The sequence below is a fragment of the Castor canadensis genome, chromosome 1 (genome assembly GCF_047511655.1).
Source record: "Castor canadensis chromosome 1, mCasCan1.hap1v2, whole genome shotgun sequence".
NCBI lineage: Eukaryota > Metazoa > Chordata > Mammalia > Rodentia > Castoridae > Castor > Castor canadensis.
The window spans coordinates 193,463,111-193,607,289 of record NC_133386.1 but is presented as its reverse complement, the minus strand read 5'-3'; the positions used below and the strand labels follow the sequence as shown (position 1 = coordinate 193,607,289).

Sequence of the window (144,179 nt, the reverse complement as noted above, 5' to 3'; positions counted from 1 at the left end):
TCAGCAAAGACAGCTATGGAGAAAATGGGGGGTGTGGGCCTTCCCTGCAAGTTGAAGAGAAATACCTGTCTTGGTCTGTTCAGATCTATATATCTAGCTGCTTTTAAGGAGCCATGAAGTTCTATAGCATCTCTGGGGACCTATTTCTTCAAGGTTCTTTGGGAATCTTGGCAAGAATCAAAAAAGAGATAAGAGTTTAAGGGTAACCAGAGGCAATTAATTGGTCCAGAGTGGTGTGGTACAAAGACCACAGTCTTTTATAAAGAACAATTTTCTTGGCCCAGACTTTGACTGTTATAGTCCTGTTGGTTAAACTTTGATCTCCTCAGGTCCAGCATGAAGGAAACTTCTGTGATGAAGATAAGTTTCTGAGGAATAGAGGAGGACAGAGGGAAACAGGGGAGCAGTCAGGTTCTCTTTAGAATGCCCCTGTCACAGTTTTCTCTTTTTATATTTTCTGAGCATCCAGGCCTACTCTAAACCTGGTGGGAGTCCACCTTTGCATATCAAATAATTCAATAGCAAGCTGTCTGAGTGGACTATGTCAGAGAATTTAAACTCAAATCTCATAGAGATCTTTCCCAAGTCAGCTGATAGTCAACATAAATGGAATCTAACAGACAGACATATAGACACCGAGATACCCCAGCACATATACAGTAGCTGGTGTGGAACAAACTGAATGATGTTTTTGCAAATACCATAATGGGGTTGTGGTCACCAAGTATATGGGAATAACTCCAACCAGGATTGTTAGGTTTTTTTCTAGAAGCTTAGTTCTGACAGCCTGAACAAGACTGTGGTGGTGAGTTCCTTGTTAGTAGGGAGGTTGAATGTCTCCCTCTCTGTGCTTTAGTTAATTGGGGACCTTCTAACAGTTAGAGAAACATTTTCTTTAAAACTCATGTATCCTGCCTAGAAAGCTTTGCCATTAGTGATGACCAAATTGTACCACTAGAAAGAAAACTTGATCTCAAGGAGCATTTGGTATCTCATTGGGTTCTAGTTCTATGCCAGAAAGAGAAAAAAGTACATATCTTAAAATATGTTAGCTATATTTCAGTAAACAAGTCCACAGGAAATTGTTATAGACTAACAAGGTATTCTTCTATAGGAAGATTAACTACTCTGTCAGGACAATTAGTTCTAAAAGTTCTTCTCCAAATACTTTAGGCTGTTGAGTTGACTGATGGAGAATAGATGGAATCCATCATCCTTGGCCACAGTGGAAGGAAAGAGCAGGGCACAGCTCTGCTTCAGATGTCACAGGAGCAGGGCTCTGGCCCAGATGGTATAAGCGAGATTCAGGGACACAAAGTTCAAGTTTCTGGGGCCTTTTTTGGTTGACTAGCTCAGGACAGATGAATGGGGGAGACTTCTTGGAAGATGACACGTTCTCATTCATTTATTTCAGCTATAATGCAAGCTTCCTGGGACTAGAGGCAAGAAAGAAAGCTGCTGTTTTCATTCTCACCCTGACCAGCCTTGCCAGCAAGTTGGAGTGTGCGTAGGTCCCCCACCTGCACTCCCCGCAGAGGCTCTCATCTGTAGTTTTCTCTGTTCCCTTGGTATCTCTTGCAATACATCACAGCAAGGCTTTAGTAGGAGTGGTTAACACAGATTCTTCTGATTCCCAAAGATCTTATCTTTTTTTAACATGACAACCACCATGGCTACCAGTTCTAATTCTTCATTTATACATTGTAATGCGGTGTCTTTTGTTCAGATATTACCTGTGCCGCTTCTATGTTCCAAAGGCTATAATTTGAACATCATATTTGAGGGCATATTCCAATCCCTTCACAGCTAGCTTCCACTGCTCTTTATTTAGGTAATCTATTAGTATGTTCATGATTGCTGAATTCTAAGGCTTTACCACCCAGCTCTGTAAGACAGTCTCTTTCCCAAATACTCTGGAAAGAACTGGAAAGAGTACTCAGCTGGAGTTGAGGGCAACTTTGCCACTTCGGCAAGTCCTACCCAATCTTAAGCCTAACTACACAATAGCCTCACTGATGTTTGGTTTGTCTTCTACACAGAGTTGTAAAAAGCCAAGGAGAATGATGCAAAACACTTCCTGAACTATCCAGTGCTGAACAAGACAGGGAAGATTATGATGAAGCCGATGAAACTCATGATGAAGATGAAGATGACAATTGTGCTTTGCACATAGTCACTTGGTCTTTGATTAGATGTAGTTTCCCTGAATGGAATTGTCTATCACCTTCCTTCTGGGGCTTAGGTAAGTTACTCAGCTCACTACAATTATTCAACTATAAAATGGGAATAATAAAAACTACCAGGCAGAGTTGCTGTGAGAATCGGAATAAATGAGTCAGTAGATATAAAACTACACAGAAGACTGCCTGGTTCTTAGCAGCAACTTCATGAGTACTACTTGATTTAAATTTATATAGTATTAGAAGGAATTGTGATGTTCCCCAACTTAGATGGGGCAACAGAAAGAGTAGAGACTTTATTTTAGTCACAAGTTGTCATGTGACTTTAACCTCTCTAAGCCTGAATTACCTCATCTGCAAAACAGGAACAGCAATGTACCCTTCAAAGGATTGTTGTGTGTGTATGGAGAGAGCTTATCACAGTGCCTGACACTGGCAAGTGCTCAGGAATTAATAACTCTTCTACCCTTATGCTTAAATGGGTGAATTGCTTAGGAGAAAATGAACTCCCTCCTACGGTTGGTCATGACTATGGTGGCTTTATCCTTCTGCCTTGGGTACTGTCATGCTACAGGTCTGTGGCCCACAGTGCACTTTCCTGGTGAGATCCCTTGGTGTGAGCACCGTGGCAAGAATAGTCACATAATGGGGGTCCCAAAGTTCCAGGACTCTTGCTGCCCTGTTGTGGGTCTTCCTGCCTTCCTCTTCTGAGTGAGGCAAAAGACAGGGATAGGAGGAAGAGCACTGAAAGTGTCCGTTCTTAGCCTGCTGCCTGGAACCACACCAGCAGGCTGCAATTGGTGATGTAGTTTGGAGGGCAGTCACTGGGAAATGGTCTCACCCCATAGCTTCTGGTAGATGGAGGCCAGATGGCTGGCATGGAGGCATTCCCACTCCCAGGAAGCAATAGTTATAGCAATGAGAGCTGACAGGTTGGGTGTCAGAGGGAAAGTTTTGGTTTTGTGGACACCCCTTCTATATACTTATGCTGTCACAAAGAACAGTTCACTGTTCTCAACTCACCATTCCTGTTCTGGCCTCTGTTATTTGCTTATGTCACCCTTCTTTGACATTTTTTGATGACTCAACTCACAAGCCACTCCACTCTTGTAATTCTTCTTGGATTTTGTGGGTCGATCATGTGTTCAGAGCACTGACATATTATCATAAAGGAATAGTTTTGGAATCTCTCCTGTATTTTTTTTTTTTTTTGGTGGTACTGGGGTTTGAACTCAGGGCTTCATACTTGCTAGACAGTTTCTCTACTGCTTGAGCCATGCCTCCAGCCCCTTCTCTTCTGTATTTGAAATAAGTGCCTCAAAGGCAAGGATTGGGTTGGATTCATCTTTCTTATATACCCAGTTCTAGCATAATGCCTGGCCCAAAGTGGATAGATGCTCACATAAAGTTAGTTTCCCAACCTTGTTTGCGCCTTGATGGAGGTGGTGAGGGCACCATGAAACCAGCCAGGATGAGGGTCTGGCAGTCAGCAGCAATGGCAGTCAGCAGCATGGAGGGATGAGAGGCACCTGCATCAAATCTCTTCCTCTTCACTGGCCTTGCTCCAACGGTGGCAGCAGTTGGCTGTGATGCCTAGGAGGAAGTTGGTGGCCACAGAAGCGATGGAGACCACGAAGCCCACGAATGCAATGAAGAGGTAATCATCCAGGGTCAGAGTCAGGTGGCAGGCCTTGAAGCTCTCCTCAGTGAGTGAGAAGAGGGGGGCTCCTTCAACTTCAGGGGGTCCCCGGCACTCAGCCAGCTGAGAATCTGCAACAGAGAACCAGGCAGGGTGAGGCACTTCGGGGACACTGAATGGATTGATGTGGCCCACATCCCTCCCAGGAGCCAAAAATCCCATAGCTACTTCCAATAATAAATCTGGGTCTTTTGTGGGATACCATTGTCTCTTGCTATAAGCCTAGTCAACTAGCCTTGGGATTCTGACCCTAAATCATCTTAACACACTCAAATAAGTGATGCCTTCAAGCCTGAAGTCCAGTTGTGTCACTCTCAGCCTGACACCTTCCCCTGGCTTCTTATCTTTGCACAGAATGAAAGTCAGTGTCCTCACTGTGTGCTCCAAGGATGGTTTCCCAGCTCTTCCAGTATGCTTCTAATTTACTCTGCTCTAGCCAAATGTGGCTCTGGTAGTTCTTCCATGATCCCATGCATGTCCCCTCTTAAGGGGGAGAGGATGTCTTTTATTTATCCCTTATGAGGGAGGGATCTTTTCCCCTGGATCTGTCTCATAGCTCACTTCCTTACTTCCTTTGGGACATGACTGATGCTACCTTCCCTTATGATTCTGTATAAAATAGCACCTTTATTCCCCCAAGGTGTCCTGTCACATCTACTCTGCTTTATCTCTCCCCAGTATTTAATCACTGATTGATAGTTTGTCTATTGTCTATCTTCTCATAGTCTCCCTAGTATTAGAACAGGGTCCCATTCATACTAAGTATGCAGTGAATCTTTGTTAAATGAATATGGGAATCTGTCCAAGTTAAGCCTTGAGTTATTCTACATGGGACTTTTCCAGATACATAGAATATAAGGCTAAGAGCATGGACTTTGGAGCCATCATCCTGAGTTCAAATCCCCTCGTCACCTCTCACTATTGTGTGATTATGAGTAAGTTATTGAACCTCTCTGTGTCTTTGCTTCTTCATCTGTAAAACAAAGATAATAACAGAATCCAACTTCTAGAGTCATAGTGAGGATTCAGTGACTTAACATATGCAAATGTCACATTCCTGGTGCATAATAAGAACCATGCAAGTGCGGGATTTTTCCCCCCAGTATTGGGATTTGAACCCAGGGTTTAGTGATTACTTGGCCAAGTGTGAGATTTTTAAAATTATCATAGATTGGTCTCTTCCTACAGGTCAGATTCTGCACTGACGTTTCTGTAGGAGGAGGCTGATCTTTTCATGAGGTGGTGTTCTTTCCAGCATTGGTGGTCTCGACTTATCCTCCCAAGGTCACTTCTATAAGTGCATGATGATTATCAGTAGTCTTATCTCAGTCTGCCTTAGAAGTAAGCGTGGGATACAGGGGAGGTATTCCCTACAGGGCTGGTTCTGGCTTTGCAGCAGCCAGCCATGCCTTCATTTTGGGTATAAATATTAACTGAGCTCTTAACCTTGAGCAATTTTTTTTGCCTGTCTCTCATGTTGTGCTTTATAAGAAGGGAATAATTTAATCTAAAATTTCTGAAACAATCAATGTGAAGAAGCTTTAAAAATTATGGAGGGTTTAATTATAGGGTGTAAAAGTGCCATGAATTCATTATGCAGTTTTTGAGGGCAAAAATCAAAATGATGGACTTGGATCAATTCTTTTGACAAATGGATGTGTATCATTATCCCATCAGAAATGGAAGGTCAAGTTTGGAGGGAAGAGGCAACTTTCCCCAAGTCCCAGGTTGAGTCCTTCCTGTAGGATGTTTGCACAGGACCCCCAGACCCTACCCATGCCAGGACTGTGTCTGGAATTGACCCACAAGGAGTTCTCTGGAAACTGGAAGATGCTGAACTCCAAAGTCTATTGTGTTAATGAGCAGAGTAATAGTGAGATAGTGAGGACTGGGGGACACAGATGAACTGAGCGCAAACCCCAGGACCACATAGGATGCAATATGGGAGGCTGGGGGTTGACAAAGCTCTCTAGTAAGTCAGGGCATGAATCCTGAAGTCAGATTTTATCCTAGTAGCTCTTTTTAGTCCTTTTGTGCTTGAATTTTTCAAAAAAGCATAGATAATAGTGAGACTCCCACAAAGAAAAAGGGAGGAAATAATGAAAAAAAGACCTTTTTTTTTTCCATTAAGGGGACAATATCACCTAGTTGTATCTACGCTGGCAAGGCTTTGCCTCTAAGAGGAAACATTTTGATGTATTATGGTGTAAGTATGCTCTGTGGAGGAATGGGAGGCCCAGGTTTCTAGCTGTGGCCTGCTTGTCTCTTTCTGTGACATGTGGACATTGCCCTTCTCTGCAGCTCAGGTCTCTCTAACCTGCATTCATGTGTGAGCCTGCACTGATAGGATTTTTGTGCCCCCCTCTTACTTGTTAGGAGCTGGGTTTCTGCAGGGCAGCAGGGACTTCAGAGAACCCAGAAGAAGAATTTCTGTTGTGATGGGAGCTGAGTGCCTGAGGGCCCTTTCTGTCACTAGTGACAGAAGACAGGAAAGGCACGGCCTGCAAAGGTGGGTTGGTGGGGAGATGGCTTCAGGCAGCCTCCCCCTCCTGCCCCTCATCATCGCCCCATCTCAGTCCCCATCTATTTTGGTCCTAGAGAATTTCCTCCCACAGCTCTGTGGAAACACTGGAATCGTGACCCACAGCCCCACCACACTATTTTCGTCTTGGGCTCCCCACTCAGCCCTCCTCTCCCGCCTGCCTCCTTCAGCACCATTTTTCTGAGAACTTTGGGCCCAGGCTCTCTGAAATTCCTGGAATGGGGTCCTAGTGATTCCTGTCATTCTGTGGCTGGGAACCCAGGTTCAGTGCTGTCATACAGAAAGGCTGGTGGCTGAGACTACTGCCAAACTGCCTGCTTCTGGGCCAGACTTGCACACCACTGGGTGAAACCAGGACACATAAAACCTGTGTGACTTGGGCTTCTTTAGGTTCCAATCCACTCTCCAGTTGGGATTGGCTTGTCGAATTGCCACATCTCAGCTACTCATTTCAGCTTCCCACCTCATGCACAAATCTTGAAAACTCTGCTGAGGCCATTTGGCTAGTCTAGACTTGTCTAGAACCCGATTCTTCAGGATATGGCCAGAGGACAGCCAGACTGTTAGGGTTCAAATCTTGACTTTAACACTCAGTAGCTGTGTGACTTTGGACAAACTACTAAAAACCTCTTTGTGCCTCAGTTTCCTCTTATGTAGAGTAGAGGCCTCTACATATACTCCTCTTATGTAGAGTAAAGCTCTTGTGAGGATAAGATGAGCTAAAGTAAAAAATATGCTTAGAATAAGGACTGGTAGATAGTATTAAAATAAATAGACATTACTATTTCTTGGAAGAGTTTTCTCAGTACTCAAAACGCTTAGAAAAACAGTCTGGTAAATCAGAACACAGCTTAGAAGTCAAATAAACTTGAGTTTTACCTGTGACTACCATTTTCTAAATGAGTGACTCTGGGTAAATCTTTTCATTGCTCTAAATCTCAGTTTCTTCACTGTAAAATGGGGATTGGATGAGATAATATTCATAACCATCATCTACCATCAGCTATTCCTACTTGTTTACTCCAGCTATGTCTGTCACATGCACCACAGAGGCAAGGGGATGTCTGTTTCATGAATGAATGGGTTCCCATTCTTGCATGCATCACAAAAAAATTCAACAAATGCCTGAAAAGACTGAAAGAGCAGATGTACAAAGATCAGGACACCTAGATGTGCTCAAGAGCTCTGTCTCCCCCTTTTTTGGAGCCTTTGCCCTGGTGGCCTAGTCCAGGCACCTCCCTTACCAGCTGTACAGCGCTGAATCCGGTTTCGCAGCCATTTCAACAGAGGTTCCATGGTGCAGCCACACACCCAGGGGTTGCCCCCAATCTGCAGGGTCACCAGCCCTGGCAGACCCTCCAGGGCCTCCAGGCTGAGGAAGGCCAGGCCGCCATAGCTGAGGTCCAGGTCTCGGAGCTGCACAAGGCCCTGGAAAGCCTGGGGGTGCACTCTACGTAGCCATGGGTTGTGGCTCAGGTCAATGTGCACTAGCCCATGGGCCTCCTGGAACATGTCGGCTGGCACATGGCTGAGGTTGTTGTAGCTCAGGTCCAGGTGTGCCAAACGCTTGGCATGCAGGAAGAGGCCTGGGGGTAGCTCCGTCAGGGAGTTGTTGTGCAAATCCAGTACCCGGAGCTCTATGTAGCATGTAAGATAGCCAGGTGGCACAGCCGTGATGCGGTTGTGGGCCAGGCTGAGGTTGCGGGTGTCCATTGGCAGGTCTGGGGGCATGGAGAATAGCCGCTGGCTGCTGCAGTCCACCACCTGGTTATGGCAGGTACAAAGGACTGGGCAGCTGTTACCTGCATCAGAGCACATCACCCCGGCTGCCAACAGGAGGGAGACCAGCAGCATGGTTGGCTGGGAGGGCCCAGGCCAGGGCAGCTGGGCCCAGGTATCACCCATTTTAGGCAACTGGCAACAGCAGTGCTGAAGGGAGCCCATCAGGGTTGTGTCCATGGGTCCACAGTCAGTGTCCAGGGAGACAGCTACATCAGAGGCCTGAGTCCTGAAGGTGGAGCTCCTGAGCACGTGGTGTCATGGCTCAAGCTTTTCCTGGAGCCTCTAAGCACCGAAGGGCTTCCTGAAATCCACAGGAAGTCCCTTTTTTGGAGCCTAGGGGGCAAGAAACCCAGTTGAGGACCCCCAGGGTCTGAAAAGATGATCAAAACTCGAGAAAGGAAGGTGACAAGGATGGGACTGGAGCAGCTGCCAGCAGGTCCTGGAAGGGTCCCTGCAGATCTTTTGTGCCCTTCTCACTCATGCCTGCTGGGTGCTTCCTCTTGGCTCTATGTCTGAGAGGTGAGGGAGATGAAAGGTGGCCTTTAAATGTCCTGGCACTTCTTCTAAGAAAGCTTAAGTCCTGTCCCAAGTCTGTGACCAATTAGGAAGTCAGGGCTGCACCTGGGTCTTCAACATTTAAGGTCTCAGAGGCCATTTCTCCTGGTAATCCAGTGGGCTTGAGTTCAGGAAAGTCCTTCAGTGGGAGTTTTGGGAAGAGAGCCTGGGAGCAAATAGGTCTCCATTTGCCTCTGAAACCCAGAGTCCTTAGCCTCAGTGGCTGCTGGAGTCCCCAGGGATGCTCCTTGCTCCCCAGGGAGAAGAGGATCCTAAATGACACCCACTCCCTGGGCTACCAAAGCTGGAAAAATCCATGAGTCCTGGAGGTACAGGTTGGGGGTCAGTTAGGAGAGCTTTGGCTACTTTTTCAAGTTGGTGCCTCCCTTGGTGTAGCTGTGTATTCAGCTGGTGGACGCAGAATTCACTCTATTAACAAGGAAAGCACTCAGGCAGAGAAATCCAGGGCTCTCTACATCCCTGTCCCCCTTACCTAGGTCTCTTCTCCCACCACATTCATCCCCTTTTCTTGTTTTCTTTCTTTTCTTTCTTTCTTTCTTTCTTTCTTTCTTTCTTTCTTTCTTTCTTTCTTTCTTTCTTTCTTTCTTTCTTTCTTTCTTTCTCTCTCTCTCTTTCTTTCTCTCTCTCTTTCTTTCTTTCTTTCCTTTCTCTCTCTCTCTCTCTCTTTTTCTTTCTTTCTTTTTTGACTACCCCAAACACACAAAGTTCTCTGTTTACTGTTTCAGGTGTGGACTGTGGTGGACTCAGAGCCCAACCTCACATTATGGTTGTCACCCACTAAATAACATTCTCTGCCAGACTGCAGCCATCCTCTTCCGGGGTTTCTGCCCTCAGCTGGATGTGTTTTCTTCTGCTGCCCATCGCTCCACCCTCATCAACACCAAACACCCCACCCTTAAACAACTCCCGCCATGCTCTGGCTCGTTACACCCCTTTCAAACTCTTTCTCTCTCCATCATACACAGGCTCATATTTTCCCAGTTTTATCTCCTGCTTCCTCCTGCTTACACACTTCCGCAGACCTCCTTCCCCAGTATGCCCCAGCCATCTCTCACCCCAGTGTACACTGGTAATCCCAGCATCCCTTTCCACAAACCCTTCACTCTCCTGCTCCCTGCCCCCAGCTTAAGCCCACACCCACACGTGGTTAGGTAAAGGGTTGGAGAATTATGGCACACCTGGAGCCTTGCCCTGTTGGCACTCTCCAGCCTCTAAGGCCCCGACTTCTTCCTTACCTACTGCTGTCCTCACATGTCCTCCCCCACCCCTTTCTCTAGCATTGCCTCTCTTCCCACTCTTGCTTCCCACTGCTTCCAGCCTTAATCTCGCCCCCTGGGAAATCATCCCAGTGCCTCTTTATCCAGACTCATTTTTCTGAGCCCTAAGATCTCCTGAAACACTCCCACAGGCCCTCGTGAGCCTACTCACTCCGTTCCAAGAACACAGCCATCAATCTGTCGCAGACACGGGTCTCCCTCCCTCATTCTGGAATCCCGCTCGCTTGCTTGCTTGCTGGCTTGCTTCAGAACAGATTGCCTATTCAGCTCTTCCCTTCCCCCGGCTCTCATCTTCCATGGTTCCTGGATCCCAGGGCAGCATATTCTGTGGTTTCCTGTCCTGTGGTCCCTGTGTCCCTTCTTTTACCCAGAAGGGAAATCTGAGAGAGGATGCTTAGAAGAAAGTTCACAGAATCTGAATGCTTCTTTCTGAAACTCAGCTGGTGCTGAGGCTGCCGGGTATGTGGTTTCCGCCAGAGCCAGGTTTTCCCCTCCCTTCTCCTTCCCTCCCTTCTCCTTCCCTCCCTCTCTTCCTCCTCCCTCCATCCCTCTCCCTCCTCTCTCTTTTTCACTCCCCTTTTTTCCTCGAGGGCCAGGTAATGACGTTTCACTGTCTCTTAGCAACTGCTTCTACATCTCTGAGCAACAGGAGAACTGGCTATAGACCCCACCAAGATGAAAGAGGAGAGAGCTAAGTTCTCTGCAGAATCCATGGCCACTCACAGGATCCTAGTGATATGAAAAGGGGGGGAAGGGACAGGAGGGTAGGCAACCTAAGTCAGGGGTAGGGGAAGAGGAGTAGGTAGGGAGACATTGAGTAGGAATCTCGATGAAGGAGAACACTTTAAGGGCATCAGATCCCAAAGGGAAACTAGAGAGGGCTTGGAATGGAGAAAGGGACTTAGTGGGGGAGGGAAAAGCAAAATGACACTAGAGGGTAAAGACATGAATAAGGATGGAAAGAAAAAAAGAGAAATGCATGTGATACTCAATGTTTGTTCACTCGATGGGATTTATCTATCCAGTCACTATAACATCTCTTTTCCCAGGTCTGAATGTATGAAGGGTCTCCCACATGAGGTGACTGTCTGAAGACTTGTTAGGAACAATTAAAGATGAGACCTTTTCTGTCTCCCTTGATTATCCCTAAGTCCTGATACCACACCCTTTCTGGGGCTAGGAATTTTCGCTAGAATAGATCAATTTTCCCCTGGCTTGGGAACTGAGGGTCCTTGGGATGCAAAGGGCCAACTGCCTGGTTCAGGTGGGAGTACCTGGGGCTCTTCAGACACTTGGATCTATCTGTAGGGGACTGAAGTGGCTAGCAAAGCCTTGGGGTTCTTTCTTCTTTCTTCAGGCCTCAGGCATTATTTCTGCTATTCTGTTCTCTTGAAGTGTCCTATTACCCTACATACCCAGTGTGACCTCATATGAGGTTGAAATTTTCACATCTCTTCTTGCTGACCTACTCAACAAATCTATTGCTGTCCTGCTTTTCAAAATTGGCTTGACTTGTTGGTTCAAAGACCTGACTCATTCCCTTTTAAAATTCCTCCTCCTACTCCTCCTCCTTTTTCTCCTCCTCCTCCTCCTTCTCCTTTTCTCTTCAGTAGGGTCTCTCTATATAGTTCAGGCTGGCCTGGAAGTTGTGATCCTTTTGCCTTTGCCTCCCAGTTGTTGGGATTATAGGTGTACACCACCATGCTCAGCTTCATTTCCCTTTTAAAAATATTTTTTTGAACATTCACTGTGTGCTGTGTAGTTGGCCAGATGGTAGACTTACAGCTGCTGAGAAAATGGACATAGACAAGTACCTAATGGAAGTGATATTGGCTCTGTGTTTTTAATCAGTTCACCTGGGGCCTCTTGTATTTAGGTAATATCTTAGATCTTTGGGGGAGGGGGAACCAAAATAGAGTAGTAGAAAACATGTGTGAATTTATGCAGGTTCTGGACACTGACAAAGTTCCAAAGATTGTTGACCTTGTCCTCTCTAACATGATTTCCTGTATGGTTACAGAAAGGCAGCTTCCCACTTTGTAATATGACAAACATTTATTTTATTACAAACATTTTGAATCTTTCACATCCTACTGTGTCTTGTGCAGAGTAAGATGGTAGCCACTTCATAAACAGTTTCTGACGCTATGGAGGTAAAAGCAGTTTGCCTTCTCTCCTTTTCTCAAAGAAGAGAATGGCTGTTCAATCTTATTTCTGAGTTTAGAAATAAAATCTTAATCATACTCAGAAAAGAACATGGTGAAACAAGTAATCTAACTATAACTGGGGACCATTGGCCTTTGGAAAGCAAAGCTGGCTTCATACTCTAACTGATAAATGGTAGAAAACCCAATTATCTCACCAGAGGGAATCATGAAAGGTAACAAGGCTAAGAAAGTATTCAGCACAATTCAATATTTAATGATGACTAAAAACAAATAAAAAAGAGTGGAGATTCTCTTTCCTTACATGATAGGAAGTTTATATTTATAATTAGAACTAGTAATATGGCTAAAGGAAAACATTAGTGACAGTTTCCTTCTAGGCAAGAATGTCTCATTATTATTTGAAACTTCGATTTTCCTACCTGTGAAATGTGGATAATAATAACGGCACCTAACTCATCGGGTTATTTCATGTATGTGAGTCATTACTACTAATGTGCTTATAGCAATACACAGTGAGTACTACAGATGGGTTTGTTAAGTCAACAAATAAATAAATAGCAGGATAAAAATTAGAGATAGTTTTGTGAAAAGGAAACAAATTGCACAAAAATAGGAGGGAAAGAAAAGAATATATCACATTTGCTATGATTTGAATGTATTCTTGAGCAATATAAGTTGCAAAACTTACAGGAAACTCCAATTCAAGAACACTATGATGGTACATATTGTCTTCTCTAAAAGTGAGGTTCAATGAGGTAGAAATATTTCCAGTCACTACTCACTTTTAATCATTCTATGGATCATTAATAGAAATCTGTGAATCCCAAACTGGTGTTTCATGGTACACTATGTGTCATGAGAAAAATGTTTGTTTTCAAGTAAGGTTAGAAAATAGTACATTAAACAAAATTAAACAATTTTATTTATTGGAAGAGTTCGAGAGGCTTTAATGTACAAATAGTCATGACAAGTCTGTACATGAGAGCATTGGGGAGTGAAGGATGTATAATACTCAGCATTTCCTATACTTATTTTAGATTTCTAGTTTTCTATCTACCTTGCTTCCTCCTCTGTTTCCTCTACCCACTTTCCTCCTTCCTTTCCTTCTCCTGATTTTCTTCCTTCTTCTTTCAGGCAGTAATAGGATTTGAACTCTGGACCTCACCCTTGGTAGGCAGGCACCCTACCTCTTGAGTCATGTCCCCAGTCCTTTTACTTTTTCAGTTTGTTTTTCAGATAGAGTCTTCTGCTTTTGCCATGCTCAGTCTCAGACCAAGATCCCCTCCTGTCTCTGCTTCACAAGCAGCTGGGTTTGTGGGCATGAACCATCATGCCTGGTCTGGCCTTTTATTTTTTTTTTGGGGGGGAGAGATTCTTTCTATGTAGCCCAGGCTAGTCTTGAACTCAAGATCCTCCTGCTCAGCTTTTTGAATGCTGGGACAACAGTTATGTGTCACCATGCTTGGTTTCTTCTTCTTTCTTTTTTTGATCAGAATTATTAATATTGGGAACAGTTTTTAGTAAGGTGCGGTTTGGGAAATACTCAACTAAAGTTTATTAAAGACTTTCCCTTGATTAAATGTCTTCACTCTAGCACTAGTAGTTGGCAGCTATAAAAGGCTTTTTTAATATGAAGAAATGAGGCTTGTCTTATTTATGAGATCTATTACATACATAGATAACAAAAACTTCAGATTGAAACATTGGGTTGGGTGGTTAGCTGCTTCCCCATGCAAAGTGACTTTTTCTAGCATAGTAGACTTGCAGCAGGACTGGTTGAATTTTGAACCCCAGAAAAATGATAAATTATGACATATCACAGTTATAGAAATGGTACTGTCAGTGGGAAAATACACAGACATCCATCAAAGAGTTGTAGAAAATGAAATGAGTTGAAAAGTCATTTTCATTGTTATGATTTTCTGAATACGTGGAAAATTAGTTGTAACAGTGACAGAAAACTTTAAATACACGAGGCTTAATTTAATCTACCATATAAGGAATTTATTCAGAGAAAATTATGAAACCTTAGTAGAATGTAGAAAGAGGGAGAGATGAAAGCTGATCTCTCTTATTGCTGGGAAAGTTTAAAAACAGGAAGGATGACTCTACATTATCATAACTGAATGAAGCATTTAATAGAATCTGGTGAACTGGTAGTAAAAGCCACCTGGGGAAAGAATGGGTAAGAATGCACAGATGATGTTAATAAGGTGGTAATTATGGTCATGACGATGCTGATGAGAAATGCTAAGACTAATGATGGCAGATTTATTTAATTAGAAGATTAAGAACTATATTACAAGCTGTAAATCACTCAGTGGAATTATTCAATACTTATGCTTTGAAAGAGCATACATACCATACTTCTAGCAAGTGATTCTATCAGAAGACAGAATGGGAAAACTAGGAAATAGAACCACCACATTGAAAGTAACCTCAGGATAAGAAATGTCATTAAGGCATCAACTCCATACTTCATTTTTCTACATTGTAAAAATTCCAAATGCACCAAAGAAAGAAATAAACAATAAAATATAAACTAGGAAGAGAACAAAGCAACACAATTATCTTAGATGTGGAGAGAAGTTGGTAACGAGTCCATCTATAAAACTTAGTGTGTTTTACACATACCTTTCTTGAAAGCACTGGGATTTGGTTCAGGTCCACTTAGAAAATTGCTTATTCCTTTGACCTGGCAATTAGCAAGAAATTAGTTTATTAAAAATATTCATAGCAGGAATATTTTTGATAATGAAAAAGGAAGAAATAATGTCAGTGCCCAGCGTTTAGCAACAGAGGGTACTAAGCAAGCATCTTATTAATATAAAAGAAATGCCAGGAGAACATCACTAATTGTGGCATCCTGATGAGTGACATTATATGAAAGCGTGGAGAATCATGCTAACAAAATATTGCAGAGCAACAATTAACTCCTACTGACTGTCCCACCCACTGGCTCTCTGCCCCGAGGCTCATGACTTATCCTTACTGCTCAATTTCCTCATCTCTAAAATAGTCATGATCTTAGCATATACCTCACAGGGCCATTGGTAGATCTGAAAGAATCAACATCGGGACACTTCTCTGTTCTTTGTAACAGCTCTATGAATTAACCATTATTGTTGCTATTATCATCAGTATTGTTAGATGAAAGTGAATTGGATGCCTTCTGATCCTAATTCTTCAAAATCCCTTGGCTCATCGTGGGAGGTGGTATTGTATGGTGAGGGGGCTACATAACATTGTAGTTATGAGCAAGGGCTTTGGAGTAATAATTAATAATAATAATACCTGACTCAGAGTTATTAGCTAAATGACCCATATAAAATGGTTAGCATAGTGTCTGGACCACACTCCACTCTCAACAAACATTGTTGCTATGATTATGATTATTTTGAGCAGGAGTTGGTGGAGATGAGCATGGAACCACACCTCAACAACAGTACTAGTTCTTTTGGCAACAATTCAACCGATCCTTTTTACTTGTGTTTAGTTCCTGCTGTCTGCTCTTTGATTCCTGAGTTTCTGCTCCACTTCTTGAGCTTTTTGATATTTTTTTTCCTGTCTCTGCCTTGGTGATCCTCCAAGTTATTCTGCTGGCCTTGGATGCTGACATCATGCATGATTCTTATCCACTCAAAGATATGTGTTTGTGTGCATGTGTGTGTGTTTGTGTGAGTGCATAAGTGTGTGTGTACATGGTGTAGCACAGTGTACATGTGTGCACAGTGTTGTTGGTATGTGCAGGGGAGAGTAGATGTGAATAATCTGGAAACATAAATAGTAAAATCTCATGATTTTACCTGTCCAGAGGTCAGGTGCATTCTTATATACTGTGTTTGGCAGGTTTTTCCTGCTCTTGGTCCTGCCCTGGCCAGTCTTTCTGAGAAGACATGGGGAGGAGGAGATGCCAGATGGGAAATGAGAGGTGTGTGGAGGGAAACTCCTTTTGCGACCCAGTATTCTCTCAGCCATCCATTCCTGGAGTCATGGCTGCTGCAATTGTCCCTATTGATATAAAACCTGAGTTACTAAGTGATTATTAGCTTATTAGCAGTGTTTCTCTGAGAAGTTAATTTTATTAATATGGGAGAAAACACTAAAATTTGTTTGGAATTGCAATTCTGCTTCTTTTCCCTTTCTTTTGCCAGTAGTTTTCAGTGTAATTGCCTATTTATCTGTCCCCATTGCTATACTGTGAATAACTTGTGTGCAGGTACAGTGTTTTGTTTCTTTTTTCTCCCTCCAGTGTTTAGCACATACCAATCACAGAAATGTCACAAGAATTTGTTGAACAAGTAGATGAGTTTGTTCCTTTTTCTTTTTTTTTTGGGTGGAGGGTGTTACTGAGGTTTGGACTCAGGGCCTTGTGCTTGCTAGGCAGGTGCTCTATCACTTGAGCCCTAATTCCAGCCCTTTTTGCTTTTGGTTATTCTTGAGATAAGGCCTTGCTTTATGTCCAGGCTGGCCTGGACCGTGATCCTCCTATTTATGCTTTCCACCTAGCTGGGATGACAAGTGCACACAAAGCTTGGGTTGACCGTAGACATGATCCTCCCAGTCTCCACCTCCTGAGTAGCTAAGATTACAGGCTTGAGCCAACACACCAAGCTGTGAATTCACTCTTGAACATCAGGTCAGCTGTACCTTCCGGTAGCTTCCCTTCATTGGAAACTTATGACACCTCTGGCTGAGTCAGGCGTGTCTGAATGTCTGTTTAACTACTGATGCCTATCTAACTATTGTTGCCCACTGGTAGAAATTGCTGACGGCCTTCTGGAAGCTGAAGAAAGAGAAGAAGAAAGAGAAGTCCATGTGAAGGGGTGATCTGAAAGTCTGAGATTTAAACTCAATTTGCAGTACAATAGGAGGTAGAAACAGCCATTTTTGCTATGAGGTAGGGGAGAGGCTAGAGGCCAGAGGAAAGGGACTTTCCCTTTGCTGACCAGAAAAGATCATCATGAGGACAGAAAGGATTCAATATATGCTGAGAGTACAGAGAGTGTGACATAACTTCATTCACTTTTTTAACACATATTTATTGAGAACCTTCTATACACCAAACCCATCTGAGAAGTTGACTGAAGCACAGTCAAATTTGATCAACCTGTACTACATATGTACATGTACAATATATGGGGCCAGTATCCATTCTGATTGGTCATTGTCCATAATGCCTGGTTACTGAATGTTTTGACTATCTCTCCTGTGTAACAGTGGACAAAACAAAGTGGTGCTTACTTTCTCAGTTGTAAGACACAGATAAAAAACACACAAATATTTATCATCATTTGCTGAATGATGATAAATGCAGTGGGGAAAAACAAATCAAGGCATAAGGGCAGAGATTAGTTTTCTTGAGATTTCATAGTTAGTAAGAGGTGGAACTGGGACTTGTTAATAGAACTGACTTCTTGACCTATAGCACTGTAGTCTCTGATGGAGAGAGCGACATGAGCCTCACTTTGTCCCACTGAAGGGGAGGCCAGAAAGAGAGACTTTTTCATAAGTTAGTCATGAAGTATTTATTGAACCCCTACTGTGAATCGGACACTGTGCTGAGCACTGGAGATGCAGCAGACAATAATGCAGATAATATCCCTGCTCGGGGAGAAGGAAGGCAGGGGAGCTAGATCTTAAATCATTGAAAAGGTACAAAATGCTTCAATGGGAGAATGCAGGATGGTACAGGGGTAAAAAGCAAGGTTATTCTAAGGGAAATAAAATCAGTTTGTTGAAGATGTATCTGTATTCTGATGTTCATTGCAGCATTTTTCACAATAACCAAGATATGAATCAACTTAAGTATCAATTAGTAAATGAATGGATGCAGAATGTGAAACACACACTGGCATGCACACCCACTGGAATATTATTCAGCCTTAAAAAGGAGACTCTGTCATTTGCAAAAACATGGATAAACCCTAGAGGACATTATGATGACTGAGATAAATCAAGCATAGAAGCACAAATTCTGCATGATATCAGTTATATGTGGAAGGTAAAAAAAAATCAAGCTAATAGAGTTAGAGAGTAGAATGATGGTTCCTAGGGACTGGACTGGTGGATAGGAAGATGTTGGTCAAAGGATACAAAGTTTCAGTTACACAGGATCTATTGTACAGCATGCTGTTTACAGCTAATAATGCACACTTAAAATTACTAAGAGAGTAGATCTTAGATGTTCTTACTATAAAACAATAACTATGTCTTGTGAGGGATACATTAATTATCTTAATTCAATCACTTCACTATACCTATATCAAATATCATGTTGTACACTGTAAATATAGGTAATTTTTGTCAATTAAAAAACAAATAAAAATTAACAGGCAGGGCTCTCTTCACATAACAGGGGCTGGTGGAGGAAGATGTCCCTGAGAAATACATGCATTCATTGAATGTATTTGTTCTGGGTTCTCTTTCTTGCCCTGTGAGGTGGTGTTCATCATAAGCTTGTTGACTTTGCAGAGCACTCTTCTCATCTGGCTTCCTATGTACTCCTTCCTTCGAGGGTGTCTGCAGAGGCTGAGTCTTTTCCAGATGTCTTCCATTTGTGCTTCTGACATTGTCCAGACTCCACAGCCTCCCTGACTGGTCCTATAACCAGCCACTAACTCTGAATTATGACCCATTCATTTAATGTAGATGCCTTTTCCCAGGCATCCTGAGAGTTGTGGGAAGAGGATGGTGGGAGGGAGCCCAGCTCCTGCCCTGTGATTTTTCTGGATAAGGAGAGCTGCAGTGTCTATGGAAGAGGAGATGTGAAGCAGGAATTAGGGAGGGTACAGGCTTCCTTCTGAGGCACTTGGGAAGTAGACCTATTTATAGAATGGTTGTCTGTAAGTCTTGCCAATTGGAATTTTGCCTAGAAATACTCTGGACTGGAATAAGGTTGTACTCTGCCTTTGGGACCTATGCCTTTTGCTTTCTGTTACCTGTCCACATGGATAAGAAGGTGTTCCATCTATCTCTTGGATCAGGAACAGAAAAGCTAATTTCTGCCCATGTTTGAGGCAGAGTTCTTTCTTTCTTCACCATCATCACTCTTGCCCAGGCATTGCTGGATTGAAACTCCATGAACTGGGTTGGAGCTGAGGCTCTGTCACATTCTGGATGTCTTCCCTAGAGAATGTCAATGCATAGCTAACATTATTGAGCAGAGTTTTGTGCCAGGCACGGGGTTAGGCACCTAGCATGGGTTATTTTATCTCATTTTTAAGGGAGGCCTATAAAGGAAGATGTTTCTTTTTCCTTTTCAATTTTTCCCATTTTTATTAGGATATATTCATTGTACAGGGGGGATTCATTGTGATAATTCCGAATAGCCTCTCATTGTACATTGGTTAGATCACCCCCACTATTTCCCCCACCGCAAGTCTTCCCCTGCCCCGCTTAAAGCAATTGCAAGAAGTTTCATTGTTCTATTTCATTTATGTATATGAAGACCATTAAACATAATCCCTCACCTTCATCTCCTCCATTCATCCTCTCCTTCCCACAAGTGCTCTCACACTGTACCTATTTTGCAGTCCTGTCTTTTATTATTAATTCTAAAGTCAATGTTCAAAGGGGTTTCAAGATGTATCTCAGCTGTGAGCCAACTTTACTTTGGCCAGTTCAACCACCTCCATTACTCTTCCTTACCCCTTCCCTCCCACCCCTCATTGTTCAACAGCTTTCAGTACACATCATTCTGTTCTCTACCTGCACAGATGTTACATATTTTGATATTGTTGACTTTTTGTCATTGTCTATCCCTTTCCCTCCTTCCCCAGTTACATAGAGTAGCCCCACTATTGCAAACATTTTCTGCATATAAGTTTGTATATGATCCTGTTTGTTTTTGTGTGTATGTTTATCCTTTGGGTCTATCTTCCACATACATCATTTTTTAAAGCCCGCAGTTTTATACATAAAAGCACTTGAGGTGCAGATAAGTTAGGCAGTTTGCTGACGGTAGCACAGTTAGTAGGTGGAGAGTTATGACCATCACTCATTAGGAAATTTATGCTCGTGTTTTACATATGCCATCTTCTAAAATCCCTGTCATACTATGAAACCCAAGTACGACACCTCCATATTTTATGCATGAATAAATCAGAGAGGAAAGATATTAAGTGACTTGCCAAACATCACATGGTTTGTTCATGGTAAAGGAAGAAGTTCAACCTGGTCATTCTTCCAAAGTCCAAACCAACATTATCTTTCTGAACCTCAGTTTTCTCTCTCTGTTAAATGGGAATGATAAGTCTCTTGGTTACCACACAGGGTTCAAAGTAAAATATTCCCATAAAAGCTGTAAAGTAGGGAAGCCCATCTTTTGATGGCTGGCTGGGAGGGGACTGTCTTCCCTCTCCTGGGTCATCTCAAGGCCTAGTATGCAAAGGAGATGAGAGTCCTAAACATGCAGAGATTGGAAGAGGTTGGAAAGCACCAGAGCCTGTGAGGATGGCGTTTTTAACCATGGTGGGTTTTCTTAACTATTCCCGTGGAGTTGGCATTATGGAAATATCCATTGACCAAAGAAGCCACTGAGTGTGGGGGTGGTTCTGTTTGATTAAGGGCAAAGGATGGCTGGATCTGCTGTGGTTGAGAAGGAGAGATCCTAACATGGCTTCTTCATGTGGTGGGTGGTAAAGAGGGCAAGTGTCTTATAGAGGGCCAGCAGCAACTCCCAAAGCCCTGGTTACTCCTTATCACAGTGTAAGTCTGTGTTAGTCTCCTAACCTCTCTGAGGAAATGGGAAAAGATACTCCCTCACTGAGTGAATTGCCGAGAGAATTTTATAAGTTATTGAATGCTTCAAGCGTGTCATGTTAAAGCAGGTCATGAGACATGCTGGGGCCCTCTCACTTGATAGGTTTCTAGGGCTGGCTTTGGGACCTTATGATATCAAACCCTCAAAGAGCTAAAGGAACAAGAGATGAGTAGATACAGATGGCTGCATAATCCCATTCACTCACTCAATTGATAATTTTTCCAGTACCTCCTCTGTGCCTGACCCTGGGCTCCACACTACCAAGGGGAGAAGAAAACTCACTGGCCTTGCCTGATAGGAGTTTATTTTACATGAGGAGACAAGACTAACACTGACTCAGAAGTATTAGATGTGGAATTTAACTCAGCATGAGTTGGATAGGGAATGGAGGTATACAGGTTCTCAAAAGAGAAAGTGATGGAGAAAGTAGGAAACCACTTTGTGGCAGAACTAAAATCTGAAAGGGGCTGAGAGGAGCAGGGAGGTGGTGGTGGCTACAGTGATGTTTTCCTTCACCTCATGTTGTGTGTTCATTGCCATCATCCTGGTGCTGAAAAACACTGAGCACTGACTCCATCCCAGTGATGAAGCCAGATCTTTATGCCTTCCAACTCTTTGAGGTTGACACCATCATATTCCCATTTTCCAGATGGGAGAACAGGCAAGTGAAATAAAATATGTCCAGGTCATAGATCAGAGCCTGATTCTAACTCTGGGCTATCTGATATATGTGGAGCCTATGTCCTAATCACAAAGCTGGTGTTAAGAGCAAGGTAGAGATGCTTGAAACTGTTGTCCACCCAGCCAGAATAACAGGATGGCACACCTGCATCTACTGAGAAAATGTGGGGAAGACAACCTCAACTGTCTCCATGAGTTGGAAGGACGCTGACTCTGGGACTGAAACTACCTGCCAATGCTAGGCAGCTCAGGAGTTCTGAACCGAGAAATTGGATGATGCCCACAGTTTGCTGCAGGACCCTGGCGCAAATCATATTAGTCCCTACCACTCCCCTGGGACTTCAGTTTATGTAATAACATGCAGCATTTTGACCATATGAATTCTGAATAGGTCAGGTGACTGTAGAGTTCTAATAAGGACAATGACTAAGCATTTATCATGTTTTGAGATGATGCTTAATCATTTTGTTTTCTTTAATGGCATGATTCTCATTGGTCTGACTGCTTGGCCCTGAAGTCTTGGGTCCGAGACCCTATATTAATAAGGAGCTGGAGAGAGGGTGAAGGCCTCTCATCCACTACCATAGAGAAGTAGGGACTAGCAAGGCTGGGTTGGTAGAGCAGCCACTGCCTACATCCCAGAATAGCGCAGCCTCCTAGCATCTGCCATGCTGACTGCAAACTCCCCTCCCATTGGCTGCTCCTTGTCTCTGCTGCCTGGCAGGCACTGCTTTCCAGGTTTTTGTGGCACCGACTAAGCAGCCCTTTTTGCACAACACAGCATGCTGGCTTCTTTCTCCAAGTGCAGGAATCATAATAGCAACTCTTCCTGGTTTCCTCACTTCACCTCCTTGTTGCTTGAGGACAGAGGGATAATGTGGTTTGTGATAGTGGAAAGGGGCCTAGAGTTGGTATCAGGGGTTCTAAATTCTTTTTACTGACTCACTAGATAACTGGGGCACACATCTAAATATCTTTCTTGGCTTTGCTTTCATTGCCTGAAAAACAGGTGAAATCAGGATATTTATTGCTCTATTGCTGTTGACCAAGATGGTCATCCCAAAGGCTCACAGCTGGGGTCTCTTTGCCTGCTCAGAGATCACCTTATGCTGGTTTAGTGATGCAGGCCTGGGCACACGAGCATTTCTTGCTTTGGTCACAGTGACAGATTGATGGATGAACCAAACCAAAAAGCCTCAATCACACACAATCCGGGAGCAGAACCCAGATGTAAATATTAGAACACATTTCCTTTTGCTGCAGTAATGGATCAGTGAAACCAATTAGATTATATCTCTGAGAATATTGTCATTGGGAATGACAGGAGATGTCCTTCACCTTTAAGTTAAGAGTACAAAGCATGTGATTCATAGTTCCTTCTTTGTTTGAGTAGAAGACAATGGACCCAAGCAGAAACAAGAGGTGAAGAAGAGAGGGGACAGAGTCTTGGTGACATTAAATCCTGGCTCTGTCTGCTCTTCAATGCCCTCTTTCCAACAGTTCTTCCTTAAAGCAGAATAAAGAGTAGGTAGTGGCAAGATGTAGCATGTACTTTTACAGTTCTTCCTTGGCGGTCAGGGAAGGCTTTTCTATGGTTATCTAAGATTAATGTGACCTTATCATATGTAGATATATCTTTAAGTATGCATTGTGAGAGAGAGAACAAAATTGTATGAGTGAGTCTGTCTCAGGTGACTCTGGGAGGCAGGAGAGGTAAATAACATGTTAGGGAATGAAAAATATTGGAACAACCCACCTATATATGAATGTAATTTAATGAACTGTACTGTATGCTAGTGAATATTAGTGAAGCATGGTGATAGAGAATGAGTAAGTGATGGGGGGTTAATTTGATTAAAGCATGCCTGAAGTACCAAGCTGAAAATCCTTTGGACTATAAATATACACTTAAACAAAATGAAAGGCACGAGGGTAAAGTAGGTCTTTTTGGGGGGTCGGTACTAGTGGGGGTGGGTAAGCACAAGGAAAGGGGGAATGAGGGTGAATATGGTGGACATATTTTTTATTCATATATGAAAATAGAACAAATAAAAACCACACTAAGATTCCACCTCACCCCTGTTAGAATAGCTATCATCAAAAACACCACCAACAACAGGTGTTGGTGAGGATGTGGGGAAAAAGGAACCCTCGTACACTGCTGGTGGGAATGCAAGCTAGTACAACCACTCTGGAAAACAATATGGAGGCTTCTTAAAAATTTAAACATAGATCTGCCATAGGATCCAGCAATCCCCACTCCTAGGGATATACCCAAAAGAATGAGACTCAGGTTACTCCAGAGGCACCTGCACACCCATGTTTATTGCAGTGCTATTCATAATAGCCAAGTTATGGAAACAGCCAAGATGCCCCACTACTGATGAATGGATTAAGAAAATGTGGTATTTATACACAATGGAATTCTACTCAGCCATGAAGAAGAATGAAATCTTATCATAAGTAAATGGATAGAACTCAAGAACATCATCCTGAGAGAGGTTAGCCAGGCTCAGAAGACAAAAATCATATGTTCTCCCTCATATGTGGATTTTAGATCTAGGGCAAATGCAGTAATGTTGTTGGACTTGGATCATACGCTAAGGGAAGAGCACATATGGGGATAGGTAGGAAACCCAAAACATGAAAGTGTTTGATGTCTGTCCCCACTGCAGAAGAGCTAATATAGTAACCTTAAAATGACAGAGGTCAATATGGGAAGGTTACCGGGAAGTAATGAAGAGTTCAGGTAGAGATGAATCAATTCAGGTTTTAATACACTTGTGCATGGAAGCAATGCTAGGAATTTCTCTGTATAGCTACCCTTTTCTCAACTAGCAAAAACACTGTGTCTTTCTTATTATTGCTTATGTCTTCTGTTCAACAAAATTGGAGAAAAGGGCAGAACACAGAACAGGTTCTGCCTGGAAGTGAGGAGGGAGGGAGGGAGAGAGAGGGGGCGGGGGGTGAGGGGAGAAATGGCCCCAACAATGTATGCACGTATGAATAAATGAATAAAGAAAATAGAAGAAAGAAACCTGTGGAAATTATTCTAAAAAGGGGGGGAAGGGAAGAGAGAGTACGATGGAGGGGGTAAATCTAACTGATATATATTGTAAGGACATATGTAAATATCACAATGTATCTCCCTATATGACTGTATATGCTAATCAAATAAAAAATAAGATTAATGTTACCTTAGATTTGAATAAAGCAAGGAGGTGAGCTCTGGAAATACATAGGGGAAGGGCATTGCAGAGAAAGGGTACTGAAAGTGCAAAAGGCCTTGAGGTAGGATGGAGCCTTGTATCTTCAAAGAAGGGCAAGTGCATCAACTGTGGCTGGAGCTATGTGAGAAAGGCGTAATCTTAGACCTAGACCCTCTCTCTGGGTCTCTCAACTGTGGAGCTACTCTGCATCAATTGGAGTTGAGGCCAGGTCCTGAGCTGTAGCTTCATGGGCCTTGGTGCCCATAGCTGTCATGGCAAGAAAGGTCAGAGAGTACTGCAGAGGCTGTCTTTGGCTCTGTAATATTTTCTATCTCTCCATACCCAAGGGATATGACCTCCTCTATGAACTTCCTCTTAAAAATCACTGATGATCTATAATAAACCACTGCTTCTACAGGAATCGGAGAAGGAAACAATTCCTTGTAGACAGAAAAGCTTCAATGGAAAGGACTTTCATTATAATTGCTGAGGTGTGACATTCTGTGAATACATGCCAATTTGCTCCCTGTGTGTTTGTTCCTTTCTTCATTCATTTAACAAGAATTTATTGAGTGTCTGATATCTGCCAAGGTATACAGAAAGACACTGAATATACAAAGATGAATCAGTCACGGTTTCTGCTTTCAAGGATCTCAGTCTGGGGTATGTGTGGAGGAGGCAGCCATGTAAACAGACAATTAGAGAGAAACATGGCAGGTGTTGAGACTGAGGTAGGAAAGCAGGGCTGCTGTGGGAAGCCTGGGGAGGGAGAGCTGGTTTTATGAAGAAGAATCAGGGTGATATACATAGAGGCATGACCTCTAACAGGCACTGAAGACTGTGGGAAGTTTGACAGTGGAAAACAGTAGAGACAGGGATAGTGTATGTTAATAATATGCAGTCATGGGAAAGAAAAGGTTAGGAGATGGTGAACATTCAGTGCAAGCTTTTCTGAGCTTGGGAGTTGGTAGGTAAAACAGAGGGGGCGGTGGAGGTCAACCTGGTACACATTGGATGTTTAGATTTTGTTGATTTGGAAAATCGTTGGGGATCTCTAAGTCAAGGAGTAATGGAAACAGATTAGACAGTTAAATAATGACATAGCATACATCAGATCATATTATTCCATGTCATATCATATCAGATATGATAAATGGGAGTTGGCCTGAATGGTTGTCTGCTGGGTTGAGACAGAATCATAAATTCAAATGCCACAGGCACCATGCAGGTAACACAGGAGAATAAGCCACAAAGTCTATAGGTCATGTGGCCCCTGCTCTGTCTAAATAGGACAAGGGCCATTCCATGCAGGCAATTGTTGTCCCAATGGGAGCTCAGGTCCAGGGTTGCCAGAGTGCTGGAGCTTTCAAGAGCATCTGGAAATCCAGATCCTTATGTAAAAATCTCACCATTTTTAAATGTTGGCAACTAATTTAAATTCTACAAAATGCTGTGTGGGCCAAGTGTAACACATCTGCCAGCCTGATCTATCTGTGGGCCACTGGTTTGTAACTTTTGGGTTGAGAAAAGAGTTTTCTTCTGTAAAAGAGAGATCAAAATGGTTTTGGATCCAAAGATTCATGCCTGGAATGACCTTCTTTTACTGTTGTTCTAGCAAATTCATAACCATTATTTAAGGTTCATTTTAGCTTTTTCTGTCATCTTGACCCCATTACCCCCTGCATCCCTAAGTGTTCAACACATTTTTATGTTCACAGCATCTTTCAATGTCCTAATACCTGTAAAACAAAAATAAAACAGAAGGAAAAGTTATGGAGCAGAAGGGAAGCCAGGGCCTAAAAAGATAGGGAATTTTTGGTTAATGGATCAAGACTAGTAGGAGAAGTGGATGAGACTCCTAGTGTAGGTCCTGGCTGAAACTGCTGCCTGACAGGAAGGACTTTGTCTGGGATGGGAAAAAAAGACTGGATCTGAAAGGGAAGGTGAAATGCTCAAGAAGAGGGCTGGAGAGAAGGCTCTAAATGCATTGAGTTTCTGCACGACCTGATTCTTAATAAGCAGAGTTGTGTACCATCTGTAATTACATCTGACTTTAGTTACTGTTGATCCAGAGACACTGAACACTGACCTGGGAATTTTCTGTGAAGCGATTTAGGACATGGGGGTGGTGTGGATATCTGTTGTTTCTGTTGTCCAACTTTCTTTTATCTTTTTCTTGGTTGCTCTAGGGATCCATCATCCCCCAATTTTCTGTCCATGTGCGTCTTACTCCAGAGTTCAGCATGATGCAGACATGGCTCATCAAGACTTCTTATCTTCTGGGCACAGATGGTTATGTAACTTGATTAGAGGCAGTGAGAATCAGGAGAGAGAGAGAGAGAGAGAGAGAGAGAGAGAGAGAGAGAGAGAGAGAGAGAGAGAGAGATCGTTATAGATTTGAACCTGAGAGGGTCTCAAACAACTGGCAGCTACCATAATAGCCTGTGAAGGAAGCCAGTATGGAGAAGCATGAAAGAGATGGAGAGAGAGCTGAGTTCAGATGGTACCATTTGAGCTGCTGAATCAAACTATACCTAAAACTGGTTAACCCTAGATTTTTTTTGTTATTTGTATAATTGTTTTCTTCTCTATCTAGTTTGAGTTATGTTTTCTTTTGTTAATTACAACCAAAAGGAATCTTCAGTCTCATAAAGACTGATCCTTCTCATGAAGTTCTTTATAGTTTGCAAAGCATTTTCACACTTATTGCATTGATTTTTCCAATTCTCCCATGGAGGTGGTAAAGCATGGATTCTTATTCCCATACCACAGAGAAGGCATTTGAGGCTAAACAAGGTTGGGTTTCCCAATAAGATGGCTGGATAAGAATCCTGTTCTTTTGAGTCTGGTTCCAGAATTTCTCTGCACCAATAATGTCATACTAAATTAAACTCCAATAATGTTGAACTAAATTACTCTAAAGTACCCCTGGAAATAGCCTCTTAGAGTCAAAATTCATGCTGGGTAATTACAAAATAACTTTCTTCTCATTATTTCCCTACTTACATACCTCCAAGGAAAGGGTTTGTGATAAATGTCAAGGTTGGGACAATTTAGGTAATTATTTGGATGTCTGGCTAATGGATACCTTTTTTTTTTAAATAGTGCTAATATCTGTCTGCTTTTATCCTGTGCTTGATAATCAACCAAATGGAGAGCCTCCATTTCATGTTCCCCACACAAATCAAATTACTTGGTAAAGAAGTTGTTGACAGCCTTCCTCATGCTATTCCATCTTTCTGAAGCGATCTTCTTACCCCATCTGCCTCCTGCTGCTACTCTCAGGTCTTGGCTTCAATACTATTGATACAGAGTAGCCTTACTTTATAAGAAATAGTTTTTTTCCCTCCTTCTTCATCCTCCATTTTGTCCATCTTAGGCTGTGTTCTATTATTCACATTTTCTACAATTTCAAATTTTTAAAAATTTACTTTAAGTTTTTTTTCTTTCCAACTGAATGTCCATTAGTATGTAAATTTCACTTCTATATGTGTAGTGATTAGTTTAGTGTATGGCATGTAGTTGGTACCCACTAAATATTTTTTGATGGGGTAATCTGGTGAATGAGTGACTTATACAAAAGTATTCAAGAGAAAGTAGTCTGTGAATCATGGGAAACTTGGGGCAGTGAGGAGTCTGGGTTGGAGAGTCTAGCTTGATGGTTATCTGTAGTAAGTCTGGGGTAGGTGGAGGGAGATGAATTTCTAGTAAAGATGAAGGAGAAACAAAGTGCCAAGGATCAAGCCCTAGGGCTTGGAAAAAGAAAGGGAGGCAGGGATCTGGGATAGCTGGAAACCAGAAGAAAGCTGGGCAAGCTCTATGTCCCAGAACCCAGGGCAGGAGGGGTCCAGGAAGAAGAGGAGGGGGTTGACAGCAGTGTTCTATACCTCCACAAGGTGCCAGAGCACCTGATTCACACCTGACTTACTTTCCCAATTATTTTTACTCTGATTGTAGCAGTTGGCAGGCTTCCAAGTGGCAGTGTGATTTTTGTTTGCTGCCTGCAATTCCCACCTCTTTAGTTAGCAGGCCTAAGTCCTCTGACCTTGTTGGTGAGGGTGGCACCTCTTAATTTAGCTCTGCAAATATCAGCTGAGATATTGCATGGACTTTCTTGATTGAGTCTTTAAGAATATTCACAGGGCCCAGTCACCTCCCCTCACTCATTCACACCAAATGCTTTGCTCCTCACATCCTCTGCAACCCCTAGAAGCAAGGGCACCTACCAGATGATCGCTTTGCAACCCACATCTTTACCAGATTTTGATGCTGTAGTGATACACAGAATATAAAAGTGAATCGAGGGGGAAATCATACATCTGAGGAACCAAAACATGGAGAGAGACAAAGCTGAGTCTTCATTATTCTCCCAATGAGTACTTGCTAGAATACTAGGAGCTGAGTCATTACACTCAGGAGAGTGACACAAACTGGGGTCTATGGCTATCTTTGGAAGGGACAAGTCTGTAACCAGCCACAAGTCTGTCATCAGTAGAATTTCTAGTTTGGAGTGGTTACAGTAAGCTCAGCACCATTAGATCTTTTATACATGGTCATCTTGCTTAGTCTTCCTGGGAATCTGGTAGGGTTGTTGGTATTGGCTGCATTTTACAGAAGAGAAAATTGAAGCTCAGGCAGTAGCTGTGGCTTGCTGAAGATCACACAGAACGTACATTGTGGAGTTGGGAAGCTCAGGCTGTAGCTTTTCCCATGACCCCACTCAGTTGGTGAAGGTACTAAGTCACACTGGCTACCTGATGGGGACTGTCTGTGACTGAAAGATGCTAATGGGAGCCTGGCTCTGTGCCTGGATGCTGGAGATAGACTTATTGGAAAGTAGGGCCAGTTTGTAGTTAATACAACTCAATGAGTAGACTTTCTCATTACACCCCCTCCTTTACTTCCCTCCTAACCTACTGGGGTGCTGTTTCTGGTGGGGGCAAGGAGCTTCCACTTAAGGATGTAGCTGCTTGTGAAGGAAAAAACTCTTTCTCTCCCAAACAGAACATTAAAACAAAATCCCAAACAGGAAAACAAACAAACAAACAAACAAACAAAACTATTTTAAACAGGGTCAAAGTAGGATTCATTGCCATTTTCCGGGGAGAGCAGTGCTTTCTGTTGTATTGGAAATTAAGCGGGGGTGGGGGATATCCTCTGTGACTAGTGACTCCGATGAGGCACTTCGGGCAGCATGAACAGGGTGTAAAAATGCTGTTCTCTTAGGCTCTTTTCAGAAAGAAAGTGCAGTGAGACCACATAAAACAACAGCAAATCAGGCTCTGGAAGTGTCTTAGGGGGGTGGGACAGGGAGGGGGACTGGGCCCATCATCTCCTACTCTGTGAGCTGCATTTGGCTAGTCTGACGTCATAGTGAGGTTGGGTCCTGATGAGGAGGTGGGGCTGGGTACTGGTTCAGTCACTCCTGTTCAGCTCCCCTCTCCCCAGGCAGTCTCCTCTGTTAGCATGAGGGGAAGCAATGGCTCAGAAGCAGGAACCCCGCTTGCAAACAGCTCCCAGGAGTCTGGTTTCCATCATATTTGCTGTCCTGCTTCCCTTGGCTGTACTTATCTTTGTTGGAGGCTCGAAAGTGATGCAAGGCACTTCTGCTTTGTCTGTGTTTTGTCCATCGTGCTCACCCTGCTCAGTTCCCATAGCCTGCCAGGACTCCTTTGTGCCAAATAAAAGCAAGTCTGTGCACCATTGTATCTTATTCCTGGATCAACTTTGCCCTGCACCATGGCTGCCCCTCATTTTTCTGGTTCTAGTGTCACCAACTCTTTTCTGCTTTATCCATGAACAAAAACTAATATAATCTATTGAGCTTTCACTGTGTGCTAGGCTCTGTGATAAATGGCCTATGTACCTTATTTTACCTAATAACAACCCTATAAATTAGGAGCTAATATTACTCAGATTTTATAAAAGAAGCATTAGAAGCTCAAAGAAACTTGCCTGAGGTCACAGTAAGACTGAGGTCAGGCACAAGGTAGGGGTTCAATATTGATTTGCTGAATGAATTGGGTAAATGGATGAATGGGCTCAGGATTTTTTGTTTTTCATTTTTGTTTCGAGACAGGATCTCATTATGTAGCCCAGTTTGTTCTTGAACTCATGATCTTCCTGCCTCTGGCTTTCATGTGCTGGTGTTATAGCCTCCATGTCTGGCTGGGCCCTTGTGTTTTTGTGGCCAGTGAATGGTTTTGAGGATGGATGTGCTGAGGACATGTACTGGCCAGAGCAGGGACTATGGAAGATAGATTCAGGCAAGCATAAGGAAGAACTTTCCTGCAGTAAGAGCTCTCAGGTCAGCCTCTTGGTTGTTCACATGAGGTTAGAGGAGCCCTGCGTAGGAATCTGGGAGACAGGAGTTGAGCTCTAGATGGAGAATAGGCAAGATGACCTTTAAGATCCTTTCCAACTTGCAGAGTCTTGAGATGGTTGTGTAATTCTTAAAGAAACCAATAAAATCTTTTGCAAACATGAACCAATCCATCCCCAGAGCTCTGCTGTTATTAACAGTAGCTGGGTAGATGTTCATGCTGTAGCAGTAAATGCCAGCATCTGTGAGGCTCCAAGCCTTCTGGGGATTAGTATCAGTGTTCAGTCAATGAGGAACGATATTTACCACAGCTGGAGTTTATGGAGTGCTTACTACATATCAGGCAGGATTGTAAATCTTCTGCATGAATAAATTCAGTTCTCATAACAAGCTGATATGATAGTAGCGTATTAGTCAGGGAAAGCTGCAATAACAAGTTAGCCCTGAGTCCTCAGTGACTTAACACAATTAAAGTCTACTTCTCACTTTCTTTTTCTAATTAGCATATATCCATTGTACAAACTGAAGGGTTTCATTGTGGTATTTCCACACATGCGTATAATGTACTTTGATTATATTTTCCCCCACTATTACTCTTTCTTATCCTCTCTCTTTGCTCCTTCCTCCTTTTAAAACATTTTTTAAAAATGGGTTTCGTAATGACATTCTCAAAGTTGCACTGGGATTTGAACTCATGGGCTCACACTTGCTAGGCAGATGCTCTACCACTTGAACTACTCTGCAAGCTATATCTCACTTTCTTAAAGTGTAAAGGATGTTGGGTCATTTTCTTTTACCTCTTTTGTCTTAAATATGTGGCCTGCAAGGGTGCTATGGTAAGGAAAGAGATAGTGGAGTGAGGTGATAGGTTAGTTACATGCAACCTGAGAATCTAAAACAGAAGATGACTGCATGATCCTACTGCTATAGTTTAATGGAAAGCAGACATAAGGCATTTTGAATGATGATTGCCACATAGTAAATGTTCAGTAAATGCTAATGATGACAGTAATGATGGTCTGTAAGACCAGGGAAGTGATTGACAGCCCTACACTGAGCCCAGAAGTGAGAAGGGACAAGAAGTTGGAATCTCAAACTAGGTAAACTTTCCTTAGCTGGAGTCATCCATGCTCCTGTCAAAAGGTTCATCCTAGTTCAAGTTCAGAGGTCATTTTGACCAGGGCAGGGGCTGTATCAGCTGCCTCAGCTCATCTTGGGCCAGGTGCCAGGTGCCTGGTGCTATTTGTACCAATCAAGAGATTTATGTCGGCTTCCTCACAGATGGCTCTGGCTCTGTGTCTAGGCATCTGATACAGCATATAACATTGTGATCCAGTATCTGTCATCTACTTATCTGTATGTCTTCCTGTCTGTGTGTCTATCTATGCTGGGATTGGAGTCATTCCTGAATCCCTGACAACTGGCCACCTGGCCTGGCTCTTGTCAGAGCTCAGAGACCTTATGTTGGGATGGATGTAATTTGGGAGGTCCCTCTGTTGCCTCATATGGCTGCCAAGACTATCCCCTCTGTTCATGTGCTTTGTGTCATCTGACTGACTTCAAGTGTCTTTTTTTCGCCCTTTCCCTACCTTATGCCTGAGTCTGTCTGAACCAAGGATGTGAGAGATGGGGAAGGCATGAACATTTGTTCAGAGGCAGTTTTGCGGAAAGATTGCAAGCCTCACTCTGGAGTCAGACTGACTCTGCTGTTTCCTGCTAAGTAACATTGGCCAAGTGATTCATATCTCAGCTTCCTTATCTGTGAAGTGGGGACAATAATGTTACCTAACAGAGGGTTGAGAAGATTAAATGAGATAATCCATGTAAAATGGATAGAACAGTGGCCAGCACATGTAATGCATTTTAGCTATAATAATAAAATATTTATCATTATTAGTTTAATCCAAATTTTTCTAAAACTTCTGATTTCCCACTCTATTGTGCATCATAAAGTATCCCTTGATTGAAAACCGGTTGTGGCAGATTAACTTTGATTTTTCTCTTCATTCTGCTAAATTTGCAGAGAATATTGGAAAAGGGTATTTTTAGGAGGCATTTCTGAGCACAGCAGGTAACCAGATGGTAATGACAGGAAACAGGGTCCCTTCTGTCTAGGAGACAACAGAGCAGCATTCAGGTATGTAATAAGATAAACCACATTTCTAGAGACATCATTTGGATCCAAGTGGAAGGAGAGTACCATGGAATCTTGGCCAGAAAGTGTGAAATCAGGGAAAACAGCAAAAACAGGCATTGTACCCAGGCCTGTTTTCTGTCTGTGACACCTGGGAATTTATCATCATCCCTCTTTTTTAAGACTCTCCTCCAGAGGGTAGCAATGAGGTCATATCCTGATAATATCCTCCTGTGACTTGTGTTCTTAACAGTATCAACTTATCCTTGTTCACTGAATCACAGGCATTGCCAGAAAATCAAATTATGCCACTGGGTGATAGCATCTCTGCAGGAAAGGAAATTCCCTTGGCTCCAGAGCTTCTCCCTGGTGTCCCATTCATCTGCTTTTGTGTTATTTGACTCCATTTTTATTTCTTAAGAGGGTGAGGTAGATCTAGTAGGTGTTTTTGCATTTCCTGATTGACTAGAACTCATTGCTTTCCTCAAATCATTTCCCAAGTCTTCATGGTATACTAATTCTCTGCCATTATATGTCTGAGTTTTGTTGGGAAAATGATTCCCAGTGCTCACCTTTTATTCCTGGGGAAAAATGGAGGGAGGGGGCAGTTATTTCTCTTAGTCGTAGGAAAAGTCAAGAGTAGGCACAAGTCTCAGCCTAGTCAAACAGATATTTCTTCTCTGGAGCTTTAAATAATAAGTGTATGACTAGGGCCATGAAGGTAGTTGGAGAACTTGTCATTGAAGGTTGAACTGGGTAAGTCATGGGCAAATGCAGTCTGGGCATTTTGCAGCCTGGCCTCTTCCTTGGGGCTGCCTTCTCCTCTGATTCATTCAGACTGAGAGTTGTAAACTCCAGACAAATACATTAAATATGAGAGATGGTGGAGTGAAAAACAAAGGAGAAGGTTTCGGCCAGGGTGGAGTGCAAGTCTCTCCTGAACAAAGCATTGTGTGTTCTGGGTTTGTGAGTGTAACTCAGCATCAAAGATATCTAGTGTTCTTACTTTTGCTGAAATGTCCCTCAAATGCCAACATTTTATCATCCAAATTATGTCATTTAGAATGCTTCTTGTTTCCCAAAGAGGCCTCCAAATCCTTTGTCAGTCTTTCTGATTTGGTATCAGAAAGTTAAGTCTCCATAGCAGAGGTAGCAGAGTTACTGTGAAGGTATGGCTCTGAGCTGGGATCAGAGCCATCCTTAGGCTACTTGGTCTAGATCCTCCTTCTCTTCTATGAAGGCCGTCAAACTGTGCTTATCAAATGCCATGGGAATGAACACAAAAGGCACCCTTAATGGAGGCCAGGAAACATATTGACTGCCATGCTAAGAGCCAAATACAAGAAGGAAGTTTATGTCTCACCCATAGTTATAAGTAAACATAAGCAGTCCATAGAGGATATAGTGACTCTGTGGCCCTGGGCACCTGACTCTAGATTGTTGCTCTGCCCTCCTCAAGATTCATATTCTATCTTGAGGCTAAGATGGCTGATTCAACTCCCACTGCTATGTGGATTCCTTCAGCAAGCAGGAGCTCAGAGAAGGTAGAGCATGCTTCTTCACTTCCAAGGGCTGGCCCATGGCTCCTACTGATAATTCGTTGTCTTCTCTTCAAGCCTGGGAGTGCAAACCAACCACAACAAAGACTGGGTAAGATAGGGTTTAGTTGGGTAGCCATGTACCCAGATAAAAGTGTAAAAATGTGTCCCCCTTTTTACAGAAGGAGAGACAACTAGCAGTTTCTGCTATGACATTCATGTACATGCCCATAATGACCTAGTTACCTCTCTACTCTCTTACCAGGGCTCAATATCTAGGCTTTCCTTTTGTGCTGTTATACAAAAGGAGGTAAAATGACCTGAATCAGGTTCTAATGGTAGACTTTCAGGCACTAGGTAGACAGGCAGACAGTGGAGATAGTTTCCATAATATAGAGTTTCCCCATATGGGCAGTTGCTTACTCTTTTAGTTGAAGGTCTTCTGTTTCCATGGCTTATTCTATCCTTCAGCCTAGCTTGAGGTCAGACATTGTAACCTACCCCTTTTTAGCTAAGGCTTCCCTGAGCTGAGGTCATTGTGTCTAAAGAGTGAGCCTTCTGAAGAAGTCAACCTTTCTCCCCACCACAATCTCCTCTACCCATCCCGGTATGCCTGTGGTTGCTAATTCTGTTAGTACTCCTCATCCCTGTGTCTCTCAGGCTACACTTAGGTATGGATATCTGAGGGACCACTCAAGAGGATGGTATGGATATCTGAGGGACCACTCAAGAGGCTGGGCAGGGAAAATAGCATCTTGTTTCTGGGGAATTTGAACTCAGCAATGCTGAGATTAAGCCAGGTAGTTGATGGAGAGATTTGAACTGACAGGTTACATAGAATTGAGATCAGAGGTCCTGCCATGATAAATCAAAGTTGTGAGGTGTGTATGTCAAAGGTTTTGGGGTAGAGAGGAGCCCTGAGTAACTCCCAAGCTGGTTTGCAGAGAGATATGAAAAGCACATATGCAGAGAGAATGGGAGGAGTAAGGAGCTACAGGGAGAGAGAGAGAGAGAGAGAGAGAGAGAGAGAGAGAGAGAGAGAGAGAGAGAGAGAGAGAGAGAATGTGACTCTTGGGAGAGTTCTTTCATTCCTGTTCCCATTTCCTGTGCCCAAACTCTCCTTTACTGCCTATGTTCATTGGGTTAGTACAGTGAAATAGCTGGGAGTGTGAACTATGGACTCATTATCTGGGTTCAGTCACAGATCTGCCACTAATAATGTGACTATGGGCAAATAACAAAGTCAAGCATTAGTTCTTTCATTTATAAATGGGAATTCTGTGAGTACCTGCTTCATAGGGTAGCTTGAGAATAACACAAATGACAAGTGCGTAATTTAGCTTGGTAAGGTCCTCCTTCCTTTCCTCTCTCTCTTGCTCTCTCCTTGCCTTCCTTCCTTCCTTTATTTGTAACTAAAGGTTTAGGACAAAGGGTAACACTTCTGAGATGCTTCACTAGTTATTTTCCCCTTGGACTCTTTTTCAGATTATAAATGTTCTATTAATTAATTCATAAACTGATATGTCATGAATTGATTTGGCTCCTTCCAGAGCCCCTATCCCTTTCCCTTACATTTATGGACAAAGAACCTGAGGCTCCAGAGGCTCAGCCACCTGCTCAGGGAGATGTAGTGAAGTGGAGGTAGTGCTGCTGTTCTGTTGGCACTAACTCTGAGTCCAGTACTCCCTCCTCTAGCACATGTAACACGCTGGATGCAAGATGGATTGGATCTCTCTCTCCCCTTCCTTTTCCTCCATATGGAAGTACCCCACACAGTGAGTTTGAAGAGTCTTCCAGAAGGCTGCACTAATGAATTCTTAGTCCTTCTCACGTGAGGAGTTGGGACCTTCTGACCTCAGTATGCAAAGAGATGCTAAACATGTAACAGTACCTCTCAGGTTCATAAAAATAGCTCAGCAAAGCTCTTATCCAGCTTCTGAGCTCCTGCTCCTTGTCCCTGCCTCCTTTCTTCTGTCTTCTCTTTCCTTCTCTCCAAGCCCTCCCTGTCTCCTTCTGTCCCTGCTCCTTTCTCCTATTTGCTCGCTTCTTTTCTCTCTATTGGTCCCTTGTTACTCCTCATTTTCCATAATTCCTTTTCCCCTTCTTACTTTCACTGCCACCAGAGTGTGGGTGGGCAGACAGGGCAGGCTCCTCATTGTCCATCAAAGTCAGATAGCACAACATGCTGAAATTATTTGGAGGAATTCTGAGGTCCTTTGTGTCCTGGGTTCCTGTGTTGAAGGCACAGGGATGGCAGGGAAGCTGATGGTGTGGTAGCCCTGCTATGGTTCTGGGACCACTTTGCTAGATTCAAGTCCTAGCTGTGCCTTCTTGGATAACCTTGGGCAGGTAACTCCACCAGTGTGGGTCTCGTTTATTCCATTTGTAGAAAGTAGAATTAAGAACATCTACCTTAGAGGATTGCTAGGAGGAGCATATGAGATACCTAGGTCAGAATATCAAGTCAGCCAGCCAACAATTACCAGTCATATCCTCTCAAAGCCCTGAGAACTATAGTGTGGCCCTAAGGCAAGGCCTCAGCATAAGTAAGTGAGTAGATGTGGTGCTCTCTGATAATTTTCTACAAGAATGAATGACCTAGAACAGTGTTTTTCAGTCTTTTTTTCATTATCATTCTTCCACAAACATTTTTAAGATATATTTTCCCCTAATCTCCTTCCTCACCCACAAATTTTTATTATCACATATGTAATGTATATCTTTGTCTTCTCTCTCTCTCACTCACTCACACACACACACACACACACACACACACACAACTATCTATTATCTATATTACAAGAACTATCTTTTCCCCTCATGAGTGATATAGTCCCCACTGAGAATAGATGACCTAGGCCAGTGGTTCTCAAATGGGAGCAATTTTTCCCCCTCCCTCAAGGACATTTGGAAGTATCTAGAGATTGTTTTTTATTGTGTAAGGTGGTGGTGCTTCTGACATTCACTGGGGATGCTGCTAAGCATCCTATAATGCATAGGGAAGCTCCCTGCAGTGCAGAAATATCCAGTCCCAGATGTAATGAAGTTGAAAAATATTGCTGTATACTATTCCTTCCTTACCTAAGAGTGCTTACAAGTGTTGTCCTAGTGATCAGATGAGAAAGGTGCATCAAGTCTCCCTCTTTTTCTTATTTTATTTTCTTTCTCTTCCCTTCCCTTCTCTTTCCTATCAGTGTAAGTCAAAGAATCTTCTTAAAGCTTCAAGTAAGGCTGGATGTGCATGAGGTCATGTGTCATGGTGTGACCATGATCTAGAAAGATTTTGGTATCATAGCTCTTGCCATATCTTCTCTGACTTTATTTTTTAAGAAACATAGTTTTTAGGGTCATGTTTTAGGTAAAGTGGCTGTAGGGGTGGAGGGAATGTTATTGGAAGTACTCCATGGCTTAGTTAGGGACAAGGCCATCTTACATGGTAATAATGGTTACGAACAGTCATTGTACACTGTGTATCAGGGATGGTGTTAGTACTTTTCATGGATTAACTAAGGATGGTTTCATCACAGTATCCTGTGCTGCAGGAACTGCTATCACATTCATCCCTGTTTTATCAACAAGGATTGTGAGGTTCAGAGTAGTTAAGTAACTTGTGCAAAGTTGTGCACAACTTGTCTGAAGCCCTAAGGACTTCAGACTCCAGAGCTTATCCACTTGACATGGAATTCTACTGCCTTCTAGCTATAATATGAGGTGGGCTTTTCTGAATGCCAGAAGAGGTATTGCTGAAGTGCTGATGGAGCTCAGAGACTGGAGATGACTCTCAGAAGAAGAAAGAAGGGATGGCTTACTGGAGACAGTGGCATTAGTCAGGTCTGAAAGGATAAAGGGATTTGATACAGTAATAAAAGGTCAGGGGAAGCCTGGGCAGAGGAGACAGTTTTAGCAAAGGCACAGAAGTAAGGAGATGCCAGGAATTAATCTTCTTTAGGAGTCACTGGGTCCTACAAGGCCCCACAAGAGACAGTGCTCCAGTAAACTATGTCCTGGTTTGCAGCCAAACTTCTACAACTGCCAAAGAGGGCCAGGGTAAAAGGACAGCAGTAAAAGGGCATTTGATGTGATTGACAGACTCAGGTTCTCATGGCAGTGATTAGCACATGGCAATCTTAGCACTATGGCATTTTAGGTACAATGAGGCTTTACTGTAGAGCGCTGTCTTGTGCATTGCAAGATGTTTAGCAGTGTCCTGCCTTCTAACTATCTCAGGGGAGATAACTAAACATATCTCCAGCACTGCCCAATGTTCCCTGAGTGGGGCAAAATAATCCTTGGATAAGAACTACTAATCCTAAATGTTGGAAAAAGGGAACATGGGCTGAGGAGGTAGAAAACCGGGGTTTTTGTGCCATTGAGTTAGAGGTGTGTGACTTTTGGCAAGGCATTCAGTCTCTCTTAGTTTTCTCACTTTCTCTTAGTTTTCAGAGCCTGGAATGCAAGTCTGGGTCTTAGCTTTCCCACTCAAGCAGTAAGGTGGTTGGAGACCTGGCATGGTTGGTACATATCTGTAATCCTAGCACTTGGGAGGGTGAGGCAGGAGGACTGGTGTTCCAGGCTAGCTTGAACTACACAGTAAGACTCTGTTTCAAAACAAAAATTAAGGTAGTTGGTTGCACTTGATGACCCTAAGGACCTTTTCTACCTCCTGCAGGGCCTCAGCACTGGCCCTAGACAGATCAGCAGCTTCTGCTGCCTGTTGCTGCTCCATTATGCAGTGCAATGACACCCTCGCTTTCTACTGGGCAAGCTTACAGCAGCTGGTTCTGTGCTGAGCCCAGGGCTGGGCCTGCCACTGCCTCCCAGAGCAGGTGTGTGAAGGGCTCTTGGTGTAACTTTCCACAGCAATATTCAGGTGACATCCCTAATTATAGTCAGGGAACTAGCAGGGCTCAGGAGGTGGCAATAAGTGGTTCTTGGGTGAGAGAAAATGATTAGCATCAGAAAGCTGACCAAGTGGAGCTGCTGAAGTCATTTCCTCAGGTCCTAATGGAAAGTTTGACCCTCCCATTTCTTTAGGGAACTCAGTTCTTGCCTTCACTCTTTGTCCTGGGAGCTGAGCAGATGTTTCACACAAGGGGATTGCCACCATTGCAGGCTGCATTTGACTGTGGAATTTAGAATCATTGTAGACATTTGACTGGTGAGGGTGCCAAGACCTTCCTGCCTTGTTGAGAGTCACTTTGTTGTATGAGAAGGGCAGGGGGCCCCATTGAAGGCTATCTGGGGTAAATTTTGTGACCCTGAGAAAGTCAGCCTATCTGGGTCTCAGTTCCACCATTTGTAGAAAGTCAATACTAACAAGGACCCACTTGCAGGGTCGCTAGGGGAGAGTAGGATTTCATATGGTTAGATGGCTCTCTGCAATGTGTCACGCATTTGTCATGCATGATCCTTGCTTGACTCCCCAAGTCATCCTCAGAGGGAGATATTCCCAATTCTTGTTTCACAGTTGAGGCTCTGGGAAGTACAAATTATTTTCTCCATGGCTGTCAGCTAGTATGTGGTGTAAATATGGCTCAAACTCTGGAGCAGGATCCTACTGATTCCAAAGACTGCATCCTGGTTTGTATGTGAAGTCAGAGGTTTTGCTCCCAGAAATTCATGTCTCCTGAGTCTGAGGTGCTGTCACTCACTCTCCCAGCCCATCTGTCAGAGCCTGGAATACAAACTCTGAGCTTTTGCCTTCTACTGTGGGCCTCTATCCAGAAGCGGAAAAAACCAACAGTTTGTGTGTGGGCGAGGGGAAGAGTAGATAAAGGGACAGTGATGGAGAGGGGGACATCTGATAAGGGGCTGGAGAGCCAAAAGGAAGCAGACGTGGGCAAGCTGGGGGGCAAGGGTGAGATAAGGGGATGGGGAAGATGAAAAGGAGAAGCCTTTTGGGATCTGAATGATGGGGGAGAGGAGCAGAGAGGAGATAAGGGATTGAGTGAGCAATGGTTCAGGGGGAATAGGGGAATGCTGGCATTAAAGGGAAAGAAGTTGTTAAGAAGACAGGATGGAATGGAGGGAGACATGAGTCAGAGGTTCTCCCCAGGCATGGCTCTCCCTCTCCATGGGGTACAAATATCACAGTGAAAGAGGTGAGAGATGCAAGAAAGCTTGACCTGGCTGTGGGTCCCTCATGAATAAAGGCACAGGACACACTCCCTTCTTGCATCCTCCGTCCAAACCTCTTCTTTCTTTCCTTCCTTCCTTCCTTCCGTCCCTTCCTCACTTTAGCCATTTGGCAATCACACTACAACATTCTATTTCAAGATACAGTAAACGTTGCTGTACATTCTGGTAGATGGGGACTGAATATTAACAACCAAATGGACAAATAAAGTGCTTTGAGATAGCCACTACTTTCATGAAGAAAGAAGAGTTGTATAAAAAAGCAGGGAGGGATGAGGGTGGCTCTTTTGGGTTGACTGGTAAAAGCAAGCTTTTATGAGGTTATGACCATTTAGCTGGGACCTACTGATAAGCAGGAAGTGACTATGAGACTATCTGAGGGAGAGCACCATAGGCAGAGTGACCAGCAAATACAAAGAGATGGACTTGTGCTTGGTTGGTGGGACTCTTGTGACACACAGAGAGAGTAATATGTTGAGGTTGCAGAGGTAGAGGGACCAGAGTGTGTAGAACCTTGGAGTTTAGATTTTATGCACAAGTGCAAAGGGAAAGCCTGCTGGAACTCTGGCCAAGTGGACGCTGTGGGGTATGGAGGACTGATCAGGAGTCCACCTCTGATTTTCTTACTAACACATTGTGAACTTGGTTAAGTCAATTTCCTTCTCTGGGCTTTAGTCACTATTATTTGTGAGCTGGGATAATGGGACTCAGTGATCACTAAAGTCCACCTGGCCCTGAAGTTCCATGGACATTTGAGCAGAGTCAGTGAGAGTCACCCTATGAGCCCCCAGCCTCTCTTTCTCCAGCCTGGTTTTACCGTGTAGAGCAGCACTAGGTACATGAGTTCAAATCTTGACTCTGCCACTTAATTTATATGTTTCCTTGAGCAAGGGGCTTAATTTTCCCTGTATTTCAACTTTTTCATCTGTAACAGCCTCATGAGGCTGTTATGAGGTAATTATGTAAAAGATTTAATTCAGCTCCTGCTACATGATTGGTTATTATTATTGGTGCCAAGGACTCCCAAATCTTTATTTTCAGCCTGGGCCAAAATGTTCTGAGCACTTCAACTTGAAAACTGATGTCCCTTTGGCACTTTTAACTAAACATGATCAATCTCAAAAATTCATTCTCTGTTTTCTCCCTCTTCCTTCCAGGTCCCTTATCTTGATTCATGACTCCATGATTCTCTCAGACGCTCATGCTCAATCTCAGAGTTATCTTGGACTTCTTTTCCACATCCAATCAATCACCAAATCCCAGCATTAAACCTCTTTTGTGTCTCATCCTTTTCTCATTTTCATTCCTAATGCTTTTCTTCAGGCCTTATTACCCCTCACCTAGATTGTAGGCTAGTGTCTGAACTGGCTTCCTGATTTGCTTCTTCCCCCTTGCCCACAATCTCTACCATCCATCATCACTGCTTTCCAAACACTGTTGTCAGAGGAGCCTTAACACAAATCTCCCACAAAATCACTTTTCTGCTTAAATGCTTTTTCTGTCTCCCCATCGACTCTAGGCCACAAGATAAAGCCCATCACCTCAGTCTTCCAAAATCTGATTCCAGGGTTATCTATTATCCTCCCCTGATACATGCTAACCCTTAATAACACATGTGATGTGCATTCTTTTTTTAGTTTTTTTTTCTTTTATTATTCATATGTGCATACAAGGCTTGGTTCATTTCTCCCCCCTGCTCCCACCCCCTCCCTTACCACCCACTCCACCCCCTCCCTCTCCCCCCCACCCCCTCAATACCCAGCAGAAATACCCAGACTACCCCACGTAGTCTCCTTGCATCTGTTCTTATTGGCCTGTACTTAAGTCTCAGAAATGAGGCTGTTCTTTAAAAGTGTACATCACGTATTGTGAACTGAGTTAAATCCTGACCTCTTATCACATGCAATGACATGGAGATGTCTCAATCTCATTTACAGACACTTGCACACTCATCTTTCTAATCACAGATCATATTACTTTCTGTGATGACTTTACCACACCTTTAGCAACAGTGACTTTTCCCCTAATAGCCAAATCTGTTCCAACCCCAGGGCCTTTGCACTGATACCTGTTCCTGCACTACTATTCTTCCTGATCTTCATGTGGCTGTCTCTTCCTGTAATTTAGATTTTAGCTGAAATCCAATTGAGGTATTTTCTTGGTGACTTCTCCAAGAGTTATAGCACAGACTTAACTTGTTACAATAACATCATTAATTAATGAAAACATTCGATTAATATTAACTTAGTTTTTATAAAATATAGAAACATTTTCTCTACTATAATGCCATATCCTTCCCCTCCTTTATGCTATTACTGTTACATGTATGACTAAACATGTTATAATCCAACAATTCATTATCATAATTACTGCTTTATAAAATCTTTTGTTTTTTAAAGAAATTAAAGGAAGAAAAGAGAAAAAATATATGTACACTTTTGTCTTTTATATATGTATATGTCTTTTATATTTTCCCATGTAGCATTTTTGGTGCTTTTTATTTTTTCTGGCAGATTCTAGTTGCCATCTAGTGTCATTTCCTCTTGGCACGACTACCTTTAATATTTCTTATGTGACAATTCTACTAGCAAGAAGTTGCCTCAGTCTTTATCAGGGAATGTCTTTATTTCATTCTCAATATTCAAAGATCATTTACTTGATTGTGGAATTTTTGGTTGACAACTATTTTTCTTTGGTAATTTGCAGATGTTTTCCCACTGCCTGTTAGTCTCTTGTTTCTGATGTGATGTTTGTCATTAGTCGTGTAGTTGTTCCTGTGTTTGGGATGAGTAAAATTCTGTTGCTGCTTTCAAGATTTTCTTTGTCTTGGAATTCAGCCATTTGACTGTGATGTTTGTAGTTGTGAGTTTCTTTGTGTTATCTCCCACTCATTGGGAGATTTTACCCATGATTTCTTCAAAGAACTTTTCTGCCTATTTCTCTGTCTCCTTTCTTTCTGGGACTCTTTTTACACCCATGTGCAGAGGAACAGCTAGCTGGGCTGTGTGCCCCGGGCCTAGTACATGCGTTTATGGGTCACGTAAGCAAAGTTTAACTGATTCGATCCAAGTCTTGGTAAATCACTGTTGTTTCTACTGTAATAAAGGGAGATAAGCAGCCTTTGGGGGAGCTCCCATGAGGGAGTTTTTCATGACTTGTTAACTCTCAGGAGGAGGCTACAAGGCTGGATCTGATCTACCTCCTTGAATTAGAGCACAGGACTTCCCACTTGATACCCCTTAGGTTTGAACTGCTGACGTCTGTGTATTTCCATTGATCTGCTGGCTGTAGTTTAGAGTGGGGCCACCCACTACCAAGCAGTCTGTCATCCAGCCCCTCTGGCTCAGTGGTGTCCTGTGGAGCTATGGGCATAGGGTGTAACACTGTGCTGCTGATCTTGCTTCTGTTTAAGTAACTGTTGTCCATTCATGGGCTTTATCCATGAGATTATGGTAACTGCAGTAGGGATTCCTGTATATCTATTAGCCATGGGCAAAGGCTTTGAAGTTGTTTGACAGTACATTGGGATTCTTGATGATGTCTCTATTGGGTTAAATAACCTTTCCCAAAAGTTCTTGTCTACCTGGAACCTCAGGATGTAACCTTATTTGGAAATAGGGTCTTTGCAAATGTAAACCAAGTCTAGATGAGGTGATATTGAATTATATTGGGTCCAAACCAACACTCCTTATAAGAAGAAGTAAGGTTGAACAGAGGTACAGAGGGAAGACGATGTGAAGACATGTGGTGAAAGAGAATAACATGTGATTGGAATAATGAGCCTAAAAGCCAAGGAACACAAGGTTGCCTGTAACCTCTGAAGCTACAAGAGGAAAGGAAAGATTCTCCCTTGTCTTCAGGGGGAAGACTTAGAGAGAGCATGGGCCTACTGATGCCTTGATTTTAGATCTAGTCTGTAGAACAGTGAGATAATAAGTTTTTGTTGCTTTATACCATCCTGTTTGTGATACTTTGCTATGGTAGCCCTAGAAAATGAATACAATGTCACACAGCTCTTTCACTTTTTCTTTTGGCTGTACTGGGGTTTGAACTAAGGGCCTTGGCACTTGCTAGGCAAGTACTTTACCACTTGAGCCATTCTGCCAGCCCCTGGTGCTTTAGTTTGTCTTTTAAATAGGGTCTTGTGCTTTTGTCTGGCTTGCCTAGCTGACTTTGGACTATATTTTTCCTATCTCTACCTCCAGAGTAGCTGGAATAACAGGTGTGTGACACCATGCTCAACTTGTTTTATGAGATAGGGTCTCAGTAGATCTCTCAACTATTAGATTGTAGAATTTTATTTGGTTCTTTTAAATAATTTCCAGCTCTTTATTAGTATTCTCTATTTGTGGAGACATTGTCATCATATCTTTCTTAATTCTTTAAGAATTGTTTCTTTTAGTTCTTTGAATATATTTATTTGTTTTAGAGACATTGGCTGCTTCATCCAGTGTCTGGCATAGTTCAAAGACTATTTCTATTGAATGAACTCCCTGTCGAGTATACATCATGCGTTCCTATTTCTTTGCATGTCTCATAATTTTTTGTTGTTGAAAACTGGATAATCTGTTATATATTGCAGCAACTTTGGATTGTGATGTCTACTGAGCGTTGTTTTGTGGCCTGTTTGAGCAACTTACTGGGACTCAGTTTGTAGACACGGTTTTCCTTGTGGTGTGTGGCTGTTGATGACTCTCTTCAGTCTTTAAAAATTCTTGTTTTCATTTTAAGCCTGGAGGAGGGCTGGTGGAGTGGCTCAAGGGGTAAAGCACCTGCCTAGCAAATATGAGGCCCTGAGTTCAAACCCCAGCACTGCCAAAAATCTAAAGCCCATATCATTTTAAACCTGGCTTCCTAGGATTGCTTCTGTTTCTTCATTGTTTAATGGTCAGTCAGCATTTGGTCACAGGTTGTGTCCAGATACCTTGCAGTAGTTTTGTTGTTGTTGCCATAATGAATCACCCAAAACCTAGTGGCTAAAAACAACCTAAGAGTATTATTTTATAGCAGATCAGAAGTCCTTTACAAGTCTTGGTGGGCACCAAGACAGCGTTGCTTTCTGGAGGCTCTAGGGGAAGAATCATTTTCTGGCTTTTCCAGTTTCTAGCCGGTGCTAGCACTCCTTAGCTGATGGCCTACTTCCTCCACCTTCAAAGTCAGCATGACCGGTCAAATCCTCATATCACAGCTCCCTGACCCAACTGAGAACATTCTGTGCTTTTAGGTAATCATGTAATTAGACTGAACTTGCCTGGATAATTCAAGATAATTATTCCATCTCAAGGTCCTTAATCTTAATGACATATACAAAGTTTCTTTTGTCATTTGAGTAACACAGCCATAGGCTCTGGGATTAGGACTTGGACATCTTTGTGGATGGGGTATTGGGGAAGACAGTTTTCTGCTTATCACATACCTTAATCTAGTCAGGCTTCCACACACTTTTCCCAGTCCAGGCAATTTTTGAGTCTACCTTGGGTTTTACTCCCAGGTTGGCCATCTTGTATCTTCTCTCTGTGTGCACAATGTCCTGGTTAGCCAGGGTTAAATGGAATGTTTGTCAAGCCCCTGTAGGACATTCTTATTCTTTGAATCTCTTTATGAACTTTGTGGTTAGTCCTTTAGTCTGTTGCTTGTCACAAACAGGATCACAATCTCAGGCTAGCAGAACCACTGTCTTTCCCAATTCACTTGTGATGAGATTGCAGATTTATAATGCTGGAGGCCTGGTCTTTTTACTTCCATTCCAAGCCAAGTGAGTCTCTTCCAGCCACAAAGTTCTGGTTTCCAATTCCAGTTCCACTGAGCTAGAACCACTTTGCTGACCAAGCTGGAGGGAATTTAGGAAAAGAATGAGAGAAGTTCCAGCCCCAAGCTTAAATACCATAAACCTCTACAATTCCTACTCAAGGTTTAGTAGTGTTTCATGACTAAAACTTTATTTGTGTATGGCTTTGGTTGATGTCTGAAATAGTTATTTCAACAATTTTGTTTTAGTATTTATAGTTGGCTTTTTGCAGAGAGGCTTTACACTCTCTTCACATTGCTTTATCAGGAATCCTACTCTCTGCCTAATTGGAGGGTTTAAACCACTTATGTTTAGAATAATTAATGATGTTGCTGATTTTATATCTACCTTCTTCATATTTGTTTTCTATTTGTTCTGTTTACTGGTCTCACTCCCCTCCTTACTTGACTTTTGGTTTAATCAAATATTTTTTAGTATGCCATTTTATTTTCTGTGTCAATGTTTAAACTTTAAGTTGTATTTTATTTTATCATTGCTCCAGGCAATAAAAATATCTTTAATTTGCCAAGACTGCCTTTAATTAATATTTCATCACTTCATGTAAAACGTAAGAACTTACAACAGTAAAATTCCATTTTTCACAAATTCCACTTGTCTTTGCTCTTATTGGCATATATTAAAAATGCATATGTAATTTACCACATAATAAATTTTTTTCTTTGTATAGCAAAATCTCCATCTGGTATAATATTTCTTCAGACTGAATAACTTCCCTACGCATTTCTCGTAGTGTGAATCGGCTGTCAATGAATACTCTCACATTATGGTCACCTAAAATTAGCTTTATTTCACTCTAATTTTTGAAGGATACTTTCATTGCTTATATAATTTGGGCTGACATTTCTTTTACTTCCTGCATTTAAAAGTTGCTCTTACTTTGTCTGAATGCTTCTATCGCAACAATTGGTGTTTGTATTATTATTGCTTATCCTTTCTTTGGCTGCTTTAAGACTTTTAGCTTTAATTTTCGGCAGGTTATTTTTGCATTGATCCTATTTGGGGACAGATGAATTACTTGCATCCACAAGTTGATTGAAAAAAAATGAATTTGGGGAAATATTTGTCATTATTTCTTCTAACTTCTTTTTTTTCCTGTCTATCTTCCTCCTCTCCTCAGACTCCAAGTATATCAGTCTGCCTCTATCCTTCTACAAGTCTCTGGGATTCTGCACATTAAAAAATGTCTTCTATGTTTCAGTGTGTTCTTTATGTTAGGTATTGTATCCTGTCATGCTTCCCTACTCTCCCTCACCCCCCTTTTTACTAGGATATATTCACTGTGCAAAGGGATTCATTGTGACAGTTCCAAATAGGCTTGTGTTAGATGACCCCCTTGACCATCCCCCTTGACCCCCCTTCTGCCCCACTTAAAGCAACTGCAAGAGGCTTCTTTGTTCTATTTCATGTAAGTATATGAAGTATATCCACCATATACCCTCACCTTAATGTCCTTTATTCACCTTCCATCCCCACAGGTACCCCCCTTCACACAAACTGTACCTACTTCACAGTCCTGTCTTTCATTATTAATATTTAAGTTGATGTATCAAGGGGTTTCTCAGTGTGTCCCCACTGTGAGTCTGCTTTACTTTGGTCCATTCAACCCCATTTCATTGCTTTCCCTTTTACCTCCTATCCCCATTTTTCAATAGCTTTCAATACATATCCTTATATTCTCTACCTTCACAGATATTATGCTTTACTATACGATTGATGCTGTATCATTCTCTTTTCCTTTCCCTTCTTCCCCAAGTTCCATAGAGTATTTCCACTATTACAAACATTTTCTTCAGGTAAGTTTGTATATGATCATGTCTGTTTTTGTGTATATGTTTATCTTTTGGCTCTATCTTCCACATGTGAGAGAAAACATGCTCTTTTGTCTTTCTGAGCCTGGCTTACTTCACTTAACATGATGTCCTCCAATGGCATCCATTTACTTTCAACCACATGTCATACTTTTCTGTCCTAGAATTTCCATTTTAATAGCTTCTACTCCTCCACTGTGATTTCCTAACTTTTCACTCATTGTGGTCATCTTTTCCTGTAGCTTTAAGTACTGGGACACGTTTATATTAGGTAAAGTGCTTGTCTGCTAATTTCAACATCTGTGTCATCATGGGATCTGTTTGAACTAACTTTTAAAAATTTTTTGTGGTACTGGTGGAGGCTGAACTCTAGGCCTTGAGCTTACTAAGCAGGTACTCTACTACTTGAGCGACTCTACTAGCCCACTAGTCTAGTCCACTAGACTTTTTTTTATTGATTATAGTTCATATATAATTTTTCTCACATGTGGTAAGTTTTATAGTATATGCTGGCCATTTTTGGATGATATATTGTGGAATATCTCTATTACTATAATTTACTTTATGGGGGGGTTGAATTTTTGTTGAGGAAAGCTAAATTCTTAGTGAATCTATTTGGTCTTCCAGGCTTGATCTTCTTCTTTTCTTTTTTAAAGGTGGATGTATTTCATTGTTGTTGAATTTAGCTGTAAGTCATGGTCCATTTTACTAAGACCTGTTTTTTTTGAGTTCTTAATTGAATGCCTGAGGGTTTAGCAAGTTTTCTCTTTTTTGGTATTCTGTATTCAGTTCAGACAATTTTTGCTTGGTTTTTCAGTTTTGTCTTGTACATATGTAACTCAACCTGGCATTAAGAGCCCTCCATTGTCTCTACAGAAATGTCTGGAGTACTCCGTCTGCACAGTTACCTGACTGAAAATTTCAGATGCTCCAGCTGCATAGTACTCCTATATCTGCCTTCTTAGCTTGACAAAATAACAGCTCTCTTGGGATTCCACCTCCCTGTGCCATAGTTAGAAAGTGCATCCAGGCAGAGAGGTAATGATTATAGCCTTATCTCTCAAGGATCAAATTCCTGGGTTGCCTAATGTGTATACCTAAAAACATTTGCCTCATATATTTTATTATTGTTTTCAGCAAGAGGGTGAAGTGAAAATTCTCACCTCATTTTAAACTTTAATCTAATTATTGTAGAAAGAGCAAATGCCCTATAATAATATCCAAGTATTCCAGTGCCTAGAATAGTGCCTTAAATAAATATTTGTTGAATGAATGAGTCAATTGGGAAGAGTAACAACAAAGAATTTAAATTAAAAAAGATATCCTTTCTTTACTCTAGTTCTTCTTCTTCAAGTTAACCACTGTTAATATTTCTTATATATTCTTTCAGACTATGTTTATCTATGTACAATAATATGTATGCATAAAAATTTTGTTGTTTTTCTCCTAAATTGTGTCATATCATTGTACTATTCTGTAGCTTGCCTTATTTTTAAAAGTTATTTAAAAATGTGTCCATTTTGGGCATCTTTCCGTACTAGCACATATAGACTTTCCCATTCTTTCAAAGAGTTGTACAGTTTTCTGTAGTATAGATAAACTGTATTTAGTTAACTAGTCTCCAATTGATTTACCTACTCCTTTATCTTAAAGCTTTTCTAGATTGGAAAATACAGCTCATCTGGCAATCTGAGACATTCCTGGCCAATGTGCAGAAAGAATTTTACCTCCTTTTTTTTTTTTTTTGTACATGCACTGAGTAGCTGCCCTAAGCAAGTTCAAATCTATGGAAGCACTGAGGTAGAGTTTCTAGCCATATATGCAAGTGATTATAAAAGAACATAGGTAGTAGCAAGTGGTGGGGAGGAGGATGGGGAAGAGGAGGAGGATGAGGAAGAGAAAGAGGAGGAAGAAGAAGAGGAGGAGGAGGAGGAAGGAGAGAAGAAAAAGGAGGAGGAGGAAGAGAATGCTTAATTCTGGGATGGTGGCTGGGAGTGATGTCAGAGAAAGGTTCATGGTGATGGTAACACTGAGTTAGATCATAAGTAGGAGGAAAGGAGAATGATGGAGGGGGTGAATTCAACTATGATATATTGTAAGAACTCTTGTAAATGTCACAATGTACCCCAGCACATAATAATAATAAAAATGGGAGGGGATCTTTTAAAAAAGAGACCGGATGGGGAAGACAGTTGGTCTGAGCGTCCTGAGTATGAAGGATAGCAGGGATGAGAAAACTAGGAAAGCAGGCTGGCATGGTGACAGTGGGAATTAAGTGCCAGCCCAAGGAAATGAACAAAGACTGAGAACTTTCATAGAGTTTTGCTTGTCAAGATCCTGTGGTAAGATTGGGAGTTCTAGCTTAATGAGTGGGTACAGTACTTAGGGGGATACTTTTAATATTAATAACTATTTTCTATCAATTTGTTATAGAAAATCCCCTACATTTCCTCCCACTTTTGTTGTCTGGGTCCATTTTCCTCATTTGTTTGTTCCAAGTTCTCTATTCCAAGGTGTCTGGGCTGAGATTGACCTGTGGGTCCACACTGCCTCCCTGTGCTGGGTTGGTGCATAACACTTGGCAAAATTGAGCCCCCTAGGCTGGAGGGAATGAAAGTTCCTCAGAGCTGATCTTCTGTCCATGATGCTCACCATCTCCATTTATCATTTCTTCATATGGGGAGACTGACTTCATTATCAATGACATCAGGATGAGCACTCACATTCCTTCCATTCAAGAGTCACATTGCGGGGAGGGGACAGGGCTGTCTTGAAGACCTGCCTCCTTAACTCTTTGTAAGGTGTGGAGCCCTCTGCCTACTCCTTGGCATGGTACCACTTGGTTACCTTTTGACCAAGGGAAATTATGTATTTTGCTTTCTTCTTTGATCTTTGCCTCTCTTTCTAATTGCAATGAGAATTTCTGAATTAGTTTCTGAGTTTTTGGAACCACTTGGTATGAGAAGAGCAGGCTGACAAAGAAGGATTACAAACCATCTCTAGCACATAGGAGAAGCTGCCTCTACTATTCAAAGATCTGTCACTGTTTGAGAGACAAAGTCCAATGGCTTCATCTGGACTTCAGGGACCATCTAGATCTAGGCACACCTTGTTTTCTAGTCCCAGCTCTTAGGACTTCCCCTCTATGCACCTTGTGCTTCAATCAGAAAGCATTCTAAATCTCTGCACATGTTATTCTGTTATTCCCTCTGTCTGGAAAATGATCTTTGACCATCCTTTGTTCTGGCCCATGTTAATACTTCTCCAGAGCTCCTACACACCCATCCTCCAGACTCTGATCAAATATACCACCTCTGCAAGTCTTTCCTGAGCCTGAGTCAGTCATACCTTCCTCAAGAACCCAATGATTTGCATATACCTCACTCATTCGTGTCTCTAGTCCCTGATACCATGGCCTGGCATCTTGGAGGCACTCAGTGAATGTTTGTGAGTGAATGCATGAATGATCACAGATCCATGATTATCAGGTGACTAAGAAGGAAGGTGGATAGCCAAGGAGATGGAAGTTTAGAGTGAAGGAAGCAACAAAACAATGTACAAAAAGTACCTTCAACTCTGAATGTACCCTTTCCTTCCCTCACCCACACCAAAAAAGAGAGATGGTTCTGTACTCCTTTTTTTCTGGTTGTTGAGCTGGGTTTCTTTTTCTGACCCTGGCTCTCCATTTCTTCCTGACTTCACACTTGTATCTTTTCCCACTGCCCACTCGCTATGTGGGGTGATGCTGAGAAATAGGTTTCCTGTATCATGTTGAGTCCCTGAGTATTATCTTTCTGAGGTTCAGAGACCTCAGATTCAAACTCAAGGTCCACAATTTATTACTGGTATGGGGTCTTAGGTAAACATATTCGCCTCTTGGAGCCTCAGTTTCCTCAATTGTAAAGTCAACATGGTAATTTTTTTTTCTGTTTACTCAAGTGGCTTGTGTGAAAATCATATCTGATAATGGATATGAAAGAACTTCATATGTTGTAGACAACTGTCATTATAATGATAATAAATAAAAACAAATGCATAGAATATTGCCATTCCCTGCATCCTTTAATGAAAGCAGGCTAAAAGAAAGATAGAATCAGAAGAGAGGAGAAATATCACATTGGCCAATATATTGAATCAACCAGAAGAAAATAGATATTTAGGGCTTCATACTCTCTCTTAACGATAAAACAGTATGGGCTAGACTCTGAATCCACAGGGCTCCTATACTCTATGACACCCTGAAGGCAGTGTATAGGGTTTGTAGTCAAATAACCTGGATTGAAGTCCATCTCTGCTAACTGGATAGAGTTACTTAAGCAAGGTCTCTCTGTGACTCAGCGTCTTTTTAGTAAAATAGGAGCTATAATAATGGTACTTATCTTATGAACCTGCTCACACTAGGTGCAGCAATCCATAAAAAGCACCCAGAACAGCAGCTGGCATACAGTAAATGTCAACTTTGATCAGACTCTGCTAGTTTCCTGCTCATGGGGGGGTTCATCATTTTGCTTTTGCTCCCTTGTTGAATAAAATAATGAGGCCCAATAATGACCAGGAAGAGAGCAAAGAAAAAAAAATCTATCTAATGAAAGATTTACTAGAATAGAAAGGATCTTAGCAACTCTCTAGTCCAACTCTCTCATTTTAAAAAAATGGGAAAACTGAAGCCCAGGGAGGAAATATTTTTCCCAGGGTTACATAACAAATTCAGTTCAATTTATTGACTCTTCTCATGGCTATTATATGCCAAGCATCATTCACACCCTCATGGATAAATGGATGAATAAAAAATACCTCTTGCCTTTGCAGAATACTTTTTTTTTTTCATTTTTCTTTTATTATTCATATGTGCATACAAGGCTTGGTTTATTTCTCCCCCCTGCCCCCACCCCCTCCCTTACCACTCACTCCACCCCCTCCCGCTCTCCCCTCAATACCCAGCAGAAACTATTTTGCCCTTATCTCTAATTTTGTTGTAGAGAGAGTATAAGCAATAATGAGAAGGAACAAGGGTTTTTGCTGGTTGAGATAAGGATAGCTATACAGGGCATTGACTCACATTGATTTCCTGTGCATGGGTGTTACCTTCTAGGTTAATTCTTTTTAATCTAACCTTTTCTCTAGTTCCTGGTCCCCTTTTCCTATTGGCCTCAGTTGCTTAAAGGTATCTGCTTTAGTTTCTCTGCATTAAGGGCAACAAATGCTAGCTAGTTTTTTAGGTGTCTTACCTATCCTCACCCCTCCCTTGTGTGTTCTCGCTTTTATCATGTGCTCATAGTCCAATCCCCTTGTTGTGTTTGCCCTTGATCTAATGTCCACATATGAGGGAGAACATACGATTTTTGGTCTTTTGAGCCAGGCTAACCTCACTCAGAATGATGTTCTCCAATTCCATCCATTTACCAGCGAATGATAACATTTCGTTCTTCTTCATGGCTGCATAAAATTCCATTGTGTATAGATACCACATTTTCTTAATCCATTCGTCAGTGCTGGGGCATCTTGGCTGTTTCCATAACTTGGCTATTGTGAATAGTGCCGCAATAAACATGGATGTGCAGGTGCCTCTGGAGTAACAGTCTTTTGGGTATATCCCCAAGAGTGGTATTGCTGGATCAAATGGTAGATCGATGTCCAGCTTTTTAAGTAGCCTCCAAATTTTTTTCCAGAGTGGTTGTACTAGTCTACATTCCCACCAATAGTGTAAGAGCATTCCTTTTTCCCCGCATCCTCGCCAACACCTATTGTTGGTGGTGTTGCTGATGATGGCTATTCTAACAGGGGTGAGGTGGAATCTTAGTGTGGTTTTAATTTGCATTTCCTTAATTGCTAGAGATGGTGAGCATTTTTTCATGTGTTTTTTGGCCATTTGAATTTCTTCTTTTGAGAAAGTTCTGTTTAGTTCACATGCCCATTTCTTTATTGGTTCATTAGTTTTGGGAGAATTTAGTTTTTTAAGTTCCCTGTATATTCTGGTTATCAGTCCTTTGTCTGATGTATGATTGGCAAATATTTTCTCCCACTCTGTGGGTGTTCTCTTCAGTTTAGAGACCATTTCTTTTGATGAACAGAAGCTTTTTAGTTTTATGAGGTCCCATTTATCTATGCTATCTCTTAGTTGCTGTGCTGCTGGGGTTTCATTGAGAAAGTTCTTACCTATACCTACTAACTCCAGAGTATTTCCTACTCTTTCTTGTATCAACTTAAGAGTTTGGGGTCTGATATTAAGATCCTTGATCCATTTTGAGTTAATCTTGGTATAGGGTGATATACATGGATCTAGTTTCAGTTTTTTGCAGACTGCTAACCAGTTTTCCCAGCAGTTTTTGTTGAAGAGGCTGCTATTTCTCCATCGTATATTTTTAGCTCCTTTGTCAAAGATAAGTTGCTCATAGTTGTGTGGCTTCATATCTGGATCCTCTATTCTGTTCCACTGGTCTTCATGTCTGTTTTTGTGCCAGTACCATGCTGTTTTTATTATTATTGCTTTGTAATATAGTTTGAAGTCAGGTATTGTGATACCTCCTGCATTGTTCTTTTGACTGAGTATTGCCTTGGCTATTCGTGGCCTCTTGTGTTTCCATATAAATTTAACAGTAGATTTTTCAATCTCTTTGATGAATGTCATTGGAATTTTGATGGGAATTGCATTAAACATGTAGATTACTTTTGGGAGTATAGACATTTTTACTATGTTGATTCTACCAATCCATGAGCATGGGAGATCTCTCCACTTTCTATAGTCTTCCTCAATGCAGAATACTTTTTGAAGTGTGTAAGATACAAAGTAAAGTTATCATGGTTGAAATTTAACCCAGAAAATACTGGATTAAATGAAATGTCTTGTGCTTTGCTAATCTTCTTGAGGGAGTTTCCCATGAGCAGTATACGACAGAAGTCTTCTGTTCCCTTACAGTTCATCTTGTGGGGTTTGTATTCTGTGGCACATCTTATGGAAACGTTACTCTGGCTAGAAGTTCTCAGAGTATCTGGTAATGGGAATAATATGAAAACAGATTTATGAGAAGTTCACTGATGATGAGACAGAGATGGAATGCAGACTAGTGCTCAGGTGGGCTTACCTTTGAGGCAGAGAGCCCTTTTCCCTCTGCTGGTTCTTCTATGTAGATGAAATGTCCTTCCAAGAAAAACTGAAGAATGGTACCAATAAATGCCCAAGCCTGCACAGCAAGCTAGTAAACATACTGAGATAATAATAATGGCAGAATGAGGTTGCTAGCTATACCTTACATAATGTCGACTATATGTCCAGCCTATTTTTATTTGTTATGTTACTTGTCTTAACACAATCGATTCTCATAACAACCTTTCAAGGTAGGTACTGTTATTTGCCCCATTTTGTAGATGTGGAAACAGTCATGGGTAGCTCAATAACTTGACCAAGTCATGAAGCAAGTGAGTGGAGGAACTGATGTTTGAATTTAAGCAATTGGATCCTGTCTGGGCTTGGAACCATAATTGGAGTAGCTTTGGGTGTGACATGTATTTGTCCTTGTCTGCATCCTACTTGTAGGTATAGAACTAGCTATTCCAGAAATTGTACTTGTTTGGCACTTTGATAAGCCATTGTGGTCACAAAGAGTGAGGTAGAGAGATTAAGATTGGGATGGGCAGAGTGGCTACCTGTGTGTGAGGGACAGGAAAGGGAAGAGTCTTCCAGCACATGTCTGCCTTTCACCTGTTCCAAGGATTTGCCTCCTTTGTGTTTATTTATTTTTTGGAGGTACTAGGGCTTGAACTCAGGACCTACATCTTGAGTCACTCCACCAGTCCTTTTTGGTGAAGGGTTTTTTCAAGATAGGGTCTCATGAATGGCTTTGAACCACAATCCTCTTGATATCTGCCTCCTGAGTGGTTAGGATTATAGGTGTGAGCCACCAGCACCTGGCTTCTCTATGTTTATTGCTTTCTTTATGCTCAGTTATTTGCTTATACTCACCTGAGGCATTTCCTGTGTTGTATCTTGTTTCCAAGTTATTGACATAGATTTATGGATTTTCCCTAGACAAGTCATAAATGCTTGAAGGCTGAGGCTAGTTCTTATTCCTACATTCAGATTTCCCACTGTATGGCTTTTTTCAATCATTATTATTAAATGAACAAATAAGTGAGCTCATATCACTGAATAGAAATTTAAAAAATCTCTCCAAAGTGGAAATAACAGAGGTGGAACTTAGTGTTGTTCACCAAATACTTTTATCTTTTCACCTTCCAGGCATATGATAAAGTGATATTTATTCACCTTCCTTGAAATTAGATAAGGCCATGTAACCTGCTGTCAAAAGTGAAATGTGAGTGAAAGGGATATGAGTATTACCTGTGGGGAAAAGGTTTAAGAGCCAATATCCAAATTATCATATTCTTTCTCTGTCATGATGAAGGCAACATTTCAGACAGTGGCCTCCACCAGGCTGAGACCCAGAGTGTCTCAGAGCACAGTCCTCCATTGACCCATATTGGACTTAGAACATAGGAGGGCAGTGAACCTTTGTGATTCAAGTCCCTGAGATTTTAGTGCTGTTTTTTTCTACAGCATAACCTAGCTCATCCTGATTGAGGTACCACTGAAGATTGTCTGAGAGATGATTTTGAAAATGAATATCACTCTTGTTGTGCATAAAGAGAGAACAGAGAGGATATGAGCGCTTGAGTTAGAGGCAAAGCCCTAGTGTGTTCAGGATCCAGTTTTAAGAATAGCAGAGGAGTAAAGGAGTAAAAATGGAGCTATAGTGTGGAGCCCTATGGAGATGCCCAGTGGAACTGGAAGAGTCATTTGATCTATAAGCTATGGTGAGGGAAGTGGTGGGGAACAAGGAAGGGAAAGATATATGGTGGTGTGCAGAAGAAAACAATGTATTCTATTCTGATCACATTAAAAGAATTGCATTAATTTCCATTATTCTCTGTATAAATCAGAAGATCAGGGTTATGTAGTATGCCACTCTCTTTAGGTGGTACGTGTGTGACAGGTCTTAACATCCATGGTCAGACATGCTTCTTTTGTTTCTTTGCCTGCATAATCCTGGAGCCATTAGAAATGGAGTCCCCTGTATGATTTGGACTTGGGACATTCTGTCTCTGTCAACCCTATAGCTATTAAATGGTCTCAGAGGCAAAACAGCACACTTTCCATTCTGCATTTTAATAGCAATTGCTCTCTCCAACGCTAAAACATGATTGTCTTATTGTCAGTTATAGGGCTTGAAATGAACATGGATGCATAAAAGTGTTTGACATATTTTTTGTAGCAGCTAAGACAAAATGAGTCAGGGATGTGAGACTCCAGGTAGGGGCTTCAAAACCAGGAGATTTAAAAAGCGAAAGTGGCTTTGGCCAGAGAGAATTGAGAAGTCATCAGGTCAGGCTCTGTTTTAGTTGAGCTTGCTTGGTTTCCCTTACTGCAAATGGGCCAGATTGAAAGAAGATAAAGGCTGCTGTAAGAGAAAGTGGAAAGTGGGCAGAGGGAGGACTGCCCAGAGGTCTGAGTATGGAGGAGAAAGTTACATAAGGCTTCAGAGAAACTCTTTGGCGAGATTGTTTCGGCTCTGCAGATGAAAGAAGATGTGGAACAAACACTGGGAGAACAAAGGCAGCAGGGGAAACCCAGGCGGCCTCAGCAGATAAGTCAGGGGAGGAAGACAAAGGGAGCTAAATTTAAACAGGAGAGAAAAGATGCCTCAGCGGGCCAGGAGCAGTCTATAAATACCTTGAAGGCAACAAGCTCCAGAAAGAAAGGAAGAATTATTCACTGTCTCCCCAGATGTAGGACAGAGACAGGGGCCAAAAGGAAGCTGAGCTGGCATCAGGATGCTGGGACCAAGGGAACAGAGCCATGTTTGTCAGGATTGGGCAGCTAGTGGAGGATCTGGCTCCCGGCTGGCTGCTCACAGTGGGATCTTCTCCAGGCTCTTGAGACTTCCTGCCTGGCCTGCCTCAGAGCCCACAGCCCCTTGCAGAGCCATGTCTCTGTTGACCATGAAGAGTCTTCTTGGACAGATGGAATCCCCTCAGCTCTGGGTAATAAAAGCTATTGGCATGTTTCCAAGTCACTTCACTTCTCTCAGTCTTTCCTCCTTGTATGGGGGAAGCTAAGTGCTATTTACCTAACAGGGATTGTGCGAGGATCAAGTCAGATTTTATATGTGAAAGTGCTTTGGAAGACTTAAAGCCTATGACAGATGGAATAAGTTTGCCCTGTCTGATAACCACCTGCCTTTGTTTTCATAGGCTCTGTTTTGTGATCTGTTCAGGAAATTGTAAAGGGGGTATTGAGGAGCTGGCCTAACTGACTCCATTTTTGTTACTCTCTGGCTTTATTTTGCCTTTAAAGGATTTTTTTTTTCTTCCTTAGCAACTACTATCCTCTGTAGTTACTTTGAATTTCCATAATATAGGACTGACTGAAAAACATTTTTATGACAAGGGACTGAAACTACTCCCAAGCAGGAGTGAATCTTACAGGAGAAATCACCCTATGATGAGATCACCCCTAAGTGGAAACAATTACCCTATAATGGGGACACAGGCTGTACCCTGGAGCAGGAGGAATCATCTCATGGGAACTGAATTGCTCCCCTCAAGTGAAGACAGAATAATGACTTCTGCAGAACCCTTTGCAGAACCAAAACTGAGAAATGACCAGCCAGATCACTGGCCTGACCAAGATTTCCTGCTCTGCCAGCTATACAAACCCCAACCCTCTACTTTATTTCCCTCTCCAGAAAAATTTCAAAGTTCCTGTCAGTCCCTTGAAGACAGATCTGGAATCACTGAGCATCTTTATCTGTCCTTTCCAATGTGAGAACATTGATTAAAACTCCCTTGTTTGTCAGATAATGGTGGCTCAGGCATGTAATTCTAGCTACTCAGGAGGCTGAGATCAGGAGATTCAGGATTTGAAGCCAACCCAGGCGAATAGTTCATGAGACCCTATCTTGAAAATACCCAACACAAAAAAAGGGCTGGTGAAGTGGTTCAAGTTGTAGAGGGCATGCCTGACAAGTATGAGGACCTGAGTTCAAACCTCAGTATCACCAAAAAAAAAAAGAAAAAATATATATACAAAAAAAACCCCACTACACTCAAAAATCCCTCCTTTCTTTGCCCTTTGCCCCCACTCCTCTCTTTGACTGGCTTACTGGCGACTAGTGGCTTGAGTCTGGTCTCTTGGGCACTCCAGAGCCAGGGCTTTTGTCCAAAAACTCTGGTAATAGTAGTAAGGTTTCTTTGTTCCCTGTTTCCCTGTTTCTCTCCCATTCTCCCTCTCTCATTTTCATGTTCCATTAGTTTTCCTTCAAATATTATTAATGTAGCTCTCTGTGCCCCTGCCCTGAAGCTATGCCCCTGAGAAAAAGCAGAGTCCTTTAAGGACTTTAAGGAGTTAATGGCACAAAAGGAAAAGATGGACATGGATCTGAATAGCTCCCTCTTGGTGTCACAAAACCATCACAGAGATAGGGGCTTGCCACAGATGGCCCAGGAGTGAAGGTGTGGTCCAGGTGGGAGGATCCATGTGTATCCATGTGCAGAGATGGGAACAGCATACTGTGCCTTAGGAAAGAGCAGATAGTGCCGTGAGGACAGGAGACCAGGCTGTGTCTTCTGCAGAGTGGCGTGAGATGAGGCTGGCATGATTTATAGAGGGCTGTATTGTGCAGGGTTTTGACAGCCATGTTAAGGACTTGTGTCCTGTTAGTTAATAGAGGGGATTCTGTGAAGGGCTTGGAGCAGGAGAGTACCACAATGACCTTTTCACTTTAGAAAGTTCTCTCTGTAACAGGGTGGGTAATAGGCCAGTGTCTTGAGCCAAGCACTGTTCAGCTACACACGTGTGTGTGTATATGTGTGTGTGTGTGTGTGTGTGTGTGTGTGTGTGTGTGTGTGTGTTTGGAAGGGAGTGTTGAGAAACCCGAGCAACCAGGGCTGAGGTAAAGGCTTGATTTTGAGGCTGAGGTGAAAGTGCTAATTAACCGAGGACAAGAGTCCAGGAAACTGTTGAGGCTGTGTTTCCTCGCTTAGTAGAAGATAATATAACACTCTCATCCCGTATTTCTCCTGGGAGGAAACACCAGCCTAGGATCCAGCTTCCATAACCAAGGGCCAGGTGCTGCCTCTTATCCATTTTTCCATCTGTTTACAATTGTGTTTGAGAAAAGGGAGGGATGGACAGGTAAAATAATACAACTATTAAAACTCCCCAGAGTGCCAGGAGAGGTAGTTCATACCTGTAATCTTAGCTACTTGGGAGACAGAGATAGGGAAGATCTCAGTTTGTGGCCAGCTAGGCAAAAAGTTCATGAGATCCCATCTCAATCACAAAAAATTGGGTGTGGTAGTTTAGCTTATTCCTGTCATTCCAGCTATTTGGGAAGTGTAAATAGGAGGGTTCCAGTCCAGATTGGTCTGGGCATAAATGGGACACCTTATTAAAAAAATAACTAAAGCAAAAAGAAATGGGAGTGTGGCTCAAGTGGTAGAGCACCTGTATGGAAAGTGCAAAGCCCTGAGTTCAAACCCAGTACCACAGAACAAACAAAAAACAAAAAAAACCCAAAAACTCCCCAGAGAATTTCATGGTGGAAAAAGGATAATGGCCATGTGTAGTAGAAAGATTTTGGAGGTTTCATTGATTCCCAACATCTAGTCTGAGGACAGTCATTCTGCCTTGCTGTTCCCATAAATACATGTAGAAACGTACTCTAGCAGCCATGTTTTTTATTACTTACTCTTGCTTCTTTAGTTACAGCCCCTGGGCAAGGGGTGGCTATCTCACTCAGGAAAACCAGTAAAGAGGTTGGGCTGGTCCAAGTTTACCTTCCCGAGAAAATTTGAATTAGGTAATAGAAAGGATTGTTCAGCTTGCTATGAGTTTTGACCTCAGATGAGGTACAATTGAGGTCTAGGAGGACTATCTTGAGTCAAGATGGGATATGTGCAAATAACATGTATAGAATGAGGAAAGTTCATTTACAAAGGGAATGAATTAGAAAGAACTTGAATGATTATGTAATGAAAAAGAGCAGAAAAATAGAAAGAGAAGGAAAAAAGAGAACGGAAGGGAGAAAGGAAGGAAGGAAAGGAAGAGAGAGAGAGGGGTAGTTTGGATCCTGAATGACTTTTGTTTTTGGTATTCCAGTTTTTGGCTTCCATACGATACTACTATGTCCTTCCAGTAAATTCCTTTTGTTTCAGTTACTTTGGAGGAGTTCCTTATGATCAAACAATTGAATGATAGCTTGTCTTATTGCTTTGCAACCAAGAAAAGTTATACCAAAAATTTCCAGAGCTCTTATTTTTGGAAAATTTTGTTCCATCATGAGCTTTCTCAACACTAGTAATGTCTCACATTCTTTTGGTCAGGAAGTTCTTCTTGAAGACCAGCCCAAATGGCTTTTGTTACATTTCAAGGCAATTACCTGCTCTATGACATATCATTTTTTCTTTAAATTTTGTCTTCTTTTCTTTACAATGACTTGTAGAAATATGCAGTGGGTATTTCTAATTATTTTGCCTACAATAATCCCTTAAGAATCCCAAAAAGTTAGCTGAAGAAGAAGGAAAAATCATGTGCTGATAGACTATTGAAAAATGTATCAATGTGTAGTTTCATTTTGTTTGGGAAGTGATGTAATCTTTTAAGAAAAGGTGGTGGTAGAAATTAGCCTGGGATTTATCATGCTGGCTGAAGCCTCCATTGTATAGCATTAGATTTGTTGCTTATCAGCCCTTTCTACAGGTTTTGCAGCAATTTAGAATTTAAAGGAGTTTAAGAGGCTTTAAAAATATATCTTTCTCAAAGTGAGGTAAAGGATTTTTTCCTCCATGACCTCTAGGAACTTTCTAGTTGATTGCAAAAGTTCTTTTTTCTCAGAGTTTCTGATAAGGATTAAATAAGAGCAACTATCCCAGGTCCATCAGATGTCACATATTGACCTCAAATCAGAATGGCTTTGACCAAGTTACTTAACCTCTTTAATCACTGTTGTTTCTTTAAATGAGACCAAAGAAAGTCCTACCTATGTGGGAAAAGTAGACTACTTTTCCTTCCATACTCTCACACCATTCTCAATACTCTTGGAATGCTTTAGTACTGACACCTGATGTGTGCATTTTATTCTCCCAACAACCCATTCTAGTTTTTGGATACCCGTTGAATGTCTTACATAAATCATAATACTTTGAACTTGGATTTAGGGCCAGATGTACTTCTGACTGCCCTGTTATAAATTGGGGTTCTCATAACTGTCTCCTTGAAATAATTATCTATAGTGGGTCACAGAACTTATGAAAATACATTTATTGGTTTATCATAAAGGATGCAAATGAACAGTCAGATGAAGTGTAATATAGGGCAAGGTTTGGAACATTCTGTAAGTAAGAGTGTCTGTCTTTGTGCCACCCTCCCGACACATGGATATGTTCACCAACCCAGAAGCTTTCTGAACCCAATACTTCAGGGAGGGAACCTAATACTTTTGCTTTTTTGGAGGTTTCATAACATAAACATGCCCAGTTCTTAGCTCATCAGCTCATTTCCTCTACCTACAGGATGGGGAGTGGGACTGAAAGCTTCTAATTATGGCTTAGTCTTTCTGGTGATCAGCCCCCATCCAGGAGCGTATCAATAGTTGCTTCATTAGAAGAAAAGATTGTCCTGTCACACTGGAAGTTCCAAGAGATTTATTGTGTATTTCTAAATGCAAAGCAGGGTTGTGGTGGGCTAATGTTTTTAAGGTTCTCTTCATGTCAACTGACTTTCAGGAAGTCACAGGGCTGCAGAGGATCATGAAGTGCATCTGGTTGCATGCCTTCCACCAAACAACAGAAAACTCCTCCGCCTGTCTTAAATAGAAAGGAGATTTTTTTTATGTGCCATCATTGGAAGTCCTAAAGTGGGAAGTGCTGCAGGGTTGCTTAAGATAGTAGTGAGAGGTGTCATCACTCATCTCTTCTCTTTGCCATCCTTAGGAAATTGTCTATGCTTTCAGGCTGGCTTCCTGCTAGGTCACAAAATAGCTGCAGAAATTTCAGGTGTCTTATCTAGACAGAAGTTTCTAGAGAAATGAGAACATACTTGCTGTGTCTCTCCATGAAGAGTGAGAAAATTCTTCCCAGAACTCACCAGGAGGTTCTCCTCTTTCCTTCTGTTCTAAATTTGATCACATGGCTGTTCCTAAGCCAATCACTGTTGACAGAAATAAATGGAACATAGCTGTTTAGATTGTTCACATTGTGTCTGTGAGCTAGAATAAGATCACCTTTCTCTGTGTCACATCAGGGTAGATTTTTGGATAAGGTTATGTTAGAAAGAAGGAGAGGGAATGAATATGGGCTGGGCAACCAAGTGCTTGCTCTGTAAAGTTTATCTATATTACTTTGCTAGGGCTTCCATAATAAAACACATAGCTTGCAGTTTAAACAACAGAAATTGATTTTCTCACAATTTTGATCCAAGATGAAGGTGTCAGTGGGTTTGATTTCTTCTGAGGCCTTTCTCCTTGGCTTACAACGGTTACTTTCTTGCTGTGTCTTCACGTGGTCACCCCTATGTCTGTGTTGTATGTGTCCTAATTTTCTCTCTTTACCACCATCCCCACCTTTTTTTTTTTTTTTTAAGAAAGTAAGGACACTAGTCCCATTGTATTAGGGCCCATTTAGAAAACCTCATCTAACCTTTACTACCTTTTTAAAGGTCCTGTCTCCAAAATGCAGTCACATTCTTAGGTCCCGGGGGTGGTTAGGACTTTACCATATGAATATTGGGGGGAACACAACTCAGGCCACAATATCATCTAAATCTTTAGTCTTATAGATTGACGAAACTGATGCCTGTTAGCTGTCCCAAATCACACATTCTAGACACAGCAAGCTTACACATTTTTCCATAGTTTCAGTAGTAAACTTTTAGCCCTTTAACCCTGACTTTAAACCTTAAGAATTAAACCTATGTTTGTCCATGGTCTAGCATGCAAGTTATAACAAGCTTATTTTTATCTGCTGAGGTAGGAGGCACACATTGGTTTGCCAAGCTTGAGACTAGGCCTGTGAGAACATGCTAATTGACTTGTTTAGAACCTATTGCTTGACTTGGAAGATGGCTTTTGAATCCTGGAGGCTATCTCTGCTCCAGGAAGTGTGACCTGGCAGGAGAATTAACACTTCCTGCAGAAAAAGAACGTGCATCTGATCTGAGAGTTTTAATAACCCTCATCCTTGGCTTTATTTAATTTCACATAATGACACCAACGGCTGTTTAGTCTGATACAGGAAGTCCTAAGTAGAGATAAGTTTCCCCACCCTTTTCCCTGCATTCAAGGCTTCTTGCAGCCTTTACTGTGCTAATGCATTGTGTGAGTGTATGTGCAAAGGGAAATGCAATCTATTAGCATTTTCTAAAATGTCTGTGGAACCCTGCTTTACCATGCCTTGGGTGATGTTAGTGCTCTGGGCTGCTCTTTTCCAGAAGTGATGTGAGGGGCTCTGGCTCAGTTTCCATCTGACTGCTCTGAGTGGCTTGGCGGTTGATAGACTCTGGCTTAGACTTCACACAAGTTAGACAATTGCAAGCTTTCAGGCAAGAGAATCAGCCTTGTGTGTAGAACCTCTGTGTTCCTCAATTATGAACCACCTGGGACTATAAAGGGCTATGGATCCCTGCATGACACCTCTAGAAGTTAACTCTGCCTTCCTATTTTCATCCTTCCTTCCCCCTTATGAATCTCATTTCATTTTTCTTCCAAATTCTCTTTCTCTCACATAATTAACTAATTAATTAATTAATTAATCTTGGCAGTACTGGGGTTTAACTTTGGGTCTAAAGATTGTTAGGCAGGTTCTATACTACTTGAGCCACACCCCCAGCCTTCTTGTTTTTGTTATGTTTGAGATAAGGTCTTGTGTTTATGCTAAGCTGGTTTGGACCTTGATCCTCCTCTTTATGCACCCTCTCCTAAGCTGGGATGACAGGCTTGTGCCACCACACTCAGCTTTTATTGGTTGAGATGGGACCTTTTGAACATTTTGCCCAGTCTGTCCTCAAAACTTGATCCTCTGGATCTCTGCCTCTGAGTTGCTAGGATTACAGACGTGAATCAGTGTGCCTGGATGTTTCACATCTCCTCTCTCTCACCCTCTCTTCCTGCTTTAACTCTCCCAGATGAATAGACAAAAATACATAATTCACACAGGTTATAAATGATGGAGCACAGATTAAATAGAATTCACTGGTTATGGCAATGGGTACACCAGTTTTGAGTGCTGCTTTAGTTCATTTTCCATTGCTATAAACAAGCTCCTAATACTGGGTGATTCATAAAGAATAGAAATGTACTTCTTACAGTTCTGGAGGTTGGGAAATATAAAAGCATGGCTCTGATGTTTGCTTAGTCTTTGGTAAGGGCCTCCTTGCTGCACCATAACATGGTATAGGGTATCACATGGTGAGACAGAGAAAACTTGCTAGCTTGGGTCTCTTTCCTCTTCTTATAAAACCACTAATATCAATATGGGGAGTCCACCCTCATGACTTCATCTTATTCTAATTCCTCCCAAAGTCCCTGCTTCCACTAGACATATGAATTTGGGGATTAAGTTTCCAACACATGAACCTTTGAGGGGAACATTCAAACTATAGAAGATGCCAAGAAAAGCCAGGCTCCAGTTAGACTAATCACACACACACACACACACACACACACACACATACACACCCCTTTATAACGGGAATACTATTCAGGAAAAGGCTGCTGAATAGAGAGCTGTGAACTGGCAGAGAATTGCCAGAGTCTGGCCACTCTGGTAGTAGTGGAGTGGGTTTTCCAGCCTCCTGACCCACTGCTGCAGTGAGTGGAGTCTGGGGAGGTCTTGGACATAATGAGAACAGACTGAGACCCCAGCAAGTGCTTCCAGGTTCTTGTTACCATTAATGAAAGAATTTAGGAGTGTGGCAAGGTAAGGAATTGGGAGAAAGTTTTATGAAGGGCAAAAGTACATGATCAAGAGGTGAGTGTAGATAGCTCATTTTTATGGGCAAACTTTAATGGAGGAGAGGATTATTCATAAATTAAGGTGGAGAAAAGGCAGGGAATTTCAGGAATGGGTCAGGATTTTCCAGAAATAGGGTTTACTCCCCCTTTCTGTCCTTACATGGGGTCCTATGATGTGTCATGCATCAGGTGCATGCTGAGAACAATCAGCTTTGGTAAGGATAATGATATGGAGGTGTTGTTACAATGAGAAGCAAAGGATAGCAGTTGTCTCAGTCCACCATGTTGGTCCCAGTTGATTTTGGTTGGTCTTGTTTTTTAATTGGTTGAGCAGTCACTTGATGTCCTGCTGTACTACAGCTCTGGGTTGTACCATCCTCTAGCCACCCTGAAGTTTGCCTCTTGTTTGCTCATGCCTATCTAGTGTACCTCACCGACACCTGTACCCCACTTCAGGAAGGCACTGAGGGCATAATACCTAGCGTGAATGCTCCGAAGAGGCCTAGATCAGACACTGAGTGACTCAGCATCAGCTGATTCTTCTCCTCTTGTTCTCATCTCACACCCTAACTCCACCTTCCTAACTTTCCCTCCAGCTAGAACACGTACTGTGGTTATATTAGGAATGGGACTTTTTGCCTTTATCAATCATTTTTTTCTTCATCCCAAAGGAAATTAAGTTCTGTTACCTGCTGTTATGGACTGAATTGTGTCATCTTGCTCCCCACCCCCGGCACCCCAAGTTCAGCTGTTGTAGCCCTAATTCCCAAAATACCTATATTTGGAGACAGGGCCTTAAAAGAATAATTAAAGTTAAGTGAGATCATAAGGATGGGTTTCTAAGACTGGTGACCTTATAGGAGGACAGACTTGTACCAGGGATGTATGCACACTGAGAAAAGTCCATTTGATGACATAGTGAGAAATCAGCCTTCTGAAAGTCGAGAGAGACCTCAGAAGAAACCAATCCTACTGGTTCTTTGATCTTTGAATTCCTGTTTCCAGAACTATAAGAAGCAAGTTTCTGTTGTTTCAGCCACCCAGCCTGCTGCCACCTTCTGCCATATTCCTTGACTCTGCTTTCCAACTTGGATCCTTATTTACTTATGGTTCTGAGACAGTTTATCTAGTTTAGAAGACTGTCTGTGTTTGAATTCTGGCCCTGCTATTTATTGGTAATTTTTCTAATCTTATTAACCTTCTCTTACTCACTGCTGTCCATTCTTCAAGTCTCTGTTTAAACCTTACTTCATCTTGTAAGTATTCCCTGAACCCTGGACTAGATAAGAAATCCCTGAAATATGCCCTCCTCACATCTTGCATATCCTCTTTGGGGCAGTTATCCATTTTCTCCATTATATAGTAAAGCTCATACTACTTGTCTGTTGATTTCTCCAGCAGTATGCATGATGTATATATTCAATACACATTAGCCAAATGTGTAGACTGATAAATGAGTCAACTGTTTAAGTCACCTTAATATGGTGAAACAGTATTTCCCTAACCAAGGTCTAATGAGCTTCAGAGATTTGCCCAACAGCACAATAGCACTGTGACATAAGAATTAGTGTTCCATTTTTTTCGTCCTGGTCATCGGTGAGTTGGGCCTCCAAAAACCAGCTGCCACCCCTGCAGGCCCGGGACAGCCGCTCAGCAGCAGGACCAGCAGCAGGACAGATCCTAATGAACTGAACACGATCCTTCAAGAGCTAAAGTACAGAATTGGCATCCAGTCAGCCAAGTTACTCTGGCAGCTAAAGCAGAAAGATAGGCTTCTGCATAAAGTTCAGAGGAACTGTGACATTGTGACCACCTGCTTGCAGGCTGTGTCACAGAAAAGAACCGGCGCAGGGAATCTCCACTTCATGTTGAATGGAGAAACAAGGAGGGCCCCCGGGCTGCCAGTCGCCCGCGCCCAGATGGCTTGGGAAGACGCAGACCAGGTGAGCTTCGCGGTACCATGGTACTCCCACAGACAAGCCTGGGCCAGAGCAGCATAGCCCCCTGGACAGACTGACCTCCACCTGGGGGAAAAGAGAAACTGACTAATAAGAAATAAGAACAATAAAGACATGCAGAAAAGAGGGTGGGGCACCCTGAGCGCCGAAGATTGGGGGAAGGGAACCCTTCCCGGCACTGTAAATAAATAAGCCGGGCAGGCTGGAGAGGCTCTGGCAGGAGCGGGGGCGTGCGCCCAACAACCAGGAGCAGGAAAGCTTGTGAGAGTGGCAGAGGGAGGAAAACTCCACAGGAGAGGAGGGAAGACCCACTTCCCAAGTGAGCTGTAAACAAACATGGCGGCTGACAGGAGCAGCAGTACAGCCCAGTAATCAGGAGCAGGAAAGCTTGTGAAAGTGGCAGTGGAAAGAAAAGTCCACAGGAGAGAGGGGAAGACCCACTTCCCACATGAACTGTAAATAAACATGCAGGCCTGAGAACGCAGGTGCAGTGTCACCTTTCCCAGTGTTCTTGGAAAGGGGAAAGCTTGTAGCAGAGGCTCCCGCACAGGAGAACTCTGAGCAAACAAAGCCTGCGGGGCCAGGTGAGTGCTAAGCTTACCCCACAGATCTGCATAAATAACGCCTCCAGCAACAGCAGGCTGACAGCAGCAGGCAGGCAAGCCACAGCTGCAGATTCCATTCTCAGAACTGTCTCCAGACTCTTTTTTTTCTTTTCCTCCCTACCCTTGATGAGAGAACAACTGAATTACACCTGCATGCTGAAAAACTTACTGAAACTGTATTGCATTTGAACTTGGGACACTTGGTGGGGTTTTGTGTGTGTGTGTGTGTGTGTGTGTGTGTGTGTGTGTAGTTTTATTCTACTTTATGCATCCCCTTTGATGAGACAACTACAGAACAACATCTGAGGCACCATCTCCAGGATTGGAGACTGAGACAGACACCCAAATTATTAAGACTGAAATTTCATTGCATTTGAACTTGGAGGTTTTTTGTTTTTTTTTTAATTTTCTATTTTCCATTTTATTTTAATTCATTTTTATATATAGATATTTCTTTCATTTACTTATTTTGTATTTTTATTCTTATCTTTTTTTTTTATTTTTTTATTTTCAATCCTCTCTCTGTCTCTCTAATGTCTGTTCAGCTTACTGTCAATTAGTACACTAATGCTCCCTGTTTATACCTTTGAAACTTTCTTGTCTGATACCTTGTTCTGTTTTCTCCTTCTTGTCTGTGTATTTGTTTGTCCCCTTTCTTTAACTTCTTGCTTTCCATCTCAGCTCACCCTTCCATACTAAATATTACCATTGTTATTATTACAAGCTAGAAAATACTTTATTGCACACAGTACAGGAACAGTAACAACACCAAAGACAATGACGGGAAGACAGAAAAAACAGGGAAACCAGTTTCCCCACAGCAAAAAATTAGTACAGGAACCAGAGGGGAATGAAGAGAACAGATACTCAGATCCAGACTCCAACAAAATGAAGATAAACTATGCCAAAGGACCCAATGAAGCCCACAAGAATAATTTAAAAGAAGACATATTACAGGTACTCAATGAGAATTTTATAGAGATGATACTGGATATGGTCAACCAAAATGTACAGGAGACACTCAAGAAATTCCAGGACAACAAAAATAGAGAATTTGAAAAAGCAAAAGAAGAAATAAAGGAAACCATAGAAGCACTGTATAAACACCAAAGTGAAACAGAGAACACGATTAATAAATGGATAAATGAACTCAGGACAAAAGTAGACAACATTAAAGAGGAAACCATCCAGGATATGGAAAATCTCAGAAAAAAGAACGAAACAGAACTGCAAAACAAAACGGAAGGCCAATCCAGCAGAATAGAACAAACAGAAGACAGAATCTCAGAACTTGAAGATGAAATGGTAATTAAAGGAAAAACCAAAGAACTATTAATTAAACAACTCAAGACCTGTGAAAAGAAAATGCAACAACTCACCGACTCCATCAAAAGACCAAACTTGAGAATCATGGGCATCGAAGAAGGAGAAGAGGGCAAGCAAAGGGAATGTGTAATCTATTCAACAAAATAATAACAGAAAATTTCCCAAATCTAGAGAAAGATATTCCCATACAAATGCAAGAGGCCTCCAGGACACCAAACAGAACGGATCAAAATAGAACTACCCCATACCATATCATCATTAGAACAACAAGTTCAGAAACTAAGGAAAGAATATTGAAGGCTGTAAGAGAGAAAAAACAAGTAACATACAAAGGTAAACCCATCAAAATCACAGCAGACTTCTCAACAGATACATTAAAAGCAAGAAGAGCATGGGGTGAGATCTTCCGGGCACTGAATGAAAAATAACTTCAACCCCAGGATACTCTACCCAGCAAAACTATCATTCAAAATAGATGGAGCAATAAAAGTCTTCCATGATAAGCAGAAACTAAAACAGTATGTGACCACAAAGCCACCACTACAAAAGATTCTGCAAGGGATTCTGCACACAGAAAGTGAAACCCAACTTAACCATGAAAAGATAGGCAGCACCAAACCACAGGAAAAGGAAAAGCAAGACAGTAGAGAGTAACCTCAACTTAGGTACACACAATCAAACCTTCAAACAACTAAGACGACTGAATGACAGGAATCACCACATACCTATCAGTACTGACGCTTAATGTTAACGGACTTAATTCACCCATCAAAAGGCACCACTTGACAAAATGGATTAAAAAGGAAGATCCAACAATTTGTTGCTTACAGGAGACCCATTTCACTGACAGAAATAAGCATAGGCTTAGGATGAAAGGCTGGAAGAAGATTTACCAAGCCAATGGCCCCCAAAAACAGGCAGGAGTAGCAATACTTATCTCTGACAAAGTAGACTTCAAACTTACATTGATCAAATGAGATAAAGAAGGACATTCCATATTAATAAAAGGGGAAATAGACCAAAAGGAAATAATAATCCTCAACCTGTATGCACCCAATGTCAATGCACCCAATTTCATCAAACATACCCTGAAAGACCTAAAAGCATGTACTAACTCCAACACAGTAGTAGTAGTTGTGGGAGGCTTTAACACCTCATTATCATCAATAGATAGGTCATCCAAACAAAAACTCAATAAAGAAATCCAAGATCTAAAATATGCAATAGATCAAATGGACCTAGTTGATGTCTACAGAACATTTCATCCAACTTCTACACAATATACATTCTTCTCAGAAGCTCATGGAACCTTCTCCAAAATAGATCATATCCTAGGGCACAAAGCAAGTCTCAGCAAACATAAGAAAATAGAAATTATACTGTGCATACTATCTGATCACCATGCAGTAAAAGTAGAACTCAACAACAAAAGTAAAGACAAAAAACATGCAAACAGCTGGAAACTAAATAACTCATTACTTAACGAAGAATGGATCATCAATGAAATAAAAGAGGAAATTAAAAAGTTCCTGGAAGTCAATGAAAATGAAAACACAATCTACCGGAACCTATGGGACACAGCTAAGGCAGTCCTGAGAGGAAAGTTTATAGCCATGAGTGTATATATTAAAAAGACTGAAAGATCCCAAATCAATGACCTAATGATACATCTCAAACTCCTAGAAAAACAAGAACAAGAAAATCCCAAAACAAATAGAAGGAGAGAAATAATAAAAATAAGAGCTGAAATCAACAAAATAGAAACCAAAAAAACCATACAAAGAATTAATGAAACAAAAAGTTGGCTCTTTGAAAAAATAAACAAGATCGATAGACCCCTGGCAAACCTGACTAAAAGGAGGACAGAAAAAATCCAAATTAGTAGAATCAGGAATGCAAAAGGGGAGATAACAACAAACACCATGGAAGTCCAGGAAATCATCAGAGACTACTTTGAGAACCTATATTCAAATAAATTTGAAAATCTTAAAGAAATGGACAGATTTCTACATACATATGATCATCCAAAACTGAACCAAGAGGAAATTAATCACCTGAATAGATCTATAACACAAAATGAAATTGAAGCAGCAATCAAGAGTCTCCCCAAAAACAAAAGTCCAGGACCTGATGGATTCTCTGCTGAATTCTATCAGACCTTTAAAGAAGAACTGATACCAACCCTCCTTAAACTGTTCCATGAAATAGAAAGGGAAGGAAAACTGCCGAACACATTTTATGAAGCCAGTATTACACTTATCCCAAAACCAGGCAAAGACACCTCCAAAAAGGAGAACTATAGGCCAATCTCCTTAATGAACATTGATGCAAAAATCCTCAACAAAATAATGGCAAACCGAATTCAACAATACATCAAAAAGATTATTCACCACGACCAGGTAGGCTTCATCCCAGGGATGCAGGGGTGGTTCAACATACGAAAATCAATAAACGTAATAAACCACATTAACAGAAGCAAAGACAAAAACCACTTGATCATCTCAATAGATGCAGAAAAAGCCTTTGATAAGATCCAACATCATTTCATGATAAAAGCTCTAAGAAAACTAGGAATAGAAGGAAAGTACCTCAACATTATAAAAGCTATATATGACAAACCTACAGCCAGCATTATACTTAACGGAGAAAAACTGAAACCATTCCCTCTAAAATCAGGAACCAGACAAGGATGCCCACTATCTCTACTCCTATTCAACATAGTACCAGAATTCCTAGCCAGAGCAATTAGGCAAGAAGGAGGAATAAAAGGAATACAAATAAGTAAAGAAACTGTCAAAATATTCCTATTTGCAGACGACAAGATCCTATACCTTAAAGACCCAAAAAACTCTACTCAGAAGCTTCTAGACATCATCAATAGCTATAGCAAGGTAGCAGGATATAAAATCAACATAGAAAAATCATTAGCATTTCTATACACTAACAATGAGCAAACTGAAAAAGAATATATGAAAACAATTCCATTTACAATAGCCTCAAAAAAAATCAAATACCTAGGTGTAAACCTAACAAAAGATGTGAAAGACCTCTACAAGGAAAACTATAAACTTCTGAAGAAAGAGATTGAGGAAGACTATAGAAAGTGGACAGATCTCCCATGCTCATGGACTGGTAGAATCAACATAGTAAAAATGTCGATACTCCCAAAAGTAATCTACATGTTTAATGCAATTCCCATGAAAATCCCAATGACATTCATTAAAGAGATTGAAAAATCTACTGTGAAATTTATATGGAAACACGAGAGGCCACGAATAGCCAAGGCAATACTCATTCAAAAGAACAATGCAGTAGGTATCACAATACCCGACTTCAAACTATATTACAAAGCAATAACAATAAAAACAGCATGGTACTGGCACAGAAACAGACATGAAGACCAGTGGAACAGAATAGAGGACCCAGATATGAAGCCACACAACCATAACCAACTTGTCTTTGACAAAGGAGCTAAAAATATATGATGGAGAAATACCAGCCTCTTCAACAAAAACTGCTGGGAAAACTGGTTAGCAGTCTGCAAAAAACTGAAACTAGATCCATGTATATCACCCTATACCAAGATTAACTTAAAATGGATCAAGGATCTTAATATCAGACCCCAAACTCTAGAGTTGATACAGGAAAGAGTAGGAAATACTCTGGAGTTAGTAGGTATAGGTAAGAACTTTTTCAATGAAACCCCAGCAGCACAGCAACTAAGAGATAGCATAGATAAATGGGAACTCATAAAACTAAAAAGCTTCTGTTCATCAAAAGAAATGGTCTCTAATCTGAAGAGAACACCCACAGAGTGGGAAAAAATATTTGCCAGCTCTACATCAGACAAAGGACTGATAACCAGAATATATAGGGATTTTAAAAAACTAAATTCTCCCAAAACTAATGAACCAATAAAGAAATGGGCAAGTGAACTAAACAGAACTTTCTCAAAAGAAGAAATTCAAATGGCCAAAAAACACATGAAAAAATGCTCACCATCTCTAGCAATTAAGGAAATGCAAATTAAAACCACACTAAGATTCCACCTCACCCCTGTTAGAATAGGCATCATCAGCAACACCACCAACAACAGGTGTTGGTGAGGATGCAGGGAAAAAGGAATGCTCTTACACTATTGGTGGGAATGTAAACTAGTACAACCACTCTGGAAAAAAATTTGGAGGCTACTTAAAAAGTTAGACATTGATCTACCATTTGATCCAGCAATACCACTCTTGGGGGTATACCCAAAAGACTGTGACACAGGTTACTCCAGAGGCACCTGCATACCCATGTTTATTGTGGCACTATTCACAATAACCAAGTTATGGAAACAGCCAAGATGCCCCAGCACTGATGAATGGATTAAGAAAATGTGGTATCTATACACAATGGAATTTTATGCAGCCATAAAGAAGAACGAAATGTTATCATTCACTGGTAAATGGATGGAATTGGAGAACATCATTCTGAGTGAGGTTAGCCTGGCCCAAAAGACCAAAAATCGTATGTTCTCCCTCATATGTGGACATTAGATCAAGGGCAAACACAACAATGGGATTGGACTTTGAGCACATGATAAAAGCGAGAGCACACAAGGGAGGGGTGAGGATAGGTAAGACACCTAAAAAATTAGCTAGCATTTATTGCCCTTAACACAGAGAAACTAAAGCAGATACCTTAAAAGCAACTGAGGCCAATAGGAAAAGGGGACCAGGAACTAGAGAAAAGTTTAGATCAAAAAGAATTAACCTAGAAGGAAACACACATGCAAAGGAGATTAATGTGAGTCAACTCCTGTATAGCTATCCTTATCTCAACCAGTAAAAACCCTTGTTCCTTCCTATTATTGCTTATACTCTCTCTACAACAAAATTAGAAATAAGGGCAAAATAGTTTCTGCTGGGTATTGAGGGGGTGGGGGGGAGAGGGAGGGGGCGGAATGGGTGGTAAGGGAGGGGGTGGGGGCAGGGGGGAGAAATAACCCAAGCCTTGTATGCACATGTGAATAATAAAATAAAAAAGAAAAAAAAAGAATTAGTGTTCGAGTCTCCCACTGCCAGTGCAGTGCTATTTTCCTTATTCCAAGAATTACAAGTCAAAATGTCAAAATGTTCACCACAGTCATCAGTGAAATGAGAGTGGTCTAAGATCATGTAGACCAGCAGTGGAGGGGACTATGTTGAAATGAAGGACACATGCCTCATTTGGAGGGAGCACCCACTATTCAGGTCCAGCCAATTATTTTCAAAGAACAAAGTCTAACATTGCTAAAGCTTATTCTTCTTTAAAAGAATGAGAAATCCATTCTCATTCTTGAACTGTTCTGATTTTTAATTAGGACAAAATAAAATGAATGTAATGTAATACATTATGCACAAAATACTCATGGATTAGTCATAACTCCAAAGTCCCCAGGGCACCAATTCTACATTACACTACACTGAGCTTCAACTTTCTACATGACCTAGACCTAACTCTGATGAGACCTTCCCTTATTCCAACAACCAGTTATTGGACAATTCATCATTCACTTACTGCAGGAGAATGATTTCTTGAGAATCAAAAATCCAATAAAAGATAATTGTCTTTTCCCAGAAAGAGACACTAGGCTCTCCAATTGCTTTAGAATTGATTGACACCCCACAGCATTAAATTCAGTTGCCATACAGAGTGTGGTAACTCTCATGATCTCACATAATAGAAATCAAAAACTCTACGAAAGTGGAAGACTAGTTTTTTCCAAGAGATAATGAAGTCACACTGCTACAAAGATATAAGATTATTTTTTATTTCTGGGAGAAAATGGTATCAAACTTCATTGTCCCTCCCCACTCCATTGATTTGGTAATCAATTATGGCAATAGAGAGATGTTAGTATTGGGCTCAGAGGTATTGGGTTACAGTCTGGTTGCACCTTTGTAATCTCATGTAAGTGGGGAGCTGCTGGCAGCCTCAGTGTCCTCATGGATAAAATGAAGAGAAAAACTACCACACACAAGATTACAGTGAAGGAGTGACCAGGCAAGAGGGAAGTAAAGTGTCCCTGTCACCTCTCATATACCACATCAAAGTTAAAAGTTGACAATTAGCAGGGCTAACTGGACTTTATTATTCCTGTGGACTTATTCTAGTAGGAATGCTTAATCCCCAAATTTCTGACCTGGACCTGAAATTGCAGTAGTCAAAATGAGAATTGACTCACAAAGAAAGGAAATCCTAGTTCTGTACTTTTTAGTTTATTTGTCTATTTTTCATCCAGTCACTTTCCTCATTCAAATATCAAGAAAAAGTCACGGGTAGTATCAATTATTTATAGCTTTTCCAGCAATGTCTCTATAATTTCTTGAGAACAATAACTGATAATTTGGAGCTTTTACAGGCACCATTCTCTGACTGTATCTATATGTATTCATTTGATCCTACATGCAGGCAACCCAGTCATAATCACCCAGCTGAGAAGTGATCAGGTTAGGATTTGAATCTGATGCTTCAGGCTCCAGATATTTTGTACTTTAGTCATTGATACATTACTTCCTCCTTGAAGCACTGAAGTCTACTTTTGCTCCAACAATCCATTCATTTATTCATTCACTCATTAAACAATTCTACAGTGAGTGTCCACAATGTGACAGACTCTCCAGAAGCTTATATTCCATGGCGGAAGAAAGATTAAAAAGAGCAATTAAAAAATAGTGTATAGTAGGCAAACTTGGAATAAATGCTTAGAAGAAAACAATAAAGCAGTAAGAGATATATGATGGCAAGAGCAGGAAGACCAGTTCAGCAGTCGGAACACAGCACAGCTGTTCAGTGGGTCGGCACCAGGCAAGTTCATGTAAACCAGCAGACTGTGATGAATGTACAGGGAAGACCTTAATAGTTATTAAACCCTAACTTTGTGTCAAGCATAGCATGCACTACATAAATTTTCTAATTTGTCTTCTATCCATTTAAATTGTCTGAGATATATCAGTGTAATGTGTTATTTATGCTAACCCATCCTAGGTGAGTTCCAATCACCTGTGTCTGTCTTATCTGAGCCTGTGAGGAAGGTTACTATTACCTCTCACTGACAGTGAAATGAAGATTAGGGAGGTTACTCTATTTGTTTTTAGGCTGAGAGGAAGAAAGCAAGGCATATTTGAGAGACTGAAAAGAAAGTGATATAGCTAGATAGGGAATGGGGAGGGAAAAAGAGTTGGAGCTGGAGACATGAAGAGGGCCTGAGTGTAAGGGGATCTGGAAGGCTCATGAGGCCAAGAAGTACAGTGACCAGTTTTAGTTTAGGATTTTTTATTTTAAGGATTCAAAACAAGAATTTATTTTGAGTCTGTCTTTTCAGCTATGCAAGAAGGAGAAGCAAGTGGGGTGTGAACAAAGCTACAGTACTAATAAGGAAATATGGTAAGAAGCAAAGCCAGTTTACATTCAGGTGTTTGAATAGAACAAAATAGTGCTTTCTAATTAGAGAAGAGAAGGCATAGCTAAACAATACATAACATTCTTAATATAATAAATTATATATTAACAGAAAACTAAAGCCACCTGAATGATTCCTTATATGCAAAGTTGCTTGACAACCTCATTATGTGTTTTTAATCGGCTGAACTGCTGGTGTAGGACATTTGAAAAATTAATCATATTTCAAATGAGCTTCCCAGAAAACCCATTCTTAACAAAATTATAATGATAGCTGTAAGAAATGTTGCCTAGGTGACGTTGACACATAAGACCATAGCAGAAAGAAAAGTGAAAATTTTAGAACTTCTAAGTTTAAAATTTGACCCCTTTAAGTTCCTTAAAGTTTAGGCCATATTATAGTATAACACAAAAGTTACTTAAATAGTACCAACTTTCAGTTTACTTTTCTAGGTAATTGAATATCTTCATCATCCAAATACATACTTTGGTTCTTTTGAAGAACTTTGTGGGTAAAGATTCAGAATCAGTCTCACTATAATTAATAATGGGAATGGGGGTAGGAAACTTTTTTGTTGTTGTGATTGAATACACTCTCCTCTGTCAATTCTCTCTCTCTCTCTCTCTGTCTCTCTCTCTATAAAGCAGTTATGATACCACTTGCTACTTCTGTTCTTATCTCTGGGGAAATTAACATGCTCATTTCTTCCTCCAATAATGTCAAAGTCCTTGGCTCCTCTCCAATCCCAGTGCTTGTTTAAATTGGAGCAGAGTATGAGGCATGCCTTCCCACACAGTCTAAAAATTCCTGGTTAAAGGGATTATCTATATTCTGGCACATGGTTAGAAATAAAAGAGCAACCATCCCTATTTTTCTATTTCCCTGCATGTGGTCTTGGTTATCCAGGTTGACTATAAGTGGTCAAGAAGCTAAGGTTGGGCTTGATTGAGCAAATGTCCTCATGATGCAACTAGAGAGACTCATGATAATGCTTTGCCCCAGTATCTCTCCCTTGACTTTCTCTGCAGTTAAGTATTCATTCATTAGAGATTCTTAATAATAAGTTATTTTCAGAGGGGTGGTATATCAGTACCAAATGTATTAATCCAGCAAACTTTTATTGAACGCCCGCTAGTACATTATATTTGATAGGTATAAGGAGTGATAAATAATAATAGCAACTGTGGCAATATACACTATTTATTGCATACTTACTAAGGCACAGGCACTATGCTAATTGCAGTATCACACTTACTTGTTTTAAACTCCTTGAGAGGTGACTTGCATTGCCTTTACTTGGTAGATGAGAATAGCAACATTTAGAAAGGTTATCTTGTCCAGGGCTGAGTGTTTCAGAGGTGAACTGGAACCCAATTGGCTGACTTCCAAGCCAAAGCCCTCAGCTCCCATACTTCAGGAATCCACAGACTGGTTGGAGAGGAAGCTGTGCAAACTAGTAATTATCACAAGCATGATTTGTGCTTTCAAATAGTGTCACAAACAATGGATCATGGAGGGCCCTGGGGAGCTGGGTAAGATTTTGGGGTGGAGATGATATTTGAGCAAGGCTCTAAAAATCAGAAGTCAATAGAGCGAAGCAAGAAAATTCCAAGTAGATGAAGTTATAGGTATGCAAAGAACAAGAGCACTGGAGGAATTGGAAATTCCATGTGGCTGGAGAAGGTAAAGTGGAAGAAGGTTGGGATGGAGATTGAAGTGATGCACTGGGACAAAATCCTGAAGGATTTCAAATGTCAGGGAATATGGATCCAACTCTATAGGATGGTGGTCACAGCATTATCATCCCTATTGATAGCAATTTATAATTAATTATTGTTCTGAAATAAAATTAATAGCATAATGTACCTATAAATAAACTTTTAAAGCCAAATCATTCTATCATTCTAACTCTAAAAAGAGGAAAATTAAGGGAAAATAACTTAAATGTACATATTTGACATTTAAATGCTTAAGCACAGGTTCTGTAGAAGACATAAAAAAAACAGCGAGATGCTTGCATATTGCATCTGTATGTTGCTATGAATACAGCAGTTACAAATGCAGGTTAACATGGTTTTCGTGTATTATAGACTCAAGTACAATGAAAGTGTTGCAAATTTCTCTGCAATTTCCCCAGCAAAACAATGTCTAACCTTTTCTCCTTTTATGTGGTAGTTGCATTCCAGGTAATTCGGAATATGTTAAAATCATACAAAAATACTTGTGTTCACTGTAAAACAATTAAATTGTATATTCACATATGTAAGCAAGTTTTTACTTCATGATATCTAAATATTGGTAGTGTGCCCCTAGTCATATTGATAAATAACGATGTTCCTGCAAGTTTAAAATATGTCCTCAGAAATCTTTGCCATCCGATTAAGAACAAAGGTAAAGGGATTCAATTAAGAATACTTATATAAACACTCTCTCCTCAAGTATATTGAGGAAGGTGGATAAGAAAACAAGTTGTTAGGAAACTCTGCTAAGTGCTGACAGAGTGATAAGAGCCAGAAGAGAGAGGACTGATCCTTCTGGGGCCAGGAAAGCTTTCATAGAGGGAATGGATGCCAAGTTGATATTGCAGAGATGATTTGGACTCTTCCTTGCAGACCATGGTGAAAGAAAGACATTCTAGAAAGAGAACACAGCACATGCAAAGACATCAGAAGATGCTAAGACAACCTGGCATGGTCAGGGTCCTGTGCAAGTGGCCTAAAACAAAGATGTGGGGGAAGGATGAGGAGGGTATCTGGGAAGAGAGAACAGGACAAGCCTGATCCTAAAGGTCACAGATCTCTGTAGCTCCAGATTATTAGCGGGGAAGAACCTCTCTTATTTGTACTTTATAAAAAGAACACAAGACATTACGGTGTGGGGCAAATTCACACCGTTGTAGTGGCCCTCAAAGTGTGGTCTCTGACTACGACAACAGCACAATTGAATCTGAACCTTGGAATAATAGGAACTAGATTTACCTTCCCTTACGGTTTGGATGTGCCCTGTACAAAATGCAGGTGTTGAAACTTAGTGGCCAACATGATGTTACATGTTTTATTAAGGGTTCTACAGTGTATGAGTGACTAACCTAGATTTGGAGCCCAGGTCTAAGATTATCAACGCCACAGGTCTCTCCTTTACCATTGCTGTGTTACGTTTACCAACATTGTACATACTCAACCTTGAACACTGAACCCTGTGTTGTTTTTCATTTGCTTTAGCATTACGTTTTAACACATTCAATTGTGAAATTAAAAGAGATAATGAATGTGAAATAGTATTTTTGTAGACTACAAAGGTGCCTATGATTTTTGTTGTCATGGTTCTCACTCTCACCAGAGTTAATCATTTTGTTTGTTGATTAGATTGGCTGGTGCCACTTTCAGAATATTAATTTCCTCACTACAGAGTGAATACCATTATGTCTTCTCAACCTACTTTACAGTCACTGTTGAGCTTCCAAGTCCACTTATTTTTATATATCATCTTCACAGTTTTTGTCATTTCCTGGACTACTCATGTATTTTTCTAAATGGACTTACTTTTTATTTACATAAATTTATTTTTGAGGAAAACTATATTAGCTGATTTATTGAGAAGAAGCATCATTTGACATAAATTGAAGGTACATTAAATAAATATTAAAATAATGTGTAGCTATTTAAATTTTTTAAAAGTTTGTGTCTTGCCTGAAGCATCTCATTTACCATTCCTGGTATACTTGCCACACTTTTGTAAGCACCAGGTGCTGTAACACTCTCTCAACTGTGAAGAACATGTAGAAATGATGGTGATTTATAGGACTCTTACTACTGTGCTTTTAGTGATTAATACAGAAACTATCCACTCAATCCTCTTTCTGCCTGGATGGCATAAGTGGTTGTTTCAAAAGTGCAAACTTAATTTTATCTTCAAGAACCATGTACATAGAAAAACCTTCAGAAAAAAATTAAAGGTTAAGTACATTCATTTGATATGATGAGAGTCCCTGAGAACACAGGTTTTTACAAATGCAGTGATTCTACTTGATGAGATCAGTCACCAAGCAAGTCCTTCTGAGCTGAAATGGGTCCTTAGAGATGATCTAGCTGAATTCATTAGGGGAGAAGTTAAATTGCTTTAACAAAGAGACCCCAAAATGCAATTACTTTTCTTTTTGGGTTGAGGAGTTCAACTCTTCCCTAAAGAGTTGTCCAGGTTAGCTAGGAGCACCCGGCTAACTAGAATGTCCCCACTGCCTATCTGGGAGAGCCCTGGTGGCTGCCATGCTCAGTTGGCAGGAAAGGAGAAGAAAAGAGAGAACACTGGGGAGGTACAGCTGTTGCTGTCAGAGCCCCGGCACTGAAGCACACCACTTCCACTCATATCCCATGGGCAAAACCTTGGCCACATGGCCACTCAACTGTAGGGCAGCTATATGCTCAGGTTGCTTTCTATCCATGGAAGAAGGGAAGAACACAGTTCAGTGAACAGTCAGCAATCTATGCCACATTATCTCAAACTCCTCCTTTTAAAGAGGAAGAAACAAACAAACAAACAAAAAGTGAAAAAAATTCACTCCCATCACCAAACTAGCTGAAACTTGTCAAGGTTCATCCATCTGCCTAGTTTCAGCTTTTCATCCATCTACTCGCACATATTCACTGAGTATCTACTGAACACCAGGCATTGTTCTAGGCCTGGAGATAACAAGATAAACTAGGTCCTTGCACTCAAAGATTTTGCATTATAGTTGGAGGAGGCAGACAATAAACAAGTACAGGGAAGAAAGGTGACTTGAAGATTAGGAAGAAGGATGACAAGGGAGTGAGAGAGAGGTTCCTCTAGAGAGGAACTTCTATCATGGTATGCCTCCTTTTCCCATTTGGGTCTTCTGTTTAGCAGAACAAATCCTCAGTGGTCAGTAGGATATTGAAGGGAAGTACCACTCACCTTGAAAGCAGCATACCCTAGTTGAAGGTGTGTTCAAGTCCCATTAACACTTTGTCCTCCTTGCTTTCTATGCTCAGCTCCCCATCAAGGTCTTTGACTTGATAGTGACTGTTAATGAAAACTGGCAGCTTTCTTTTGATATCAGAATTTTTGAATTCATCCCAAGTGAACAGTGCTAGCAAGCAACTAGTGACTATTAGGTGCCTGATGTGACAAGATTTTGATCTCTTAATTTAGTTCCCAGTGGGAGGATACATGTCACACAAACTGCTTAGCACCACAAAGAGAAAAGAGAGCTGTGTATAGAGGCTGTAGGGGAGAGCCTGGAGAAGGGAGACAGCCCTGAAGATAGGGAGGGGCCCTGCATAATGTATGGGGCATTAAAGGAAAAGTGTTGACCGAAGGAAGATAGCCTCTTATCATAGAGTACAAGCTCAAAATCTCTAACTGGCTTAGGGAAATAATATTCAAAAAGTTATCTGAAACCTAGGTCACTTACTCATTAAAAAAATGTAGTTCAGTAGTTTCCCAAGACCCTTTAATTCTGTCAATCCTTCACCTTTTGGTAAGTAAGCATATGAATTCTTATGGGGAGTGTTTGCTTGTTTGTGCGTGGTAGACTGTTTTTCCTTCAGGGTTTGAACTGTAAAAACATTTAATCTTCTTTTCTCTGCCTGATAACAACCTGTCAAGCTGGAAATTTGTCATTGTATTTAAATCCACCTGTGTTTTAAATTATTTATTTGCATAAGATCTCTGGTAGCTAATACACACCTTTGGTGAGACCTTTGTAGTTTCTGAAGAAGATATCTTTGAGGCCCTCAATTTTCTGGTCAGTTGAAGGCTGTGTGGCCACCACTTCACATGTAAAAGCAAACACATTATCCATTTTATCTAATTTTATTTGGTAGTCTGGATGGAACAGATTTTAAAGTAAATAAAGAAAATTGTAAGTAAAAGCATATTTAGAATTTCAAAAAATGTAGTTTAGGCATTAAATTTTAGGACTATGAAAAATTCAAATGACATTTCATTGATCTGGAGAGCTTTGTTTTTATTGCATTGGGCTCTTGGGTTACACTCTGAGTTGGCTCACAGGAGCTGTCAAGAGCTAGCTTCAGGTTCACACTATTGCATCTGCTAGAGGGATTTTGTTGAGGACACTGCCTATGATGTTGACCAGGGACTCACAACAGCAATTCCATTTGGGATAAGCAACAGGAGAAGGCTTGTTTCCCTGAAGATCTGAAATGAACATTGAACATCATGCTACTTTTCTCGCTTACACAATCAGGAAGCTCAGTCTCAGATTCATGGTTTACTTACTAAGTGCCTAGAACCTTAGACGACTTGCTTTTGAATATAGTTTCTTACTATTTGCTCTCAGAAATGACCTTTTCTAATTTATGCTTTCTTTGCTCTAGATTATTATTTGCTCACATAAGCACATACTTATTATATGGTTTGTGGGAGTATGGATAAATGCAGAAGAGGTTAATGTACGTTAACCTCTCAACTGCTTGTATCTTTCCATATTTGCTTCTGGGTTTAGTCCTACATATACTTATTTTCACATACTTGAATGCAGAATGTCTGAGGCAGAAGATTAGAATAGGGAAGGATAGGAAAAAACACAGTAAAGGGCATCCTACCTTCTCATATGTGTATGATCTTTCTACTACTTTCCACCTTGTGATACATCAGTTGACACTCCAACACCTCTGGTAAAGATAAGCTTGCCCTCTATTAATGTGATTCATCTCTGGAAAGTTTTGATGGTTAGACATTTTTTATATATTGAGTCATTTTACCTTATCTTCTACCCTTTGATCCTACTTGATGGGCCACACAATATATGTTAATTGTTCATCTATAGCTAGAAGCAGGCCATTGTATCCCTCAGAAACATTTCTTTTGGACTAGTTCCCATAACTCTCAGTATGTCTTTGTTCCTGATAGAACAATAATGTCGCCATTTTGTGAATCTGCCAAAATGGCAGCCCCGTCCTTAAACAAATTCCCAGGCTCTAAGACAGCCCCACCCCTGCCAGAGACTACTGCACCTGTACTAACTTCCTCACCCTCCCCCTTCTATAGAAGCCACTGCTCGCCCAGGCTTGGGGCTGCGCCATCTTTTCCCTGGCCAGCCTGGCAGTTTGGGCCTGCCATTAAACTTTGCTCTATGGACGTGAGTTTTCTCGTGAGCTTTCTTTGAGAGCGGCGTTTTTCCTAACATTTGGTGCTGAAACCCGTGATCAGGTTGAGTTCCTGGCACTGACCTTGCTCTCCTGGCTTTCCTCCGGGATCTGAGCTGCTTTACTGACCCCTGATCCTAGAAAGCACCACTCTCTCACTAGCTCACAGGGAAGTTCCTCCACCCCAGCACGCCTCCAACCGCCATCCACCACCAGCCAATTTTCCCGTAAGGTCCTCTTTCCCTCGGTGAGTCCTCCTCGCACACAGAGCTGTGGTCTCTCTCTCATTTCCTCAAAAACCCTAGCGCTAGGTTGCAGCTTGCTCTCATCCCAGGAACTGGGTTCCCCACTTGGGACTGTAGACCCCCCGTGAGGAAGACGTTCCATCTGGGGGTTGTGTTCCACATTTCTCTCTTTCTCCTGAGGACCTGATATTTCGGGGACACCCGCCATATCTCTCCTCAGGTCAGGCCTTCACCATGGGAGTTGGACCATCCCAAATTCCTTCAGACTCCCCAGTAGGATGTCTCCTGGCTAACCTTGGGCCCCTCCGCCAAATGCCTGATCTTAAGCCACAAAAGCTCACTTTTCTGTGTAATCAGGCCTGGCCCCAATATCCATTGGACAATGCCTCCAAATGGCCACTTAATGGCACTTTCAATCCCAATATTTTAAGGGATCTATGCAATCTCTGTGAGTGTGCTGGTAAATGGAAGGAACTTTCCTACGTCCAATCCTTTCCCTATCTCTGCATCAAACCCTCCCTCTGTACTTTCTGTTCCCCTGTGCAGATTCTATTAGCCTGTAAACCAGTTTCTAAATCAGCCAATTCCTCTCCCAAACCTCCTCCTTCCCCATGTAAACAGACCTTGCACTGCTTACCATACCTATCTCCTCCTATCTTCCTGAAAAACTTTCCCCATCATGGAGTTAAGCAAGCCACTCCTTGCCAATTCTGGCCTCAATGGGGTTTCAGCTCTGGGAGAGCTCATGCTCCCTTCCTCTGGGGTGAAACAAAGCCCCAGATTTATTCAGCGACTGGAGAGTGGAGGTTTCGTTTTGCTGAAAGCCTGCCAATACCAATCAATGGCAGCAATCTACAGACACAGGTGATGGCTAATCCCTTAAGCGTGTGTCATGCTTCCAGGCTCTGCCTTCCCCTCCTTTACCTAAGATGTCAGCACACCTTTCTGCCTCCTCCATGGTCTCACCACGTGTCCTTTGTCTCTGTCTGCCTTCCCCTCCCTGGGTTTACTGGGACCCTGCCTCCCATGAAAAACCTGTAGCATGGTACCTTATGACTTAAGTTATTCCAACTAGTTTGCCAGGCCTCTCAGTCTAAAGTAACTTTAAGTCAGCTGCTTTACAAAAGCACTTACAAAAACCTGCAGCTGCCACGCTTATGCTCCAGCTGCACACCCACAAGGGGAGGAGGGAAAGCAAACAGGCGCACCTGTGCACAGGATGCCGGCTCCTGGACACAGCAAAAACGCCTGCCATAGCTAAGAAAATCCATAGAGAGGACCCAGTACATCCTGGGCCACCAGTCATACGTGGCGATGGCTGTGGCCCACTGCCACTTCCCCTAGAATAAATGCATGCAGAGTACACAGGAAGGGGGGAGGGGCGACAGCCTGCAGGGTCAGGCCTAGGCAGTCAGGGTCATTTGTCCCAGGTGTGTGTGGAGGGAGTGGCCTTGCACAAGTCCTGCTCCTAGCCCCACCTCACACCTCAGGGCATCAGACCCAGCCCTTGTAAGTCAATTGTTAGCTCAAGGTTATAGTTCCAGAAATAACAAAATAGACATTACTGTGGTCTCTAAACTTCTCATTTAGAATTTTCTATACCTTTGGCCTCAGCATAAATTTTCCCCTCCAGATATTAAAACTAGTCCCGTATGGCACTGTTATTGGCCTGAAATGCCCTCTGAATGCCCTTCCCTAACTTTACAAATGATTTCTTTGTTAAAAAAGTAGCCTTTATTAAAGAGGCTGCCTGCTGTTAGCTAAAAGACAGGATCCTAACGTTTTGTTCTTTCTAGGTGGGACCTGCACCTTCCAGTCTTCTGGCTGGTAGATGTTGGAAGCTTTGAACTGAGGTCGGCTGCAGTAAGCCTTGGGTGACCAAGAGAAGTGGCCTTCACAGAGTTCCTTAAATTACAATACCATACTCCAATTAGACCTTTTCTATAAAAGTAAAAAAAGTAAACTGAGGTCCCCTATACAAATTTCTGAAATTAGAAAAGCAGTGGGTTCAGGCCCAGGCCACTCAGGTTGGAAATGATTATATGTCTCAATCAGTAGAGTGCCGCTTTAGAAGCAGAAAGTCCTGAGTTCAAGCCCAGTACAGCCAAAGTAAAAAATAATAATAATATTTGGGGCTGAGGAAGTAGCTCAATGGGAGAATGTCTGCCCAGCATGTGCAAAGCCCTGTATTCAATTCCCCAGCATTACTAAAAAAAATAAAAAAATGGTAAAGAAGATAAGTGGCATTAATGTCACTTCAGCCATCTCACAGTAGAAAAACGTAGTTTAACATAGACCAGATCCCTCATTCTTCAAGCTGAGGCCCAGAACAGTTCAGAGACTTGCTCTCCAGAGTGTCAGGTGTCAATGTAAAATAACAACTCTACTTTATAGCAACAACCTATCAGAAAGCCTACCACGGTGGACTCAGAGTCACAGGTGAGAGAAGTTCTCCTCAAAGATAAATTTAACAGTCAGTCCCAGATATTCATAAAAACTCAGACTGTGGCTGAAGGGAAAAGTCATTGAGCCAAGTAACACAGCTAGCCATGTCTGTATTTATGGCTACGTCTGTATGTATGGGACCTTACTAACAGGAGAGAAAAAGATAAGAGACACCATGGCCTCATTGCTGCTCTCAGAGAGGGCCCCACCTGACTGGGGTCTGTATCCTGAACTTGCTACCGTGGTGGACAGGAGGGGCACTTTTGCAGAGAATGCTTAAAAGGGGACAGCCTGGGAGACAGCCCCACCCCCAACCGGAACCCTGCCCTCTGCAAGGGTAACCACTGGAGGTCTAAGTGCCCCCGTCACCAGATGGAAGACGAGGTTCCACCTTCCTATGGATTGATGGGTCCAAGTCTTCTGGCCACACTCCACTTCTTGGCATCAATGTTGAGGAGCCATAATGGTAGAAAAACAAAAGGTCATTTTCCTCCTACACAGTGGAGCCTGTTTCTCTGTTTTACCTCTTTCTCCTGGTCCCCGGTCCAATGACAAAAGTTATCGTTCGGGGCAAATCTGGCCAGCCCCTAGAGTGCTAGTTTACCTGGCCTCTGGCCTGCTCTTAGGGAGACCTCCTCTTCTGTCACTTTTCCCCCATAGTATCAGTGTCCCTGCTGGGACAGGATTTACTATCTCAATTAAAGGCTCAAATTCTCCTCCCCCCAGGCAGCTATCTCTGCTGCTCCCTCCTTCAGGAACAAATATATCCCACAGTGTGGACTGATGAGATGAGTGTAGGGTGAGCCAGGACAGCCCTCCCTATTCAAATAAAACTCAAAAATCCCTCACAGTTTCCACACCTAAAACAATATCCCCTCAAGCCTGAGGGATGATGAAGCCTTATGCCTATTCCTAAAAACAATGAGGGCTACTAATTAGTTGCTCCAGCCCCTACAATAAATTTAAAATTCTTATAAAAGTTAATTTTAAAATACAAGTTACAAAGTAAACAACTGGAAAGGATATAGATAGGTAGCAAATGTATTTTTTGAAAAGTTAAAGGAAACATAAATGTTTTTGGATGAGAAAGGATTTTGTAAAAAAGGGTTTATCCTAAAGATTGTTTCAAATAGGAGGGATTAAAACAAGCCATCAAAGGGTTTAGTATGTTATATAAAGGTCTAAGTAAGTTTTAAAAGTACATAATAAAAAACTTCGGTGTGTGATAAAGTTAAAGTTGAATATAATCTAAGAGTTGCCTAAAAGATTTTTAGGGTCATGTCAAACTAAAATCAAATCCTCTCTGTCTATGAAATAACAAGGTTATCTTAATATTGTTCTGCTCTGAGTAACATCTACAAAAAACCATTACAGAGAAAGATTTTATCAAAGAAATTATTTGTGTTTTCTGCTGATCTTGTCAAGCTTTTAAGTACTACTAAATCAGAGTTCATTTATATATTTGCTTATGTGTCTTAAATGACCACCTTGTAACAGTGTTATGTTATACTTTATCTAAATATGGTACAAACATTTAAAAAGTTAAAAGTGTCAATTTATATAAAACTATGAGCTAAAGCTCTTTCATATCCAAGAGTGTTACATTTAAATCCTGACAGTTCCTGCCTCCCACAGGTCACCTACCTAGGTGTGGCCTTAAAGGGACAGACTCACTCCTTGAGTCATAAATGCATCAACCCAATCTTCTGTTTCCCAACCCCCATACCATAAGGCAGCTTACAGCTTTCCTGGCAGTTATAGGATTTTGCAGAATTTAGATCCCTAGGTATGTAGTCCCTGAATAGACACCTTTTTATGCTCCTCCTAATATCCCTATTTGGGTCTTAGATAATGTATGGCCACCCATTTCTCTCTCTGTAGTTGGAGGACTCTTGAAATTGCCTAGGGAAGAACATTTCACAGTGATTCTCCTGGCCAATGCCCATCCTAATGGCTATGTTCTGCTCTCCTATTCTTAAGCCTCCTCCCTTGTATCATACTGCATTTCTGTTATTGCTAATCAAAAATTTAACTAGTTGTACCTCCAGGGATATCAACCTCTCCAAAACCACCCTGAAAACTACTGTGAAGGCCCCATCCAGGAGCCACAGGAGCCTGAGGATCCTGCTCCATACAACGCCCCCTGCCAGCAGGAAGCAGTTAAAGAGATCGATGCTTCGCCCCAATTCCTGATCCTCAGCCCCTACCCTCATCATTATTAAAGAAAAAATGGGGGAATGATAGAACAATAATGTCACCATTTTGTGAATCAGCCAAAATGGCAGCCCCGTCCTTAAACAAATTCCCATGCTCTAAGACAGCCCCACCCCTACCAGAGACTACTGAGCATGTGCTAACTTCCTTCCCCTCCCCCTTCTATAAAAGCCACTGCTCGCCCAGGCTTGGGGCTGCGCCATCTTTTCCCTGGCCAGCCTGGCAGTTTGGGCCTGCCATTAAACCTTGCTCTATGGACGTGAGTTTTCTCGTGGGCTTTCTTTGAGAGTGGCGTTTTTCTTAACAGTTCCTAATTCTAAATACTATAATCCTATAAATATATCCCAGAATTATATTAGCTTTTTGTGGACTCAAATTATAGTATTGACTCATAGTGCACTTTTGTTAACCAATTTCCCTAAGTCTCCTTCAGTCAGGCTAGATTAAGCTTCTTTACTTTGTTTTTGGGCAATTAGTCTTTGGGGAAATGGAAGGTCTTATATTTTCCCTCGCTAACTTCATCTTGGTATGTTTAAATCATAGTTTAGAACTTGACAAAGTGATTCTAGGCTTTTACTCTGTGATTCAAGATAGTTGGTTCTCTTCTTGGCTTTTTGCTAATCATATAATGTAGTCTGGCCCTCTACATCACCACTTGGGGCAGGGATAAAAATCTCAGAGCAAGCTAAGCCAGGAGTTCTGTGGCTTGGTAGCAGAGGTTTCCATCTAGGTAGCACTGTTCTTCTTTTTAAATAGTATTCTGTGTGTACCATTATTCATTGTTCTTATCTGAATGCTAGCATCCACTATAAACATTAATAAACACTATTGAGAACAAATTACGTGTCAGGCATTGTATTAAGAGCTTTTACATGTATTTGAGTTTATTCTTCACTGCATCTATGGGATAGAAATGTTGTATAGAACAAAGCCAAGACTGCTGGTGTACAAAGCTCTAACACAATGCTTGACTCACAGTTCATGAGATTTTTACACAAAATGAATTGTAATATTGGTGATAATGAACTTAATATTTAACACTCAATGAAAATTGAAACTAAAATGAGACTAATTAGAAATTCCAAAACTGGTGAACTTTCTTTGGATTTAAAGTTTTCATACTTCAGGTTTAATTGGAAAGAAAAAAGTAAAATGAAAGATTATATAAATTGGTAGAAATAAATCTGAAAATATCTTAAGAAGGCAAGATGTACTAGGGGTTTTGCATGTTTTTATTATCTCTGATAAAACAGTATCCCTTATGACATGTAAGTTAATTTCCTAATTCAGGCTTTAAAATTTTTTTGAGGATAGAAATGCATTATCTACTTTAATAGGGGATTTCCTTTAACCTCTTTAATTTTATTCAGCTTGTTTCTGGAGGAGCCAGAATTTGACATAAGCCTTTTCTCTAATGAACAATGAAGTCCTCGTTTCTCCATCTTCTCTAAGATCCTAATATGATAGGCTTTAAAAAATGCCTAGTTGAAGTCCCAAGGCACTAATTTGTATTTCACTTTTTCTTAGTGAACATGAGGTCATATAAACATTTCCAGAATCAGCTGCAAGTTCACCATTGTCTCTATTTATGAAGTATTCCATCTGAGTTAATTGACCCCTGTTTGTTTAGCCATTCCCTTATTGTTGCCCACTTGGGCTCTTTTCCAATTGCTAATTATTATAAATGGACTTTGAAAGTGGGTCAGTGCTAGACAGCTGTAAAGCTTGATCATCATTCTTTTGTTATCACACTCCCAGGATGCAGGCATTTTCTGTCTTCCTGAACTTCTTCTTCCTAAAGGCATTCTTAAAAGCACTGGGGATCCGAAAACATACTCCTTATTAAGTCATCCAACACTGTTCTCCTTATTTCTTATTCCCTTCAAGGGTGATAAAATAGCCAAGAAATTCTAGGTCTGCATCTGTAATTTTTCACAGAGTTGCTAATCAATTATCACTGTTTTCTTCCTATTTTGACTTTGGTTTGCTTTCAAGTAAATTTATTTCAGTTTGCTCATTCATCTATATTTTTTTTAAAGTAAGAAGTCAGGAAAAATATAAATTAAAAGTGGGCTAATGTTCTAAATTTTCAATATCATGTGACTAAAATATACTTATTAAAGATAAGTTTGCTTTCAAAGATGAGTTATTTTATAGAATACATATTTGCTTCATGAAAGTTGGGAAATATAAAATGTAGATAAAGAGGGGAAAAGATTAGAGCTCCATCTTCCCAGAACTTCCACTACTAACATTTTGGTGTATTCTCTTCTAGTTTTCTCTGCGTAGAATTGTTTTCTATGTGTAACTATTTTGAAAAGTTTAAAAATTTTAATCAGTTGAAAACATTTTTAGGTTATATGAAAGGTAGAAAAACTTACCAACTTGGGACTCCTCAGGTAAAATCATTGCTTAGGGCCAATCCTGTCTTATCTTCTTTTATGTGGATGACTATGAGGAAGTGCCACAGACCTGTGATCTCTATGAGGCACTCTACATCATAATCTCTTGGGAAGTTTATTAAAAAATTACATTCCTGCATCCCACACCAGAATTTTTTTTTTAAGTCAATTATTTAATTCCTTTATGTTTTTTAAAAACAAGTCACAATAGTTTTTTATTGTCCAAATAGTGTAAAGGCAGATATGACACATCTTGTTATCTCTAAAGCATAACACTGACAGCTCTAACTTTTCAGATTGACTTTTGAAACCTATTTTTTTTTTACCATCTTTTTTTTTCTTTTATTATTCATATGTGCATACAAGGCTTGGGTCATTTCTCCCCCCTGCCCCCACTCCCTCCCTTACCACCCACTCCGCCCCCTCCCTCTGCCCCCCACCACCTCAATACCCAGCAGAAACTATTTTGCCCTTATTTCTAATTTTGTTCCCACACCAGACTTAATGAATCACAAGCTGAAGTGAGAGCTACTTCTGTCTGTCCGTCTCTTTTGGGAGTTTTCTATCTAAGTCAGTACAATGGGTGTGGGGTTTGGGTTGGTTTTTTTTAGAGGCTCTCTGGATGGGGAGGTTAAACCTCAAGGATCTAAAAGTTTGAGAAAACTTTTTGGTAAGCTTTTGTCATTTCTTACGTGTGCATTTTTGTGGTGCGGATGTGCACAGCATTGACATCATACCGATTTATCAGAGATCCCTACCCAGGAAGGGGTCAGAATCTTCACTTATCTACAATCTCTCTAGGTACCGCTGTCATGGTCCTCTGAAGGCTGGGAGAAGCACCTCTGCCATCTCCTATGAGCTTCCCCCTTCTTTCACCTTGGCTACACAGCTATTTCCACTTTTCCTTTAGTGATGCGGCTTTGGGTTCATCATTTAGTGCTTATAGCTTACTTCCTTTCTTGAAAAAGCATATAGTAGCAATAGCACTTTAGTACTAAGATTGATAATCTCATTTTAATCCTCTTGGCAGCCCCACTATGATTACAGTCCCCTTTATAAAATCAATGATCCAACACGAACAGTAGATGAATCGAATTTGAACCCACATGGGCTGCAACTAAACCTTACACTAATAGTAGCAAGAATATTATGATGAGTTCCAATAATAATCCGACTATCAGTGGTTAACAATACCAACCAACACTAGCACGCTAATAACATTATTGCTAACAGTGCTATTGGAGGATGTACTAAATGATTGACCCTTACCAAGTGAACGAGTTAGTCTACAGTAGTCCGTGTTTCTTCACTTGTCAACTGGGGATAACAATGAATGGTGTCTGCCTGAAATTGCTGCTGATAGGATATAAGAGAACTGCTGCTTCCAGAGCGTTAGCCTGCCATATAATAGTACCTGGTAGATTTTTCTTGATTGTGATAACATAAACATAGCAACATTTATCATTTTAACCCTTTTAAAATATACAGCTCACTATCAAGTACATTCATGTGGTTGTACATTTACCTAGTGGGTTTTGTTTGTTTTTATTTTCAAGGATCTGTAGTGTGCTAAGCACAGAATTTGACTCATAGCAATTGTTTAATAACTGTTATCTCCTTCCCTTTTTCCATTCCTGCCTCTCTGTTGCACCATTGTCTGCAAATTCTAAATGTTGCAGAAATTTCAATTAGTGTTCTTTTGCACAGTGTGAGAGGGAGATGATGGGACACCCTGAGTGATAATGGGCATATAAATTAACCTCTGTCTCAATTTCTTCATCTGTAAAATGGGAATTAGAGCAGTGCCTACTTAATAGGGTTGTTATAAAGCATTTAACCTGTGATTGTTGTAAGCATATTAGATGCTCAATAAATGTTAGTGCCAATTTTTATTTTACTGCTATTTTTGTCCCTGGGAAGAGCCTGGTTGCCTGGGTGCAGAGGAATTGGAGGCCAGTTCTGGCTCCAGATTGCTGCCTGCCCTTGGCTCTCCCTACTACCCCAGCAGTGTGTGCTCAGGAGAGATGGAACAATAGTGTGAGGAGGAGGGGAGGGGGAGGAGAGTGAGGGGGAGGAGGAGAAGGAGGAGGGGAAAGAGGAAGAGAAGGGAGGCCTCAGGCGCCCACAGAGCTTTTTATCCCATAAAAAGCTTTGAATTATACTGCCATCGCTGCTTGGGTATTTTTGTGTCTTTTCAGCTTCTATTTAGAGTGCAGAGTTGGCGTGGGGATGTTTTCCTTTATTTCAAGCCTTAAGTAGTTGTTGGGTAACAGCTGTTTTTAATCTTTGAGGCACTGAGATGCTGCTTGAAAAAAACAAATTTGAATTTAAAAAAGTCTCCATTTTATAAGTCTGGTTTTATTTTTCTACATGCCTTGGCTTGGGCTGTTATTTCCCTCAGAATTCTTTTTCTACCCCAACTCTTGCCCTTCTGCTCCTGTCAAAATTGCCCCACATTCTTGCTGACACTTCCCTCATGGAGCTTTGCCTCATTCCCTCAGCCAAGTGAATGACATTCTGATGGGCTTGATTTCTTTACCTAAGTGTTCTAAAGAAGTCACTGACCACCTTGACAGTGGTGTTCTAAAAGAAAGATAGGCATTGTTCTCTTCATGAGACTTCTTCACTGTCATTAAGTAGAAAACTATTGAGAAACTTCCTTTGTTAAAACAACATCCACACATCTTCCTTGTTTTGGGGAGACCCTAATAGGTAGGTGGAAAGGTCTCATCTCTTGTCAAGATGCAAAGATGAAATAAGGAGAGATCCTGTGGTCACTGCCCTCTGGCTGGTAGAACGGAGGCAAAACCTTGGCCAGGGTTTTCATGATTCACTCCTGCCCACGTCTGACTTCCAGCCTTCCAGCTTTGTCACCTGAGACACTTCAGAAAATTAATTTTCTGTTTAAGCTAATCACCCTGGTTTATCTTAATCCTTGTTTATAACCCAAACGAATGGTTCTTACTAGTATACCTATCATAAGCATAGTAGGAACACCAGAAATCTTTATAAACTTGAGTTTATAAATGCTGAAATCTCAGCATTCTGGTATCCCTTCTGGTACTAGCAGCCAGATTTTCCCTTTTCCAAAACATCCATCTCCACTCTGAGTCCATGTGGTTCAAGTGGAGTTTATTCCAGTCATAGTTGCAGAGTTGGCATGTCTGGCTAAGGCCCTGAATCCTTCCAACTGCAGTGGATGGTTTAGGGATGGGCACATGGGCCAATGAGGTTCAGGCCAAGAAATTTTACTGGAACTACTGAGAAGGAGATGTGTCAGGTGGACTAGGATTTTGTCCCTTTTGCTGGGGCTGCTAAGCTGGTAGAATATAAAACTGGAGTTCCTTGGGGCCACCAAGAGGGAGAGTTCAGCAATATAGAGGAAAGAAAAGCTGAGGAATGAGGAAAAGAAATTCTTCATGACATTTTTTGAGAATCTGTATTGAATTATGCTTGAGTAGAAATAACACCTTATATGTTAGCCAGTTTCTCAATGTTGTGACAAAATACCTGACATAAGCAACTTAAAAGAGGAAAGATTTATTTGTGTTGTAAGGAAATATAGGCCCCAAAAGTGACCACGTGGAGAGGAGTGATCTGGCCAAGAGATTCTTTATTGCCTGGTGGGAGAGGGAGAGAGCTGAGGGAGCCGAGAGAGAGAGAGGGAGAGAGGGGCGGGGGCTTAAATACCCCTCAGTGGGACTCAGCATGATCTGATTGGTTAGGATCTTATGGTTCATGCTATTGGAGGTTGGGGCAAAAGGAGGATTCAAGCTAGACTTGAGGCAGGTCTGTGACCCTGGGAGGCAGGACCGTGACCCTGGAAAACAGAAGTTTAAGGGTGCAGTAAGAACTGAAATCTGTCGGCGCCATTATTGCCAACATGGGTTATGGTTGGAAAAGTTTTAATCACACTCATGGCAGGGAAGGTGTGGTAGAGTAAAGCAGCTTAGTTCATGGTGGATAAGAAGGAGAGGAGAGGAGAGGGAGAGGAAGCAGGGGAGGGGAAGGGGAGAGAGAGAAAGAGAGAGAGAGAGAGAATTTGTCTGTGCCATCAGCCTTCCTCCTTTTTTCTCTTTTATTTCATCCTGGTTCCCTGGCCTATTTAGGGAAGATCTCCTCCCATCCCCCTTAGTCCTACCTGGAAACATGTGCACACACACACACACACACATTCTAGAAGTGTGCTTTACTAATCTCCTAGGCTTTTCTCAATCCAATAAAGTTCATATCCATGATTAACCATCACACCTGATGAGTATAAAATAGTCACCATGTGCCAAAATTGCTGTGAGCCTTTTTCTTGTTGTATTAGTTTCTTAAGGCTGTTATAGCAAAAGTTGCACAGATTGGGTGGCTTAAAACAATAGGAACTTACTGTTTTATAATTCTCAAGGGTAGATGTTCAAATGTACCATGTTGGCAAGGCTTTGCTCCCTGTTATGGACTGAGTTGTGTCCTCCCCAAATCCATTCAAATGTAAAAGCCCTAAACCTCAATGTCACTGTATTTGAAAACAATTTGAAAGTCTATAAGGAAATTAGGTTAAAGGAGCTCATTACGGTGAGGGCCTCATCTGATAGGATTAGTGTCCTTATGAGAAAAAATACCAGAGAGCTCTTTCTACCACCATATGAGAGCCCAGTGAGAGGATAGCCATCTGAAAGCCAGGAATAGAACTGTTGCTAGAAAACAACACTGCCAGACCTTTATATGGACTTCTGGCCTCTAGTACCATGAGAAAATACATTTCTATTGTTTAACCTGTTAAGCCCAAGGCATTTTGTTATGGCAGCCAGAACAGATTTCTACACTCCCTCTTAAACTGCAGTCCAGAATCCTTCCTTACGTCCTTCAGTTTCTGGAAGTCCAGGCATTCCTTACATTATACCAGTAGCACTTTAACCTCTGCCTAAGTGATCACATGATACCCTCCTATGTCTGTGTCTTTCTCTGTCTCTTCTTATGGGGATGCCAGCCATATTAGATTTACTTTTTTCTGTTTTTGGTAGCAATGAGGTTCGAACTTAGGCCTTCAGACTTTCTAGGCAGGTGCTCCAATGCTTGGGCCAAGCCCTCAGCACCATATTGGATTGAAAGTTCTACTTTACTCCCATAAGACCATAACTATTTACATTTGCAGACATCCTATTCCAAATAAAGTTGCAATCTGAGGTCCTGGGAGTTAGGACTTCAAAATATCTTTTTTGGAGGCATAACTCATCCTATAAAACATATGTTGAGCCACTCAATTCTCCCAACCAATCTATGGATTATGCATGATTATTATCATCATGTCTTTACCCAGATGAGGGAAGTAAGATCCAGAGAAGTTAAGTAACTTGTTCTAGGCCTTATGAGTAAGGATTTGAGCATGGATGTGGACTCAGGCAGTGTCATGACAAAGTCTGTAAGTTTAGCTCTTGCAAATGTGCCTGAATTTCATACAGATACACAATCTAATCGATTTCTTAATTTGTGTGAGTCAGTCTGACTAGGATTTCTGTCCATTATAATTCATTCCTACTAGCTTTCACCTCATTCTTTCCTGTGTCTGAGTACTTACAGGCTGACAGCTCAGTGGAGCCAGCTGCAGAGCTTCAGTCAAATCTGCCTCTTGGAGTCTACCCCAGGGTTTAGAATTACTTTTTCCTCCTTACCACCCCACCCTCCACATCAATACTCTTTGTGTATCAGATGCTGGCTTTCAACTAGGTTAGAAAAATGCCAAGCAAGTAAATCAATACAGAATAATGCATGATTTATAGGTTGTAATTTTTAGGGGCTTTTAGCTTTTTAAAAACAGGTTGTTAACCCATTGACTATCTCTCTGGCAGAAGTTAAGGTATTAAGATAAGCAAAGAAGGGATGTTAGGCCATGTGGGAGAGAGCTTCTGGGAGGGATATTTTTCTGCAATTCTCAAACAATTCCAAGCAGGTTAAGATGTATGTGAATTTGATATTGAGTTTTCCTGTGAGGTATAATTAATGATCTCTTTTGAAGAATGGGGATCTAAATGTATCTTCAGAGTCTTGTACATATGAAGATTGCTGCTTCAGTTCATTCAAAGTTTTGTCTTTGGCTGGACATGGAGGTTTCATGCTTGTAATTCCTTAGAGGCGGAGATAGGAAAATCACAGTTTCAGGACGGTCTGGGAAAAAAGTTAGTAAGACCATATCTCAAAAACAATTTGGGCATGGAGCATGTCTGTAGTCTCAGCTACTCAGGAAGTGAATGGAAGTAGGAGGACTGTGGTCAGAACCATTCCAGGCAAAAGCATGAGACCTTATCTGATAAACTAAAAGCAAAAAGCAAAAAGAACTCAAGTGATAGAGTGCAGCAAGCATGAGGCCCTGAGTTTAATTTCCAGTACCACCAAAAATATTTTTTTTGTCTTTTTCAAGTAAAGTATCTTTTCCTTACAATTCCCTCTGCCTTAACCTCTTAAACCTTACCTATAATTCAAACATGACTCAAATGCCTCATTCAAAGAGGATTCTTAGACAACTCTTTTCAGAATAGATTCCTCTCTAACTAATATCTTTTATTACAATGAGAATTTTTAAATGCCTCAGTGAGGTGTTAGGTTTTTCTGGTAAGAATCTGAATACCTGGAGACAAGAAGTGAATCTTAGTCATTTTAACTGAAGGTGATTTGACACACTGGTTTAGCTTTGGAATCAGAGGTACTTGTTTTGAAATTTTCATTGTTACATTGATTAGTTTTTGGGCCTTAGGAAGTTGAACCTAGCCAGCACTCTTATTCATAATGTGACTATTATACCATGTTTCAGAATTGTTGTTAAGATTAAGTGATACACTAATTATAAGGACCTTAATTCGAGTTCAATAACATGTGCTAAAATGGTACTTTTCATCTTTATACCTATAATAAAGATACACTCATATCCAACAAGACAATACCTTGAACATAGTTTAGTGCTTAGCAAATGTGTAAATTCTACTCATTTGAATACAAAATCTCCAGGCCAATCAGATCACTGAATTTCTATGTAACTGTGCCCTGAAGAGGAGGGTTATATCAAGTTCAGTTTCTATGAATAGGGCTTTATTTCCCAAGGGTCCTGTGAGCTATGATAAGGGATGGTCTTAGTTGTCTTGATATTCACAGCAAGGGCTACAATGGACCACTTTAATTTATCTAAAATCCCTTTGCTCTTTAGAATTGTTAATTGCAATTTGTTAGTTGCTTCTCTATTCATAGGTCAGCAGCTCCTTTACTGTCTTATTTACTTGGATAGGCTAAGTTAGACCCAAGTGGCATTGGGAAATATTATTTCATGGGGGATTATGAATATTTTATGAGAAGAGTCAGGAATTGGAAATCTTCCTCCAGAAAGGGATGGAAAGTTTTCTCTTCTGGCTTGGATTGATCATGGAGTGCTGAAAAGAGGTTTGTCAGCTGGCTGAAAATAGCTACCAATTTGTAATTTGAGAGAAATCACTAAATCTCACCTAAATTCAGTTTTATCACTTAATTCATTCACTTAACACATTTATTAAGCTTTTATTGTACATCACATTCTGTTCTGGGCACAGAGAGATGATAATAAGGGAAGCAGGCAAAAGCCCTGTTTTCATCAGGCTCCTTTCTCTTTCTTTCTCCCTTCCTCCCGTCTTTCTTTCTTTCCTTTTTGGTTTTTGAGACAGGGTCTCACTATGTAGCCCTTGCTGGCCTCAGACTCACAGCTCTTGCCTTTACTTTCCAAGTGCCAGGATTACAAGTATGTGCCAAATCTCAAGTTTTAATACAACAAAAAAAATAGAGTGAGTTATAGCAACTTCCTTTGAAGAGAGATAGGAAATGTTTGTATAAGAAGGTGAATTTTAGATAGGGTGCTCAGGGCCAACTTCACTGCAGAGTTCATGTTTGAGTAAAGATCTAGAGAAATGAAGGAGTGAAGATGGCTGGTGTCTGGGATAATATTGTTGCAGGCAGAGGGAATGTAGCCAGGACAAGAGATTAGAGACAGAAGCACATCGCATATTAGAGAAGTGGCAGGAGGCCAGCACTGTTGGAGAAATCAGAGAGAGGGAAAGTGGTGCATATTGGGATCAGAAAAGTGATGGGGTGGCTGGCCTTGCAGAGCCCTGAGCACATGGTGAGGACCTCCACAAAGTACCCATTGGAGAGTCTTTAGCAAAGGGAGACAAGACCTGACTTCTGTTTTAAAATAATGTTTTGGCTTTAACACATCCTTTGTGTTTAACACAATCCTACTGGGGAATAGCCTGTAAGGAGGATAAGGACAGAAGTAGGGAGATCAGATAGGAGGCTATTGCAATAACACAGGGTAGAAGTGATGGTAGCTTGGCTTAGATAAGGATCATGGAAGTAGTGAGAAGCAGCAGAACTCTGGATATATTTCAAAGACAAAGGTGAAAGAACAAGATAGAGCTGTAAAGATTTGCTGACAGATTAGACCTAGGGAAAGATAGATTTATGGATTTTTATATTGTGTTTGACCTCAGAAACTAGAAATATAGATTCAGCATTCAATAAGATGAGAAATACTGTGGGTAAGTCAAGTTTTGGTGGAATATCAGGGAATTTGTCATAGGTTAAGTTTGAGATGTCTACCAAACATGTAAGTATAGATGTAGAGTAAGCTGTTGGGTACAAAAATCTGTACTAACAGGTCTGAACTAGATATATATAAGTCTGGAAATTATGGAAGTCTGAATAGTGCTAAAGCCATGAGAGTAGATGGATAAAAGGAGAGGTCCAAGGACTGAGCCCCAATACCCTCCTTCATTTGGAGGGACATCTGGAGGAACCAGAGAAGCAGGTTGACAAAAGAGGTCAGAGAGATCCGAGGACCATAAGGTGAGTGTGAAGTCCTGGAGGCCAAATGGAGAAAATGTTTACAGGAAAAGAGAATCATCACATGAGTACAATTTTAATGAAAGATGAAGTAAGATTAAGGCAGAGGACTGACCAGTGGAGTTAACAATATAGAGGTTATTGACAAAAGCCTGATGTAATTGGACTTAAGAGAGAATTCTAGGACAATTTAGACATAGGGAGTTTAAGCAGTCTTTCTAATGCATTTTCCAGACCTTTTTGGATCATTATATTAATATTTGGAGAAAAAGCAGCACATTTTTATGCTGATGGGAACCATCCAGTAGAAAGGGGAAGTTGAAGATGCAAGAAAGAAAGGGGAAATTGGAAGATCAATGTCATTGAATAGGCAAAAAGGGGTAGGATTTATTGTACAAAGGGATTGCCCTTAAATAGGAATATGAATATGGGAGGGATGGTAGGAATGTAGGGGCACAGAGCCCCAGACAGGTAGGTACAAGAGGTGCAATAAAGTTGTGCATGTTCTTCTCAACTTTATCTGTGAAATAAGAATCAAGTTCATTAGATAGGCATGGTGGTGCATGCCTATAATTCCAACAATTGGCAGGCTGAGACAGGAGGATTGTGAGTTCAAGGCTAGTCCATCCAGTACGGTTGTATGGTTTTCTATTGACTGAATGAGTGTACTGCAGAGAAGCCAGCATGTTGGATCTAATTAGAACCATGGTTTAGCTAAGTGAAAATGACAAAGCCAGAGGGGTTAAGAGAGTTGAGGGTGTATGCAAGGTGTTGGCAATGATGATCTATCATGGAATTTGAGCTAAGTTAGGGGGAAAACCTGATACGAGGGACAGAAAGCAGGGGATATGATAGATTGAAGGTCTAGTTTCAGCCAAAGAATTGGTGGTTGGGTTCAAAGGTGGTGGTTACAGTGTAAAATTTGAGTTTTTGATTTTGCAAGGGTTGTTCTGGAGTAGGAATAGCATAAGACAAGTTTGGTAGGGGAAAGAAGCTAACAATACTGATGGTAAAGATCATGGCAGGAATTCCTATGGGGATATTGACCTCTAAGACCTATGACAAGAGCTATGTTGAAAATAGTGACAGTGATATAGGAGCTAACATCTTTAAGAATTGAGTGGTAGTGACTTGGTTTTTTGAGGGGCTGGGTGGGGTGAGCGACTATAACAAAGAGGATAGTGGGAGATGTAGTCTTACTGTGTGAAATTCAAAGCTTTGAGTTTTTAGTGAGAAAGGAGAGAGGATGGTTTTAAATCACCATTGAAACAGAAGGGAAGGAATCTATCCTAATTGAAAGAATGAGGAGAAGATAGAGCCTGAGTTTGTGATGGCTACAGGGTCCTCAAGGAAGAACCAAGTATTGATTAGAACAAGAAGGTGAAGAGGATGTTAATACAAGAAAAACACAGGGAAATTTACTGATCAGGAACTTGGGTTCCAGAGTCATAGTGAAATGACTTCAAGATAGGGAACAGGATGGATGATAGATTCATAAACTGTGATCAAAGCCATACAGGCACCAGAATTAGTGGATTAGCTTATGGAAGTGAGCTAGGAGTCTTGGGCTTTATGAGGTGACTTACATAGCCAAGGATAAAGACAATAAGATGATCTGAATGATCTTAAGGTAAGATTGAGAGAGAATCTGAGTGTTGAAAGGAGAGAAAAATGATAAAAATTTTATTTAAGAATTGACATTCATTTGTTTCTCTTTTTAGAGCCTAACAGGTTGGGATGGAGATAGATTTGAGTAATAGCTACTATGCTGAATTCATAATAGTGACTTTATGCTGTTGAGCAAGATTTTGTTTCTGAATTAAGTTCTTTTAAACAATCTACTTCTTCTCTGTTAAAAATGTCTTCAACATTCCTTTCAGTCCTTCTGCAAGGAGAAGTCTCCTCCAGAAGTCTGTCTGTCACCAGAAGTTCTAGTAGGTTCTCCGATGCACCTGTTCCCAATCAAGGTTCAAGAAAAAATCATAGCTACCACTGAGTTAAATCCTGGCATATGCCACAACCCTCTTGTTCCATTTACTATGTCTTCTTTGGCATTCCCTCCATCATTTAGTGAACTAGTGGAAACAAATAGTTTTCTTCAGCTGAGATGTGTGACCACTAGGAAGAGAGAAGACGGGTATTGATGCTACGTTTTCAGCATCAGGGCCCTCCAGTTTTGCAAGTGACAGTGCCATGCTGGGGAAATGATAAGTCTAACCCCTGAGGAAGCTAGTAGAAGCCAAGAGGAAAGGCTTTGGTTTGGTTTGAAACATGTTCACCACCTCCAGACTGCATAAACTTAGGTAAATGATTTAAAATTTTAAGCCTTTAAGGTGTTTTTTTTTTTTGCCTTGGTGAAAGGTGTGCAATTTAAAGCTGTCAAATAATAAACAGACCTGTGATTTATGACACTTAATTTACATAATTCTCAGAAACTTTAAAAAATGTTGACTACTTCAATCTCTTTGTTCCCTCGACTTCTGTTACTCTAAATTTTCTGGGTTTTGTTTCTACTTTAAAACTCTCCTTGTTCTACCTGTCTTTGTTGGAGTGGTACTACTTATCATTATGTTGGAATTCCTTAAAGCTTGGTGCTAACCCCTAAAACCTTTTCCTTTTAAAAAACATTCTATATTGTCAACCTACCTGATCTCATTCACGCAATCTATATGCAAATGACTGTTAAATACATATTAATAACCTAGACCTCTCTCAGAGCTTCAGAAACATACTGCATTACATCTGTACCTGTCATCCCAAAGACATCTCAGCTTCAACTCAACTACAAAGATATTCATATTATCTTTCCCTCAAATCGGGACATCCCCAAGTGACTTCCAGGAACCTGTGAGGCATCATTGATTCTATCCTCTTCCTTATCATTCAACCCAAATCCATGATAAAAGCCTTATTGATTCTATCTACTAAACATATAATCAGATTCCTTCACCTTCTGCCTTTTCCTGTATCACCATCCCAAGCCATCATTATCATCTGGGAACAATACAAACTACAAAGCAGTTTTCCTACTATACATTTTATTAGTTACTTTGTAAGCATTTACCCCAATAGTAACTATGTAATGTTGCTATTATTATTAAATTTCATTTTGTAAATGAGAAAACCCAAGCATAGAGTTATTAATGGGCTTATTCAAATGCCCTCTTGCTGGTTAGAATCCAGTTTCATTAGTCTGCAAAAATCTATGTGTCTAATGCCTATGTTTTATTGCCTTTTGTGTCCTTTTACAATTAAAATGCTTTTTCTTCCGTTGAGTAGTTGGTAATGGTCTCTCTACCTTGAAACTTGAACTTTTCCACCCCTTTCCAGGTGATGTCGCTTCCTTCCATCCTCCTCTAGCAGTGTTTATGATTTTAATACCAACTCGATAACGGTGTGACCTGGTATGCAGGTTACTTAAAGTATGTGTCTCAGTTTCTCTAACCTTTAAATGGAAATAATACTACATACAATATGGGAGTGCTATGAAGGCTGAGAAGAAGCATTCAATAAATGTTAGCTGTTCTTAAAAAAAATACCAACTCTACAGGATTGTTGTGAAGACCTATGATTCAGAAATGTCAAAGCACGAGCTCTGTGCATTGTAATGTGGTTATTAGAGGTGAAGTTCAAAACCACTTTGGTTATGATTTGTATTTTTAGCACTTCAGGTTGCTCCTTTCTGTTATTCCCTCCACATCCCATCTTCCATGTCCTCTTCTCCCCTTGCTGTAGGTTAACACACCCAGCCATTCTTCAAAATTAGGAATGCATCTTCATGAAGATCCTAGAGCAAGGAAAGGCAGTGTTAGAGTCAAATTATATTACCTAGAGGGAAAAACATTTGAGGTTAAAGAGTCAGCAGAAGGATGTGTCATCAAAGTACACACTATATGCATGTATGAAAATTTCATGATGAAATTCTTCACTATGTACAATTTAATACAGCAAGCACACCTTATCTGCAGATTTTTTACACACAGTTTTAGACCAAGAATAATCAAAAACTAAATAAATGGAAACTCAAAAGGCACTTCAAAACAAAAATTTTAAATTCCCACACGTACATCATTATGAGGCTGAGCTGATACAGAGAGGCTCTCACAGTATTGTCAGTGGTGTTTAAATTGTTACGTAATCTGCTAGGTGTTTCCCTGTCCTTAGTTTTGTAAAATTTTGCATCTCAAAAAGGAGATGGTGCCAAAAAGGCAAGGTAAAAGTTAATATGCTAATTTAAGTGATAAAAGTGGAAATTTTAGATTTGTTGAAAGGTAGCATGACTTTAGTGAAAGTTGGGTGGCATTGTGGGAAAAATGAATCAAGCATCTCCATAGAGTGCTGACTCCATGTGTCATCTTCATGTGGCATTCATGGTTCTTCTTTAGTGGTGGTCTCCTTGGAACAAGATAGTTGTGGACACCAAGGGTCTACTGTATACACCAACAAAAAAAGGCGGGGAAAACAGAGTTATGTGCTGACCTGGACATTCCTAGAGCAGTACTGTAGACATTCCTTTTTTTTTAAATAGTGTATATTAGTTGTACAAAGTAAGCGTTCACTATGACATTTCCCTACATATATGTTTATAATATACTTTGATCATGATTCACCCCTATTGTGCTTTCCTATCCTCCTTCCTGTTTTCCTCTTCCACACCCCTAATGGTTTCCCTTTTACGTCCATAGACATTTTTTTAGACAATGTTGGGATAATATCTTGTTCTGCAAGCAGTGGCTTTTCCTAAGTGGAGGGAATGCTCTGATGGGAGAGGCTGAGGTTGGTCATGTTCTTGTTCTGAAGGTTGGGGCCCTTAGATTTGCCCGTAAGGGTTCTCTCACCATTTGTACCTTCTGTGCCTTTGTGCCCTCATTTTGTATACAATTTAAGGCCATTCTGTCTTTCCTGAAGTCTTGATGAAAGAGAATAACTACTATAGTGCTCCATTTAGGGATGCACAGTTGCATCCTGCATGAGGGTCCCCTGCTGAGGGCATGAGTGGTGCTAAAATCTAGCTTGGACTTAGCACACTGAGCTGTGTTAACTGTCACAAGATGAGTCTGTGCAGTGCAAGAGGTGCTTATTTCTGACTGCATAAGCCTCAATCATCCCATTCCCTGATGGCTCACATAGGCTGTCCTTCTCTGCACATTTAAGATGTGTGTGGATGCACATGTGTACCTTGATTCTAATACTACTTTAAGAGAATTCAGATATGATGCCTCATTCTGTCAGCAGTGATCTAAGTCTCCCAGGATTTCAGATGCAATACATTGTTGACAAATTCTCACATATTCTGTGCTTGGTCTTTTCCCTCCCTCCCTCCCTCCCTCCCTCCCTTTCTCCCTCCCTCATTATTTTCCTATCTGTGGTACATTATTGCTATTGGGTATGTGTTGTCTTGCTTTTCTTCCTTAAATTTTATTTGTGTTTTTAAATTCTGATCCTCTATTCCTATGTCATGAACATCCTTTTTTTGGTGGGTGCATTTGCAGAACATAGCTGTTTTGTGTGCAAGCCTTTATGTTACAGAAATTGTACAGTGCTATAAACATTTCTTTTTCCCACTTGTCACAATGTTTCCAAGATATGGCTGTTATTAATTTTTATATTGCTTTATTCCTCTGCTTAATTTCCCTTTGCCCTTATTGTTTCTGTGTCTTGTCAACATAAGGTATAGTATAAATGTTCCTTCTCTGTGAAGGCTTTCTTTCAATGTTAGGCTCCCTCTTCTGGGCTCCCATGGCATTTGTGTTATTATAATTATGGTCTTATTTTGCAATGGAAAAATCTACTTATCTGTTTGCATTGAACTTCTCTATGGAAGAGAATATGTATATTGTATATGCATATATGCAATTCTAACACCTAGCGTGTCTTAGAATACATATTACCAACAAATCAGTGTTGAATGAGTGAATAATAGTGACAATAGCAAACATTTACTGAGTACAAATTCTATGTCAGACATTATTCTAAGTGTTTTATCTCTATTGAACATATTCAATTATCATAACCCTATGAACTAAGGACTATCATTATTTTCATTTTACAGAGAGGGAAACTAAGACGTGGTATGTGCAAGTAATGTTAAAGTTAAACATAGGCTTAGATGTGATCCTATAAATGTTTCCTCTTGATCTATAACACTCTCCATAACTTGTCAAATTCAAGTAACTTACAAAGTTAGTATTTGGTGGAGCTGGGCTTTACCAGCTAAGGCAGTCTGGCTTCAGAGTCCAAAGTCTTAAGTGCCCTCCTCTACAGCAGCCCTTGAATCAGTGAACTGTGCCTGGGACTTGTGACTCCCCATCTAGTATACTTTCCATGCACAGTGGGGTCAATTTTTATTAATTACTTTTATTACAATGTGCTTGTTTTACTACTATGTTGGTTATATTGCCATGGATGCTGTTGTGTCACTCAATCACATGAGAATTTGTAGATGGTGTCATTATCTTAGAGATGGGTCTCCAAGGAAAATGATAAATTCCTGTGATATTACAATTAGTGGCAGAATTAAGATTTTAACCCAGGTCTGGCTGACTTTCACTTCCATGCTCTTTACACATGGTCACCATAGAGGACGTCTGGGTCTGAGATCTTTGCTGCTCTGATTCCTTAAATTTTGGGGAAGCTGATGAAAATGTGGTGGAAACGCAGGCTTAGATGTGATCCTATAAATGTTTCCTCTTGATCTCTAACACTCTCCATGATCTTGCCATTGCTGGAGTCTCTCTTCCCAGCTTGACACTCTATCCATGTCACCTCATCAGGAGGTCTATGAGTGCCCTATAGCATTAGGAAGGACAGACTGGTTTTCAGGACTTTAGAAAGAATGTAGAGAGTGGCTAAGGAGGTTCTTGGGGAATATTGCCTTCTGCTTTTTGTGATTATTCCTTTATCACATTGAAAATATTGAAAATATTTTTAACATTGCAATTTAACAATACAATTTAATAAAATCATCCAATTTTAGAGTTTTAAAGGCTTTTAGTTATCATCTTGTACACAGAGACCAAATATGTGCTGAACATTTAGCCCCGCTCATTGTGGCGAATGTTGATTACTTTTTTTCTCTCATGGGATTGCACTGATTTCCTGCTCCAGAATCATTTCTTCTGCAGCTCTTGTCCTATCCTTTCCCTCAGGGATAGGCATCATAGCCAGCTTGACTGGTCAGGACCTAACTATTTTCAGAAAGTTGTGAATGGTTTATGGATGAGTGTGAGACCCAAGTCTATCCAGTCAGGACCAGTAAAGAAAAATCCTCTTTGCTGTTCCAGTAACCAGATAAAAATATAATCTTCTTTCATAGGTGTGGAGCACAGAGGATGAAAGCCTAGAGCCTAAAGGGGCTATAACATGGGAACAGTATATTGAACTTTTGGGTCAAACTTGCCTGAAACCAACTTTATTATTGGACTTTTCATTTCTATGAGCCACTAAATGTAAGCTCTATGAGGACAGGTACTTTGTCTCTGCTGTAACCTTGCTTAGAATGGGGTTCAGAACATGATACAAGTTCAGTAAATATTTGCTGAATAAATACAAGCTCTAACAATTCTTTTGCTCCCTTAAGCCAATTTATGTAGCATTTTGTGTTGCTTGCACTCAGAGGAATCCTAACTGATAAATACCTGTGGTATTTATTAATAAGGATTATGATGCTTCTTATGGCTGAACCTAGATGCAATTTCAGAATTCTTTTCAATGTGGTGTTCCAGACATTATCAACTATTAAAATGAGCAAGCAAGATGGCACTCATCTAGAATCTATGTAAGTTTTCCAGAACAATGTAACATATTAGAACAAATTTAGTTACTTAAAACAATATACACTTATCTCATAGTTCCTATGGGTTAGGGATTTGGACATGGTTTAGTTGTTTTGCTCAAGGTCCCACACGATTGAAATCAAGATATTAGTTGGGTCATGTTCCTTCCTGGAGCTATAGTGCTCTTTCAAGGTTATGTCATTGTTGAGAGGATTTATATTTTAGCAGTTGTAGGAACCATATGTGAATGTGCATGATTTGAACATTGATTTTCCTTATTGTATTTTCTGACTAAGCCATAGTGGAAACAGAGGCATGATACCATGGAAGTTCAGAGGTGAATCATTTCTAGCAGAGAGATTAGGAAAGAGTCCCCAGAGAAGACAGCATGTGAAGTAGGATTTGAAAGAAAGAGAGGATGATAGAGACAGCAGAACTGAGATGCCTGAGGTCCTTTTTTTAGCTGTCAGTTGGGGGTCATTCTTAGCTCCCGAGGCCATACACATTCTTTGTCACATAGCAGTCTCACAGGCCCTCTCTTAACATGGCAACCCAGAACTTTGACAGGAGTATCTGTTTTTTTCAGGAAGGAACCAGGTCCTTCTTTAAGGGCTTTCATCAGATTAAGTCAGTAATCTCCCTTTAAATAAAAAAATCACCTAATTTGGGACTTTACAGTTGCAAAACCTTTTTCCACTTTTGCAATATAATATAACTTAATGGGACAAAAGTTCCATCATATGCATTAGGTCCCTCCTACACTCATGCGGAAGGGATTACAGAGGGGTGTCCACCAGGGGACAGGAATCTTGGACCACCCTAGAATTTTGTCTATTACGTCATGACTGGTCTAAATCCAGATCTCCTGTGTACAGATGAAAAAATTGAAGCTGGAAGAATGATATGTGTAAGCACATATCCTATCCAGTGACAGAGCTAGAATTAACTAGCTAGCTCTTCTATTCCAGTGCTCTTTGAGGTATTTGAACACACAATTGTATCTTAGTTTGTTTTGTGCTGTGATAACAGAATACCTGAGAGTGAATATATAAAGAACAGAGATTTATTTCTTCTAGTTCTGGAGACTGGAAAGTCCAAGGTCAAGGGTCTTCATTTGGCAAGACTCTTCTTGCATTCAATGGCAGAAAGCATAAAGGAAAAAGAGCATACATGTATAAGAGCAAAAGATAGAACTCACAGACTCCAGTCTTTTTATTACCAGCGTTAATCTATTAGTGAGGGTGGAACCCTCATGACCTAGCCACCTCTTTTAGGCCCAATGTCCTAATACTGTTTCACTGGGAATTAAATTTCCAACACATGATTTTTGGGGGACACATTCAAACAATAGGAAACCATTTCTGAATCTTTTCTTTTCAGAGCTGTACAGATTCTGAATTTGTGGGACTTGTCTCATGTTTTAGTTATTTTTCTCCAATTTCCCTTCTCCCCAACTCCCACTGCACCTCACAAATATACAGTACGTGCTTTTGGTGTTGATCCAACTAAGATAATTCTTTAGTTAATTTTTAGGAATTTGAGGCTGAAGTGAAATGACATAATGTTAAAACCAAACCAACAAGGGAATTCAGGCACAGAAGAAAGACTTGCAAAGACTTTGATGAAACATTAATAGAGTCACTGTCAGTGATAATAGCATTTCTTTTTCCAGCATCAGCTATGACCTTTGAGAGTTAAGAATCACCATTCCTACAGGGATGGGCCCCCTGCTTTTCAGTGACCGAAGCCACTTGCCAGTGATGGTCATGCTGGGACTTGTGGAAGAACATGATGAAAAGGTGAAAAGAATGTTAAAAATGTCAGCTAATGCCCTCAAATGAGTCTCTTGGGAATTTTCTGGCTTCATTACAAGCTTTACTTCCTACCTGTATTAGGGTGCTTCAATACATTTGGATAAATTTTGTTTCTCTTCTCATAGTGAAATCTTATTAATATGAAATACACATTTATCCAAGGTTGGGGTCAGCAAATAGGATTTCGTAGGTATTAAATATATAAAATATTTAAAAATGTATCATGACTTCTTAAGGATTATATTTTAATGAGAAAGTTTTCTGAGATACAGATATTTATATAATTTCTTGGAAAAGAAATCCATGATTCTTTAGAATCATCAAATTCTGTGCTTAATTCTATACACCAGCATATTGCTTAAAAATACTAGGCTGTTGAGCTGGGAGTCGTGATACATACTTGTACTCTGAGCTATTTGGGAGGCAGAAATAGGTGGGCTGAGGGCTGAGGCTGGCCCTGGGCAAAAACTTGAGACCCTATGCAAAAAAATAAATTAAGCAAAAAAGGACTGGAGGTATAGCTCAAGTGGTAGAGTGCCTACCTAGCAAGCACAAGACCTTGAGTTCAAACCCTAGCAATACCAAAAAAAGAGTAGGTTGTTGAAGAATAAAAAAATAACAAAATTGCTCTATATTATATGAGGAACAGATATAGAGAAAGAAACAAGATCCTTTCAAAAATAGGAATATAAAAGACATTTTTGATTTGTTTCTATATTAGTTGTATATTTCTGTATGATAAATTATCTCCAAAATTAGTGCTTCAAAAAGCCACTTGTTATCTTTCTATGGGTCAAGAATTCAGAGATGGGGCTGAGGATAAGGCTCAGTGGTAGAATACCTGCCTAACATATATGAGGGCCTGGGTTTAGTCCCCAGCACTGCAAGCAAAACAAAAGAAGGTAAAAATAAACCAAACTAAGAATTCATATGTGTGTCAGCATAGTGCTTCTGGCTAAGGTTTCTCATTGCTGCTATCTAGGTTATTAGCTAGGCTTGCAACCTCATCTAAAGACTACTGGGATAGGAGTCTCTTGTAAACTTGTCATATGGCTCTTGGTAGGATTCTGTGAAGTCTGTTGGTTGTAGACATAGGTTTTTTTGTCACATGGGCATACAGTAAATCACATAGGGCAACTTACAACATGACATTAGTGGGGAAGGGTGGAGAGAGAGGGAGAGAGAGAGAGAGAGAGAGAAAGAGAGAGGAAAGACAGACTAAGTGACTAAGTTCTGCTCACACTTAAAGAGTAGGGTTAAGGGTGGTCCAGGGCAAGGGGAGGGGATTACAGAAGGCATGTACACCAGGAGGCAGGAGTCACTGGGGACCATCTCAGAGGTTGTGCATTGACAGGTATGGAAAAGGACTGACAAAATTCCATTAAGGTTGGATATTATCACAGCATTCTATCATTTTAGGAAGCATTAACCAAGTAAGTTCTCAATAAGGTCCAAATGAAGCTTGGAGTCACAAGGCACCAATGTGCATGATTTGAACAATTTACTTTATCGAGTTTCTTCCTGACCAACACCACAGAGAGATTAGGAAAGATTTCACAAAGAAGACAACATGTGAAGTGGGATTTGGAAGAAATAGAGGATGATAGACACAACAGAGCTGGGATGGGAGGACAGACATTTTGAGAGGAGAAACAGTATAGATAGAGGCCCAGAAGAAGATTAGCACTTGTTTTGAGATGATTCAGCTGGAAGACAGTGCTGAAATTCAGGAGACATTGTAAAAATGAACTGGGATGAGGGTTACTACCTTATCTCTTCCACTTATCCTTCATGCTTTCTCTGAGCCACATTGGACAAGATATCACTTTGGAAGCACAACTTGGTTATTCTACACAGTTTAGTGACTCCACACTTGCTTCAGGGAAATGGCTTTATAGCTAACCCAGAACCCTATGTCAAAGAGGAATTACAAGCATTTGTACAGAATATTCTTCAATGTAGTCATTGCCCAGTGTATTGCAGACTATTCAAGTTTGAAAGTTTGGCTTCTTTAGGTCTGGTTTCTTTTAATTACTCTAGCCTTGACTATAATAAAGAGCAGTTAAGTCCATGGGATAGTTTTGGAGAGACCATCAACTTACTTGATGAAAATCAAAGTATGTAAATTTCCATCATTCTAATAATTCTGAGCTGTTAAAGTTCAGAATGAGTTCTAGGTGACTTCTGTAAAGATGCAAATAAACATTTCATAATAAATAACTTAGCTAGGAAAGGGTGGGGTAGTCAATGGCTGGTTGGTATCAGGGGCTGGAGCAGAACCCTGAGAAGGTAGGACCAACTAAGACACAAGTGTGAGTATGCGTGGGGCCTGAGCATGGAGAGAAGGATGGCAAATGAATGAGAATCCTACAAGGTCAGAGCTGCAGAAGCCTAAAAATTCAGAACCACTATTTTTATTTTTTAGGTGAGGAATCTCTATGGAGAAGTAAATTGGTATGTATGACATGGTAGGTCAGTGGTAGAACTGGAACACAGGACCACTGAAGATGAAATTGAGTGACCAGCCCCTACTGTGCGAGTAACAGAATCAAGACTAAACCTCAAGTCTGAGTGACTCTCCCAGATCCCTCACTCAGAATTGGCCTCTGTCTGCAACAAGTCATTTGTCTCATGCTTCTAGTTAGCCAATCTTGATCTATTATACATTAAAATGATGGATGTATGAATTTCTCTTTGAATGAGTGGACAGCTATCATTTGTAGTTCAATGAGCAATCTCTCTCTTTTAGGTAACAGTGTCCTAATTTTCTCCTAGGACACACACTCTATCCGCTCAGTTTGTGGTTGGGTGGAATTGACTCTATCTCCAGATTTAGAGGCACGTGCTGATTGTCCCTATCCTCTGCTATGGTTTCAAGGAGGGACACATGACCAGAAAAGAATCAATGAGTTCCAAAGGGGTATTTTCTGGGACTTCTGTAAAGGCTTTCTTTCCTTTACTGAATTTGGTTATTGGAGAACTTGGAGCTATTCCAGCCACTTATTGTTAGGAATGGGGACCATCCTAACTCTGAGGACAGCATATGAAGGAAGCTGAGCCAAGTGGTGCAAAGAAACTAAGTCTGGGTATTAGTATTTGAGCCTAAGGACCAAACTGCAACTGAAGCCATTTTCAGTTCTTGGAGTGTTTGGCTTCTTAAGCCAATAACCTGGAGTGATCCTGTTAAAACATAAGCCAGATCATGTTACTTATCTGCTAAAAAAATCTCTGAACAACTCCTCATAAGACTCTAGGAAAAAACAATGTCCTTACAATTTCCAAGGCTCTGCATGATCTGGCCTGTGGTTAACTCCCACCTACCCCCTTGTTCATTTCACTCTTGCCACAGCAGATTCTTGATGTCTCTAAAACAAACAGTGAACCTTTCTGCCTTGTGTCATTTGTTTTATTATTTCCTCAGCCTGGAGTTCTTTTTTCTTGTGGTGAACAAATATAAGATTGTTGTTGTATTGATGGATTGTATTGTGTTAAAGCAAGAAAAATTGTTGAAATAAAGAAGCATTAGCTAGTGTGTATTAGGGCTTAGAGGCCAGCCAGAGTGTGACAAGATGATATGCTAATGAGCCAATCCTGTTATGGCCACTGATATGCTAATAAGCCAACCCTAAGGTGACAGTGTGGATAACAGAAGGGGTGAGGTCACCACAGGGTATATAAACTCAGGCCAGAACCCAAAGCCTTGCTTGCCTCCTCGCCCATCAGAGACTATGCTGTCAGAGTGCGTCCAGAGACCCTGATGAAGAGGCAGCCGCCACTTGTGAGCATGCCCCTTCTGATGACCACTGGGTGTCGCTGGTGAACTGTGAAACTGGACCTGCAGTGAAGGTGGCTGTGAGATACCCTGGGGCACAGATATGCCCCCCTCAACGGCTGAGAAGATGTTGCATGGTGAGAAGACTTGGGGGAAGGTCTGAGTAACTCCTGGCTGGCTAGGGTAGCAGAGACAGTAATTAGGATCCATAGGAAAGTGCCGTGTGAATTTGTTTGAATAAAAACCCTGTTCTCTGGAATAAGTCTCCTGAGTACTCTCTCTGTACTCAATTGAACCAATAAGTACTTGCGACATTTCTCCAGATAGCTACACCTCCTTTGACGTCCCAACCTCAATTCTTTCTTCCCAATGGAGTTTACCTTTTTATCTATTTAATGTCAAAGATCACACCCTACTTCCCCAAACTTGTGATTCTCTCTTACCTACTTTTATTTTCTTTTTTATATAGAAATATCCCTTTAATATTATTTTATTCATTTATTGTCTATAGTGTTTAACCTTGCCTCTCTCTTCTAGGTTGTAGTTTTCAAGGGACAGGGATCTTTGTTTGCTTTTTCATGTCTTTTAAATATCTTGTCTTTTAAGTGTCTGATGGCTAAGAGAATGTGTTAGTAAAGGCTCACCAGAGAAATAGAACTGATAAAATATACAAAAAAATATAGAACAAGATTTATTACGAGGGATTGGCTCATGAGACTGTGGAGGCTGACAGACCCTAGAAACCAGCAGTGTTGATCTAGTCCAAATCAAAAGGGTCAGGACCAGAGGAGCCAAAGGTATAAACTTTGGTCTGAGTTGGCAAGGTCTGAGAACCAGAAGCACCAATGTCTAAGTGTAGGAGGAGATGAATGTCTCCTTTTAAGCAGAAGAAGCAAAGCTGCCCTTCTCCTGCCTTTTTATTGTATTCAGGCATTCAAAAGTTTGGATGTTACACACCCATATGGTTGGGGGCAATCTTCTTTGGTTAGTCTATTGATTCAGATGCTAATTTCTTCTGGAAGCATCTTTATAAACACAATAAGAAATAATGTTCTGCCAGCTATCTGGGTATCCCTTAGCATAGCAAGTTGATACATAAAACTATCATAGAGACAATGGAAGTACAGAGCATCATGCAGAACTGCCAGTAGCCACCCTTAGATCCCATTGGTCTAAACCAGACCTCTCACTCACAGGTGCTGAAAGGGCTGCTTCTTAGACCTGAGCCTGTTTTCCTACTAATGAAAGAGCTTACCCCACTTCTGGGAGCACTGCTTACCTCAGCCATTTGGGATTTTTATGGAGAAAACAAATTTGGTTTTCTCCTGCTCCATCTAAGGGAAACCTTGTTTCCTGTTTCTTTTTAGGATTTTTCATTCTCCTCCAGAAGACACCCTAGGGTGTTACTGACTCCTCAGACTTTAAGAAAATAATTACAGTGGCAAAAATGGTACACTTTACCAATTTGCAATTTAAAAAAAGATCACAGGTGGAAGGCTGAAAATCAAAGGCAGATTATATCATGTCAAATCTATTTCCTTAATTGAATGTACTGCCTTCATGAAGGTAAAGGAAAACAAAACCCCTCAGGTTGTTAGCCCCTTTTGAGGAAATTCCTGGAAAAAAAATACACATATATACATCTCTTAATAACAAAATAACTTTTGGTCACATGGTTAGAGAAAAAGAAATCCTTTCTCTAAGGAAACATATTTGAGAACATCATTCAGCTAAAGATGTGGCTGATTAATTTATTAAACAGTTTAGGTAACATCTCTGTTGATTAAGATGCAGGCCTAGCTACTACGACAAAGCTACAGTGGCTTAAAAAACATAGAAAGTTACTCTTTTCTCTGAGAGCAGGTAGTGGAGGATCTGTCATGTTGGTGAAGGATCCCTCTACCTTGTTTTGCCATTCTCCATGTGTGGAGATACTAAGATACTTTCCATTAGGGGAGGAGGAAGTGAGAGAGAGAAAGGCAAAATCCTTTTCTCTAAGGGCCTGGTCTGGGAGGAGAATGAATTACTTTCATTAATTGCTCACAGTCTGGAACTTAGTTACACGGCCACACTGAGTGAGGACTTTGGAAAATGCAATGCTTAGATGGTCAGCCCTCTAGCTAAAATTGGGTGGTTCTGTTAAAAAGAAAAAAAAGAGGAAAGTGCTGGTTTGGGGGAATGACCAACATTTTCCATTGTTGGCTGCCCAAATAGCTATGTGTATCTTTTCCCTCACACAGAACACACAGTGTTCTTAAATGGGACATCTGAAGCTTTCTTTATTATAGCAGTTTATATTCCAGAATCTTCGGCAAGGACATTATTTTGGGAGCAAATCCAGACATGGTTTCATCCATGCATGCATTGATCTATTACTCTCAGATTGCATTTTCTTTGCAGAGGAATTAACTGCAATGGAAACTCCCTTTGGAAAAAGGAAGAATAAGAAACTCATAGGTTCATAGCAATGATAGAATCTTGCTATTCCTTGCTGGGGAGGAATTGAAACCTATGTCGTGGAGTGGAGTCAATTCCTTATTTAATCTGTAGAGTAGACAGATTCTTAAGTGACCTCTAGGACCCTCATCCCTGGGTATTCAGACCTTTTTGTAATGCTCTCTCCTTGAGTGTATGTGGGACCTGTGTCTCACTTTTAACTATTAGGATAAAGCAAAGGTGATAGGATGCCACTTCTGTGATTGCATCTTACGAGATTGTGATGCCCTTCTTGTTGGCAGACTCTCTCCTTTGTTGATGAATCAAATAACCATGTGGGAAAACTTCATGTAGCAAGGAACGAGGGTGACTGGAGACTGCACCTGCAAAAAAACCACATAGAAACCAAGGCCCTCAGTCTAAAGCTGACAGAAACTTAGTTCTGCCAACAATCACATGAGTTTGGAAGTGAATCTTGCCTCAGTTGAGCCTTGAGGTAAAACAAAACCCTGGTTGGCATCTTGTTTTAGACTTTTATGAGACTATGAAACAGAAGTCTTAGCTAAGGTGTGTCTAGAATCTGAGTCACAGAAACTGTGAGCTAATATATGAGTACTTCTTTAAACAACTAAGTGTGTAGTAATATTGTTATGTAGCAATAGACAATTGATGCTAGTACAGCCCGCCTGAAGCTTCTGATCCTGTGTTCTGTGAGGGAGTCCTTCATTTATTGTTCCTTGTTTTCCATATTCCATGCTCTTCCTCATTCATTGAACTCTAGCTACACCTGAAGTTGGCATTAGAGAATCTGCCCTTCTTGGAGACTGTCGGTTTTGTAGAGCACTTCACTGATAAGCATTTGGGTTCCTAGGATGCTTTTGGTTAGACAACTGTGGACTCATGGGCGAGGCTGCAATTTCTTTGGCAGCAGTAACATTGCCTCAAAACTAAGCCACATGGTTTCAAATTTAATATGCTATTGATTCTACATTACTATTTCATGTGGCACTAAGAAAGAAAAAAAGTTTCCAATGAGACACTGACATAATGCTTTTATCATATTAATTATAACATACATCCCAACTTTGCACATGTTAAAATGTGAAATAGTATGCTCTAAATGAAATTGATTTCCAGATATTTTGCTTTAATTTGTTACTTGTCAGTTTTGACAGCGAAAAGATCTTATCTAAACTAAAGTTTTCAGTGTGGCTTTTATCAACAGTGCACTGCTCAAAGTTTTTTTTTTCTGCAATTCTGAGAATTGAATGCAGGGCTTCACTCATGCTAGAAAAATTACCACTGAGCTGTATGTTCAGCCTTCAGACAATTTTTGATGACTACCTTAAGCTCACATAATACATAATGAATAGCTGAGAAGTAAAAATCTTAGTCACATCTTTTCCCCTGGTCTGGCTCCTGAGATTATTTGAGAAGGGAAGTACTTGAGAAAGGGTGGGGCCACAGTCTTACCTCCTGCTAAGGCTGCCTCTGGTCATCTCACAAACCAACTCTAGAATTTACTAAAAGCAGCAAGAAACAGCTAACATACAAAGATATAAGAAAAAATTTTTCCAACTCATTCATTAGAACTATATGCACTATAAGCAAATGATATCTTCTAAGATTGCAGGTAAAAGTTTTGCCAAATATTTTGTTATACCCATTGTATAGCAGGGTCACCTACTATTTAGTCTTTAGCATGTATCTCCTTTTTGCCTGCTATTGGCCTTAAGCCAGTATCCTACATTTATGTTTGCTGTGGCAGCTAGAAATTCTGTCCAAGTTGTAATTCAGGTTCAGCTTTGATAAGAAAGACTCAAATGACAGTGATTAATTCTAAACAAAGTAAGAGTTTATTTTCCTGCCATGTGACAATTTGATGATAAGCACTTTAGGACTGAAACAACCATTCCATGGAGACAGAGACTCCTTATCATTCCATCTTGTCACTTTGCCAACCTCTGCATATGGCTCCCGCCTTTTGTTTTATATTGGTGCCTGTAGTTACTTCTATAATATTTTTATTCCAGCCAGTGGAAAGGGGTGAAGAGAAAGCAAAGGGCATATTCCTCTTTTCATGCACATAGGTCTCACACACCATAAACCATAATTTAGATATATGACCATGTGTAAATGAAAAGGGGGCTGGGGAATGTCATCAAATTGGACACCAAGCGTCTAACTCAAATTCAGGGATCCTATCTGTAAGTGTATTAGTTGGTTTTCCGTTGCTATCACAAAATACTTAAAACTGGGTAACATTTAAAGAAAAGGCTCATTTAGCTCACCTTTTTTGTAAGCTGGAAGTCCAAACAGCATGGGCTAGTTCTGGAGAGGGGTCCCTTGGCTGTGTCATATGCAGGGGGAGGGGAGGGCCAGCTCTGATATTTTCTAACAACTCATTTGTATGAAATAATTGGACTAACTGCTCTAATCCTTCTGAAGGCAGCACTCCCAGTGATCTAATTACTTTGCATTAACTCTACCTCATAAAGATGGTACTGCCTCAAACATTACCAACTGAGGACCAAGATTTCAACATATGAATCCTTGTGGAATACACTCAGACTAACAGAAGAAGAAGAGTGAGGACACTGATGGGTGAGTAGCAAACCTTACATACAACACCTCAGTGTGAAACCTCTACATTTGGGTTACTTCAATTACTCAATTCTCCCTCTCAGAAACAAACAAATGAACAATATTTACTTAATATTTATAAAATGTAATGTGTTATTAAAGAGACTCTCCCAAAACAATGGACTCTTACAAAGGAAAATCCTATTCTTCAAACCGGAAATTTCCTCATTTCCCTAAAAATAGCAGCACTTCAAGCCCTGAAAAATCTTAAGACGGGCATCCAAGAGAGCCTCTAGTCTGAGTTTTCATAGCACACTTGAGTACATTTTCTCAGAGTTCTAATAACCATTTTTGATATGTTATTATAGCTTTCCCATTATAGACGAGAGCATAAAGGCCCTGTGGAATTTAAAGATGTGCCTGATTGACAGGGAGTCCAGACACTGATTCAAGCTGTTCTGTAGTGTAGATAGACTGTGCTGGGGTTGCATTAGACAGATTAACTCAGGCATTCTCTGTGGCTATGAATACGTTGTTATGAAAACATAGACCCCAGCAGCAGCTATGTCTAGCTCAGTCTGAGAATTTCACACATTAAAAAGCAAGATAAAAATGTCCTAATGAGCTAATCATCACACATTCAGTCACTGCAGACAGAAGACTTGGTGTGCTGGCTAAGGATGGCTCATTTTAAACTTTTGAATCAGTTCTCCAAGTACCCAAGAATCTTCCTAATGGGCATTTCCAGGAATGAAACTGACTTTCTTTTACTTTCTTTGTGAAAGGATTTTTATTCCCTGTTTTTGAGTGTCTCCTTTGACATAATGGTTCTGGCATCTTCAACTAGTTTCTGGACTGGTTGAGCCAGGGCTGCTAGACTATAAGCTCTATGGAAAGAAGTCATGTCTGTCTTGCTCAGTTTTGTGCCCCCAACTAGTACAGGATCTGGCAAAGATTATCACCCCCAAAAACATTTGTTGAGAAATGAATTTCTGAAAACTGAGTAGGTAATGTCAAGTAAGAGTTCTGTAGTATAATCACAGTCATGAGATTTGAATGAGACCCTCAATGCCCATCTTGGCTTGTAATTCTCTGGCTGAGGGATCTAGGGAAAGTCATTAGACCACCTTTAATCTCATTTTCCTCTTCTGTGAAAGGGGCTAATGACACAGAATGGATTCCTGTCTGTGAGTCAGATAATATAATGTATGCAAAAGTGCTTTGCATTTTTTGGGCACTCTACATATTTCTGGTGCAGAAATTGAGGAAAGGAAATAGCTATTCTAATGTGAATTGAAGGAGAGCTATTTGATTTGGAAACTAGCCAAGAATAGGGTTCTTGCTCAATTGTTCGACTCTCTCAGGAGAGGTTGAGGTTTTGCCTGGTACATTCAGCTGGTCATGTTAAGGTGAAGAGCATACATTTCTAAAAATTTTCCTATGTTTTGCTGGGCAGGTTACAGTGTTTTTAATCTATTGATGGATAGAGTTGTAGGGGACAATGGGGGCAGGAGGGTAAGGCCACTGGACTTCCTGACTTCTTGGACTGCCTGGCTAAGGCAGTTCTCTCAATCTGAAGAAACCCCAAACAAGTTCAGGTAAATAAATGGGCATGTGGGGAAAGCACAGAGCTGGGGTCTGCAGCCTCAAGATTGTGATTCCCTGGGCTGCTTGATGCTGGAAACTGTGCAACATAGGTGAAGTAGCTTTTGGGTCTACTTTTGACAGTCACTTAACTCTCAGGAAGCAGGTGGTTATTAGATTCTGAGTTCACTGGAGATAGTTGAGACCATTCCTGGAGGCTTATAAAGAATTCCTGGAATTATCTTGGGAGGAGTCCTAGAAAAAGAAAAAGGTCGCAAGTTCCACTTTTTGTCTTGTTTTGTTTTTGGCAGTCCTGTGGTTTGAACTCAGAGCTTTGCTTGCTAGGCAGGCACTCTTAGCACTTGAGCCACTCTGCCAGCCCCACAAGTTCCAGTTTTGAAATTCTGGGAAAATGCTTGTATCAAACTCTGGAGACTAAATTAGGGCAGCCATAAAAGACTGAACAGGGGGTGTGATGGATGGTTCTGGGGCTTAATATAATCTTGGATTTCTGTGGCACAAGAATAGAAATGGGCTTCAGCATTGTTCAGTAGGAAAGATCACAAAGTTTGGAGTCTAACATACCTAGGATCAAATATAAGCTTCACCTTTCATTACCAGTACAATTCTAGGTATCTTTGAAGCTTAGTGTTCTCATTTGTAAAATAGAGTATTAACATTTGGTCCATAAACACATAATATGTGTCAGGGTTTCTACTAAGCTCTTTACATATCAAATTTATTTAAAAATATGAATCTTATCTGGTGACCATGAGGATTAAATAAAATCATGCTTGTGATGTACCTATTCCAGGTACATAGTAAATGTTAGACAAATGTTTACTATTACTGTCACTGTCACTAGCAATTATCATGGAATTTTATATTTCAGATTTGGTGCCATTGGATGTGATGGTTAAGCTGAGGTATTTGGGAGAATGTTCTCTTGTCTTTTTATAATCCTTATGTTTAAGCCACACCCCTGATAATTTATTAGAGCTCACTTCTCTCTGGTTTGGCAGTTCTGATGTATTAACCAGAACATACTTCATTCTGAAGAGTGTGTGAGGTATTATGGCTAGGAGTAAATGTGATTCCAGTAACTGTAGAATGCTATGACAGGTTCAAATCACTGCCCGGAGATTATTTTACTAAGAGAGGAAGAGAGAAAAGATTGATCTAGGTTTGCTTAGGTCTAGACATTTACAAGATTCTTAGCATCCTGAACAATTATACAGCCTTTATAGTAGAGGGTGTTATGAGTTAGATTGTATCCTTGCAAAAAATTCTAATGTCGAAAGTCTAACCCTCAATTCCTCAGAATGTGACCTTATTTGGATAGGTGTTTATAGGGTAATGAAGTTAAAATAAGGTTATTAGGGTGGGTTCTAATCCAATATGACTGATGTCCTTACAAAAACAAAAGACAGACATGTATATAAGAAAAACACAATGTGAACATGAAGGTGGTCATCTGCAAGCCAAGGAGAGAGGCCTGAAGCAGATTCTTCCCTCAGAAACCTCAGGAAGAACCAGTCCTGCCAACATCTTGATTTCAGACTTCCGACCTATAGAATTGTCAGACAACAAATTCCTGTTATTTAAACCACCAGGTTTTTAGTACTTTGTTATGGCAGTCCAAGAACAATCAATCAATTAATCAATAGCATTTTGGCTATTTTTAGTGTACAGGTGTTCTCTTGCTAAGTGTAGCATGGTCAAGGTTGTGGGTAACAATGACTGTCTCCGGAACTGAAGTTCTGCCTCTATAATTCACTTGTATGCTTTGGGTACACATGAGCTGAGATTCCAGAATGTGTTTACAAGGCATTTTCCTTAAGCACAGGGAGAACATGACTCATACTAAAGTTAGTAAAAAACAAAAGATGTTAATATGTGTTTTCAAGGACTAGGAATTCATCCACATAAGTAGATTGTGTGAAATGGCCAGCGTGAGTCATCAGATACTTTTTTAAAGGCTTAAGATGTTTTCATCCACAATAACTACAAGTTAAATAGCTTGCATTGTAGAAGAAAATTTTAAGGAGTTTGTGTTGATGACTGAGAAGAACATTATTATTTATAAATACTGTATTCTGTTTAGTATTGAAAGATATTCTTCAAATAGTGTTTTCTAATAGGCACAGTCCCCTTAAGACTGTGGGAGATTAGCTTCAGGACCCTAGGCAGATACCAAAACCCACAAATGTTCAAATCTCCTGTATAAAATGGTGTAGCATTTAAATATAACATGCACATATCATCCTGCGCACTTTAAGTCATCTCTGGATGACTTAAAATACCTAATATAGTGATGTAACTGCTGTGTAGGTAGTTGTTACCCTGCCTTGTCTAGCAAATGCTCACAAGAAAATGTCTGTATGTGTTCAGTACAGATGCATTTTTTTCCCCAAATGTTTTCAATGTATAGTTGATTGAATCTGTGCATGTAGAACTTAGGGCTGTGGAATTTTTTCCACGTTAAGAACTTTGTGAGAACAGTTCTCTGGATTTCATTTATGAAATGCTGGACTAAGGCAAATTTTATTGACATTTCTCTGAATCAACACAGCTATGAGATTGTGTGATGCTGGAGCAAGAGAAATTTTGCTTTGTTTTGTAAGCTCATGTCAATGGCTGTGCAGGATGTTGCTAAGACTCGACGTTAGCGGGCAGAACCAAGGGGAAGCTTTAAAGCTTTCAATATGGCAACCTACCTCTGACCATTGCAGTCAGCATATTGGCCAGTTTGTATTATCCTGTCTCAGATTCTCTAGTGGCTTTAGATCCTGAAAATGGGTATCTGGTCATTGTTAAATGATCTGATAATATGAATATGTTATACTTACAGGATTTTTGGAGTGTATACACTTAATTGCTGTTTATCCCTGGAGTTTTTACTCAATGATAAATCTTGACAGGACTTTTCCTAATATTTTCTTTTACCCTACACTTTACCTCAAATGCTTTATGGACTCTTCTCTGCTTTGCATTGTGCAAGACATTCCCTTTCCTTCTTTGAACTTTCATTTATATTGCTTCTCTCAGACTAATATTGCACTAGCTAAATTTCAAATCCTGTTTTAATATTGTTGCTATAGAAGATTGTTGATTTTCATACTTTTTATAAAAAACATTTATCAGTGAGAGTGGTTGATTCATCAGACAGAAGAGCTTGTTTCCTCTCCATCTCTGTGAAAATTTGATTAACTTTCATATAATTTGGGGCTTTAGAAAGCTTGATATAATTTGGGGGCTATTGGAGAAGTAGCTCTGGACAAATAACATCCATAAGCCAATTAGAAATTGAGGCCAAATTCATAAATACCTCTTTGCTGCTATGACTAGCACGTATATGACTTCTTTGTTTCATGCACTGTAGATCGAGGGTGCAACATGGGAACCACTATGTTAAGCGCATGGAGGTCACATTCATATTCTCCGGGGTATTGTTAGAATCAGGTTGGAGGGACACATAAGGGAGAGCCCTATAAAATGTTGTCAAATGTTAGTTGGGAGCCACAAATAGAAAGTTATTCTTCCTCCCTGATGGCATGATTTGGATAGTTGCTGGGGTTTAGATATAGAATATAATGATCAAACATGGCAACCAGTGCAGTGCTGTGCTGATGTAAATGTTGTAGTAAGAATGATCAAAGACTTTGGGTTTATCCCAGAAAATGTGACTGATAGCATTGGACCTGCAGAAGTACAATGGAAAAATGTGACACATATGCACAATAGCTCCATTAAAAGTCTAATGAGCTAACTATGAGCCAGTGACAAAGAGGATGCAGAGTCACAGAGATATGACTAAGGAATATATCTAAGAATGATATACTTTATATAAATTATACCACTGTATAAAGTGGGGAAAAAGTGATATGTTATTTAAAAAAAGTATTTCAGTAGTTAAGCTACTTTATTATAACCAAACAAAAAGTATGTGTTGTTTTGGTCAAGGGAGCAGGCTCTAGAATTAAACTAAAATCTTGATTCTACTGCTGAGGTCTGTAGCTGAACAGGTTTGTTATGCTTTGGGTGTTGTTTCTCCCCATGGGGTGTATATGTTGGAAGCCTGGTCTTCTGCATGGTGGTGTAAAGAGCTGAGGGTGGGGTCCAGTGGGAGTTGATTAGGTCACTGGGCATATTGCCCTCAGAAGGGATTAAGGTAGTTATCAAGGGACCTTGAGTTAGTTCTCACAGGAGTGAGATTCTGATTCCAGAATTGTTTGTTGCAGTTATTCTGATTTTCTCTCCAAGCCTATAGTAACAAACCTTCTTATATGAAATAGTGTCTACAACCTATACCTATAAGATACAGTGCTATGATTCAGGGGATTCTTCTATTAAATGATTTTGCAAGAGAGATTCCCTCCTTTCCCCCAAAGTTTGATTCATCCCAGATTTCTCTTTATATATATATATATAAAATATATATATATATATATAAAATATATATATATATATAAAATATATATATATATATAAAATATATATATATATAAAATATATATATATATATATATGAAATATATATATATATATAAAATATATATATATATATATATATATATATATATATATATTTAGGTCAAAAGCCCTATTTTTTCTATGAATTTCTCTGCTTCCTTTTATGCTTACTATTTACCAGAAGATATAAAAACTTATCAGAACCAGGGAGGCAAATTCCTCGTCTTTCATTATTTTTATTGAATTATTTTGCTAGTCTAGACTGAAGTTACCTCAATTTCAGATCATCTATAATGAATTGTTGCAGAATAATTCACCTCAAATAGAAAGCTAATGTGTACTTATTATATGGATCTTTCAACCTCAAAATCACTCATATCAATTGACATCTGACAAAAATTGCTTTGTATTGTAGTGGGCTGAAGCTGCTCAAAAATTTGAAAAACCATGTTTAGAAATCCTATGGTACCTTTAAACTTTTTTTTCTGGGAATGAAGTAGAGAATGGTGAATGAAGAATGCATTCCACATATGCCTTTAAAGTTATTTTGATTCCACACAACTTAATGAGAAAAGAGAAAAACTGACCAACCTGCTCGTAGATTCCTACAATTGTAGGTACAGATATTACTTACATTTACTGAAGAAAATAGTCTACACAGTGAAGGAAAGTTAAACCTGTGACACGTGAAAAAGTGAAAAGAAATAATGAGAAAATTCTAATGAAAAGTGGTTTAAATCATTTTGGCAACTTTTTTGATCGTTCCATGAGCTGAAGTCCAAAGCTGAAGCCATTAGGCCATTTTTGAATTGACACTTTATAACCGTATGCATTTTCCAGGGTATAATTTGTTGTTTTGATATATGTATACATTGTATGTTGATTAAATCAGGGAAGTTAGCACGTCTATTACCACATGCATTTATCATTTCTCTTCCAACTACTTTGAAATATAGAATGTGTAATTGTTAGCTGTAGTCATCCTAATATGATAATAGAACACCAGAATTTATTCCTGCTGCCCAATTGTAACTTTATATCCATGAACCTTTCCTCCTCCTTCTTTATCCAGAAGATCTTTGTTGTTTTTATGATGATTTAATTCTCATGTGCCTTTATAGAAACTAATCTTCTGAAAGAGATTCACACCCCTATCTTCTTACCTGTTTGGATCTGACCAATAGCTTTAGTCTGATCAGTATCTTTGACTGATGGTGGGCAGTTTAAAATGTCACCTATACATAAGAAAACAGTATGTTTTCATTCTCTAACATTTCCTTTCTCTCTCCCACTGTAAACTGTTGAATATTAGGGGAGCATAGTGATAGAGAATGTGTAGGAAACTGAGGGAGGGGGTTAATTTGATAAAAGCACAATATATACAAGCTGAAGTACCAAGGTGAAATCTCCTTGGGCTTATAAATATACACTTAATTAACAAAATGAAGGGTAGGGGAAAAAATAAAGCTTTTCCAGGGATGGTTACCAGTGGGAGGAAGTAGGCACAAGGAAATGGTGAATGAGAGTGTATATGGTGGATTTATTTTTGTAGCCATATATGAAAGTAGAAGAATGAAGCATGTTGAAATTTTTCTAAGAATGGGATACATGGGAAATGTAAGTGGGGAATATCCTTCAAAATGTTAAGCTACATGAAAAATGCAATGTCCTAATGTAAAGCTACAGCTAAAGGAGACATACTTGCCAGAAATGTTCATGAAAGAGAAAGGAAATATAAGCAACAAAGCCCCGAAAATTAAGAACATGAACAGATAATAAAAAGGGCTGGTTTTTGCATCATCTTTAAGAGATGACAACAGGATATTTAAAGATTAACTAACAACAGCTTCATAACAACAGCTTCATATTATTGAAAAGAGTAATTAAAATCACCCTAAACATTACTTTATTCCACCACTCTCGGGTATTTTACTATATTGTCCTATTTTAAAAAAATAACAAAAATACAAATAAAAATCACAATGAAAAATCACCAAACACCTCTTTGAATGCTAAAGTTTTAAAAGTGCAAACAACAGTGGTGATTTTGTACAGGCACATAACCTAAGGAATACAAGTCAACATACAGTCAAGATACCTGCACACCCATGTTAATAGCAACACTATCCACAATAGCCAGTAATGGAATCAGCCTAGGTCCCCATCAGCTCATGAATGGGATTAAAATAAACATGGTGTACATACACAATGGAGTATTACTCATCCATAGATGAGAATAATGAAATAATGTCATTTGCAGGAAAAGGATGGAACTAGAGAACATAATGTTAAGTGAACTGACTCAGACTCAGAAAGTCAAATATCACATTTATATGTGATATTTGTTCTCTCATTTATATGGAATTCTATCCTTAAAAACATAAAGGAATATAAAACAGGTACTGTTTGGGGATGGGTCTGAGAGGGAGGGTGAGAGCAAAAAGAGGGGGTGTGAACATTGTGGAAGTATTTTACACACATGTATGAAAATATAACTATAAAACCTATTGAATTTATTACAAGAAGGGGGAAGACAGGGTTAGGAGGAAGTTACAGTGGTGATGGGTTTGATGGGCATACACTACATGCATATATGGGTCAGGGGGTGGCGGGAGAAACGGCCCAAACAATGTATGCACATATGAATAAATGAATAAAAAAAAAGAAATATCACAATGAAACCCCTTTGTATAGCAAATATATTCTAATAAAAAATGAAAAATGCAAACAGAAGTGAATTTGAGCAAAGTATAATGTATGCATATATTGAAGTCTCACAATGAAACTCCTTTGTACAATTAATATGTGTTAATTTAAAAAGAGGGTGGAATGTAAAAATACAAACACTAAATATATCGAAGATTCAGAAAAATGAGATCATTCAGATATTGTTGATGAGAATATAAAATGATGTAGACACTCAGGGAAACAACTGGCAGTTTCTGTAAAAAAAAAAAAAATATATATCTAAACATGGAACTACCATAAGGCTCAGCACATCTGGCCATTTATTCCAGAGAAATGAACATTTGTGTTCATTCCAAAACATGTACATGAATGTGCATAGCTGTTTCATTCATAATAGGCAAAAAGTAGAATCAGCCCAGATATCTTTGGTTAATGGTTAAACAAGCTGTATTTCACAGATATCATGAAGCACTACTCAACAACAGAAGTGAACGAAGCATTGGTAGGCAGTACAATTTGGATGACTCTCCTGAGAATGATGCTTAGTGAGGAAAATCCAGTCCCAAAGGTTACGCAATGTATGTATTTGCTTATTAAATATGTTTTAAATTAAAATGTTTTAGGGATGGAGGAGAAACTGGTGGTTGTCTGGGATTAAGGGTGGAGCAAGAAAGGCATGTGGACAGGAGGAAGAACAGGAAGAGGTGTGTGAGGTTATGGAAAAAACCTCAGGGGATCCTCATGGCTTGGAAACTGTTCAAGTGTCTTGACAGAGGTGGTGAGTACAGGAACTTACACAAATGATAAACTTACAGAACTGAATGAAAACAAACATCAGTAAAGTTACATTGGGGAAATCCGAATAAGATGTGCAACAAAATCAATGACAATATCTTCATTGTTATATTATACTACAGTTACTGGGAAGTGATCTCTAACTCCCTGGAATGTCCTTCCTAATAGGAAATCTTTGTCATGAAGCTTTGGCCAGTGAGCATTCTAGCAGTGTAATTTATGGTGAGGATTTGGGGATCCCATCAGATCCAACCTTGAGAGAAATGGAGACAAAAGGTATTATGATGACCTTCCAGAAAATGAAGGAAATAAACACCAATTACATGAGCAGCATTTGAGCAGGCCCCAATAAAAACTCAAAACCACAGGCTCAGAAGAACTTCTGAAATTGACAACATGGAGCATATGAACACATATTTTTATTATCATATTATTATTGTGCAGGAGCTACATTGGGGTATTTACAAAATTTCTTACAATATATCATAGTTGAATTTACTTCTCCATCACTCTCCTTTAGCTCCCCCCCATTCCTGGAATACTTTCAACAGGTCTCATTTTTCCATTTATACACATGAACATATATTGCCACAAAATTCAGCCTTGTACACCCTTTCCTTATATCCCCCCCAACACAGGTTCCAACCTCCCCAAACAGGAACTATTTTGTCTTCCTGTTCTCTGTTTTTGAAAGAAAGGCATTTTTGTTTATTTAAGATAGCTATACAAGGAGGTTCATTGTGACTTTTCCATTTAAATATGTATTATAACCCAAATTGGTTCATCTCCTCTACTTTTCTCCTTTCTACCTTAGTCTCGTTTTTATGGTGATTTCAACAGGATTAAAAATTCTGTATTCATTCTTGTGTAGAAAATACATCAGCCATATTCACCTTCCTAACCTCCTTCTTTTACCCTCCCTCTCATGTTAGTGACCTCTCCTTTGAGTGACCTGTTTTTCATGCTCTTGCTTTTATTTGTATTAGATCTATGTCTCAAATATGAGAGAAAACATGAGGTCTTTGGTTTTCTGAACCTGGCTAACTTCACTTCAGATGATGTTCTCCAGCTCCATCCATTTACCTGAAATGACAAAATTTCAGTCTTCTTTATGGCTGAATATAGTTCCATTGTACATAAATACCACATTTTCTTCATAAGTTCATCAGTTGTGGGGCATCTTGCCTGTTTTCATAGCTTAGCTATTGTGAATAATGCTGCAATAAAAATGGATGTGCAGTTGCCTTTATTGTAACCTAACTTATATTCCTTTGGGTATATCCCTAGGAGTAGTATTGCTGGATCATATGACAGTTCTACTTTTACTTTTTTGAGGAGCCTTCATACTGTGTTCCATAGTGATTGTACTAATTTCCATGTACAAAGGTTCCTTTCTCCCCAGATCCTCACAAACATTTGTTGGTGTTCGTGCTGTTGATGATAGCCATTATACCAGGAATGAGGTAGAATCTTAACATGGTTTTGAATTGATTTCCTTTATGCTCAAAGTGGTTGAGCATTTCTTCATGTAGTTTTCACAATTTGGACTTCTTTGAAACAGCTGTGTTCAGTTTAGTGGCCCTTTTTCTTTATTGGGTCATTGATTTGGGGGAGTTTAGTTTTTTTGAGCTCCCTGTATATTCTGGTTGTGAATTCCTTTTCAGATGTATAGCTAGCAAAGTTTTCATCCATTCTTTTGGACTATCTCTTCAATCTGGTGACCATTTCTTTTGTTGTGCAAGAGGCTTTCAGTTTGATGTTGGGAGGGTAACCATTTTTTCTGTCTTATATGGCCTTGGGTCTCATGCATGCAGTTCTAGGGTTTAAACTCATTTGCTAGGCAGGTGTTCAACCACTTGAACCATGCAACGGCCCTTTTTTCCTTTAGCTATTTTTCAGATAGGGTCTTGCATTTTTGCCTGAGTTAGTCTAGACAATGATCCTCCTAGCTATAATTTCAGCCATGTGATGTCTGGAACTTTGGTAGACTTGTTGAACTAAGAACCATCATAGTAGGGAGAAAGATAAATGAAAGACTAGTACTTCTGTGTTAGTCTTGACTCCCAAAATATTGCTGTGAAGGAAAAGTAAATCCCTGTATTTCAGTCAAAATATGTTGTCTTATCGTTTACTACCCATTGAACATAGTCCTCAGAGGGCCACTAGTCATACAATAAGTAATATTGCATGTCAATTCACCAGCCTCTAACAATATCTCTTCATACATTTGCTAATTAATCAAAAAGCTACAAACTCACTGAATCTAACTCTCTCCTTTCAGACTGATTAGAAGTAAATTTGAGCAAGTTTCAAGTTAAAGATAATTCAAGTCTAATTTCACAGATTTCAACCTGTAAAATTCTGATATTATAAAGTACAACTGTAATAAAGACTGTGTTTGTGAAGGACTGATTTATAAAATAGACACATTTTCAGAGAAAAAGAAAGAGCAATCAAAGTTAATTTTTTTCCTGTGACTAATTAAATGGTAGTCAATGTGACAATGTAATATGCATTAAAACAACAGTATCTTTAATGTCACACTAGGGACCAGATGTCCTTAAATTTAGGTAAGGTTTAGATTTTTTTTAGAAAGTTATTACTGATTGTGATGACAAGAATAACTAACGAGGCCTAAATATGGATTCTTAGACATGAAATAAGGTTCAACCTCATTCCAAACAAGGACAAAAAACAGCTGTTCTCTAATGAAAGAGTACTTTAAAAAGTAGAAATCCCTAATGAAAAAAAAAAACATGAAAAAATTGTTCCCTCTAGAAGCCTTAAGTTAATGTCATCATATAATGACGAGTAAACATTGTTTTCTCCAACTCTACCCCAGCCCCTAGAACCTCAGATCACAAGGGAGTGCATATTGGTCCCTTATGCCCCAAGAATAAACTGCATGTGGGGAAAACAAAATGGAGAAAGACCTTGGTAGGCAGTCAACCTGCACCACCTGCAGAAAAAGAATCTGGAGCAGCCTTGGTGCAAGTAAAACAAAACAAATGACGTTTTCAACATCAGCCATTTATCGATGCAGTACGTGCAGGTAAGTTAGGTGAGACAAAGGGTCAGGGCCAATCAGTGTTTCAGCACATTTTACCCAAGACCAGCTGCAGTCATCTGTCTCTGAAGATGTAGTGCGAATGGAGTGAAGAAGTAAATTGAGCTGAGAGCAGCCTGGGAGAGCACATGAATGAACAAGAAATTGAATAAATGATTGAATGAATGAACATAAAATATCCTTCATGTATTCCTGCATGTATTATTATGACTAATTTTAAGTGTCCTTTCAATACTGGTCCTGTGCTTGGAAGTTTTCATAAGTCAGCTCATTGTCTATTCTAGCTCCCTCTGACAAGTGCTTTTTATCCACTGAAAAGAAGCCTTTCTTGAAAACTGACATTTCCTCTTTTTTACCACTAATTTATCAGAAGACAAAAATTTACACTCACTTATTCATTTTTTGCTCTAAATGAATGTAGAATTGAAGATAAATGTTTCTTGTTCTATCCCTAAGCTTATCACACTCTGCTTATTTCTCAAGATACTGGAAAGAGCCAGACAAGCCCATATCAACAGGAGACTTAGTTTGCAATACTCCCACCACTAAAGGTAAATTCTTACAGTCTTAGAACTCACCATCTCATCTTTGGAACTATAGCTCTACCTAGAATTACTAAGAAGCCCAATACTGAGATATATTGGGGTTGTGTTTTTTTATTTTATGACAAATTTCTGTTATATAATATTCGGTATGTACAAATATATATTTCAACTAATGTAATAACCACTTCTGCAACTTGTTTTTTATTACTCAGTTTTCCTTTGAGATTTATCTATGTAAATATTGTAGCTCCAGTTCACTGATATTTTTCTGATTTATTTAGTAGTTTGAGCTTTATGATTATGCTACTGCAAACATTCTTGCATGCATATGTATGTATATGAATGTGTATGTATACAAATATGCATGTATATAAATATATGTATATTATCTAAATGCTATATATATATATTGTGAATATCATTACATATATGGTCATTAATTTCTCTGGAATATAACTTATAATGGAAATTCTGTTGAAAGGGAAGTATGTATTTAATTTTAATAATATTTCAAAATTAGTCCCCATCTGAGATAAGTCACCTTCCCAGAATAAATATGTGAGGTTGTGTGACTACACATTCTCACCAAAACATGACTTCTTAAACTGATGATCATAAAATTTTATTTCAATCAAGTATTCATATTTGGTAACTATTAAGTTTTGCATTTCTACTGATAACTTAGATTTTCTTTCTTTAATTATCTGGTTCACGTCTTTTATGAATTTTTCCTTTGCATTGATTTGCAGAAATCATTTAATATAATGGATACTAATCTTTTGACATTTAAATTGTTACAAATGTATTTACCTGGCTAAATTTCAAGTCAATATCCAATGTTTTCTATTTAATAAGGTTGATATTTTAATATAGTTGAATTTTCGATATTTTATGATTTGTGCTTTTATGTTCTCTTAATTTTATCTCCATATCTAAGACATAGATATTCTGTTATGTTTTACTCTCAATGCTTTAAAGTCTAAATCTTTATCCATTTGAAATTAAATTGGATCAAATATTATTTTTTCAGATGTATAAACATTCACAGTACCACATGATATTACACCGTTTGTCATAGATTTACATGCTGGTGTTTTCACACATCAGGTTTCCATAGAGTGATGGGTGTGGTTATTATTTGATTTACTCAGCCCATTGATATATTAGTCTACCTTCACACCCATGGTAGGCTGTCTTTATTATTGTTGCTTTACAATAACTTCTGAAGTCTGGTAGGACAAGTTCCCACCATGTTTTCCTTTAAAATCAACTTACCATTTATTTCCTATTTTCTCTTCCATATAAAATATAGAATATTATTGTCATGGTATACACAAAATTCTCTTGAGTATTGTATTGAAGTTACATTATCTTTACAGGTTAATATGGGGGAAATGTAATGTTAATAGGACTCAGTACTTATCCTTGAGCAGATATATATTTTGGACTTCTTCAAGACTTTTTTTTTTAAAGGTGTATTTTCTCAATAGCAATCATGAACATTCCCTGTTAAATTTATACTTGTATTTACTGCTATCATAGGGATTCTATTTTGTTTTCTTTTGTTTTGCTGTAGTAAGGATTAAACCCAAAGCCTCAAGCTTGCTATAAAGTGTTGTACCACTGTAACACTGAACCAAACCTAAATATTTTAAATCAAATTTTGGTTATAGTAAATAAAAATACAATTGGCTTTTGTGTATTAACCCAATGTCTGTGACTTTCTAGCATCAGAAAGAATTTATCTGGCAATTCAATAAGGTTTTCTATGGAGATAATTACACCATCCAAAAGTAATAATAGTTGTGATTCTTCATTAAAATTGTGGTAGCCTCCATTTTGCATGTCCTTTGCCCTGGCTAGGACTTCTGAAAAATATTAAATAGATTTCACCATAACAGATATTGTCTTCTTTCTTCAGTCATAAACACAACTTTTTATGACTTACTAGTAATGATAGGATTTAGTACAGCATTGAGGCAGATAACTTTTACCAAGTTAACACAGTTTTCCTCTGTGTCCAATTTGCTGATATTCCATCGTGAAAGTTTATTTCAGGTTCCAAATAATTTTCCACTCTACTGAGAAGATCATGACTGTCCTTTTCATATGTTAGTATAGCAAATTACTTCATTTCATTGTCCAATGCTAATCTGGGATAAATGTAACTTGGTCCTGATTGATAATAGAAAATGCTTTTCCTCTAGTTCTGATGGTTCTTTCTTGCAAAGAGACTTTGTTTTTTTTTTTTCTTTTATTATTCATATGTGCATACAAGGCTTGGTTCATTTCTCCCCCCCGCCCCCAGCAAAGAGACTTTGAATTGTGTAATTGTTTCTATTACATGTACTCCATTTCTAGAAATATGGAATGATATGTCTGACTGGTGACTCTGAGAAGAACACCCTGGCGTGCTCTGCTCTCCCCTCAACTTATTGGGAGCATCCAGCCTGCTGAAGCCTGCATCCTTACACTTCACAGGAGCTCAGCTATGACACTCAAGGCATGGCGAGTCATTGCTACCAAGACTGGATGTGTAAGTCTGTCAAGTTACCTTGTTTATTAGCAACAAGTAACTTACTTAATAATTCCAAAGTTTTGGCCAGGCCCAGTGGCTCATGCCTGTAATCCTACATACTTGGGAGACAGTGACTAAGAGGCTCATGGTTTGAAGGAAGCCCAACCAAAAAAAAAAAAGTTCACAAAATCCCATGTCATCTAATGTCTTGTTCAATGGTGCACGCCTATTATCCCAGCTACACAGGAAAGCGCAAACAGGAGAATCACAATCTAGGCCAGTTGGGGCATATGGCAAGAATTATCACAAAAATGACCAATGCAAAAAAGAGTTGATGGAATGGCATAAGTGGTAGAGTACCTGCCTAGAAAATTCAAGGCCCAGAGTTCAACCCCAAAGTACAGAAAAAAAAAAGCAAAGTTTTTCTCCATGTGTCTAAAGGTGATATTATGGTCTCCATTTATACACTTTCTTTTAGTTCTCAATTAGTTAAAAACCTGTAAAAGGAGAAAACATCTGTTTGCTGAAGCTTCCTTTCTGCCCAGCAAACAAGAGAATTGTTTACTAGATGCCTAGTTTTGGTGAGTGTATGTGTATTTTGCAAAACGTTTGCATCTATATTCACAAATAATTGAACTTCCAATTTTCTTTTTTTATATTTTGCTTATTTTGGTGTTAAAGTTTTTAGTCTTGTGAAATGAGATGTGGGATGTTCTCTTTTGAGATTTCTCAGGAAAATAATTTTTATAATGTTACCATTAGTTGCTCCATAAATGTGTATTGATCTTCACGGGAACATCTTAGATTCTAGTGTTTTTGTAAGTATATTTTAAAATATAAAGTCAAATCATTTAATAGTTTGAAAATATCTAAGTGTTTGGTAAATACACACTGACAAAAACCAACTTATATCAATCTCTATCCCTTTAGTCAGCATTCTTCAAATAAATAAATAAATAAAGTGGCTTGGCACAGTGGCTCACACCTATAATAGTAGCTACTTGGGAAACAGAGATCAGGAGGATGATGGTTCAAGTGCAGCCAAAGCAAACAATTCATGAAACTCCATCTCAACCAATAAAAATCTGAGCATAGTGGTCCATGCCTATCATCACAGCTACTAGGCAGGAAGCCTAAATATGTAGATTGCCATGAAAACTGGCCAGCCCAGGCATAAACACAAGACCCTATTTGAAAAAAATAACTAAAGCAAAAAGGGCTGGGATGTGATTTAAGTAGTAGAGCACCTGCTTAGAAAGTATAACGCCCCATGTCCAAACCACAGTACTGCCTCCTCTCTAGAACATATATCTTGTGTGTGTGTGTGTGTGTGTGTGTGTGTGTGTGTGTGTATGTGTGTATGTGTGTACTTCCCTCCTCTCCTGAATATTTTTATCTCCCAAATATATATGTCTGGGAAAGAAACCATAAAAGTCATCATTTGTATATAATAAAGTATAAATATTAAAAAAGCACATGATAAAAGCAAGAGCACACAAGGGAGGGGTGAGGATAGGTAAGACACCTAAAAAATTAGCTAGCATTTGTTGCCCTTAATGCAGAGAAACTAAAGCAGATACCTTAAAAGCAACTGAGGCCAATAGGAAAAAGAGAACAGGAACTAGAAAAAAGGTTAGATCAAAAAGAATTAACCTAGAAGGTAACACCCACGCACAGGAAATCAATGTGAGTCAATGCCCTGTATAGCTATCCTTATCTCAACCAGCAAAAACCCTTGTTCCTTCCTATTATTGCTTATACTCTCTCTACAACAAAATTAGAAATAAGGGCAAAATAGTTTCCGCTGGGTATTGAGGGGGTGGGGGGGAGAGGGAGGGGGTGGAGTGGGTGGTAAGGGAGGGGGTGGGGGCAGGGGGTAGAAATGACCCAAGCGTTGTATGCACAGATAAATAATAAAAGAAAAAAAAAACTTTTATGTCATAAAAAAAAGCATGATGTAATAGAAATCCATTAGAAGAAAGAAAAGAACTTTTATTATTTCACATGTCTACTAGGAAGAAGAAATGGAAAGAGGAATGAGCATTTTTCAATGTATTATTCCAAAAGATCAACAATAAATCAAAAGTTTATCGATTATTATTTTGTGGTGAATAATTTCTGGTCTGTAAAAGAAACCATAAACAAAATTAATACATGACAGAGTGTTTGAAAATCTTTGTTAAATAAAAAAAAAACTGACAAGGGACTTAAAACTAAATTTTTAAAAGAACATTTATAAATCAACTTAATAGGAATATTAGGAAAAATATGAACAACTAGTTTTCAGGAAAGAAGAATAACATTTTTAAGAATATTAGACAATGATCAAGTAATAGTAGTACTAGCAAAAATAATAAAAATGAGATATCACTTCACACGTTTCCCCGCAAGAAAGCTAGTTAAAAAAAAAAATGCTTAAATGGAATTAATGACACAGGAATCCCAGCACAGTTAGTAGCACTGTACACTGGCGCTTCTGTAGTGGAAAGTGGAAAGTGATCTGGCAATACTTAGTCAAGTTGAATGTGTATATACAACTCCAAAATTCAACATTTTGTCTCTAAAACTGTATCCCAGAGAAATTTTCACACTGAGCTACTACTACCAGAGACAAGGTGTTGGCAAACTGCTCTTAATCACCAGGAAAACACATAGGTGAATTATGAAGATAGTCGTTATAAGGCAGATCAACTGAAGCATGCTCCATGGAGAAGCACCAGACCTGGCAATCTGTTGACCCAATTCATGATGATATGAGTACAGGAAGTGAAATGGAGCATTTTAAACTATCATAGAACTTTGGCAATGCCGAAATCTTTTCATTACTTTTTACAAAAATATTGGCCCACAACATATTCAGAATTTCTTCAAGAATATGACCAAACATGTCACAGAGAACTCTGGGTGACTATGAGCTAGGATAGCCAGACTGAAGTCAGTAACAAAGAAAAAGGCAAAATGAGAATATGGACATAATTTGCAAAAAATCATATAGAACACTAAGGACAAGTCAAGATTTTCAAAAAGTCGATATTTTAGTAAATTGGAGCATTTTATCTAAAATAGAAAGGAAATTAAACACTAATTATATTTAAATATGTTTTATATCTTTGATAACTGATATATTTATGACATACCAATCAGTTTGCCCTAGCACACAGCTACTGTTTCATGGCTTTCTCCAACATGTACATAAAATTATCTGCATTGGGTTTCAAGTTTTAGCCTTTAAAACCAATGTCAAATATGTTACTAAAAGTATTCTCTGTCTTATTATGAAACTGAATATTATACCATTTCAAAATTTGAACTAACTTAAAGGATTGTAATGATTTTAGCTTTCTTTACTCTTCTTTCCTTGAAACTTTTCAGCTAACATTTAATCTATGCTGCTCATGGAACAAAATAATGGCACCCAAGTGACTGAATTCATCCTTCTGGGATTTGCTAGTCAACACAAGTCTTGGCACATCTTCTTCATAGTATTTCTAATGACTTATGTGGACACATTAGTGGGTAATGTTGGGATGATCCTACTGATCAAGACTGACTGTTCCCTTTATACTCCTATGTACTTTTTCCTCCAAAACTTGGCATTTGTTGATCTCTGTTACGCCTCTGCTATCACTCCCAAGGTGTTGAAAAATTTCATATGGACAAAGAAATCCATCTCCTTCATAGAATGTCTGGTGCAACTACTAGTCTATGGTATTTTTGCAACCAGTGACCTTTAGGTCTTAGCAGCCATGGCAGTGGACCGGTATGTGGCCATCTGTTATCCACTGCACTACCCAATCATCATGACCCAGAGACTCTGTATTCAGCTAGTAGTTGGTTCATATGTCATGGGTTTCCTAAATGGTTCTGTAAACACAGGTTTTACTTTCTCGTTGAACTTTTGCAAATCCAATGAAATCAATCACTTTTTCTGTGATGCACCTCCAATTCTTGCCCCATCTTGCTCCAATATTCACTTCAATATCATGCTGCTCACAGTCTTTGTGGGATTTAACTTGGTGAGCACTGTGTTGGTTGTTGTCTTTTCTTATGCATGTATGTTGGCTGCCATTTTGAAGATGTTTTCTGCTGCAGGAAGAAAAAGGTCTTCTCCACCTGTGCTTCCCACCTGACAGCTGTCATGATTTTCTATGGGACTCTTGTTTACATGTATCTACATCATCATACCAGTGAGTCTCAAGAGCAGGAAAAAGTGCCGTCTGTTTTTTATGGCATAATTATCCCCATGTTAAACCCCTTGATCTATAGTCTGAGAAACCAAGATGTGATAGCAGCCCTAAAAAGGATAGGAAAGAAGTGCTTGTAATTTGAACTTTGATTTCTATTTCATGGTGGTTTATCAAGCAAAACAACAGTGCTCTAGTTTATCTCAGTCTCAGAAGATGTGTCAAATGTTTAATAGGCAGGAAGGCATCGCCTAACTAAAGCAATTGCATTTGAAAGTTATAGAGATATATTTCAAGCGCCTAAGTAAATTAACGACTAATTCATGTGTTTTCTAAAGGCATATGAAAGAAGTCTTCTATACTGCTTTTGTACATTTTGATTAGCCTTTTCTGAAACACCTGCCAGCAAAAAGAAAAATAAAGCAAATTTTAGAAAAGTGAATAATCACTGTTGCCTTAGTACTCCATTTATATACAGCATGAAGACTTACCAAGGGGATTATCTTTTCTTCTCTTGAATGGTACTGTTACTATTCATATTTACCTATAATTAATCTATTTGCTATTATAAAGTATGATTTGAAATATTTATTTGGGATATACTGGGATATTAGAGGCCAAGAGCTCTCTTTTCTAAACAGTTTCCCTAAGGAATTAGGAAGTTTACCAGAAGTAAAGAAGATGTGGGCATTTATCATTGGTAAATATAACTTTAGTCCACAGCTGTACCTGCTGAAAGGTGTACATCTTAGGAAAGCAAAATCCAATACAGAGCTTGGTGTCAAAGCAGACTAATTTACAAAATTTGGGGCTTTATATCCCTAATCTCCAAACAATTAGACATATAGGATTCCAGGCTAAAATCTAGAAATAAAATGTGGATTTATAATCTAAGGTTGTCACCATTGGGAAAACAAATAAAATAGGATTCGATAGGGTAGGTATAACATATAAACCCATTCAGCAATGTTAACCAAAACCCCGAGAGTACTTGCTCCAATTCTTTTTGCAATCTCATTAGTCAGTCAAAACAGTGGGAAGTGAATGGGAGGATTGACAGAATGGAGTTCACTATCTTTCCCAATATTTCCAAAAGGTTCAAACACATGGGCTGAGGCGGAAACAGTGGGATAGTCATCTACTCTTAACCAAACATACTGAGGGATCCTAGATGATACCAGTCCATGTACCCACATCCACTACAGGAGAAAAATCACCAAATTAGAAAACTTTCTTCTCACATAGCTTTGCTGGTGACCTTCTTATCCTCTGTTTGTTGAGACAAACCTTATTTCTACTCTGAGCTGTGAGCAAATCTTCTCCATCTAGGGAAGGATAAGTCTTCATTTACTGGAGATAGTCCTAAATTTACAATCCCACAGTATCCTATAATGTGTCCTTCTATAATAATTCTTGAATGCAATAATTATAAAGGCCTTTACTAAAAAGAATTAGACTGTGTAGAAATGTGAAATGTTCATAGAGAATATATGTATCAAATATTTCCTCAAAATCAAAAAGTGAAAAAACAAGACAAATAAAAATAAAACCCAATGACAACAGTAAATACTAATGCATTTTTTCCAGTCTGTATCATAACAAGTTGAAAACAAGTTAGATAAGGGCTATATCATGTAATAAGAAAAATAACTTTATGTACTTAGATAAAACCCGATGATTAAACATGTCTAGTAGAGTCTAAAATTGAGGTTTGTTTTGCTTGTACAGAATATACTCTACAGAAGCTGTGGGAACTTAGTAAGAAAGGGGAAAGGGGCTTTTTTGTGGTACTAGGGATTTAACTCAAGGCCTCATGCTTATGAGGCAAGTGTCATACCACTCTGGCCATGTCCCCAGATCTTTTGCTTTTTAGTTTATTTTTCAGATAAGGTCTCACACTAACTTTGCCTTGAACTGCAATTTCCTACTTCTGCCTTCCAAGTAGCTAGAATTACAGGCATGTACCACCAAGTCCAGTCTAGAATGGGACTTTTTATATGGTACAGATATTGCTAAATGAACCCAAGAATGGATTGAGGAAGCAGGGACTCTATCTAGATTTGGATACTATCTGGGAGCAGGGTCAGATACTCAGTAATTAGATATTTCAGTAGGCATTGCTCAAGCAGGAAAAACAATGTAGGAATGTGTATGACATTGAAAAGAAAACATTAGTCACTCAGAAGCGTGATATTCATAGCATAAAATATAGACATGGGAAGAAGTAAAGGAGTAGTGCTTTAGTATTCAATTGAAGTTAAGTAATTATTAGATTAGGGTGTAACTATAAAATATTTTATGCAAGCCATTGATAACCACAAAAATCTTCTTGTAGATACAGAAATAATATTCTGAAAAGAATCAAATTGTACCACTACAAAAATTCAGCAAATCACAAAAGAAGACATCAAGATTAACTTTTGTAATCTAAATATGTAAGTTTTTTAAAAACAATAATATCCTACAATATGTTGCCTCCAAGAGACTCACATTAGATCTAAGGACATACATAGACTGAAAATGAAGGGATAGGAAAAGTGATGTCATGCAAATGATAAACAAAATGGAGCAGTGTGGCTGTACTTACATCAGAAAAAATAAACTTTCTGTAAAAATTTGTCACAAGAGACAAAGAAAGTTAATGTTTGATAATAATGGGGTCAATTCATGAAAAGGATATACAATTATTGCTAAATATGTATTCACACTAACACATTTAAATACATAAAACAGATACTAACAAAACTACAGGGAAAATGGACAGCAATACAATAACAGTTGGGGACTTCAATATCCCAGTTTCAACTATAGACAGGTCTACCATACATAGGATCAATAAGGAACAGCAGACTTGTGGATTCAGTACTATAGACCTAATGCACATAACAAACATATGCCGTACATTTCACCCCACAGAACTAGAATACACTTCTTCTCATTTTTATACAGAACATTCTCTGGAATAAATCAGATGTCAAACCACAAAAGAAATCTTAACAAATTTAAGAAGATTGGCATCTCAATAACAGTTGACATTTACAATAACATTATAAATTTAGAAATCAGTAAGAGGAAGATTGTGGGACATTTGCAATTCTGTGAAAATTAAACAAACCATTCTTGAACAACCAATGGGTCAAAGAAGAAATGAAAACGGAAAACTTTTTAAACATTGAGACAAATAAAAATGGAAATACAACATACCAGAATTAGTGAGATGCAGCAAAAGCAGTGCCAAATGGAAGCATGGATTCCCACCAGCAATGTCAGAGAGTCCAATTTCTCCACATCCTCACTAACACTTATTACCTAAATTTTTACTACATCACTATAGTATAGGTATGTGTTTTTATTTGCATGTTAGTAATTATGCTGAGCACCTTTTCTTGAGCTGATTAGCCACTCATATATCTTCTTTGGAAAAATGTATAGATACCTTCTTCATTTTAAAATTTAGATTGTCTTTGTATCGCTGAAGTTTCAGTGTTCTTTAAATATTTTGGATACTATACTTTTATTGAATATGTGATTTGCAACTATCTCCACCTACTCAAGTGTTGTGTTTTCACTTTATAGTATCCTCAGCATAAAAGTGTTTATTTTTGGTTGAAGTCCATTTTATATTTTTCTTATTTATTTATGAGTTTATTGTTTTTAAAAGATTGACAGACAAAATTATATTTATTTATCTTGTACAACATGATCTTTTGAAATATGTTTTATTGTGGAATGACTAAATATCACTAACATATGTATTGCTTCCCAAAGTTACCATTTGTGCTGTGAGAACATTCAAAATGTATTCTCTTAGCATTTGTCAAGACCATAATCCATTGTTGTTAATCATGGTTATTATGCTATGTAATAGACTCTTGAGCTTAATCCTCCTATCTAGCTGAAATTTTGTATCCTTTGACAAAAATATACCCAACATCCCTACACACACTACCCAAGTCCCTGGTAACATTAGTGCCTGTCCTAGGGGTCCATGTGTTGGAAAGTTGGTCCCCAGTTTGGCAAAGTTAAGAGCTGGTGGGAACTTTAAGAGGAGGAGCTTGGTGGGAAGCCAATGGGGGCACTGGCCTCCTAAGGAATTAATTAGTTCTCATGGGACTCTGGTAGTTCTCACAAGACAGTATTTATTAAAAAGTAAGACTGGCCTCCCCCATTCTTGGGCATCCTGTCTCCTTTTTACACATGCTCCCACTATGATGTCACTTGCCATGATAGGAGATGGCCAGGGAGGCCTGAACTACAGCCACCTTCTGAACTGTGGGGTGAACAAAATTCTTCTGTATGCACTACCCAACTGTAGATATTTTGTTATAGAAATGGAGAACAGATTCATGCACTTGAGGTGATTCTTCTTCTTCTTCTATTTTTTTTTTTTTTGTTGCAGTACTGGGATTTAAATTCAGAGCCTCATTCTTTTTGTTTCTTTGTTTTTCCTTTAATTTATTGTTGTGCTGGGGGTACATTGTGACATTTACAGAAGTTCTTACAATATCAAATATATCAAACTTGAATCACCCCTTCCATCTTTCTTTATTCTCCCTCCCCCATTCCTGGAAGTCTTATTTTTCAATTTACATACAAGCGTAGACAGTAATTGCACCATGTTCACCCTACTACATCCTTTTCCCATATCCTCTGTCCTCCCTTTGGAGGGGATGCCCTCCTTATATTATAAAAGAAAAAAATTAATATTTTTTTTGTTTACG

At 39.9% G+C, this 144,179-nt stretch overlaps 1 protein-coding gene, 1 long non-coding RNA gene and 1 pseudogene across 4 annotated transcripts; 1 reads left to right on the top strand and 2 right to left on the bottom strand.

Annotated features, from left to right (window-relative positions):
• Window positions 1-3,313: 3,313 nt before the first annotated feature.
• Window positions 3,314-10,567, bottom strand: Lrrc55 (leucine rich repeat containing 55). 2 transcript variants are annotated; one of them, XM_074045702.1, is made up of 3 exons: window positions 10,208-10,567; window positions 7,666-9,187; window positions 3,314-3,950 (listed from the first exon to the last, which is right to left on the bottom strand). In XM_074045702.1, the coding sequence occupies exons 2-3, from the start codon at window positions 8,378-8,380 to the stop codon at window positions 3,715-3,717; spliced, it is 951 nt and encodes a 316-aa protein (XP_073901803.1). In that variant the 5' UTR covers window positions 8,381-9,187; window positions 10,208-10,567; the 3' UTR covers window positions 3,314-3,714. The 2 variants fall into 2 exon arrangements, with proteins under 2 accessions (XP_073901803.1, XP_020030882.1); XM_020175293.2 differs by having other exon boundaries at window positions 7,666-9,166.
• A 44,409-nt stretch (window positions 10,568-54,976) lies between these two features.
• Window positions 54,977-83,161, bottom strand: LOC141413719 (uncharacterized). 2 transcript variants are annotated; one of them, XR_012438555.1, is made up of 4 exons: window positions 82,877-83,161; window positions 63,719-63,829; window positions 55,707-55,775; window positions 54,977-55,613 (listed from the first exon to the last, which is right to left on the bottom strand). It is a non-coding gene; the product is annotated as an uncharacterized lncRNA (long non-coding RNA). The 2 variants fall into 2 exon arrangements; XR_012438556.1 differs by lacking the exon at window positions 82,877-83,161 and adding an exon at window positions 79,200-82,866.
• A 55,409-nt stretch (window positions 83,162-138,570) lies between these two features.
• LOC109693752 (olfactory receptor 5AK2-like) lies at window positions 138,571-139,873 on the top strand (annotated as a pseudogene).
• Window positions 139,874-144,179: the final 4,306 nt, after the last annotated feature.

Excerpts from the sequence above, each read along its gene's own strand:
- Lrrc55 (XM_074045702.1), bottom strand. The coding sequence starts at position 8,380 with ATGGACACAACCCTGATGGGCTCCCTTCAGCACTGCTGTTGCCAGTTG. Across the intron at positions 3,951-7,665 it reads GATTCAGCGCTGTACAGCTG|ATTCTCAGCTGGCTGAGTGC; the intron begins GTAAGGGAGGTG and ends TCTCTGTTGCAG.